The 132,853-nt window shown below is 46.1% G+C and overlaps 15 protein-coding genes, 2 non-coding genes and 1 pseudogene across 17 annotated transcripts; 12 read left to right on the top strand and 6 right to left on the bottom strand.

Annotated features, from left to right (window-relative positions):
• Positions 1-10,662: 10,662 nt before the first annotated feature.
• LOC101784012 (disease resistance protein RGA2) lies at positions 10,663-12,165 on the top strand. The gene has a single exon (XM_004963576.1). It carries the CDS (start codon positions 10,663-10,665, stop codon positions 12,163-12,165), a length of 1,503 nt encoding a protein of 500 aa, XP_004963633.1.
• A 4,705-nt stretch (positions 12,166-16,870) lies between these two features.
• On the bottom strand, positions 16,871-20,049 carry LOC101782250 (RGG repeats nuclear RNA binding protein A). Its single transcript, XM_004961350.2, has 6 exons — positions 19,621-20,049; positions 18,977-19,364; positions 18,747-18,885; positions 17,779-17,937; positions 17,628-17,690; positions 16,871-17,298 (listed from the first exon to the last, which is right to left on the bottom strand). Exons 1-6 carry the CDS (start codon positions 19,808-19,810, stop codon positions 17,113-17,115), a joined length of 1,125 nt encoding a protein of 374 aa, XP_004961407.1. The 5' UTR covers positions 19,811-20,049; the 3' UTR covers positions 16,871-17,112.
• Positions 20,050-21,643: 1,594 nt separating this feature from the next.
• TRNAV-UAC lies at positions 21,644-21,716 on the top strand. The gene has a single exon. It is a non-coding gene; the product is annotated as a tRNA-Val (tRNA).
• Positions 21,717-21,863: 147 nt separating this feature from the next.
• LOC101782656 lies at positions 21,864-22,585 on the top strand. The gene has a single exon (XM_004961351.4). It carries the CDS (start codon positions 22,144-22,146, stop codon positions 22,393-22,395), a length of 252 nt encoding a protein of 83 aa, XP_004961408.1. The 5' UTR covers positions 21,864-22,143; the 3' UTR covers positions 22,396-22,585.
• Positions 22,586-23,471: 886 nt separating this feature from the next.
• On the top strand, positions 23,472-26,107 carry LOC101784428. The gene is made up of 3 exons (XM_022824940.1): positions 23,472-23,763; positions 24,375-24,492; positions 24,593-26,107. The coding sequence occupies exons 1-3, from the start codon at positions 23,537-23,539 to the stop codon at positions 25,748-25,750; spliced, it is 1,503 nt and encodes a 500-aa protein (XP_022680675.1). The 5' UTR covers positions 23,472-23,536; the 3' UTR covers positions 25,751-26,107.
• Positions 26,108-26,634: 527 nt separating this feature from the next.
• On the top strand, positions 26,635-26,707 carry TRNAK-CUU. The gene has a single exon. It is a non-coding gene; the product is annotated as a tRNA-Lys (tRNA).
• Positions 26,708-27,133: 426 nt separating this feature from the next.
• On the bottom strand, positions 27,134-31,962 carry LOC101783074. The gene is made up of 9 exons (XM_004961352.4): positions 31,187-31,962; positions 30,252-30,488; positions 29,941-30,154; positions 29,727-29,836; positions 29,419-29,618; positions 28,583-28,686; positions 27,997-28,184; positions 27,714-27,913; positions 27,134-27,533 (listed from the first exon to the last, which is right to left on the bottom strand). Exons 1-9 carry the CDS (start codon positions 31,434-31,436, stop codon positions 27,321-27,323), a joined length of 1,716 nt encoding a protein of 571 aa, XP_004961409.1. The 5' UTR covers positions 31,437-31,962; the 3' UTR covers positions 27,134-27,320.
• Positions 31,963-33,331: 1,369 nt separating this feature from the next.
• LOC101783474 (non-classical arabinogalactan protein 31) lies at positions 33,332-34,285 on the bottom strand. The gene is made up of 2 exons (XM_004961353.3): positions 33,982-34,285; positions 33,332-33,877 (listed from the first exon to the last, which is right to left on the bottom strand). Exons 1-2 carry the CDS (start codon positions 34,172-34,174, stop codon positions 33,570-33,572), a joined length of 501 nt encoding a protein of 166 aa, XP_004961410.1. The 5' UTR covers positions 34,175-34,285; the 3' UTR covers positions 33,332-33,569.
• Positions 34,286-39,479: 5,194 nt separating this feature from the next.
• On the bottom strand, positions 39,480-40,606 carry LOC101783874 (non-classical arabinogalactan protein 31). Its single transcript, XM_004961354.2, has 2 exons — positions 40,282-40,606; positions 39,480-40,140 (listed from the first exon to the last, which is right to left on the bottom strand). Exons 1-2 carry the CDS (start codon positions 40,529-40,531, stop codon positions 39,812-39,814), a joined length of 579 nt encoding a protein of 192 aa, XP_004961411.1. The 5' UTR covers positions 40,532-40,606; the 3' UTR covers positions 39,480-39,811.
• Positions 40,607-43,718: 3,112 nt separating this feature from the next.
• On the bottom strand, positions 43,719-44,569 carry LOC101784834. The gene has a single exon (XM_022824952.1). It carries the CDS (start codon positions 44,418-44,420, stop codon positions 43,965-43,967), a length of 456 nt encoding a protein of 151 aa, XP_022680687.1. The 5' UTR covers positions 44,421-44,569; the 3' UTR covers positions 43,719-43,964.
• A 6,385-nt stretch (positions 44,570-50,954) lies between these two features.
• On the top strand, positions 50,955-52,698 carry LOC101784284 (piriformospora indica-insensitive protein 2). Its single transcript, XM_004961355.2, has one exon. It carries the CDS (start codon positions 51,126-51,128, stop codon positions 52,524-52,526), a length of 1,401 nt encoding a protein of 466 aa, XP_004961412.1. The 5' UTR covers positions 50,955-51,125; the 3' UTR covers positions 52,527-52,698.
• A 6,776-nt stretch (positions 52,699-59,474) lies between these two features.
• On the top strand, positions 59,475-70,819 carry LOC101785230 (annotated as a pseudogene).
• Positions 70,820-80,276: 9,457 nt separating this feature from the next.
• LOC101784678 (WD repeat-containing protein 55) lies at positions 80,277-84,382 on the top strand. The gene is made up of 15 exons (XM_004961356.4): positions 80,277-80,448; positions 80,564-80,596; positions 80,909-80,973; positions 81,238-81,325; positions 81,406-81,478; positions 81,833-81,939; positions 82,239-82,281; positions 82,422-82,478; positions 82,570-82,646; positions 83,209-83,254; positions 83,341-83,387; positions 83,503-83,576; positions 83,653-83,708; positions 83,790-83,928; positions 84,034-84,382. Exons 1-15 carry the CDS (start codon positions 80,354-80,356, stop codon positions 84,105-84,107), a joined length of 1,074 nt encoding a protein of 357 aa, XP_004961413.1. The 5' UTR covers positions 80,277-80,353; the 3' UTR covers positions 84,108-84,382.
• A 930-nt stretch (positions 84,383-85,312) lies between these two features.
• LOC101785071 (serine/threonine protein kinase OSK1) lies at positions 85,313-89,607 on the top strand. The gene is made up of 11 exons (XM_004961357.3): positions 85,313-85,478; positions 86,016-86,198; positions 86,799-86,983; positions 87,183-87,365; positions 87,455-87,586; positions 87,673-87,858; positions 88,126-88,215; positions 88,287-88,370; positions 88,466-88,603; positions 88,683-88,907; positions 89,149-89,607. Exons 2-11 carry the CDS (start codon positions 86,024-86,026, stop codon positions 89,260-89,262), a joined length of 1,512 nt encoding a protein of 503 aa, XP_004961414.1. The 5' UTR covers positions 85,313-85,478; positions 86,016-86,023; the 3' UTR covers positions 89,263-89,607.
• Positions 89,608-89,835: 228 nt separating this feature from the next.
• LOC101785474 (heat stress transcription factor A-4d) lies at positions 89,836-92,707 on the bottom strand. Its single transcript, XM_004961358.3, has 3 exons — positions 92,441-92,707; positions 91,791-92,284; positions 89,836-91,202 (listed from the first exon to the last, which is right to left on the bottom strand). Exons 2-3 carry the CDS (start codon positions 92,016-92,018, stop codon positions 90,081-90,083), a joined length of 1,350 nt encoding a protein of 449 aa, XP_004961415.1. The 5' UTR covers positions 92,019-92,284; positions 92,441-92,707; the 3' UTR covers positions 89,836-90,080.
• A 17,410-nt stretch (positions 92,708-110,117) lies between these two features.
• LOC101785883 lies at positions 110,118-114,046 on the top strand. The gene is made up of 7 exons (XM_004961359.2): positions 110,118-110,759; positions 111,182-111,421; positions 112,071-112,160; positions 112,672-112,821; positions 112,929-113,053; positions 113,455-113,584; positions 113,682-114,046. Exons 1-7 carry the CDS (start codon positions 110,226-110,228, stop codon positions 113,805-113,807), a joined length of 1,395 nt encoding a protein of 464 aa, XP_004961416.1. The 5' UTR covers positions 110,118-110,225; the 3' UTR covers positions 113,808-114,046.
• A 7,239-nt stretch (positions 114,047-121,285) lies between these two features.
• Positions 121,286-123,282, top strand: LOC101786437 (ALA-interacting subunit 1). Its single transcript, XM_004963580.2, has 8 exons — positions 121,286-121,346; positions 121,633-121,691; positions 121,762-121,836; positions 121,923-122,030; positions 122,144-122,214; positions 122,330-122,630; positions 122,747-123,036; positions 123,174-123,282. Exons 1-8 carry the CDS (start codon positions 121,286-121,288, stop codon positions 123,232-123,234), a joined length of 1,026 nt encoding a protein of 341 aa, XP_004963637.1. The 3' UTR covers positions 123,235-123,282.
• Positions 123,283-128,326: 5,044 nt separating this feature from the next.
• LOC101786293 (chaperone protein dnaJ C76, chloroplastic) lies at positions 128,327-131,127 on the top strand. The gene is made up of 9 exons (XM_004961360.1): positions 128,327-128,661; positions 128,982-129,110; positions 129,230-129,359; positions 129,451-129,571; positions 129,757-129,838; positions 130,060-130,110; positions 130,407-130,445; positions 130,531-130,627; positions 130,760-131,127. The coding sequence occupies exons 1-9, from the start codon at positions 128,410-128,412 to the stop codon at positions 130,885-130,887; spliced, it is 1,029 nt and encodes a 342-aa protein (XP_004961417.1). The 5' UTR covers positions 128,327-128,409; the 3' UTR covers positions 130,888-131,127.
• The last annotated feature ends 1,726 nt before the right edge of the window (positions 131,128-132,853 follow it).

Raw genomic sequence — 132,853 nt, forward strand, 5'->3', positions numbered from 1 at the left:
TAGCGTGGTAAGATGTCTCGAAGTCGGCGACTTCAAATCCGATGTACTCGGTACGGTAATGTTCCTTAGTTCCAAAGGTAACTGGAAGGACAACTTGTCCTAGTGGTATGGCTGCATTTCCGGGTACGATACCGTAGAAGGGTGAATCTGTTGGAGTAAGCATTTTAGTGACGTCGAGGCACATCTTCCTCAATGTCTTGGCGAAAATAACATTGAGTCCACTTCCACCGTCGATGAGTACTTTGGTTAACTTTGAGCCTGCCACAACCGGATCAAGTACTAGGGGGAATGGCCTGTTTCTGAGAACTTGGTCCATTGGTCTTTTCTGCTGAAAGAAATGGGCACTTCTGACCATTTTAACGGTGTTGAATCTGTTGGTTCAATGGCCATGATCTCCCTAAGTACGAGTTTGTTGGCTTGCTTGGATGCGGTGCCTGGAATACCGCCAAAGATGACGTTGACAGTTTTTGAGGCGGTCTGGAAGTCGCCTTCTTCGTCTTCGTCGTTGTTGACTTTGTTCTTGCCCTTATCTTTTTTCTTGGTGTACTCTTCAGGGGGTGGTGGTGCGGGTAAGTCTTACATGACTCGGCGCATGCTGTAGCAGTCTATTGCCGAGTGCTTGCTAGTCGGGTGCCATGGGCACTGCTTTTTGAGTAGTTCAGTGAAGGTCGGCCCTTCTCGTGTTTACGTGGTCCCTTTTTTCCAGAGTTGGTCATGGCGGCAATAGTGTTGTCGGGCTTCCTTTCGCGGTTGTGATTACTCGAATAGTTGTTTCGAGTATCATTGTGTCGAGTTCTATCTTGGTCATTGTTATTGTTGTCGCGTCCGCGATTGCGGTGCGAGCCGAAACGTTCTCGCTCGTTGTCTTCTTCATCTGCCTACTGCTGCACCATGACTTTGAGGTCTTTGACATTAGCTGGCCGTCGGCGACCGAAATCTTGGTATGTTCGTCGATCGTAAAGTCCATTCTGGAAGCACTCGATGACGTCTGTTTCTGAGATGTCAACTATGGTAGCCTTCTTTTCGAAGAAACGTCGCAAATAGTCGCGTAAGGTCTCACCTTCTTTTTGCTTGATTTGACTTAAGTCAATCTTGTTGCCTGGTCTAGCCAAGGAGCCGGCGAAGTTGTTGATGAAAGCCTTTGTCAAGTCTGCCCAGGAGTCAATGGACTTGGGTTTGAGTGACTCAAGCCAGGTCACTGGTGCGGGTTCCATGCATATGGGGAAGTGCATAACTTTGGTGTCGTTATTGCCCCCGGCTGCTTGGACGGCTAGCGAGTAACATCGTAGCCATTGAATTGGGTCTTGTTTGCCCTCATACTTGGTGATTCCAGTTGGCTTGAACTTCTCGGGTAAATTTGTTTTCATTACCCGGTTTGCCCTACTTGGTGAAAGCAGGAAAGTGGTTGTAGTTGTCGACTTCTCGCTCACGCCGACTGTTGAGGATTTCTCGCAGATCACTAAAGTTGGACACTTCGTGGTTCTTCCGAGTAGGGCAAACACTTTTAACCGAGTTGGTGCAGCTGACCTCGCCAACATCCTTATGGCGAGCTGGGGCCTTGTGCTTGCTTGGACCTTGGCTGTGGTGCCGAGGTTGGTTAACTTCATTGCCGTTTCTTGGGGCATTGTTGTTCTCTACAGCTCCCCGGCTGCCTTCTTGGTGAGCTGTGATGCGAGGAACAGATGGAATCGGTGATTCTTTGTCGAGTAACTTGTAGACTTGCTCCGCGAGTTGTGCGATCAGTCCGTTGCCGCGCTGCACGAGTTGAGTTGTGGCTTCCTTATCCCTATCTTGAGGCATCAACGTTGTTAAAAGGTTGATTGAGGCGATATCCGCGAGTGGAGTATTGTGCTCCTGAGCCTGAACTACGTCGACGGCCCTTTCAAGGTTTGTGATGGGAATATTTGTAGCCATCGACTGCCGTCACTCGGCTCGAGTAGCGTTGCGCATCCTTCTTTGGTTTCTTTGCTTGGAGGTTTCATTGTGAGGAGCATCAGCTGTAGACTCGTCTTCGGAGATGTTGTCGAGTTGTGCTAATTGCCTAGGGGTTCTGTTCTTGCTAGTACCCGGGTTGTTATTCTGAGTAATAACAAGGATCTCCCTGTCCGGGTAGTAGCTTCTGGAGCTTGACGTTGCAATCTCTGTGGAGCTTTCCTCGCGGTTGGAAGTGAGTGGAACGCCTTCTTGATATGGGACGTTGTCTATACGGGCAACAAGGTGCGAGTCGTAGTCGCGGTCAAGAAGAGATGGTCGCAATCCTGGCCAGTGGACGAATCTGCCTTGTGGTGTTGAAGTTATTACCAATCCTTGGGCTGGACCAGATAACGGTATCTCTGGGGGATAAGACGAGTCGGAGTCGACGTCTTCATCGTGCCCGAGTTCAAGTTGGGTTCAAGTGAGAAAGCCTTGGTGTACTTTGGTTGCGTTGCGGAGTCCATGCGGGAACTGCTTTGAAGTCGAAACCGACTTGGGCACTGACTGGAACCGACTAGTCCGAAGCGAAGTCGTATCCGACGCATAGTCAAACTCGACCTCGTCGATTTTGAAATCTTGGTTTTTTCCGATCAGATCTTCTGATTTCTTCTCCTGAGCGTTGACGATCTAGCGCCGGAACGAACCCAAGCCATCGGCGATGCAAATCCAGGATCCGAAAATAAAGGTGGCACCCACTTCGATGAAGAAAACGGGCCTGATGATGACCGTTGCCATTGAGTTCGCGCTGAGAAACTCGACGAGTTCCCCTACCAGGCACACCAGCTGTCGGTGTTTTAGACCGGCAACCCTCCTAGGGAGTACCCTAGGAGGTCTTTTGTGCGGTAAGGATCGTCGAGAATCAAGGAATCAATGGTGACGCAAGGAGCATGATTTAGACAGGTTCGGACCGCTAGATCGTGTAACACCCTATGTCCTATGTGTTGGTTTGTATTGATGAACTGGAGTTGTTGTTGAGGGGGGTCCCTGCCCGCCCTTATATACACGGGAGGGCAGGGTTACAAGTCTGAGTCCTAGTCGAGCACTATTACAGAGTTCTACTCGGTAAGGCCTGAGTAGTTTTCCATATACATACTTGACTAGTCCGAGTGGGATACGCCTATCCCTTGTTCTGATCATGTCCGAGTACGCCCCTTAGTGGGCCGTCCAAGGTCTACTCCTGGGTCTGGGGTGCATGCCCGACAAAGGGGCGGCCAGCCGGCGGGAGGGGGGAGGAAACGAAGAGGGAAGTGAGGGGGTTCCTTTACCTTCCTCACCTTGGGCGAGGGCGGCGTGTGGAGGTGGCGCGGCGGTGGCCACAGGGAGGCAGCGGTGACGGCTATGGCGGTGGCACTGTGAGGCATGGGAAGGAGAGGGAGTTGGCTGAGGGAGCTTGTGGTGGAATGAAGGGTGGAGCGAGCCCCTTTTGTAGGCTGGAGGCAAGGGGGTGGCAATGGGCGGCGCACAGGGGGCGCACAGGGACGGGTAGAGTAATGGCGGCCGGGATGTGCGGGCACAGGGCGGTCCTCTGCACCGGGATATGCGGCGGCGATGGGCGGCGTGCCGGCGTGCGAAAGAGCGCGGCGTCGGCGTGTGGCGCGGTAGCGGGCAGGGCCAGGGCGCGTGCATCAAGGCGGACAGGCGTGCGGGGTCAGGGCGGTGGCATGTGCGAGAGCGCGCGGGGCCAGGCATGGGGTGGCGAGCGCGGGACAGGTGCATGTGCGGTGGGGCTGGGCAGCGTGCGCGGGGCACAGCAGGGGCTAGGCGCGGCACGCGGCAGGAAAGAAAAGAGGAGAGGAAAAGGATGGGAAAGAAAGAAGAAAGGAGAGAGGAAGAGGAAGGAAAAATAAAAAGAAGAAAAAGAAAAAGGAGATGGGGTAAAAGTAAAAAGGTAGAATTAAACTGTTGAGAATTAAAGGGGTAGAGAGGGAGACGGCGGGAATCGCGGGAGCAGTCGTGGGCACAAGTGTTGCGGTCTTTCGACTGGCACATGGCGGAATTCGCGAAGAGAAAAAGGGGAAAAGGGATGGTGGTCGGCTTTGGTGCCGGAATGGCGAAATCGCGGAGAAAATGGGATTTGGGAGCTCAAGTTGTAAAAAGATTTTAAAAATGATTTTTAGCGAGTGATTTCATTTGGTGAATTTTTACGGACGTTACAACCATGAACAAAGAATCAAGTGTATTGAAGCAAGCATTGATAAATCCATGAAGCTATGGTTACAGACTAACTGTGAAGGAAGAATTGTTAAAGGATAAATTACATTTATTTTCTCTTATGTTGTTTGACTAATTAATATTCTTATAAGACTTATTAATTATCTTGTAAGACTTTATTAATGTGTACTAGACTTTATTATCTTGTAACTTATTGCCAGCATAAGAAAAGGGTAAGGGTACATTCAAGCCACAATTCAATATAACCAGTTCTAATAATAGTGCAAGTTATTACATCAATAATTAAAGGTCCTAGAGAGAACAAGTTCAAATGCATAAGAAAACGATAGAGGTATAACCATGCATGTTACATATTTCATCATACTCTAGCTCGCCTCCTTAGATATGGAATATAGTTAATGTCGTCAATCGTCCAGCCCAGAACTTCATCAAAATAAGTGAGAGCACGGATGAGTGCACTCTCCTTCGCTTCACATGGACAACCACATACATTACTATAAACAGAGAACATTGGTGACGTTAACTGATGTGGCGTATAGAAAGTGAGTTTCGCTTGGAACCTCAACTCCGGGGTGAAGTTCGGGTGTCCACCCATCTAAGTCAAATGAAGCGTATCCAGAACTTGATCCAGAATCACACGAAGGCTCGCTTCGGCAATGGTGCTACCATGAAATATGTCCTATAAAAGATGATAAGAACATGATGAAAGTTAAAAGATGTAACACTACTAAAGTTAAAAGAATGATAAAAGAATGTTCCATACCATGTCATGAAGTCGAGAAAGCCTCTCGGTAGTCATAATCACATTGTTGTCTTCCTCCTCGAGGCATCTCATTCAAAACCATGAAAAGTCTAGCACAAATTACCCATGACGGTTAAATTGCTCTAGGCAGGCCTCCACGGCAGTCCTGTCAACAGTCATCATAAATGCCGCTGCGCTACCCCATGCGGCCATTGAGACCATCGGATGGCTTGTCCTGGTGACAACGAGGTGAGATCTGCACGTCGATCATGTACTTGAAAAGAGAGACGTTGTCTTTGAATATTTGGTCCTACGTCCTCTGTTTCGACCACAGGTAAAGTACCACCTAAATGTTGAACAACATCTCTGAGCCATCTAATATTATTGATAAGTTGCATTAAGGTAAATTTAGAATTTATTCATGTGTAGTAACAAAATCAATTAAAAGAAGGAAAAAATATTACTATGTTGGGAATTGTTTCTCTGGTTTGATTGCCGAATGGAATGTCAATGGGCCCATGGAATTTCAGTCCTGGAACACTAGGTGGAGTGTCATCGTGCCCAAAATATCCATAACCACCTCCACGGCCACCACCACTTGCCATACTTAGCCCAAACTATCCACATAAAATTTACAAAATGTTCAGAATAAAAGATTATTCAAAATAATGGAAGAAATTTAGAGTTGTAGGTTTATATCTCATGAACATTGTTATAACTAATTGTAACTAATTGGCCACCTCCTCTCCTCCTCCTCCGCCACTCCTCCACCACCGCCGCCGCCGCCGCTCCTCCTCCTCACCTCCTCTACCTCCTCACCTCCTCCACCGCCGCTCCTTCTCCACCTCCAACGCCGCCGCTCCTCCTCCGCCGCCTCGCCTCCTCCTCGCCACCCGCGCCCACCTCTCCTCCCCCGCCCGCCGTGCCTCCCTCCTCCCCACCGTGACATCATGTCGTGCCACCGCTCCTCCCCGAGCCGCGCCTCCTCCTCGACCGCCGGCACGCCCAACGTCCCCGATGCCTCCGCGTTGCCACGACCCTCCCTGCGACCTCCGCGCCGCTGGCTGGCACTAAGCCTCAGTGAGTTTAAACTTTAAATTTGAAATGATTTAAGCTCAAAGATATTTAAAATTTGATATTTTGAACCAATTGAAGTGAGACCTTATGAGTTAATGATAATTCATCCAGGATTACTGGATTAGATAGCATTTTCAATCGAGAAAAACTGGATGAAAACATGAGGTGTCCTAATTTTATGACCAAATTTGGATATTATTGTAATTATTATTTGGTGCAAAAAAATGAAAACTATGCGAGAGATGTATCATTTTGGGAACAATGTATATGTTGCCACTTCAATTTGTAGAATTTTATGACCAAATTTAGATATTAAAGTAATTATTATTTGGTAATTTGAAGATATAAGTTAGATGCAAACATAGTTCAATTTCGAATTAATTTTGATAACCATGTAGAAATTCATTTAACATTTAGAAAATAGTAAATTTTGAGTGATGAATTGAAATATTTTGAGTGACCAATTGAAATATTTTGAACCAATTGAAATAGTTTGAACCAAATGATATTTTGAACCAATTAGGTGTACAAATTTGCGTTGATATGCATAAATTCATGAATAATTTTTAATTGCAAGTATTACAATTTTGCATATTAAGAGCGACTGAATACGTTGAGGATTCTGATTCCGACGGCACATATGGATCGTACGAGACTCCACCTGAGTACGAACCAAGCCCATCTAGGACTCACAGGCATCCAGATGACTTGGACCCTAAATACAATCCAACCGCGGATCATCAGGTACCTGCATGCACATTCATATACTAGCTAGTGATGCGTTTGTTATTCACATGAAGATGATAAACTCCAACTATTATTTTCTCTATAGAACGATGACCAATCCCTAGATCATTCGCCGCCACGACGTCGTAGAACATCAACTCTGCAGGAAGGTGAGGTAGCTGCCTTTGCACCAGAGCCTTCAGCTGCAGCACCTTCCAGTAGTGCTTTGAAAAAGCAACGTGGGTAAAGAGCCCAAAACCAGATCCCTAAGAAAGGTACTCTCATCATAGAGATGCTTGGCTCCAAAGGTGAGTCTATATTACATGAGGGGATAGCTGCTAGGTTTCGGAACATATGTCAGGGACAAATTGCAGACCTGGATCACGACCAGTAACTAGAAGAATGTGCCTTCCACTACGAAGGAAGTTTTGTGGGCCACATTGAAAGAAAAGTTCACTTTTCCTGAAGGTCATGAGGATTCCGCAAGAAAATTTGCTGAGGGCCTCCTTGGGAGATGTTTCAGGAATTTGAGGTCTATGCTTAATACGGAGTATGCAAAGAAAGGTAAGAATGCTAGGGACGACTTCGGTAGGATTCCTCTAGAAATGTGGGAGGAGTTCGTACAATAGAAGAACACACCGAAAGCAATAGCCCTAAGCAAAGAAAATACAGGAAGGCTATGAAAGCCGCCGAGAACCCCCATCACTTGGGTACGGGAGGGTGCGCGGCCAAGATCGCTAAATGGAGGAGAGAGCAAGAAGAACGGCGATTAGCTGGTTTACCGGATTTGAAGGCTTGGATGAGCGCAGCAGGAATTGGGTGCTAGCGCAAGTTCCGATATTCACACTCGACGGCAAGGTTACATTCAAACACCCAGCAACAACGAAAATTTACGAGAGGTTGGAACAGCTCGTCGAGATGCAAAAGAAGGGTCTTTTCAAGTCGTACAGGGAGAGAGATCAGCTAACCACCGCAATCGAAACCACGGAACACACTGGCCATGTTCAAGGAGTGTCATCAACATTGCCCTGAGGTAAAGTATTCTAGAACGACCAAGGAAGCTACAGGAAGCAGGACCGTTATAAGAAAGACCTTGAGGAGAAGATGAGAGCAATCGCCAAGCAGGAGTTGATTGAGTTCGCCACCTAGAAAGCACAAGCACAAGTGATGACCAACCCAACAACATTTGATGCTCAATGACAGGCAAAACCACCCCTGCAGCTAGCCAACATAGGATACATTGCTCCGAGTAGTGCTGGCTCCATTGCAAACGTGAGGTATCCCGTAGACGAGATACTAGTGGATACACCATGCAGGTTGGTGATACCTTACGGAAACAGAATAAGTTTTGAGAGGTTGCAACCAGCATGGTAGTAACGGCTCATTTGTTCCCAAAGGAACCCCCGCCAGAATACTCCTGGGTGCAAATTGTTACTGTGTTGGATGAGTTGTGCGAGCTTGACATCCCTACTGATGAGGGGATTAAAGGTTCTCGGTGATGCGATGAACCAGTACATACTGTGGCATTACCGAGATATCGTTCTGAATGTTAATGCATCGCTAGAAACCTCACGGCCGAGCCACTGAGGGTAGCTACCATTGAGGGTGAGTAGCCAGGTCAGTCACATGTGCAGGGAGCTACCAATGAGGGCGGGCAGCCAATGCCGCAATCACCTATGGAAGAAGGTCTCACTAAGCAGGAATGGACTTTGTTTCTCCAAGGCGATGATCCAACATTGCCGAGGCCGCCATCTCCACCTCCCCAGAGGCCACCATCTCCACCTCCCCAGCCGCCAGCAATACCTCGTATGGTCAGGTTATATGAGAATAGGAATCCATCAACACAAGTCAACAAGTTCATGAATGTACTGAAGACCAAGGCTTCATCTTCCGGTGAGGTGGAGAAATCTGTAGCTTGCGGCCCCTCTCGGCGAAAGGAAATAGATGAAGGCCTCAATGTCTTTGGGTCAGATGAAGTCCTAGATAAATATGAGCATGGCAAACTATTCTTGTATCGATGGGATCTGGTGGGAGGCCCATGGGAACTCAATAAGCTGCATGTATGGATCATGACCGCAATGAAGCAAGGTATTCGAGTAATCACCACGCTTATCCCAAAAAAGGTTTTCCTTGGCGCTGAAGATTACTCGCTTGTGATCGATTTTGAGGATTTGTTCAGACTTTATTGTCATCAACACCTCGACATCCAGCTCATTGTCGTATGGTGCTTGTAAGTCCGCATGTACCGCATACATGAGTTTTACATGCATACATATATATTTTACATGTCTAGTACCTGAGCGACTACCTATTCTGTAGGATGTAATGAAAAGAGGAAGAATTGACGAACGGCAGGTACTCGGTAGCGTACCTTGACCCAGCATGAATTAGCAAGCCAGAGCACAAGTTCAAACTGAATGAAAGGGTCAAAGGAGAAATGGAAGCAGCACAAACACAAGCGGAGAAAAATATTATAAAGGAAAAAGCCCAAAACGAAGAAAAGCACAAAGTGTCGCAAGCTGGTTTAAATTACTATTTATATACTTGGTGTTAATTAATGCCATCATGCAGAGACCACTGAATTTGCATCTGTATTTACCCCAAGCTTGGATTTGCAATTATCCTCGACTCTCTCGGATATACCAAAGATAGTTACAAGGAATTCCTAGACATTGTACAAAAGTAAGACATCCCTTGGCAATACTTAAATGCATGTTGAGATTCTATGCACCTAAGTTGTATTACTAACTCTTGTCTTTATATCCTCAAAGTGCGCACAGGCTTTACATACTCAAAGGCGGGGAATGCCTTGAAAACAGGAAGAAAGTGATGAAAATAATAACACATAGATGGGTAAGAATATAAAAACTTGGTTTCTTTTCATATAACGTAGACTTGTCATTTATAAAAACTCATCATTTTTCTCTTTGATTGCAGTGCCACAAGCAACCATCCAGTTCTGTGCTATGCGGATATTACGTGTGCAAGTTCCTTAGAAACAATGGGAGGTACCGAACAAATCCCGAAGATGTAAGTCTTTTATACACTGCCATGTGCTAACTTTCTAATGGTAATACATCCTAATCTTCATTTACTGTATACCTGCAGATGCCTAGGATCGACATTCGCGATGTGGCGCTCGAAGACAAAGGCATCATCAATAATTGTATGGACATGGCGAGGTTCATCTAATGGGAGATTTGTCATGAGGACGGAGAATTCTTTAATCCAAATGGCGTGTTGGCGGCGGACGGATGCCAACGTCTTCGTAGTTGGACGAAGGCGCCGCCGATGTAGCTCTATTCTAATTGTTGAATTATGTGAATTATTTATTATTCAAGTTTGTTGAATAATGTGAATTATCTATTTTGTACTATACATTTTTTAATAATGTAAATTATTTATTATTTAAGTTCGTTGTTATGTGGTTGGAAATACATATTTAAATTTGGCAGCAAAAAACTGGCGAAAAATAGAAATTATAAATAAATCATGAGAAATAATATATGGGGTGGGAAAATAAATATTCCTGTCGGGTGGAATAACCAACCGTCAGCACAAAATGCCAGTGTGCTGGCGGTGGGTTATACCACCCGCCAGCACAGAGAGCTTCTGTGCTGGCGGGTGGATAACGTCGCCCGCCAGCATAGACCGTCCTTTGTGCTGGTTCGAAGTTGCTGGTTAGTGCTCGACCCGCCAGCACAGAGCTCTATTAGCCACCAGTCCAAATCTTTTCTGGCCTGGAGTATACCTAGCAATCTAGCATCGAATGTTCCTGAGTATCGGATGGCTTTCAAATCATGCGGTTTGCCGCTCTCGATTGGCTGCTCTTTCCCTCAACCTTTTAATAGCATGGATTCCTAAGAGTAAACATCGAGTCAGAGACCAAAACAGCACACGCAAAACTCCTGCATTTCTCTTACCGTGTTCTTGCACGTTCTCCAAAGAAAAAAAAGTGTGGTGTTTTCGCGATGGAGATGCTCTCCAGCGCGGTGGTCGGCGAGCTCGTGAACCGGTCCATATCGTTCCTGGTGTCCAGGTTCGAGAAGGAGACGCCGACGGCGACCGCGGAGGACATGCAGCGGCTGCGCCACCAGCTGCTGAGGAGCGGCGCCATCGTCCGGGACGCCGAGCAGCGGCACGTCCCGAGCAAGGCCATGCTGCTGCAGCTCAAGGCCCTGAGGGACGAGACTTTCAGGGGCTACTACATCCTCGACGTCGCCTGCTGCCGCAACGCCCTCCGAGGAGGAGACAGGCGGCGGCGCAACGGCAACGATGAGGCAGAGGACGACGGCGGCGACGAGGTGGGACGCCGCGCGTTTTCCCTTTCCAGGTTCAACCCGGCGAAGCGCGTCCGCTTCCGCTCCGGTGCTCCAGAGACCGAGCCGGTGCCGGTGGATCTGCAGCAGGTGGCTCGCAGCCTGGAAGTCATCATCAGCGACATGAAGGAGTTCGTCATGTTCCTGGGGAGCTACCCGCCCTTGTACCGTCAGCCTTACAGCGCCCACATGTTCCTGGAGAAGTGCATGTTCGGCCGCCACATGGAGAAAGAGAGGGTCATAGATTTCCTGCTGCAAACAACGGAGCCTCCTCCTGGTGCTGAGAACCTAGACGTGCTCCCGATCGTCGGCCCCGCGTACATCGGGAAGAGCACCCTTGTGGAGCATGTTTGCCAAGATGAAAAGGTGCGCGGCCACTTCTCCCTGATCCTGGTTTACAGCAGGAACTGCCTTAGAGATGAGACGGCGGCAGGTTTCAGAGACAACTGCGTGATCAAGCACCAGAATGACAGTGCCCTAGAGGAGAAGCTCCTGATTGTTGTTGAGCTCTCAGGGGATGTGGATGATGAGACATGGGAGAGGCTGTACTCGTCCGAAAGAGGCATGCCACATGGGAGTAAAATGATCCTCACCAGCCGATCCAATGAGATAGCGAGGTTTGGGACAACACAAGCTCTCTGTTTGAAATGTCTGCCAACAGAACCCTATTGGTATTTCTTTAAGAGGCTTGCCTTTGGAGGTGATGATCCAGAGCAGCACCCAAAGATGGCATCCATAGCTATGGAGATGGCACGTAAGATGCAAGGATCTTTCATGTACGCGCACATTGGTTCAGCATTGTTAAGAGCCAATTTTAGCATTAAAAGTTGGTCCATGGTTCTCACCAATTTAAGAGAGTTTCTGCAAAAGAATATGTCATTGCTGGGTGAAGAATACCCAGATGATCTCAAGGCCAAGGATCATCCTCAATGGACTTGGAACTTAACCAAACAGAAACATGACGAGTACTTTATGCTGTATGAAATTTACCCAAGGGGATCTGGTGCAGAGGAGGTCCCAGATATAACAATGATAGATCTGCTATTTGGATGTGCTCAGCCGCGAGGGAAGTACGAGGTCTTGTTTTGGAAATCTCAAATACCACCCTACTTTAATTATATTTGTACATGTGAGACTGTGGTCTGTGAACAGTAATGGTCTGTTTGAAAGTATGTATAATGAAGTAAAGTGTTTTAATTCTGTGTTTGTTTGAAATAACAAATAGCCCAATTAAATACTTTTGATCTGTCCACACTCTAGCTCCAAAAAAATTCTCCGAGCTGATACATGCTCTATTAATAAACAATCAATAAACACTACGGCATTAGGTTGGATAGAGTGTAAAGGTAAACCCTTGGGCTCTTGGTGATATGTCCATTGGTTTGAAATAGTCCTGTTTCTGTGTGGTCACTCCAGCTAACTCGGGTGGGTATTTCATTTTAACGTAATAAAACCATCAAGTTTTCCTTCTTGTGATTCTTAGTCTAGCCAGATGGGCGAAAGTTTCTTACTTGTTCTTGAATGGGTGTGTGAGGTGTTTCTCTGTTTTTTTTAGTTCGGCTGATAACATTTGGATTAGATATGTTAATAAGAATCATGCTCAATGATAATTTATTGGTGAGCCTAGCTCAATTGGTTATGTTTCTTGTATGGGAGCTGCCCACGAAGGTATGAGCTTCTGACTCAGCATAGGAGCTCTGAGCCTGCCCACGAAGGTATGAGCTTCTGACTCAGCATAGGAGCTCATTTTCGGAAAAGATAATCATGTTGCTCGGAAAAAGAAAAGAACCGACACCACTAGCAGTCTAGATTAAACTAGATAGACCATGTTTAACACAAGTATTCCCTCCGTCCTAAATTATAGGTTATTTTGGTATTTCTAGGTTCGTAGCTTTTGCTATCTATCTAGATATATACTATGTCTAGATACATAGTAAAATATATGACTCTATAAATACCAAAACGACCTATAATTTGGAATGGAATGAGTACCGAATAGTAAACTTTTTTGGGGTGGGGGAGTGGTAAAAATAGTATTCTGATTTTTCATACGAATTAAGGAGAATTATGCCTAAATAGTCCATATGAAACACATTTAGCACAACTCACTCAAGTTAAAAACTATGTGAATTACTGGTTTGGTTTCATATGAATTGGGAAAAAATACAGAAATGAAGAGTTCATATATAGAATACAATTAATAAATAGATAGATTCAGAATTATAAATTATTAAAAAGTTAGTACTTTGATTTCCATATGATTTGGGGAAAACTTAAATAAAGATTCGGTGTAAAATACATACATAAGCAAAATAAGGGTGTTTGGATTCAGGGGCTAAACTTTTATCACTAAAAATTAGCTCGTGATGATCCAAATAGAGGGACTAAATGTGGGTTAAAAATTAACCAACTTCTAACTAAACTTTAGTTCATTACCCCTCCAAATCCAGCTAATGGGACTAATTTCAGACCCCAAATGCTAAAAGACCAAATACCAGCTCCCACCAAAAGAACAAGCAGTGCGGGAATAAGTTGCAGCATGTCCCACTTGGGGTAGAATGGACTTTGATCAATATATATGAGCATGATCAGTGTACGAATCAGTTGGCATGTGGGTACTCGATAAAGGCATGGTATGAGACTGATGAAGAAGCAGGTGTCGGTTTCTGACTTTATGTGGTATTCCTACAGTACGTATATACCTACGGGTAGTGACCTGAAAGGTATGACAGTGTCCAGTTTCAAAGACATGATCAAGCATCACACTAATTAACAATGCTTCAGGCGAGAGATTGTTGGTCGTCAATGAGCTTTTAGAGGATGCGGATGACGAAACATGGAACAAGTTGTACTCTTCCCAAAGAAGCATAGCACAGGGGAGCAAAATAACCATCACCAGTCGATCGGAGAAGATTGTGAGGTTTGGGACAACACAAGCTCTTAGCATGAAACGCTTGCCTGTAGAAGCCTACTGGTATTAGTTCAGGACGGCAGCCTTTGGAAGCGGTTATCCAGGGCAGCATCCTGACATGGCACCCTTAGCTTTGCTTTGGAGATGGCGAATGTGATGCAAGGATCTTTTCATGTTCGCATACGTCGGTGCTGCCCTGTTAAGAGAGAACTTCAACCCTCAAAGTTGGTTCAGGGTTCTCACAAGGCTAAAACAGCACCTTCAGAAAAATGCCTCCTTGATTGGCGAGTACCCAGACGATGTCAAGACCAGGGATGATAATTCACCCTTCACCTTATTGTGTGATCTTGTACCGTATAAACAGAAGCTCCAAGCTCGTTGTTTATGGCGGTTTAGTATAACTAGTGTATCAACTCGTGCTCCTGCACGGGCTAATGGTTTTTAAAACTGTTGTATTTGAAAAATATTTATAAATTAAACTCCTAGTTAATAATTGAAATTGTTTACCTACTACTCTGTCAGTTTTTTCAATACTTTCGCATGATACTTATATAGATGTGTACTTATTTTTGTCCAGTTATGATTGATTTTTAATTATTAATTACTCTATACACTTTTTCATCCACGCTCGCATTTTTTTTCATTTTGTATCTCATCTCCATACATTATGTTTAACATAAAAATAAATACTTTTCATCACCTCCTCACATACATGTACAGATAGTCTACATGGTGACACTCATCATACGTATATATCTTCACTTAGTATTTCTATATTAACAATGACATAAATAGGTAATTTAGAATTATATATTAGTTTACTTTTGAACTTTTTTGAATGATGCATGTGAAGATAATTAGATTAAGATTTAGCTGTTTACTTTAGGTTATTTTTAATAACAACATACATGGGTAATTATATACGAATTTAGAATAGCATTTTAAGTTGTTCTTTACAATGATATACATGAGTAAATTGGACGAAGATTATGGAGTTACTTTAGATTAGTTTTTATAATGGTAGAGCTCGGTAATTTAGATATAGGTTTAGGTTTTATTTTAGAATAGTTTTATAATGATAGTGGTGGTTAACTTTTTAGAAAAAAATAATATACCAATGACTATGATTATTAGAGTTTACAGGATTGACGTTTTATGTGATGTTTCTGATTTTTGTGAAAATTTATAGGATTTGTTTTTTTTCCTAGCGTGTCATGAACTAATGCGGAGTCTCTAATGGAAAAAATAAGGCCCTATTGTTACATAACTATTACCTTGATCTATCTCTCATATGTTAAATATTCGAACACAATACTTATATAGATATATACTTATTATCTTCATCCGGTTGCGACAAATTTTAGTATAATATTTTCATCCATATTTACAATCTTTAACTTTTTCACTTTTCATCGATGGTATGCGCTTGAATTTGTTTAACAGACCCTAAATTTGACCTATAATTTTAACATAGAAATCTATATTCTCGTCACTTTTTCTATATATTTATAAATGATGACACACGTCAATGCTCTTAATTATTATATTATATACCAATAGTGTAAGAAATAAATAATTTAGAATTATATATTGGTACATATTTAATTAAGGTGATTTGGATTCAGGGTTACCTCATGTTATTTTTAATAATAGCATATGTGGGTAATATAGATGCAAATTTAAGGTTACTTTAAGTTGTTTTTTTAAGTATTAGTGGTGGGCAATTTAGTTGCAAATTTAGGGGTTAGTTGAAATATTGTTTATAATGGCATAAGTGGGTAATTTAGATGAAGATTATGGGTTACTTTAGTTTATTTTATATAATAATAGAGGTGGGTAATTTAGATATAAATTTTGGGGTTACTTTAGGCTATTTTCACAATGGCATAGGTGGGTAATTTTTTAGAAAATATAATAAATCCAATGGCTATGATGATTTGCCTACCGATTGATGGCCAGATGTTTTGTTTTTTGTTGAGAATTTCTAAGATTGCTCTCTTTTTCTAGAGTGTCCCCTAGGATCCTAGGTGGCTTCATCTGCAAGCTTCAAAAGGAGCTTCCATGGTCAGATGTTTTGCTTTTTTTGAGAATTTTTAGGATTGCTCTTTTTTTCCTAGAGTATCCACCTAGTATCCTAGGTAGCTTTACCCGCAGTTTTCAAAGGGAGCCTTCAATTATTTAAGATTGTAACTCTGCAGTTCAACCGACGACATGTCAAAATAAAATCTAGCTAGTTTTCAGATGTGCTTCACAATGTCAACTGACTGCGTGATCAATCAAAGCTATGTTAGATTTTCCGCACTCTGTTACCATGATCTCTTGTCTTAAGGATGTCTTCGGTACCCTGTGATTTGTGAACCATTGCGATACTGTGAGCTCTGGAGTTCAGTTAGAAATGAGATGAGCTTTCAAGTTTGAGACCGCATCAAGATTCGCCTGTGATTCTTGCCGCTGTGCTGACTGCAGCTCCATCAACACCGGTTCATGTAGTTTTAGCAGGCTAGCTGTTGCAGCCGCAGCTGCAACAATCTCAGCCAAACAGGACGGTTCGCAGAACTATAGAAGGAACTATCCCTTTCTAGCACCCTACAAATCTTCTAAAAATCCACAGCTCTAGCAAATGCAACCTCAGAGCAAGCAGCAAACCTCCGGGGTGAAGGGCACAGCCTGGAGTGTGCGGTGGCGGGCAGGACATACGCGCGGGCGGCGGGCACCTCGCCCAGACGGAAGACCAGGTGAGCGATCGCCTTTTACTCGCATCAATCAGACTGCAGCTCCGGTTGGTGCAGAGCCATGGCATTGAGCTGGATCCGTAGAACCGAACTCGCAGTGTGAAACATTCACAAACTGATCAATCAGCAGCAGCATTTGACGGAAGACGCCTACAAGTTACCAGCACCTAATCCTCAAAAAAAAAGTTACCAGCACCTGGAATCAGAATCGTTCAAGTCCTGAAAAAATTGAACAAAAGGGGATTCCAGAAGAAAAAATCGCGTATCAGCACAAATAGCCGCGAAACTGAGATAAAGCTGGGAACTCTCGACTGACACAGCGGGGAATAAACAACATGCGACGGCATTATGTCTGATTAGCAGTAGCACAGTAATCTGCGGACAAACTGGACTCGGTGCTGACAGCAAGGAAAGTATGTGTTTTCAGGCAGCAAAGTATGTTTTCAGGCAGTAGGTGCTTCACTTCCCACCAAGCGACGGGAACTGGGATTGGTCTTGGATTGCAGGAGCAGCTGGTGGAGCACGATAACCCCCACCATATCCCCCTCTGAAGCCCCCACGGTCACCACGGCCCCTGCCACGACCACGGCCACCGTAGAACCTTTCTCCTTCAGCAGGTTTCAGGAACTCATTGATGCTCACAGACTGAAAAAGTAAGTGAAGGATTACCACATTAGCAGTAGCTATAAAGTAGAAAAGGAACCTGTAAATTCTGACATTCGTTTGAACTTTGAATGCACCAAGCAGGAGAAACAGCTATAGCAGTTATAACCACAGGACAGGAACAGCAAATCAACCCAGTAGAACAGGCAATTCTAGTGTGTTCATGCTGTGGAGTTCAAAAGAGCCAAAAAAATAAGGCCTCGCCACAATTGAGTGGCTATTTTTAGTTCACCAGAATGGAAATCAAACTTTTTTAGTATTTTTCAGCAGCCTGATAAGGGGAAGTCTGAAAGAGGAGAATGATGCAAGACCTTCTTAGCGCGCTCATCACGTTCAGCATTTTCTTTCTTCTTCAGAGCATCCTTATCAGAACCCTATAGAGAAAATAGTTCATCAGGCTCGAACACCTCTCCATTATATTATAGGTGCATGAAAAGATTAACAGGCATAATGGAAACTTACCAATTTTACGAAAATTTCATCATTTTCTTTCTTGTTGGAAAGCGGCTGCATAGACTGAAGATCCTTATCAACTTCAACCTTCCTCTCTTCTGTCTTTAGGGCAAGAAGTGCCTTCCGCTTTTCCTCCCTTATTTTCTCAAACTCCTCAAGAGTCATCTCCTGCGTCATCAGATATTTCATTCAGACAATCATAAACATGGTAAAAGATATAAGTACAATAAATGAATAAGGAATTCAAATATCTTGCTTATGGGGAAAAGACGTAATGATCACCCAGCCCCTGGAAGAGCAACTATGAGAAGGAAATATCAGAAAATATATCGCAAATTTCAAGTTGAATCGGGGCACTGGATTCCGCTACTTTTGCTATTGATAATCACCCGTTGATCCTTAAGGTAGATTCAATAGCCCCATCAGTATCGCAAACATGCTTTAAAATTGGTGTTTCCTAAGATACATAATACATTGTCTGCGAAAGGGAAACAGAGCCAATTACTCACTCCTCTACTGGTTCCATAAAACATGCACATCATGAAGCCATAGCAGCTCTGTGGCTGCTGTGAGTCTAAACAAATAAATTGGATATGCCTGTGTTTTGTTGCATGATTGTTGTAAAGCATTGCAGAACAAACATGAACCAGATCCCACTGACTGACAGAAAATAACAGTGGTTTAAAATGATGAACTAAGACGCGATCCGCTTGTTAACTTCAAATTAATTCAATATGCAAAAAAACAAAGGAAGAAAAAAACAACAACCACACAACAAGCAAGTTAACAACAAAAAACCTTTAGTCCATATTATTAAAGCAGGAACTAAACATGTTAACAGATCACATTTATTGTGAGGCTGGGAAGGACAGTGGATTACCAGACATTGTGATTTTGCCTTCAAATAAACTTTAACCCGTATAACTCTATCAAAACAAATTACATTCAGAGTGCATATACAGCAGGCAGATGTATACCTTATCCTCTTCCTTCTCTTCTTCGGCATTTGCGTCCTTGCTATCCTTGTTCTCCTCTGCCTGTGGAGCATCCTCCAGTGCACCCTGCTTCTCTGGAACAGGGGCCTTCTCATCCAGCTTCAGGCCTTCCTCAGTTTCCCTGGTCATCCAAACAAAAAAACTTGTTAACTCTGTTCACTAACATGTTCCTCAACAGCTTACAACAATACATAGGCACACAGCTATCTTACTGGGAGATAATTTCATCAGTGGTAGTTCCCCAGTTCCCACGGCCTGCACCCTCACGCTTCATTTCATACCCACGGCCGGTACCACTATGGCGCTCATAGGTCCTCCGAGGTGGCCTCTCAGAGTCATCACCAAACTCACCATCACGGTACCCACCCCGCCGGCCTCCTCCGCCTCCACGGTAGGGTGGCCGAGGGCCTTTGTCCTGGGCACCTTCTTCACCTCCAGCTCTGGCACCACCTCCAGCACCGTATGCTCCCTGAAACCCATTAGCGTCTTCGCTGCCATAGTCACGGTTCTGGCCATAACCTCGCCCACCTCTGCCACGGCCGCGTTCACCGCGTCCATATCCTCCACGGGAGGGAGCACCACCGCTGCGAGACTCCCTCACTGAAACATGTACAGCATAAGTATTCCGTCCACCAAAAATTCATCTTTTTATGGCATCTAAGGCTAAAATCTGACTAATTGTTTCAAACATCACAAAAATTAATTCTCAGGATGACATCAAAATTAATGTTTTGTATGCTAATCAGCAGGATATCCTAAAATTGCCCCTAGAAAACAATATCCAAGCCTCAAAATGGGGAGAAAACCTATCCTAAACCCCAGATCCAACACCCAAGTGACCCAACCCCAAACTCACCGGCCTGTGCGGGGGGAGCAGGCTTGGTTGGCAACTTGGCGGGGGCTGGCTGCGCGCCCTTTCCTGCGGCCGCCGCCGCCTGCTTCTTCGCCTCGGCCTTCTGCTTCGCTGCCGCAGCAGCGGCCAGCAGCTGCGTGGGATCGTCGTTGTCGACGGCGCCCAGGATGTCAAAGGGATTGAGGGTCGCCATGGAGACGGCGGCGGCAAAGGTCACACTGCACTCGCGTTCTTGTATGTGGGGACTGGGGAACTGACCCTTCTGGCTACAACACCATCCTGCCGGACCGCATCGCCATGGCTCTGACGAGGTCGAGGAGCGGGGGGCTAAGGTTGCGGCGGCGGCGGCGGCGGTGGTAGGAGGTGGAGACGAAGCAGGTGGGGGGCGAAGTGTGTGAGGACGTACAAACCCTAGCCGCAATTCTAGTCCCAGTCTTACCACCCGGCTCGAGCCCATATCCTTTCGCCGTCGATTTGGCGCGCGAAATGACCTCGCTGCCCTCACGCTGATGGGGGGCCCAGTGGCTGCTGGGGCGCCGATAGCCGTGTGAGTGATGGGTAGTCACGGGATTCGCGGGGTCCGTGGGTCCGCGGGATTGATGCTGCGCTCGTGGGCTGGGTGAGGCTGTGGGTCGGGGCCGTGAGATTGCAATCGAGCGGCTGGCTGTTGTCCGCGTGCCGGAACGGGGGGCTTCGGCTGTCGGTGTTGAAGGATTCTCCGCGGCCGTGCTCAGCGACGAGGGTTTTATGGTGCGTCCCGGCCTCCGGGGTTTTAACTTTTCAGCGGCAATTGCACGTAGCTCGCTCGATGTCGTCTCATTATCCAAACGAGCGGAAATGCCAGTTTGGCTCCGCTTGTTTACAGCTCGAAGGAATCAAGATTATCTCTATCTCAAACAAATTTTATTTTTAATATCTATATGAGTAATGTGTTGCAACCGCAAAATACAATAAATAAATAAGATATTATGTATGGTTGGAAAAAAATTTGATAGCATAAATTAAGTCCCAAATCAATCAAATTTAAGATAGGAAGGAACCAATTTGCAAACCGGTAACAGTCGATCATGAATATAGGTGAAGAAAACAGAACATGAAAAAGAAGAAAGATATCATTTCTCCTTGAGCTGCAGGTTGCAGCACATACCACAAGAAGCTGTTGCTAAGCACACAGGCAAAGGCAAAGTTGTAGAGGGGAATCCAAGTTGATGGCAAGAAGCCAAGAAATACGCCATATAGCGACACCTCGCAAAGGGTCATGTGTAATGTCATGGGCTCATCCGTGCAAAGACATCACTTATTCTCTATATATAGATGCATAGAACAATATTGGTTGCTCCATATACAATTCTTGATTTCACATTGAATCAATGATAGAAAGATAACCAAAATTTTAGTCAAAGATATGGATGAAAAAAAATATATGATTAGCTTTCTTGAGATCGTGTATTGGAGTCATATTCCGGCTTATATCATGCAGCATGCTTTCTTAAATTGAATTCATCAACTCAGTAAGTAAAAGTATAACTTCGTAATCATACCAGTTTTGTAGCAAGTGAAGTGGGTCAAAAAAAATTTAAGATCCATTATCAGACGTTACGTCTAATAGAAAAATAAAGATAGACAACAACTCTAATTCACTATCACTCCAATTCTCTTATTTTGTTTCACTGTCTCTTAAAAAGTTAAAGGGATATGATTTTGCCGTGAAAGCACTTCACCTGGCTATCAAATGGCTTGCAAATCCGATCATCTTAGAATCAGAGTGCATGCCAGATGTGCAATGAACTTCCATACGTAAAACAAAAGCTAACAGGCTAGCAAACATGTTTCTTTCCAGTATACAAAAACATGCTTGAGTGGAGATTTCTTTTTTTGTTTCCATTTTTTTTATACACCTCACTGTTATTGATTGTAACACCCTGATATAAGTCTATAAAATCTCAACCTGGCCTTGGGAAAATAGAAATCCGCGACCTGTAGAAACTAGAGTTTATATTTTTTGTTTCCTTTGAAGGGCATCAAAGTTGCTGTGGTGTAGTGGTTATCACGTCAGTCTTACACACTGAAGGTCTCCAGTTCGATCCTGGGCAGCAACATTTTTTGTTCACGTTTTTTTTATTAACCCCCTTTTCCCTCCCCCTCCCTGTTGTTAATTCCCCCGTCTTTTTCCCCGCACTTCAACATATCTCGCAGAACGTTCCAGGCTCTGGTCAAGTCGCTGCCCGCAGCCGGGCACCACCGCACCAGTGCGTCACGGCGAGCACGGGTACGGGGTACCTTCAGGAGTTCAGGTTCAATCGACACCGCGACATGCCGACATCGCGCCACTTCTGAATTCTGGTGTGCGCGCGCGGCCGGAAACGAGCTGCCAATCTGCCATCGGCATCCTGAAGTCGGGACCCCACCCGCACGCCACAGACTCGCACACACGCTGACACTAGGCACTGCTCCAGGGAGGGGATCCATCCACCTTTCACGCGAGTTCTTCCTTCTCAGGCGCGTGCGTCCGTGGCGGCGGCGGCGATGGGCCCGGGCGGGAGCCGGGCGCGGCAGAACGCGATGCGGTCGGGGGTGGTGGTGCTGGGCGCCGTGGCCTTCGGCTACCTCTCCTTCCGCGTCGGCTTCAAGCCCTACCTCGACCAGGCCCAGGAGGCCATGAACTCCTCCCACGACCCCGCCGCCGCCGCCGCGGCGAGGGACGCATCCGACGACCGCCCCGGGGACGGGGCCGACCTCGCGCCGTCCAAGGACCCGGCCGTCGTGCTCCGCGACTGAGGCGCGGGGTCGCGGGTGTTTTCTTGCGCGTTTGGTTGCGCCATTTCGACGAACACCTTGTACGCAGACTTTGTTTCGACTGTTTGGTACCCTGGAAAGCTTCCCTTTGTCAATTTATGTGAGATTTTTCTGTTTTGAACTGGTTTGTGCTTGATGCCGATATAAAGCTTGCTGTTTGATTGATTCTGCATGGGGGAAGAAGTCAATTTAAGCTGTGTGAGCGTTTGGTGATATGAGCAGAAGATTGTGCTGTCACTTGCAAACTTGTAGTGAATTCTTAGCTGATGAACTAACTAGTCAGGCAGGTAAACATAGGACGAGGGCGCAAAGCGAAATTTTCCTCCAGGCAGTATTAATCAAGGTCATGAAACTGACCATGGAGGACACTGAGAGCATATGCTTACGTGCTTAGGATCTCATATTGCCTCGTCATCTACTCTTTGCGGTGGAGGAAGCTTTCAAGCAAGCATTTGCGTTCTCATGAACTGTCGGCTCAGTCCTCCATGGGCCTATTTTTTCAAGCAACAAGCAAATTTCTAATGAGTCGTATGTTGATAAAATTAGGTGCCAGATTTCTTTTCCTTCGCATCCGGTATTTGTTCCGACAGTTCAAAATTTTAAATGGATTGTTACTCTAAATCATGATTCACAATATATGACGATTTGAATTTTCGAGTTGGTAAATTTCAATAATGAAATGCTAAGGGACCAAAAATTGAATGCGATACATGAATTTCGCAGAATATAAAATAGATAAAAAAAAATTGTAGAATGGCCATTACAAACCCACAAAGGGCATGAGATGCTTCCTCATCCCCAACTAAAGTGACATGAACTGAGCTGTTCCACTGAAATGCTACAGTACACGAGTTAAGGAAACTCGGGCCGAATTATTGTTAGCATGTACAGTGAGCATCAACGTTGGATCTGGAATTCTCTACCTCGGCACGAATCGTAAAGCTAAACTCTCGACTTCTCCTCTTGAGCCCAGAAGAAAATCGTGACGATTTTCCAAAAAAAAAAATCGTGACGAGCGCACGTTCAAATTCCCAATGTTCCCAGAGCCTTCCCTTCCCTTCCCGACCGTTACGCCCCTCTCCCCATTCCCCAGTCCCCCGTCTGGCCGTCTCCCTCCCCAACTATGCAGAAGAGCGTTGGAGCCAAGCAGCCGACGGCGCGGCGGCGCCCGCTCCGCGTCGTCTCCGCCAACAAGGCGCGCCCGGCACCGGCATCTCTGCTCCGCAAGCCGCCGCCTCCCGCCGCCGCCGCACCCGCCGCCGCCGCACCAGCCGCCCGGGCTCCCGCCGCCGCGGCCGACGCAGCTCTCGACCGCCTCCTCCTTACCCGCTCCGACCTAGCGGGAATGGTACCCCGGTTGGCCCCCCCCCCCCCCCCCCGCGGGAACCCTAGCTCCCTGATCCTCATCTCGTTCAGCATTTGGTGACTTGGTGAAGTCGGAATCTGTGCGATGTTCTTTGAGAAAATGAATTGTCGCTTCAACTATTTGTCTAGATTAGATTGGTAGTTTGGTAGGGTTTTGCTGTGTCTACCGGTATTAGTCGCGATTTGGGTTGGCGAATTTCTGGTGATGTTCTGCATTGGACAGTGCCTGCGGGTTCAGAAAGGCAGGGCTAGTTTCGTATTAGATTCAGAAAGGTGGGGCATAAGAAAACCCCATCCTGCTTTGTTGCTGAGTTTTTGCGCAGTTTATTATCTGTTTGTGTAGTCTTGTGATCGGCAATTGGAATATTGCTTCTATAAAACAAAGGGGAAAAAGACATATCTCTGTCTTTTCCTGAAATGAAATGTAAATCGTTCCTTGTCACGAATCAGTTACTCGCTTGCTGATCCCTTAATCACTTGTACTATACAGGATAATATGTAGTACAGAATTATTTTTTTGAAATGTCAGTCTTTCCGTTTGTATAACATAAGCGTACCAACTTTCTGTTCTTTCTAATGTTTCCCATGTTTTCTGCTTGCCAGATTGATGAACTGATCTCTGATGCCCTTCGATGCGAGACCGTGTCCAAAAGAGGGAAACAAGAAATAGAGTCCTTCAATGGCTTCTTATCGGACACTAATTATTCCTTGAAGGTGTGTACTGTCATCAAATTTTCCATTTCTGAAACATCTTGACATGAGCCCCTTGTGTTGCAGTTCACTTTACCATCATGCTTTTTCTTTTGGTAAGCAGCAATGGTCTTCAAGGCTGAAGCAGGCACTAGAAACTGGTCCGGCGAAAACAGAAAATATCTCGGAACACACACTGGGAACTTGCTCAAATTCTGCTGCACCAGGAAATGACAAGTTGATCTGCAGCAGCAGCAGCAGCAATTTACCTGATACAGATCCGGTAGCATCACCTTGCAGCAACTTTACTGAGGCTGACATGATTGTCTCACCTTCACCACTCGTCTCATGGCGTACTGGGGCTTGTATGGTTGAGAGCGGAAAGCAGTTATTTCTCTTGACACCATTGCCAAAAACAAAAGCATGCTCATCAAGGTGCCCAACATCAAAAACTCAGATGAAGACAGCTTCTAGCACGGACCAGTTGAATCTTCCCACTTTACCTGTTTGGAAGCTAACCATTTCTGATGGTGATCATCCTGATCTTAATCGGAAAAAAGATGATCGTCATCCTGATCTAGAGCAAGGCATGAAGGTAAAGGAAGCGAGGACTGTCGCCATGACACCTCATGTTGCTACAGCAAACAAGGGCTCACTAGAAGACAGGCTCTGTTCGCCTTGCACTTTCTCAATTCGGAAGAGCATGGGAGCACTACCTAGATCATGCCTGAAGACAGCATTATCTAGTAAGCAGCAGTTCTCTCCAATACCGGAGGGTTCAAGGAAGGAAGACATTGACAGCAATGGACCAACCCAGGGTTACAAACGTTCTGAATCATCTGATGAAGTCTCAAAGGATCTGGCGTCAAGGTATGACATTTATGGGCTCAATCAAACTACCAAGAATACATATCGTACAAGAAACGCCCAAGATACTCTTCAGTGGTACCTGTCACCTCCCAAGACCTGTGTGTTAATGGATCTGTCAGATGATAAGCCGCATCCAACTCCAGCTAGAAGTAACACGAAGGGAAAACATGATGTTTCAGATGACAAGCCCATCCAAACCCCTGCTGTGCATAGCAAGGCCTTGTTTGGTACCCCCTGGAAAGGCTTGGAAAGCACGAACCTGAAGGGAAGGCAGGCTGGAGAAACTACTCTCAAGAAGGAGCTGTGGACTCGATTCGAGGCAGCCTCGACCAATGAGCTGCACTATGATAAGTCACTCTTCCAGAAGATGGACGGAAAGCGTTTCCTGGACATGCTTGAAGAGGCTTCGTGACTCTAGAATGTGGAGTAAAGCAATTGGGTTGGCACTTGGGTAGGGATTTTTTTGGCAGCAAGATATATGGGACTGGACACTGCAATTAGACCCTCTTCTCTACTCCGGTATAGCCCATGCCAGAGTGTTTAAAGCCAAACCGAACTGCTCAATGCATCATGACTTTGTCTAGTGTTAGGGCACGCACTGCCTTTGCTAGGCTCAGGCTGAGCTTGCGTAGGGCGTGCTGAATGGCCCCAAAGGGGCGCTGCTAGTCTTGTAGTCCCTCAATATTTTGTAAGCTGACCATAAAACTGATTAATCTTTCTTCATTGTCCGATCCTGAGTTTATGTTCTCAATGATATTATGCTAACTTGATGCTAGAGGGGTGTGCTCACTGCCCATCGCTTAAGGCTTGGCAATCTTTCTTTGCCTATCTGCATATCAGTGTTCCTCGTACTTGTTTGCTGCCATAGCCTGCAACCGTGGAGACACGAATTATAAGATTCATTCCACCTTGTAGTTAGTATGTACATGCTTACCGATTTCCTGCAACAACAGAAAATGCAAGGTCGTCCTTTCCGAGATTTCTTTGTTTTTTTTGGGGGGTGTGTGGGGCCTTTGTAAGGGTTCTTTTCCCCCTCTTTCATCTTCTTAATGTAATATATGCAGCTCACCTGCATGTTCAAGAAAGCAACAGAAAATGCATAAGATGCGCTAAGCGTTCTTTAAACATGCAATTAGTTGGGTAACTGAACAACCGTCATACACAGTGCGTGCAGGCTAGGCCCCCAGCTAGTAACCAACACGAACACAATTTTCCTGACGGAGATCGATGCAATTGTTTCTCAGATTTCCTAAAGATATAGAATATAATTAGTTAGCTATTTCCCTTTGACAAGCTGCCCGTCTAGCTCAGTCGGTAGAGCGCAAGGCTCTTAACCTTGTGGTCGTGGGTTCGAGCCCCACGGTGGGCGTTAAGTTTTTACTTTTTGCATTATTAGTTTTGACATTTGCCACCTCACCAGCGCTGCAGACTGGTCCACATCCCTACCTGACCGTCTCCGGCTGGCCCTACTGATCCGCTTGAGCACCCGTGAGCTCTCTGCTGCAGCTTTGCAGGCAGAATGGCCAGATCGCCGCCTGGCCCGCGCCTGTCGTGTCTGCCGTGTGCCGTGTGGACTCATGCGTGGTAAACCGGCCGCGGTGCTGTGCCTGTGCGCCTCTGCCTCTGCTGGCGCCCGGCAACGGCACAGCCTCTGAAGTCTGAACTCCCCTGATCGCTTTCCTTGTCAACGGTGAGGACTGCATCTGTAACTATAGTTACAGTGACAAAAAGGGCCAACAGCCTTGGCAGCGCCCTTGAGACCTTCACCCAAGTTCCCCATGAGCAAATAAACAACTGGACACAATCTCAATGAACAGAATTGAATATTGATTTGCGCTGTTATGTACAACAACAATGAAGAATAACTATGGACAACTTTCGCCGGGGCACGATTACAAGCCCCAGCCCCTAACCGAATCAGCTTGTGTTCCGTTATACGCTTGTATAAGTGTGGGAGTCCAGGCTCCGCCAAAAAACTTGAGTCACATAGCACCCATCCCCCCGGCGACCGGGGGCTTGGGAACACGCCTCCGCGAGCTCGATTTCTTCTCCTTTTTCCGCTTCACGGAGGGCTTCTTCGACGGGGGAGCTTTCCTGCTGCCTGGCCGAAGTTTTCGAGACGGTGGTGCGTCGGTCGTTGAGGGGGGCCTCCTACCGGACGCAATCATTTGCTCCAGTAGCTCCCTGTGGTACGCCTGGTGCAACGTCAACAGCAACCAAAGTACTTGTGAGTTTAACATGTGCGTCCGGTAGGAGTACACCCAAAAATAAAGGCCACTTATTAGTTTAGTTGTGCACTAACTGTCAGGCAGTTGTGCAACAAGAAAGTGCGGGAGGACCGAAGACCATAATGGATTGTGGATCAGGTGCATTACCTGAACGACGAAGTTGCGCCTTTCACAGTCCAGGAACATTTCAGGCATCCAGCCAACTCTGGCCCTGATTTTGTCCCGGACAGTGCTGAAACTTATCTGATCCCTGGAGGTGAAGCGGTCAACTTCATTGAACCATAGGCATGTGAAGAGGTTCGTGATGGGGATGTGTTCTCTGATGATCACACAACCTTCAGGGACATCTGCATGTGAAGGAAAATGGGCAAAATTAGGATCCCAGCAAGAAACTGAAGTGCTCTTACCAGGATCTGATGAGACCACTGACCACTCGTGATGGGAAACTTTGCAGGAGAATAATGTGATAGGCCCTCGTTTCTGTAAAACTCTATTTGGTAATCAACTGACGCGTTGTCATACTTTCCCGCAGCTTTATTAGCTTCTGCTTCTTCAAACACATCAAAGCGTTTGTAATGCCGAGATATTGCAAAAGTTGCTTTCTTCCGCCACAGGAACCTATGGATGGGAGTTAGGAATCAGATTAAACACTATCACTGAAAGCAGGCCAATGGCCGAATTTTCATTTGCCACAGTAAAATAAATGTACTAAAATGATCAAATGCAAATATAAGAAATATTGCTTATCTAAGTGGGCAGTTATCACAAAAGAAAGTTTTCCGAGATAGCATCTTCTGAAGTCTAAACCCACAACAGATCTGCTATAACCAGTTTACTACAGAAATGGCACGTTGTGGTAGTAAGAAATTAAAGGTGACATTTCTAGGGTGTAAGGCAGCCCCAGAATTCTTTTGGCTTCCCCAATTCGACAAAGCTGTAGATATTTTCCAGATCTTTAAGAATACAACCATCAAAATATATCATATTGCAAACAAAGCTATTTACATAAAAAATACCTCTCAAGCAGGAGATATGGATCGGCAACAAGCTCAAGTTTTGCATCTATCCAAACTGAAAATCTCACATTTGGAAAAAGCCTATGGAGCAGAAGTTTCGGAATCTGCACAAATAAGTATTTGTCCATTCAACATGATCAAAACACTGCATAGATAAGGAGGTATCCATGCCGATGCAAATGACAAATAATCTCCTGCAATTGAACTACTACTAAAGTCAATGAAATTAAAAATTATTTAGAAGAATTTTCAGACATCTGATAGGAATTACTTTGAACAATAACTAAATACACATGAAAGGTGATTGTCACTTCTCAGAAAACCGTAGGATAGTTCTCTATTTGAAACAAATTAAGGCTTTAGGAGCTAAGCCAAGGCAGAAAACCTATGAAAATCTGTTGAATAGGCTAGCAAAAAATAGTGAGTGTCTACCGGACAGAAATGATGGATAGCTCATAAGCATATTTTTTGCACGGTAGCTTCCCAAACAAGTTTGACAAGCATCCAGCATTACCGAAATTTCTTATGATATATTAATGTATGGCTATAATTAAAAGCCTAGTGTCATTAAAATGGAATTTATATAGCCAACGTATCAAGTCAACAACTTTCTACTAGTAAATTAGCTTGTGGGACCCATTACATGGCAGAATTGTAGTTATTTCGATCGAGAAGCTTTCTGTGCTTAGCTTAGGTGCTCTGTCACCTGTCAGGTATGAGGTTTGTATTCATTTCTGAAAATGATGGAATCTACCATTTTTTTGTTGCTTCCTAAAAAATGTGAAGAAGCACATATCAGGAGAATTGATAGTTATTGCAATTAATAAGAAAGGCACCTTTCCCGTACGCCTTGGGTCTTCATAAGGGAGGTTTCGGACAACCACTAACCTCCAAAGTCCAACTTTATTATTATTGTACAAAGAACTAGAATTCTTCACATAAGCTTCTGTTTCTTCATCTACAAACATGTAAAAGCATGCATTTGCCTTTGAAAATTCACTGATGTTCCTCGGATGTTGAATCATGTCATAATTTCCTGTGCAACAGTATAGCATAGTGAGAAGATATATCCATTGCAGCCATAAATAAGGCACATCTTTTAAGACCAAGGTAGATAAAACTATCAGTGAATGGTGATGATTACCGAAAATAGCAGAAGCTACAACTAGTTCACGGCATTGCTCCATCTCTACCAGGTCATCATCCTTGATGTCGAATCCAGTACCTTGGCCAGGCTTCTTTCCTCTGACAAAGCTGATAAAAAGTGCACAAAGCATTCACTTAAGTATTCACATTTCACATAGCTTTTTTTATCTAACTGCAGATTTAGTCTGGACCAGGAGATGCATGTAGCCTACCCGCAGTGGACAGTCATTGATTCACTAATGTCGAAAGATTTATTTCTCTGCTCCAGGGATGGATGTCCTCCAAATTCAGAGCCCTGACTTGATAAATTTGCAACGATGCCATCTTCAGATATATAGTTTAGGTTCTTTAGGACAGGTGATGGTGAAGCCTGTAGAGGCATCAGTGCAAATGCCTGATCTACAGAGACATAGCAAACAGGGCATGCTACAGGAAGAAATGAGAACAAATCACATGATCAGCGACATGTTAAATACAAATAAATGGCAATGCTAGTAGAAAGATGCAAAAAAACAAATCTTACGTCGGGGTCCAGTGCGTTTCTTATCAACCAGGGGAGGAGGAACTGAGAAACCTTCACAAGGATGTGTGAAATTTGCATATGAAAGATGAAGTCGATTTGGAAGCTCGATTTTGTTGACAACACTTGAGTATTGGTCTCCGGACATCTTTAGAGGTCGGGTTGTGCTGGGATACACTGACTTCTGTATGGCATTTGGGACTTCATAATTATTCACAATGCTAATTGAACTACTGTCATCTGAAACAAGTTGAAAGGAAAACAGTCAGTTGTAGTACTCTGTAACAACAATGTGCATTCCAATAGAAAACATCTGTTGACACATCTTGAGGATACTACATTAACAAAGCATACAGCACGAGCAGCAAAAAGTGCATTGATGGTTTGAGACAGCATACAAGTTTCATGTCTGTGTATTCCAATTAACAGCAAAAATTGATTACTAAAGGCCACGCAAAATAGGCACTACCAGAGTTCAGCTCAACTCTACCATTTTATTTTTTACAAATTAAAACCGTCTGAAACATATGAGAGCGCAATTCCATTGACTTCCAAGTCCCTAACCATTCGAACTACTTCCATATGCATGAGCACTAACTATACACCTTATACCCTTCCCAAAATATGTAAATAGACCCGGTCACTTGCTACAATATCCAACCAGCCACAGCTGACACAGCAATGCGTCGTAAGGTGTGTCCCTTCACACCATCCGCGAGTATGCAACTGGTGCAAACATTTGACAGCATACTCTCCGATGAGCACGCGGACGCTATTAACATGCCAATACTAATTCAAATTCTGTAAACGCCAGCTGCGTGACCCCGAGCCAACAAAGCTACCTAAACGGCGCCCAAACCAGAGCCAGAGAGCCCAGTGCGGCGCGCAGCAGGAGCAGCAGCAAACGAGCGGGGAGCGGAGGGGATCGGTGCGCGGACCTTTGACGACGGCGAAGAGGGAGCAGAACACGGCGGCGGACGCGACGGCGAGCAGCAGCAGCACGCCGGCCCTGCGGCGGCCGACCAGCCGCAGCGCGCGGTGCAGCAGTTGCAGCCGCTCCTTCTCCCCGCGCAGTGCCCACCCCCTCCCGCCCGCCTTCCTCGCGCCGCCGCCGCTGCCGCCGACGGCGGCCGCGAGGGAGCCGTAGCTCCCGGACCGCAGCCCCAGCCCCGCCGCCGAGCCGCTCATCGCCGGCCGCCCGCTCTCATCCCAATCGCCGGATCGGCCGGGTGCCTGGGCCGCGAGATCCGCGCCTCTAGCGAGGGATTCGGCGACAGCGGCGTCGGCGTCGGCGAGGAGGAGCCGCGGGCGTTGTGGGAACCGGATCAGAGGGGGGTGGGAGGAAACCGAGGCGGATTGCTACTTAACACGCCGGGGGCTGGACCTGGACGGACGGGGCGCTCGCGTGGGTGGGGATCAGAGGCAGAGTTGGGTGGGGGTTAGAAGCGCGGCGCGGCGGCGACGCGATTTGCCGGTTCGGAATGGAGCGCAGCGGAGCGGAGTGGGGCGGGAGGAGAGGAGGGTAGGTGGTGGTGCGCCGGCCGAGCGAGCATGTGACGCGGATGTGATTTTTGCGCGTCCCAGGCGAGACGACGACGGACGCGCTGCGGCTCGGGGGCGGTTCCTTCCTAGCTCCTGCTGCGCGCGGCGCGGGCGCTCGCACTGGTTCCCTCGCGGCCTTCGTCCGCCACGCCCCTGCCCCTCCCCTGGGCCTGCCCGTGTGCAGCGCGCTACGAGCCTGCTACGACTACGAGCGAGCGACTGCGCCCCGAGACCGAGAGTGACTGGCTAGGCAGACGGTTAAAGGAGCTCGGGTCGGGGGGTCCAAACGCGGACGCGGCCGCCGGTTTGATGACGACGCCCCACCCGATCCGGTATCCTTTTTCACGCAACGCAAGCTGACGGGTTAACGGGGACGGGGTCGGCGGCGTCCGTGCCTTCCGCCGGTGATTTTAAAAATAATTGCCTGGCCCAACCTTTTTTTCCCGTCCGTGTGCGCGGTTGGTGCCATTTGGCATTGGCAGGGTGAGATCGCACGCCGAGGGCGACGGGTCGGTGCGATGCGATGGCGAGGAGTGTCTGGCAAGTGAGAGACTGAGAGCACGTTTAGATGTTTTGATGCAGAAGCAAAAGCGTTGAAAGAAAGTTGGGGTGCGTCTCGTCTGCGTCCGCGCGCGCACCTCCTTTTGGTTGCTTTCCTTTTCTGAAACGACGTTTTAGCGTCCATTTTCCCCGTTTGGTGGATCGGCGACGAGTGCACACCTGGACTTCGCGTTCAGCTGTCGCCAACATTTTTTGTGCTCCCAGCAGCGGCAGCGTGCCAATCATTGCACGTTTGGTTCAGATCGCTAGAATTTGTGCAAGGATTCCGTTTGATGGTTGATGCATCTGGGTCTATCAAAGGCCTGATTTGGTAGGCTAACTTGGCCACAGCTATCACGAAGCTGGCTGCTTGGCAGAAATGCCCAGATGGGCTATCCTCATTCCTCAGAGATGCTAAGGTGTGACGGATTTGAACGTCCTCGTAAACGATTGAAGCAGGCAGAGAAAAAAAAAGGTACTGGTAGTGGTACCACAAGCCAGTATGGCTTCACGCTACGGTCCTAATAACGTAGACATACAGATCTGTCGTATGCGAAGCGCCTATCATGCTCTCCGCAAACGTGAGGGGCGGTCATTTTAAACCACGCCGTGCCTTCGCAAAAACGCACACTGCTTGTCCGTTAGATTACTAATGGATGCCAGATTTGTTTTTTTTCTCTTAAGATCAAGAAAGCGCATCCCGTTACAAAACATTGTTCGAATTGGATTCAGAAAGCTAAAGTTACGAGAGCCTTTTGACTTTTGTCAGATATGCACAAGGGGGCCTTGTGTATGCTAACTTCGGCTTGTTATCAAGCTGGGCCTATCCCTATATATAGTTTTTGGGCTTAGCAATTTTCCATTTTGGCCCAAGGTGGCATTCAAGCACCTGGCGTTAATCAACACTAGCAGTGAGCTAGAGAACAAAAAATCACTGGTTCGCTTCACCACCTGAAGCTGAAGGAACGAATATGGAAGGTAACCATGCAGAGCAACAGAACTACTGTTGAATTCTTTAACCAAGTAGTAGTAGCAATCAGCACAGAGAAGGCTTGACAAGTACAGTAATTTAAGCCTACAACAGAAGGGGTTAACCATCATCACTAGCACATTAAAATTACCCTGCTAACAATCCACCTCCAAGAGCCGAATAACCTAGCAGATTTATTCTTCTTCAAGTCGTCGTCTACCTCTGGCAGCACGTACACACACACACCCTGCAGCCTAGGGTCAGTACGATCAGTAGCACCTGCCGGGGTACTTTGGGCGGAAGAGGCGGTTTCCGACGGAGTACATCCCCTGCAGGCCGTTGTCGCGCTTGACGAACTCCTGGAACTTGAGCGGCAGCCCCTTGTTGGCGCGGGACGGGTAATCGGCCACCCCGCACACGCGCGCCGGCGACCGCGGCACGTACACCCGGCACTGCTGGCTCGTGAACGCCGACATCTGCTGCGACGTCTGGATCAGGAAGTAGCCGCCGGGGCCCGACCTCCCCGGCACTGTCAGGGCCCGCCGCCCGTGCTTGCACCGCAGGTACACCTCCGCGCCTGCACGAACGAATTAACGCTTGTCTCGATGTTCAGAAGAATAATGAACTAGCATAAGTATACAGGAGCCAAGCTAAAAAAAGGTCGTAGGGCCAGAGCCAGACCTGGGAGCGGGGACGCGTCCATGGGCGCGAAGTACCCGGGGTACCTGCACGACTTGCACCACACCACGCCCTGCACACCGATGCTGAAGTTCACCATCGGTGGCGGCGGCGGCAGGCCCATGGCGGATGCGCTGCCGATGGAGAGGACCACGGCGGACAGGGAGAGCAGCACGCACTTGACCAGCAAAGCCATCGCGGTCTAGCTCTAGAGGCCTTACCTACAAGGCTAGCTTACACTGTACACAGTAACTGCTACGTACACTGTACTGTTCCGAAGCAGATCAGGACACAGGTCTAGCTAGTAGGATACTACAGGTTGCGAAGACAGGAAGCGAGAGCGTTGCAATTTATAGCGGCCGTTGCTCTTTTGATTTCCTATAGGTGCATGCGCGAGATCGTTCTTGATTGCCGTTTTGGCTTGTGGATCAGCGCGGAGATACTTCAAGTTGCGCGGAAATTACGAGGGCTCGCCGGGGAACCGAGGGCCAAAAACATGACTACATGATGAACTCGCATGTGGCGTTGGAGTGCACTGCAAGCGATCGCTGCTTCGTTAACTGCAGCCAGCGCCTGTTAATTGCTCGGGAGAGTTTATGTCAACCCCGGTTTAATGGCAAAACCAGATGAATGAATTACATGTACGTCAAGTTTCACACATACAACAATTTCAAAAAATACTATAGACAGTGTCATAACATAAAGAGAGAGTATTAAATTTATTACATGACCAAAATCTTTAATACGTATAGCAAAATGAGTCTTTATTCTAGCAGCGGAACTCCAACGATAACGACGAGTCCACATGCAGTTGACTGGTGGCACACGTACACCTAGAACTCCTCGAAGTCTTGAGGAACCTCCTCAAAGTTGACTTGATCTGAGCAACAGTTTTAGCAAGGGTGAGTACACTTACAGTTGATACTCAGCAAGCGTGAAGAATGTGTAACGTAAGGCTATGCAAGGATAGACTATGGTTTAACAGCAATTCAGTATTTTAATTGGTTGGTCAAGTTTTATTAGCATTTACTAAATATAAGTTTATACCACCCACATTAAGAATGAATATGAATAAAGATAACAATAATAAAAAATGTTAATTTACTTCAACTTCCGATAAATTAATCATGTGAGGGTCCAGACTGCTCTTGACCATGAGCACGGCTGTTATAACAGCTTTACACTCTGCAAAGGTTGTACATCTTTACCCACAAGTCGCGTAAAAGTTTAAAAGAACTTTAGACCCAACCATGCTGTGCGGGTCAGACACAATACCACACTTCCGAGGTGTGATTGCATGGGGACGCTATGAGGCCTTTCAAAAGATCCCCTAGTAAGGATATCTCGCTAAGGTTTCATGATCATCACAATGCATAAACCTCTCTCAAACTACGAAGCTACCATAAAGCAAATCAGTCTGAGAGCCGAGCTCTACACCAACTACTATTTTCCCCTCTTACCCCTTTCGGGTAAAGCTACCACAAAATAGAGTTTCTAATTAATTAGCCAAGACCATAGCCACATAGTTCTTGTATTTTCTTAGGTGGTCGCTCCATATTCCAATTAAGCACGGTGATTTTGTATTAATAAAAGGTATAGCATAAATAAAATAGGTTTAACATTGGTTCATTAATACCACCATATCCAGTTAGAGCAACTAAGCAAGAACTACCCAACAGAAATGTAAACCCAGGTTGATCAAGATGTAGGGATAAAACTAGACACGCTTTAAATAGGACCCATCATGTTTATATACTTAAAGTGCATATCGTATGTGTATTGAACATGAAAGTAAAGGTTGTATAGGATCAAATTGTGGTCAAGGGCACGACTTTCCTTCCTGAACTTGCTCTTGCTACTCAAAGTCTTCAAAACCTTGCTCTTTGAATCCCTCGAACTACGATCCTTCTATGCACATCAAACAAATAGATACAATCAAACAAAGTACTAAAATAAGAAAACATTGCATCAAGCAGTAGCAACAGAGCAAAACAAGATCATAAAACTAATCTATGTGTCAACACGAACTCATAAGCGTAAGAATAGTTTAAAATGAATTTAAAACGCTAAAGATATAAGCTATACAAGGTTCAGGAGCTTAACTGCAAGAAAACTAACCTTCCAGCTAAACTTACAGAAATCAAGGGCTAAAACCTAATTAAACATATAAACCGAAGGCCTAACGTGTACAAGAACCAAATAGGATGGCAGATAGAATTTTATAAAAGAGCAAGGCTAAAACAGAAAAAAGGACTTAGTTCGAAATACTTTTGAATTGGATGGATCTCAGGTGCGAAAAGGGAAAACAGTGAGGGACTTTTTGCACGGCTCGGTTGACCGATATTGACCCGGGTCAGATCATATCTGAGCCGTCGATCCATGATTGGACGGTTGCGGTCGACCGGGAGAAAGCGGCGGCGAGTACGGCGGAGAGCAACAGCGCTGCAGAGGACCTCACTGGAAACAAGCGTAGCTCGAGCGTCGGTCCACAATCTTCAATGAGGACTAGCTCAAGACGAAGCTGATGGCGTGACAAACCAATCTAGGCGATTCCGCAGTGGCCGAGGTGACGATGGCGCGAGGGGACGCGACGGAGCAGCTCAGCGCAGCGGCAGTAGCTCCGGCGAGCTCGTGCGCGCGAAAGAGGGCATGGGAGCACACGGGATCTACACGGGCGGCATCCTTACCACGTTGCGAAGCTCCGAGTGGCGATCTCGTCGACGGGAAGGCGGCAGCGGTGGAGAACGACGGCGGCAGGTTCAAGCTCGGGCGGCGGCTAGGGTTGCGGCGCTGCAGAGTTCGAGGGCATGGAGCTAGGATTTGGTAAGGGGCTTTGGGGCGAGGCGGCGGTGCGGTTTATATAGCCCGGGAGGCGATCTTGGCGTGCGCGCCACGGCGCGGGACAACACGGTCCGGCTCGGACTCGAGTTCGAGTCGGGCGCAGACGTGGGCTCGAAGAGGGGATGACAGGCGAGCCCCGCCTGGCATCGTAAGGTGGCGGAGGCAGGCGCGGGAGTGGGCCACTGCGCTGCTGCTACGGGCTGGGTCGAAAGAGGAAAGCGGGCTGAAAAGACAAAGAAAGGAAATTTTCCTATTGTTTAAAAAGGATTCAAATATGAATTCAAATACAAATTTGAATTCAAACAACCGAAATCAATGCACCAGCATGAATGCAACAATTAACTCCTATGATTCATTGATTAAATTTTAGAAAAACATTTGAATGCCTAGGAAATTAAATATATCTTGGAAAATCCTTAAATCCTTAAACAAAAGCAATTAAATTCTAGCAAATTCTAACAAATTTATTAATTTGTAAAAGTTGAAAATTAGGGTGTTACAATTTAAAAGGCAGAGTCCAGACACTTCCTTCCGGAGTTCCAGGTGTGCTAGATTCTGTACTCAATTCAGAATGTCAGGCACTCAGGCAGTAGAGTAAGCAGTAGCACTAGCGTCGTCGTCCTCACGGCTCAGCTTCTCTGTTCTGTCGCGGCCCCGCGCTACCACCATCCTCGGTTGAGCATTTGGGCCGGCGCGGCCGGACTCTGCAGATCGAGGCCGTGTGGGGTGAATGAGAATGAGATGCAAGTTGATCGTACTCGTGCATCAGAATACTCCACCAGACGTCGCGTTCAAGGCATCGGATCCATTTCAATCGGGAATGTAAGCTCCTGCGTAACTGAATACTACGTGGTGACGAGTTCAAGGTACTCATTTAGAGTAACTAGAGGTAAAAAACACTACTAGCAACAGCGACGGTTGATCATTCCAATGAGCCGGTAGATCCCGATGGAAGAAGGTTAGCGGTGGTAGCAGGAAATTTATAATGATGGAACAGAGTTTGAGAAGTCAACGGGAAGCGATGCAACTGCTCAACTTCTGAGTTCTGATGGCTTTGGCAGATCGAAACAGTACTGCGCTTGCACATCTACCTCCATGTGTTTTTTCGAGGAAAATGTTGTATTGTGTTATACTAACTCAGCTAAGGCTAATCCCAGTGGGAGTCTCATAGAGGTTTCATGCACATTAAATACGGTGACACATCAGCATATGTGATGACATGTCATGGTAGTTATGAAGTGAGAGAAAGAAGGAGTTTCATCAGGATGAAACTGTGTATACACTGTTTTCAAGACTATGAAACCTATTGAAACTTGCATTGGGGCTATAGTTTCATTTCATCTAACCATATCCAATCACACGCCTCGCAATTAAATGTCATGGGCATCCTATGAAATCGTGAAATGAAACTGTGCACTGGGACTCCCTGTTTCATTCATGAGAATACACCCCATGGGATGATGGGCATCCTTGGAAACAGTACAATGAAACCTTGCACTGGGACTAGCGGCGATATCTCTCCCTCTGAGTCAAACTAATCTAATTTGATCAAGTCTTTTTTTTAAAAATACCCCCTCCGTTCAAAAATGTTAGTCATTTCAACTTTCTTAAAAAGTCAAAAAGTCAAAATATCTTAAGTTTGATCAAATTTGTACAATCAAGTACCAAAAATTACGATACCAAATAAGTACTATTATATTCTTCATTAAATATATTTTCAAAATTTATCTATTCGGTACCATAAATTTTTGTAATCTTCTCTATAATTTTGGTAAAATATAAAATGGTTTGACCCTCCAAGAAAGTGACCTGGGGAGTATATCAGTATATATTTCATGGTGGATTTAAGAAAAAACTAATTGAATGCTGTAAACTATTTTTCCGTACGACAAATTGAATGCACTAATGCTACTTTGTTGTGCACGGCACCCAGCCCAATAAGAAATGGCCTGTTTTCTTACGGAAGCAACGGTGGCTGGGCTTCGATTTGAATGGAGGCAACGTAAAAGAAGCTTCCGATGAAGGCCCAGATAGTTGGCCCGCGACACGGTCGCCTTGTTGCCACTGCTGCCACGTACCCAACGGCTAGTTCAGTTTCATTTCAGGAGATGGTTGCTGCAAATAATAAAGCCACACCAGTCGGCATCCGTCAGCAGCCGCCACGCAGTTCTGAGTTTTCCCACAGAATCGTTTTCAGTTTTCCCGCAGATAATCAGTTCAAGTTCGAGTTGGAGCAGCGGTGTAGCTAAGCGCCAAGCAGCAGCAGTGCAGCACCGGCCCGGCCGTCGCGCGGATCAATCGGCGGCGTAGACCACCACCAGGTGCGGGTTGGGGTTCGGTCAGGCAGGCCGTCAGGTAACGCGACCGAGTGACGGGGGCAACTGGGCGTTTTGCCGCCCGCGTAAATGTTTGCGAGGGATGCTGGGCTCTCGGTGAACAGGTGATCATGCGACCCGCGCGTTGCATCGCGTTTTGTGTTCGTTGTTCACCAAGGGTGCGAATTGCGATCGGGCGAACTTGTCTAGCTGTGAGATTGTGGCTAGGCTAGGCACTACTGACGACGAAACGCATGGAAAATCTCAGAGCCTGGCAATGGCGCCGCTCTCATAACTTTGAGTTTGGTCCGCGTCTCGGTCGGCGTAGTCGAGACTTTGCAGTTTCCGAACAATAAAATAAAGGACACCCACATTCCTCCATTTTCGAGAAGACAGGACCGACCGAGAACAGGTTACACACACAGACGACACAACCACGCTTCAGACTTCAGAGACTCAAACACAACCTTACAGTCAACAAACGCTCCGTATCGAGCGAGCGTCAACTAAAAGCACGACACACTTACGTGACACCAAACATTTCGTCTTATTTTTGCCTCCGACAACTCTTGTTCAATCTGAACGAGCATCCATTCCGCGCATGCACTCGCCAACGCATCCCTCGCTCCACACAGATAGCTGATCGATCCAGATCGCGACGCCTCCGGCCATGTAGGTCAGTAGGGCGGGCACTTGCCGCCGGCGCTCGGCGCGTACATGAGCGCGGTCTTGACGTGCCAGACGCTGCGCGCGCCCCTGGGCGCCGTGGCCGCGCGGTCCCTCACGAGGTTGAGCCCGAGCTTAGGATTGGACGGCATGAATGGCTTGGCGCAGAGCGCCGTCGGCGACGAGCGCAGGTACAGCCTGCAGGTGTGCCGGTCGAACATGTCCACGTCGTACACCATCACGATGAAGTAGCCGTTTTTGTCGCTGGCCGTGCTCGTCTGGTTCAGCACCCGGTACTTGCTCTCCTCTTCGCCGTAGCACACCAAGCTCGCCGTCGCATCTGCATATATATATAGCACGCCATCAGATCAAATCAGACTGAAACTAATGTTAGCTTCAGTACAATGTCAGGGAGTAGAAACAATGCGATGCTAGAATCTAGATGTTTGATTTGCAAGTAGTGCTGAGGTTGAAGACTGACTGGGGAGAGGGGACGCGTCCATGCCGCTGTTGTAGCCCCTGAGCTTGCAGGACTTGCAGTAGATGACGCCATGGACGACGATCACAGGCTGGACCGGCGGCGGCGAGGGGTACGATGGAGGCGGGGGCGCTGGAGCCGTGGGCTTATACGTAGCAGGCTCGTCGACCGTCGTCGATGCAGAAGGGACCACGGCGGCGAGGAAGATCACCGCTACCACTGCCACAGCACCATGGATCTTCAAGGATGCCATTATTGATCCTTACTCCCTCTCAAAGAAGGGTGACCTAGCTCGCTCCTATTCAGCAGTGAAATTGGAAAGCGAGCGAGTGTGGGTCGTTGCAGCAACAATCATGTCCTAATTTATAGAGCGGGAGAGCTAGGGTTTCCGTTTGGTTTGCTTTCCGATCAAACAAACCGAACGAGAGCTAGCTAATGCGGTCAGAGAGATTCCGTTTGCAGTTAATGCCTTTTTTGTCTGACATACCACAACTAGACTACTGGTAAAGAAATGTACTACAGCAGTGAACTGCAGGTCAATTTCTACAGCATGTCTTTGACGACTGCAACAGTAAATGAACAATTGAGTCAATGACCACGCACCAGAGAGCTGGATTCAGCGATTCACCCATATGCTCCTATCTACATCGCCAAAGTTTGCAGCGTCCGAGCACCGGCCGCGCCTGTTGCTAAACGCGAGACAAAAGGGCAGTAGATCGGTCTGAATGTTACACTCTGACGACACTCGAGCCTTTTAACCAACTGAATTTAACCTTAACGCCCATGTGCATGCACTAACATCTTTTACAGAACTCCTCCCCTAGCACTCCATCTGACATTGTTTAGCCTGAAATGAAATGGTAGATCCTAGCTGAGGGTGAGAGGCTACGCTTTTCGGGGCGCTAGATTAGTTTTTCTGGGCATCGGGTAGCGTGGCCCGGGCCTCGGAGATTTGTGCGGAACGGCGACCCTTGTTGTTACTCATCCTGACAAACGACATGCATGGAGTGATTTCTGCAGTGGTATGTGTGTGTGTGTGGCGTTGCTGCGAAGGCAAGCAAGCCTGTCGCCTGGCTCCCTTGATTTCCGGCCTCGGAAGCGTCCATGGATCGTCGTCATGCAATTGTTTCTCAGAAAAGCAATCCATCTTTGATTATTAAGCCTATCGTCTTGTTCAGGTTTTATTTGAGGGAGATCACTTAACGTTGTTGTTTCAGTTTTCTTCATGTCTACAAGGTGTATTCATGGATGGGCCAAATGGGCTAGGAACAGCATAGACAATAACGGGCCCATACAATCTGATCTTTCTTCTTCGGCTACGCCGTGGGCCAGCCCAGATAACAAATAAGTGGGGGACGATGGATGCCGCAGGCTGGACCATCCAAATTTCAGCGGAAAGGAATATACCGTGTGTGATAGCAGCTACAGTCTCAAATTTACTGGGAAAAAAAACACTACAGTCTCAAAAAAATTTAAAAAGCTAGGTGGCTAGCATACAGTTGTTTTGTGTCTAAAAAAAACTAGCTCAAGCCGTACTACTGTTGAGAGATGAGCATATTACTTGTTACTTGACGACATCAATCGTCGAAGCGCATGCGAATTTAGGCAGAGCTCCTGCCAATGTTTTCAAAAAAAAAAAAAACAAGAAGAAGAAGCGCATGCGAACCCGGTCGCTATCACAGCACTAACCTTTTTCCTCAGGGTTCCGGGAAGTCCATTCCTTCAATCCATCCATCACTAGTGCGCTCTCGTACACGCAAGATGGCTTGCGTCGCTGCTTAAGGCTAAGCGGACACCAAAATTATCAGCCAACCCAAGCAATGCAAATTGGAGAGACGGAATGGTTGGAGATGAATTGCGCGTTTGTTTTTGTTGCACGTCTGCAGACGACTAGCTGCGTGATCTAAGAAAGAAATCAAATTCCCCAGCAAGTTTTTTCTTCCTTTCTGAAAAAAGAAAGAATCAAGTATCGGTCATTAAACTATATCCTAAACTGCCAGTTGGTATAGTTTAATTTGTATTCTACTTCCATCGATGACAAATAAGTGGTGTTTTGGGTATCGATGCACATCTTATAATAAAACATGCATAACTTGGACCACTAATGTTTTTATTAATATGTGCATAGCAACATTATATTTTCGTGAAACCACTCTTGACGCAAATCTAGTCGTATTATTTTCAACTGCCAAAAATAAAAAAAAAGTCAGAAAAGAATTTGTAATCTAGTAAGTTTGAATTATTGACTTGATCAATAGTGCCGTAAATATCTGACTAGCATGATACGTAATTGTTTGTCAGTTTGCCATTTCCGGCAAATGCTTTAATAAGTCGACCAGCTAGGTTCTGTTCTTTTTAAGGACGAATGCCACAAAGTTCAAAGAGTACTCCAAGGTACAGTTAGGTGTAGCTTCGCTTTGGATCGTTTGTGACCATGTTCAAAATTCAAATAAACTACTCCTTTGCCCTAGAAAATACTTATCCGTTTTGAACCTATTGCTTCCTTAGTAGGTTTAACATTGCTCAGATTTTGTTAAATCCGTTTTGAACCTACCGTGCATTTTATTGAGCTCATGTTTCCTCAACATATTGGTTGAAGGTGCTATACATTGGTTCCTGACTAAAGCTATATACTTTTTTTTTAATCCGAAACGATGGCAAAATCTTTGTTATGGTATTATTAAATGAAAAGTATAAGCAAAATCGGGCCCAAAACCTTACAACTAGGAACAGCACACTCCACCAACAATGATTTTGAACAACGATACAGCGACGCTATAGTACTACGCACATGCTCTAGCTATGCATCTGGTCAGAATTCTAGCTACAAAGCCTCTGGCGGTGTAACATCATTTCTCCAAGATTGTTTTTTTTTATGGAACAGGAGCGGAGATCCCCTACCGGTTATATATTAATAACAAAAGGTAAATGTACAATCAGATGAAAAAATAAAAACAGAATTACAACAAAGATAGCCAGATGTCTATACTAGGGTGATATTTCTTTTTTGCTCAATGGATAACCATGGCAAACTCTCTCCTGAATATTTATTTGCATCGCTGAACTGCAGGCACTTGATTTTCAAAGATGAAGTTATTTCTAGACGTCCATATACTCCATGCCATGATGACAATTACCTCCATGAAGAAAGGCCTAGCAATATGATCTTTAAGGGAGTGTAAGTTGTCATTGATGTATAAGCCTATCCGTTCCCAGCACAGTTTGGCAAATTGGCAATTTCTCCAAGATTGTTTGTGCAATATTCTCCATGAATGATTCGTATAACCTCCATTGTAAATTGAAACCAGCTTTTGTATATTCACGTTGTTGTTTTTTCTTCACCTGAATTTCAAGATGAAATGATTAAATAGCTCCCATTTTCTGTTTAGCAGAAATGCTAACACAGCTGACAGCTATGTAGGCCACAATAACAACATTGATGCAGCAGTTCAGTAGCAGCTGGTATTTTAATTATTTTCAACTTTTCCCACTGTTTCTAAAAGCTAGCTATGTACATTATTATTACATGAGCTAGCAAATTATTACAACGAATCAACCAAATGGTGAGCAGTTCATCTTCTATTCCTTCTTCCTTCTACTACGGCCGGCCTTGCTGCTGCGCAAACTTCTGATTTCACAAAGCTTCTTATTTGACAGCACACACGAGCATCGTTATCGGCGCGTGTTCATTTCTCGATGAATCCGGTCATCTTGAGCACGAGGTTCCTGACATCGCGGAGGTCCCGCCCTTTGAGCGTCCTCCCTTTCCCGGCGCACATGGAGTACGCCGCCGTCCGGCCTCCCAGCAGCCTCCTCCGAGCAAGAAGAACGTGCGGCGGCACAACGATCGTCAAACCTTTCGCGCTTCTCTGCTTCGCGTCGTCGGTGGAACCGTCTTCTTCGCCGTCGCCCCCGCCGCCGGTTTCTTGATCGAACGTGGCGTGCTCCGACGCCGCCCAGGGGCGGCACCGTCGCTTCCGGCGAGAGATCTCGACCGGCGCGGACAGCTCCTGTGAGGCCGGCTTGGGACGAACTGGAGGCAAGGTCGTAGTGCCTGTCCTCCTGATGTCGTCGCCGTTATCATTATCACGATGGTCGTTGGAGCTGGGCCATAGGATTTCAGCTTCTTGGAATTCCTCCATGACATGGTATGGTGGCCTCGCCGTCGGGGACGGGCAGAGCTCGATGTGTCCATGGCCGGATGAATTTATAGTGGCGTCTGGTGTGCTTTGGAAGGAGGCGGTGGCGTGCCTTGGCGAACCAGCACTCTTCTTCCTTGGGTGGGAAGATTGCAAAGGCATCAGCGGCTCAGCGCACTGTGTTGGTATACGCTGCAAGGAAGAAAAGGAAGTGTGGCCGGCCGGTTGATCTGGAGTGCGGTGCACCCTCTCGTCAGCTGCCACGTGGCGACCGCCAGACGGATACGGTTAGAGTTGCGCTCAAAGCTCCCTGACCAAAAGGTCTTCTAATGTGAACTGTGAAGACGACAGAGAACAAATAGAGCTCTGATTGGCAGCACACAAACACAAGTGCAGTGTACAAGTACAAACACATCTTGACAGAATCGTTACACGGCAAGTTACATACAAGGCGTATTCACCGCATGCGTGTTTCGCGTTAGAAACTTAGAATCACTCATACAGTTTTATGTCGTGGAACAAGAAGTTTTGAGTTTGAGAAACTTAGATAGTGTTTGGTTCGTGCTAAGGTAATGTAAACGCAAAGGGAATCAGATTACAGTGTATTTGGAGGTGGAATAGGTGATTGCCCTCTTTGTTTGGTTGCACTCTGGTAACGTAATCAGATTACTGTGTGAGTGCTATATCTGATTACGGTGGGGGAGGAGGGGTAACAAGCTTGTATAGATATTATTTAGGTAAGGGATTCGATTACAGTGTCAATTGATTACAAACCACCGCAACCAAACATATGTAATGGGATTTGTTACCTTCAGTAATCAGATTACGTTACATTTGAGCTAACCAAACACTACCTTAATTGTGGCCGGAGCCGTCAAGGGAGAGGCAAAAGAGTCGTCTGGTTCAAATCCAACTCCCAGATTCCAAATTCGGTAGTCCTCATGCATGTATTAATTTCCATATTGACCGTGAGTACAAATCGATGTACAAATGCATGCTCTTGGGCGTTTGGCAAATGGCAAACAACATGGATTCTGTAAATCTGTGATGCAGTTTGCGACCTCTGTTATATTATGAGCACAGTGCACTCGAGGATCGAGCGCTAGAACACGGAGCCGATCCACGTCATCGTTCCAGCGGCACGAAACACGAGCGACCCTGGGGTTGGGAACGTCGACGGGGCGGGAGCGCGCCGCGGCGGGCGCCTCGGATGGCTGCACCTGCACCGGCACGGGCGACGAGCTCGTCGGCGGCCCGTGCGCGCGACTGTGGCAGCTGGTCTCCGGCCAGAGCACCTCGAACTCGTCGAGCTCCTCCATTGCCATAGCCCATAGCAAAGTGTCGAACGGCGAGATGCCGCCAGCTGGTTCGGACTTCGGAGCATCGACCCAGCGTGTCGGGGGAGAGCCGTACTTATACCGCCAGACGGGGATGGGATTAGCCGGGAAACTACGTATCTCTGAAACTCTGAATCGCGACGGGATTATTTCGGTGAGGGCGACCGCTCGTCGGGACGAACCCCACACGCGTCGCGAAAGGGATGGCGGCGAGGGGGGAGGTGTGGATCCCGTTGGCGCCATCCCGCCGCGGACGCCGGACGCGGCGCCGGGAGCACACGCGGTTCCCCGCGACGCAGGCTACACGCCAACACCGCGCGCAGCGATGCGATGCGCACGCCGTGTTGCCGGGTCGGAAAGGAACCGCTCCGATTGCAAAGCGCTATGGCCACGTCTGAGCTGCGGGAATATCTGCAGGTTGCATCAAGTGTTTTCCTGGGTAACTTGGATCAGAGATTCAGAGTTGCTATGAAATTGCAGGTGGCTTACAGTCTTAATAGGATGAGATTTCATGAAGAGTTTCATAGACATTAAATTTTATATCACATCAGCAATTTTGTTGACTTGCCAAGGTCACAGTTACCTAGTTCTCAATTTTAGTAACCGTGCAATAAAACTATACACTGAGACTAACCTAATACTCGTTGATAAATGGTCGTGATTAGGCTTTACTTACTGCATTTGTTGCGCGCAAATCATGCTACTGCTTTGGTACTTCCAGCCAGCAACAAAACCTCTTGTGCGGTGCGATACTAGGCAGACACCACTCACCACCCGTCATTATTAAACATCACTTGTCATAATTCAGTTAGATTGTTCCCATAAAAAAAGTATAATTGCCCTTTTCCAATCCTTACCGGCTAACCATAGAGCGGCTTACAACATACCTCCACTGTTTCGAATTATAGATCGTTTTTAACTTTCTTAAATTTATACATTTTGCTATGAATCTGGACATAGTGTGTATCTAAATGCATAACAAAACTACGAATGTAAATAATATTAAAATAGCTTATAATTTGGAAGGAAGTGATATTTCACATATTAAACAAGGTCTATAGTTGGTCCAACCCCTAGAAATGACGAAGAGGTCCTTGAGGTGAACTTGGGATGGAGACAATAGGGTCGGTTTTGATTGGTGTGGAGAAAAGAGGGTATGTTTTGGATCACATACAGATCATAAGAATCTAGATATAGGGTTTTTGTTGTTCTACCTGGGCTTCAATTTCAACAGAATGGCCCACATATATTGTCCTCCTTGGAAGAAACTACTGCAAACAGGGCGTGTTACAATTTGGGCTGTTGTCGAAATATATGGCCCAATGTGGAAGGCTAGTCGCCGCCGGGCGGGGTTTTCATTCAGTTAAAAAAAACGTCGTACGCAGATCCGTCACGGAGGGCCCAAGAACGGGCTAGCCATCGAGATCCCCTCTCCCACCTCGCATCGCCGCTCGCCACTCCGGCGCCGCTGTTGGGGAGGGTGACGGGAGGACGAACCGGTGGTGGGGGCGGGCGCGACGGCAGTGAGGCGAAGGCGTCGCCTGCCCGAGCGGGAGCGCCGGAGCGGCTTGGTTTGGCGGTTGGACGAGAACGGTCAACGGTGGCGGCCTGGCGGGGGCGACGATTCCGCATGGGGGCAGCAGTTGATGTGTTGGGCGCCGCGTGTCCGCCGCAGCCGCTTCTCCATTGAGACGATCTGCAACTTCCGTACGAGGTACGATACGACCGTACGTTAAGCCTTTATGAACGATGCGGTGGGCTGGACCCTATCCTGGCCGGACTTCAAGGACACAGCGGGGGCCAATGAAGCGGCGGCGGTCAGGGGATTTGTGGCGTCCACTATAGCTATGATGCTGGAGATGCGGCATCATGGGATGCGATGCGAGACCCGGCCCGATGGCTCGATGCCATTGGACACTTCACCAGATCCCGGATGTGGAGGTTGCACCCACCGTGCGGGCCTATGCAGCACCTGCTGGACGCTCTGCGCCGGGAGAACACGGTTCTGCCTGTACCTGAGCAAGTGGGCATTAAAGTTGTTCTCTGGTACATCTAGTTCCTTCGAATTTTTGAGAGCACTAATCAACCAAGGAATGTCGACGGGAGGAGCACATCGATATTCAGAGGCAGCAGTAGTTTACACTTCACAATCTCATAGAGTTGTGATCTTTGTGCTTCAAAACTTTCCTCATCATTATTCTGTGCATGGAAAGCCTCCTGTGGGCAATTGGCAGAGACAAACCAGGTGTGCAGTGTCAGTTGCAAATTGGGTGGCATCCCTGCAACTCTTTTCCTGCCAAGCTTTGATTTGTTCCTTCGGGGGTAAAACTGTTCTGTCGTTTCGATTGCGTCTGCATTAACCTTGCGAGTCATTCTTATCGGAGACTGTTCATTCCACAGATAAATAATATTCACATCGCCTTGCACGTATGAATTATCACGTGCATACACTCGACAGTAAACTCCACATCTTGTTTTCGCTACAGTTTCAGCTATCGACTCGTCACCCTTGTTTTTTCTCTTCACTTCTTTCATGGAGCAGCTGCTTCCACATTCCATTCCAGTGAAACCACAACTTTCCTCCACACTCCTGGGACTGTACCACAGGTTCTCAGTAGTATTTCTCCCACCCGAAATGTTTGCTCGAAGCAATCTCCATTTCGTACAGTGGGGTTCTTCACACATGGCCGAATATGAAGAGCCGGCATGTATATATAGCCTGTTCACTTTCTGTCTGTCTGCATCGTGGTTGGTAGTAATATATCTGTGCAGCCAAACCCGGGCCCACCTGTCACTGTATCGAAACAACTTTACAGTATCCTACGTGGTCCAGTTCTTCTGATGTGTATGTATCTGTTCACCGCAGGCCTTTCGTTTCGTGTAAAAAAGCTGAGCCGAGCCCCTGGTCTCTGATGGCTCGTCGCCTGTGTTGTCTGTGTCACATGACGCGGCATGCTACTCGCAAGTCGCAGCTTAACAGTGCCTGCTTCAGCAGCGAGCGGGGCAAGACGCGCAGCAAAGCAAACATTCTCGGGGTTCAGATGAGGGTCCGAGACGATCGATCGCCGACGCCGCTTGGCATTCCGCTTGAGCCAACCGCGACACGGGACGTGGAGGGCGGCGGCAGAACGAGCGGCGGCGGTGGCGCCGGACTGTTCCCTGGGATCTATGATCTATCCACTCTACCCGCGAGATAATGACCCAGCTGTGACTGTGAGCCTGTGATCTCGTCGTAGTCGCAGCGTGTCTCGCTTCGGATCAGAGTGGGGGCAGTGGCAGCATTTGTTTTCTGAAGAAAAGGGATCGGGGAGGGGTAGGATAGCGTTTGTTTTTCTGAATCCGGAGAGGGAAAAAGTTCAGACTTCAGAGTAGTGGGGCAGACGATTCGCTGTTGGCTTTGCCACCAGGAGCAAGCCGCCCATGGCGCCCTGTCCCTCCGCCGCACATGGCGCGCTCGCCTTTGCGTCGCGAGGATCGGAGCCTGGGCGCGCGAGACGATCCGTCATCTCAGCCCTGCTGCTTTGCGGTCAACTTTTACCCCGCACCCTCCGTGGCTGCGTCTGCGTCCGTCTCCTCCTCCTCCTCCACCACCACCCACCACGGGCACGGCCCAGTGCCGGAGCGGGGGTCTGTCAGGTATCTTTCGTCACATCACCTGGGAGGTGTCCGGTGTAGCCACCTGACGGAGTGCTCGGACGGATCCATGCATGCGGCATGCACGCATGAAGCATGATGGCCATGGCCCCCCTCTCCGCTCGCGCTCGCGGGGTGACACGAGCCCTCGTCGCTCCTGTGCCTGTCGTCTCTGAGGAACATGGACATGGGTGGCCGACGGAAGGGCGACGAGCGACGAGCAATGCACGCCTCTGGTGAATGGCGAGTGGTGGCCGGCAGCCAGAGCTCGGCACTGTACGCCGCCCCTGTGGAGATTGGTTACGCATGTGCGCCGTCCCGTCTATTCAAAGCTCGCCGGCCTCCCTCCGGCGCCTCCTCCTGATCCCCTCCTGCCGATTGGAGTTTTTGCTGGGGTTTGGTTTGGGAAACTTTCCACTGTGCCGGCGCTGTAGATCCTCCGCTGCCGCAGCTGTCTGCGTCATTCTACGTGTACATTTATACTCCTCCGTGCTTGCATCTCCTCTCTCCCTCGCACGGCTCGGAGCCACGGGTACTCTATCCAGTCTCCTCGCGGTGCGATGCCAATGCAGTAGCCCAGAGCCCCAGAGCAAAGGCTACCTGGAACTCCAGCAAGCAAATAATTGCACTCCATTTGCCTGAACTCGAGTGATCTATAACACTCACCAAAAAAGAAGCAAAACCATGGCTGCCAGCTCCCAGCGCTGCAGCTGCTGCTTGGGCCCGGAATGCTCAGCCTCGCCCTCACCCGCGCACTCGGCTCCAAAACCGCGTGGAGCCGGTCACGGATCGCCTACAGAGAAGGAACCCTCTTCGTGCGCCCTCCAGGGGTCCAATAATTCAGAGGGCAAGTACCCAGGACAGGCTACAACCCTAGCTCTTGCTCCCCACATGCGCGAGTGCGATCGAAGCGCGGCCGGCGTGGCGCCCGTCCTAGCGCTTAAGCTTAACCTGTGCCTGACTGACTGGGGCCGTGAGCAACTCAGGTTGCACAGTGTGTGTCCGTGTTCATGTCGCTGTAGCTTTTGCTTGTCGTGCGCACCGATGGTGTCCGGAGTCCAGAGACGACAAAGGGTCAAAGGCAGACCACACGAGCTCCATGGTACCAAACGCATTGTTACACGCAGAGGCAGAGAGGCTCCGGACTATGCAAGGTGCGGTGGCGAGACCGCGAGGTCATACCGCGTGCCTGGTACCATATGGGCAAAAAGGAGCATTTTTTTTCGAGTGCAATGTTGTGAGGGTTTGATCTGGATGGGGTTTTGGCACTGAGGTGACAATACGTGATCTCAAGGATTACTGCAATCAGCCAAAAAGTCCGGATAATGAGAAGGATTGCTGCAATCAGCCAAAAAAAAGGTTTTACTGTTTTGGAGGAGGAGAAAACAGGGCATGTGGTTGCTCGTCAGCTCTACCAGCAGATCAATCGCTAGCAACAGTGAATCGCCAAACAGGCGCACGCACGCACGCACTGTGTTTTCTCCCTCTGTACGGACAGGTAGGCCCCAGTCTCGTCACGTCAGATGCCCCTGTGGCCGTAGGGGGCCCCACCACCCGCATTCGACATAAACGCTGCCTCCTCGCTCCCGCGCCCGCGCTCTACAACCCTCGACGGCCCCCAAAAGCGAAACCCGAGGCCGCCACCACCCCCCAGTCCACCACCCGGCAGCAGAGGGCGCAGCCGGCAGAGAGGCAGCGGCAGCTGCAGAGACACACGCGCGCGCGAGCGGCAGCCATCATGGCGCCACCCTTTTCCTCCTCCAGGGCCCTCGCCACCGCCCTGTGCTTCCTGCTCCACTTGTCCCTGCAGGCCGCCGCCGTTGCTGCGGCCATGGACCCCGCGGAGCGGGAGGCGCTGCTCCGCGTCATGGAGGCCGTCTCGTCCGACCGCGACTGGCGGGAGGCCGCCGCCGCCGACCCCTGCAGCTCGCCGTGGCCGGGACTCGAGTGCAAGCCTGCGCCCGGCGGCGGCAGCGGTGCCGCGGCGCTGATGCACGTCGCCCGGCTCGACTTCGGGGTGCCGCCCAACCCGACGTGCAAGGACACGGCCACGTTCCCGCTCGGCGCGTTCACGCTGCCGGAGCTCCGGGCGCTGTTCCTCGTCAACTGCTTCAAGAACCCGGACGCCATCACCGCCTTCACCCTGCCGCCGCCGGTCAACCTCTCGGCGTCCCGCCTGCAGCAGCTCAGCGTCCGCTCCAACCCGTCGCTGTCCGGCACGCTGCCGCCGCAGCTGGCCAGCATCAGGTCGCTCCAGGTGCTCACCGTGTCCCAGAATGCGCTCATCCGCGGCGAGGTTCCCCAGGGCCTCGGCGAGCTCAAGAACCTGGTGCACCTCGACCTCAGCTACAACTCGCTCACCGGACCTATCCCGAGTCGGCTCGGCGAGCTGCGAGGTCTGGTCGGCCTCGATCTCAGCTACAACTCCTTCTCTGGGCCCATCCCGAGCCGGCTCGGCGAGCTCACCCAGCTGCAGAAGCTGGACCTGAGCTCGAACAACCTCACCGGCGGCGTCCCGGGCACCGTCACCCGCCTGAAAGCGCTCACCTTCCTGGCGTTAAGCAACAACGGTCTGCGCGGCCGCCTCCCCGCCGGCCTCTCCGACCTCCGCGACCTGCAGTACCTGATCATGGAGAACAACCCAATCGGCGTCCCGTTGCCGTCCGAGGTCGGCAACATCGCGCGGCTCCAGGAGCTCCGGCTGGCCAACTCCGGGCTCTCGGGCTCGATACCGGAGACCTTCGGGCTCCTGTCCAGCCTGACGACGCTGTCGCTGGAGAACAACAACCTGACCGGGCGGATCCCGGCGGGGCTGAGCCGGCTGAAGCGGATGTACCACCTGAACCTAAGCAAGAACGGGCTGGACGGCGTCGTGCCGTTCGACGGCGCGTTCCTGCGGCAGCTCGGGCGGAACCTCGACCTGAGCGGCAACCCGGGTCTGTGCGTCGCCGACCGGACCGTCGTGCCGGACGTGGGCGTCGGCGTCTGCAACGCCGACGCCGTCGCCTGCAAGACCTCCGCCGCCGCGGGGAGCTCGGTCGGGAGAGTGGTCAGGGGAGAGGGGACGAGGGGTCGCTGGCCTGCTGCGCAGCTGCTCAGGCCCGCCGCTGTAGCGCTCTGCTGCTGCCTTTTGCTCTGAACTCTTCTGATCCTCAGGCGTGCGCGCGTGCATGCAATTGGTTCGCATGAACTTGCATTTGTTGATCTCTTGTTCTCTCTCTGTACGTAATTGCGTTGCTGTAACCTGCGATGTTGATTTGTGCGAGGAGTGTAGCCGTGACTCGTGACAAGAATTCCATGGGAAGACTCAAGAGTTAGCCCCTTTGGCACAGCTTAGCCGGATTCGGCTTTGGCTTCTCGCTACAGTAGCTACGCACTTGGTGCACTGTTTTTTCTACTGTAGCGTGAGGCTAGAACATAAAATGAGGTAAAAAAAAGTGAGAAGAGGGGAAGTTGGTGGAGCCAAAAAAAAAAGTGTCTTACTACAACACTGAGCTTCTACTGTAGCATGAAGCTAGAACATAAAATAAGGCAAAAAAAAAAAAGTGGGAAGAGGGGAAGTTAGTGGAGTCGAAAAAAGTGTCTTACTACAACACTGAGCTTCGGCTCCGGCATGCGTTACAGTACAAGTATGGAGCTGGAGCCGGTGTAAGCTGCACCAAACGAACCCTCGGTATGGGTGTGGGGGTGTAAGCCGCACCAAACGAGCACTTGGTACGGGCGTGGGAGCCGGTGTAAGCTGCACTAAACGAGCCTTTAGTATGGGCGTGGTTCGTGATTGGCACACACGTGGGTTTTGTCGGACCAGATCACCTCATTCATTCACTTTGTGAAGAACGAACGATGATCCTGGGCCCGGCGGTCAACGAAAGCAACAAAGGCAATAGGGTTCTCTCTTTTCCTCTTGCCAATCTGTCCGTCACTATGCGCATAGTCGAGTTTTGTCGTAAATCGTGCTGCACATTGCTTCGGTCTTCAGACACCACTTCTCGGTGAACAGTATCAGTTGGGTTTAGACATTAGTGCGTTTCTGCATGCGTCCCAATCAAGACCACCAGGGTTTTTCGATTTCGAAGTGAAAAAGGGAAACGGTGTAAATGTGTTTAAATGGAGATGATTTCATTTTGGATTAGGTCAAAAAGAGGCAGGAGCCTTACTGATGGTACCAATAACGCGCGTTTGATTTTAAACGAATCAAAGGGCACAGCCTTGCTTGGTGCGAGTACTAACCATACGAAATTAACCCAGGTCAAAGGGCTCAAGGCTTGCTCGTTGGTCGTTGCCTCTATCAAACGTGGATGTTGATTTGAAATTACCAGGCTCATGCGGGCGCATGGATTGAGGCGATTGTTTTTTAGCAACATTTTTTTGGATGAAACATTACTTTGTGTTACGTCTTGTAAGGGCCTCGGTCAAAAGTTTCTTGGGTTTTCACTTTCCATGTGGAAAATGGTATAATGGAACGGGAGTTTACATCAAATTCCTGTTATGTTTGGATGGAAATTATTTCATATGAAATAAAAATTTGGAATACTAGTCCATCATCCTGTGCTCCCGTACGAGCTAATAACTTTAGGAGCTATTGTATTATAAAATTATTTAAAAATTATACCTCCTAGTTAATAATCGAAATTGTTTACCTACGGCCCTCTCATTTATTTAATATTCTAACATAATATTTATATAGATGTGTAGTTATCTTTTAATAATTAGTAATTAATCTATACATCTTTTCATCCATATTCACACTTTTTTTTCACTTTGCATCTCATCTCCATACATTGTATTTAATATGAAAATCTATATTCTTATTACTTCCTCTATATAGTTATAAATGGTGACACTGACACACATCATGTGTGTATATCTTAGTTATTATTTTCTATACCAAGAGTGTAGGAAATAGAAAATTAGAATGATATATTAGTGTGCCTTATGGTATATTTTTAATAATGGAATATGTGAGAAATCTAGATGCAAATTTAAAAGATTACTTTAAATTATTTTTTTATAATGTTAGGGGTGGGAAATTTGGAACCAAATTTAGGAGGTTATTTTAAATTATTTTTTATAATGGAATAAGTGGGTAATTTATATGAAGATTAGGAGTTACTTTACTTTAATTTATATAATGGTAGATGTGGGTTTAGATATAGATTTAGGGTTCCTTTATTTATTGTATATAATGACAGAGATGCGTATTTCGATATAGATGTAGGGATTAATTTAGTACATTTTGATAATGATAGAGGTGGGTAATTTTTTTAGAAAATATAGTAGATCGAATGGGATAGTTCAAATGAAGATTGTAGGGAAAATCATTAACGTTGTGGTATGCACTTGAGACTTGCATGCAAATGTATGATACGACGACTGTAACTTCCTTTTTTCCCTAACAAGCTTCATCTAAAGGAGGCACGGTAAACAAAACAAAGGAAGAAAGAAAGTTTAAACTCGAGGTTTTTTGGGTATGGAATGGAAAGTTTAATGAAGTACAATCATTGGTGTCCCGGTTCATCTGGACTCCGTCGACACCAACTGTTGACAAGAGAAATGACAGGATAGGATCTGACAAGGTAAGTGTACTGGTCTACTGGCTAGCTAGGCCTGCAGACAGCTGCACGCTAGGGTCATGGCGCAAATTAAGGGGTGTTTGGATACGAGGTGTTAAACTTTAACAGTGTCACATCGAATGTTCGGATGCTAATTAGGAGAACTAAATATGAGCTAATTATAAAACTAATTGCAGAACCCTATGCTAATTCGCGAGACGAATCTATTAAGCCTAATTAATCCATCATTAGCAAATGGTTACTGTAGCACCACATTATCAAATCATGTACTAATTAGGCTTAATAGATTCGTCTCGCGAATTACACTCCATCTGTGCAATTAGGGGGTGTTTGGATACGAGGTGCTAAACTTTAACAGTGTCACATCGGATGTTCGGATGCTAATTAGGAGAACTAAACATGAGCTAATTATAAAACTAATTGCATAATCCTGTGCTAATTCACGTGACGAATCTATTAAGCCTAATTAATCCATCATTAACAAATGGTTACTGTAGCACCACGTTGTCAAATCATGGACTAATTAGGCTTAATAGATTCGTCTCACGAATTACACTCCATCTGTGCAATTAGTTTTGTAATTAGTCTATGTTTAATACTCCTAATTAGCATCCAAACATTCGATGTGACGGGTGTTAAACTTTAACACCAGGGAGCCAAACAGGCCCTTAGTTTTATAATTAGCCTATGTTTAATACTCCTAATTAGCATTTAAACATCCGATGTGACGGGTGTTAAACTTTAACACTAGTGAGCCAAACTTTAGAGAGAGGAGGATCATGCAAAGAACGGGAGAAAAATATACCTGAAAGCCGTCGAAGTGAGATAAGATGCACAGGAACGGAGGAAGAAAATGACAGGAATAAGGGTAATATTTCGCGTTATGATCTCTGCAGTCTGCAGACCGTCCCAGGCCAGGCCAGCTTCCGGCTGGATACCCTAGAGACGTAGCCATTTCTATAGCAGGGTACCAAATTGGTGAGGCGACGCATCGTCAGAACTTCCACGACTCACACCTACTACTCCTACTCATCCTGGTAATATTTCCCCTGTCCCCTGCGAACTACTGAGCTCTGGTTCCCGAAAGAAGCTTCGAGCTTTTTTTTCACAGTGGTCCGTGGTTTCCGCATTCTTCAAAGATCCACGGCCACGCGAACCATCCGACTTTCGCAGCGAGGAAGTACGAGAGCAAACAAACAAGAGCCTCCACGCGCGTCATGCACGCACGTCGCTGCCTTTCGTTCTTTACACTGACGTTCGCGAGCTCCCTCGTGGCATGGACCGAACAGTTCAGGTTATCAGCCGGCACACGGGCAGGCGGTCAGCTCACGGCGAACGCGATCATCACCCCCTTTACCGCAGCAGCACGCGCCGAGACGGACGGAGGGTGCGGACGCGCGGTGGGGCGGTGGTGCGATCGAGCCGGAGCGCGAGCGCACGCGCGGTGTCCGTCCACTGCTGCCGCTTTGACGGAAATGGGTTCCGCGACGAGCCGACGACACCCCTGGTGCGGGGCGGGGCCGGTGGAGGAGGAAGGCGCAAGCGCGAGGAAAGAAAAGAGAGCCTGCGCGCACAGTGCCGCACTGTGCGCGCGGGGGCAGGGGCCGCTCGGGCAGAGGCACCCATCCGCTCCTGCCGCGCGCGCGTGGCCCGACAGTGAGTAAAGATCCAGGCGTGCAACGCGCCGCGACGGTGGCCCGTGGCGTACTGCCGCCTGCAGGGCGCGAGGGAGGACGCGCGCGGTGGATGTGAGAAGAGTCCAATTTGACCGGTGATGAGTTACTCGTCTTCCTACGAGTGACAATTTACAGGTAGAGATAAAAAACTCGATGCAATTCAACGTAACAAAAAAGATAATTTTGGTAGTCCGGTAAGTGTTTCACAAGATGCCTAAGATCGAACAACACCAACCATACAAATCGCACATCACCACATGAACCACAAAGAACAATTTTAAGCATTACACAAGTTCAACAATTAAGATTACAAGTTCGTGACATACATAGTTCAAATCTGAAATTTAAATAAATGAGTTCCAAAATATAAGTCTTGGACTCATGACAACAGCAACATGAGATTAAATATTACTGTTCAAGTTTATCCAAAATTTAACTTACGAAGAGAACACATCTACGCAACGTATGAGATAGATTAACGCAAAAGAAACGATCGTGTAGTTGCCCAAGAACACTATCGAAGCAACAATGACAGCTCTAGTCACTCATCACCCACCCTCAGATCGGAGGGGTAAAAGTGACTGAACACGGCCTCCGGTTCACCTGCAACTTTAGTGAGCGATAGCAACATGAGTACAAAAGGTACTCGCAAGTCTTACGCAAATACATAACAAGGATCATGCATAGGGTTGAACAAGGAGTAAGGTATTAAGGTTAAGTAGATCTGCAAAAGTTTATCTCATCCTATCCTTAATTTGTGACCATAAGCATGTGAATAACATCCAATGGACACCTAGCAAATTTTATTAATCTTGCCCAAACCCACTTCAAATTTTAGGTGAAAACAATTGCATTAACATGGTAACATAGAGCGTAAATATATGAACAAGTAACATAAGTATCCGATAACTATACGATGAATTCATGGGACTTGAGCTTGCTCATAACCGAGAGCATGGCAATTTGAATTGATTTATCCATGCAAGGGTGTACTCTTTACCCACACGACTCGAGAACCTTGTGGCTCGCACACCCGATCAATGGTGCACAAGGGGGTACTCATGCCAACCCTTTTCCAAACTGCCCCAAACTATGAGGAAAACACGCCTAGCTTGTGTGGAGGACGACCTAGGTCCATCTGGGACACCCCTAGGCTCCTCTACATAGTTCGAGGACCACACATCTAGGACCGTGCCTCATAGAGTGAGACAAGTAAGGTATTAGGTTTATTCATCACATTCGAGAACATGTGGTAGCACGAAAAAGGTGCTCAAACCAACGTCAATAATGGACGGTCCTTAATCGACTCAAGCGGTCTATGTCACCAAGACTCCATTCTCGTGACCCTACACACTGCTCAAATCTCATATCCAATTAACCATCATTTCATTTATTCAACAACATTAGAGAACCATACTAGAATCGGTGTTGATTAACCTAACCATTCCCTTACCGAAGTGACCATTCTATGTCTAAGCATGGCTAAGCTATTAACAAGATTAATCTAACATTACCCATACTACTCGAGCGACAAGGTGTATGATAAGAAAGCAAGGGAGGTCATAATATCAACAACATAGGTTCTAACAATGCAATAAGATAGATAACCCACATGCATCCCATAGCTATACATAGTAACAAATTTATTTAGAAAAGTAGGATAAGTATACATAGCTACTTGCCTTGGGTTTCCTCGGGTTGAACAACCACTTCTATGTCGGCCTTAGCTTCAGGCTCAACCGACTCGTTCTCCGGCAACTCGCTCTCTAAAATGAATGAAATGCGTGCATCCATTAGAGATGATGCTATGAGTGCAAATACTCATAAAATGCATGGAAAATAATAGGAACAATAAGGAATGAATTGTTAATAGAACAATCACACCCTCAACAGTAACCAATCATCAAAATTAAATGGAATGATCACCTTAAGTGATTAATCCACTAGCAAGCATGATTTGCAAGATTAAAATTGCTGGTTGAGCAACAATTATGAAATAAATCACACTAATAGAGGATCACGAAACATGGTCATGAAAGTTGGATTCACCTTAAAATCTATTTTCATTAATGAGATATAAAATAAATAATATAAACTATTATTAAAAATATTAAATCATAAAAGACATGTAAATCAACTAGAAAAACATAAATATCATTTTCCCTAGATTCTATACGGCAAACACAGAAGTGATTTCAACATTTTATCATTTTTCTGATATTTATTATGCAAATAACAAAATTAATACATTAAGTAAGAAATAGATCTAATACAGTGTGACAGCCCTAAACTAGTTACAGATTTGGAGCATACATGATAAATGAAAGCTAGCAAAATTAGTTCCACAATTTTTGGATCATCACATGATTTATAAAGTATTTAACAAATCTAGAACAAAATAAATCATAGAGCAAGACCTACAATAGTAGAATGCACATACTCAATTTTTAAATAAACTAGATATCAACATGAAGAGAACAAAACAAGTTTGCATTTTTAGCATTTCTATACACATTTCTATGCATTTCCAAAATTTTCAGCTATCTAACTCTTGGAAATAAAGAAAATCGAGGTCATTTTGCATCTAGACCCTTAGATCTATTGTGTCTTGCACTTGGGTCCCTGGATTTTCCCATAACCCCCCTCTTTCTCTCTTCTCCTTCCCACGAAACACACCCACGCACGCCTACAGGCACGGACCGGCGGCGCATCACCGGCCGTGACCTTGGCTTGGCTGTTGACGGGGAATGGCGCTGCACGGCTAGGGAGCAGCAGGGCCGCGCCCCAAGGCCGCGGGGCTCACCAGCTGCGACAGCTTGACAAGGAGGAGGCGGTGCGATGAGGAAAGGCGGGCAGAGGATAGAGGCGGTCGGAGAAGCTCCGTGGGGGAAGTTGCACGGTGCGGGAGAGGGTGAGGCAAGGGGCAAAAAGGATGTACATCTAACTCAGCCCCATCAAGAATCATGAAAGTATTTGTAAGACATGGGTTGGCTGAATAATTATGCACCATTATTTTTAAATAAAGTACATCATAATGTATTCGTCTATGTGGTGCGAAAGACTGTTAATTTGATTCGATTGATGGATCAAAGCACCGTGCTTTATTTTTCTCCTTGCTTGATGCTTATTGCCTAGTGATTCTAGGTTGAACTTGCAAAAATGCTGTTGAATGAGGGACAGATGCACCTGCTTGAACACGGGCCAGAACCAGGTGTTGATGATGACAAGAAAAAAAGGCTTCTTTGATTAGGTGTGTATTCATATAGAGGACATGTAGCAGCACTGATATTACATCACCATAGAGTTGTTCCATGCTTATTGATCCAACAAAAAAAGCACACTGTACCAATAGTATCTGGCAAGAATTTTGAAATGTCATATTACACATGAACTACTCTTTTCAGTAGTACAATCAAGTACAGTGTCATCTTCCCTTTCTGTGCATATATTTGTACATTTTATAGCACTGTAATCTATGCCCTGAAGTCATAATCAGAAAAATACTTTTTCCCCTATATTCTGAAAGTTTGATTGTCTTAGGTTCGTCGACTTAATTCAAGCTATCCTGGAGGGCTGGTATCGTACATCCAGAATGCCAAAAAACTTTTGGCAGATTCAAGGCTCGTATCGTACATCCAGAATGCCAAAAAACTTTTGGTAGATTCAAAAGCAGGCAAAAACCCATATGATGGTTTTACTCCTTCTGTAAGTCGTCTTATATCCATTTTGTTGATAGATTAACTTGGCCCTAATATCTTTTCTTTTCATGGGTTTGTTCCGGAAACACTTAAGTTGAGCATCATGAACTCTAAATCATTCAATTGAATAACTTAACACATCACAACATCACAATTGTTCTCAGGGATAAATGTTAGTTTGATATATTCTTTACCTTTTCTTTTCTTGGTGTCATGGTTCAAAGCTTTTACTCTATGATTTTGGTTAGGTAGCACTTCCCCGGGAAACGACTACTGAAAAATGTTTCCTTCAACATTACATAGAGTCTATTCTATCTTTATAAGAGGCCAGCTGCAAAATGGTTGATGGTCTGTACTCTTCACTTTATCTGTAATGGATTAATGACTTACCAACATTGTCTCTATAGTGCCTATCATTTTTTTAATAGTTCTCACGAATTTAATTTTGATCTTAGCATTAAGTGTGTCTTGTTTTAATCGTTTATACATATGCCCCTTCTGTACAAGAGATCTGGCAATCAGTTGAATTAGTTTGCTAGTTTCATTACTTACACATGATACGTGGTGGGCCTCAGAGAAGCTTCAGGTCTTGTTTTATTCTTATTGATGCTGTTCGTTGCCATGCAGGAGGGTGTCATACAAAGATTCCATTTGTTATTATGACTTCTGATGATACAAATGCACTAACCATCAAGCTTTTGGAGTCGAACTCCTAATTCGGAATGAAACCATCTCAAGTGAAAATACTAAAGCAGGTTTTTTCTATTTCCCTATTCTTTTTATTAGCTTGTTAGGAGAAAACCTCTATTCTATCTACTTCTGGTGTTGACCGTACATGTTCATTTTCTTTTTCATGAAAACGTAGCATGTCTAGCTGACAATGATGCAAGGCTTGCATTAGACCCAAATGATAAGTACAAAATCAGGTAGAAAATTTCCATATGAGGATCAATAACATTGTATTTGAAATATGCTAACCATATTGTTTCTGCATACACTGTGTGTCCGTCCACATTTCTTACTCTCAGTTTTGTGACCTGACAGACAAAGCCACCTGGGCATGGAGATGTTCATTCTCTTCTCTATTCAAGTGGCTTGCTTGAACAATGGTATGCTCATTGATTCAAGAATTCACCACTGGGAGCAGTTTTTTTCCCTACTTGAAGAAATTAGCAGTTATATATGATGAAATAATTTACTAAAATGATAATGTGTATTCTTTTGATAGGAAGAGTGAAGGGCGAAAGTGGGTTCTCTTTTTCCAGGATACAAATGGGTTGCTTTTCAATGTTTGTACTCTGACCTCCTACTGTACTATAATTTACTACCAAAAGATAGAAAATTTTTAACATCCTTAAAAATGTAACAAGAGATATCAAAATTGTAAACTGAATCCGGTACCGTAGGTTCCAAATTTTAATACTTTGGTGCCAAAAAATAGGCACATCCCCGTATGTAAATTGTGCTACCTCTTCGTATTTTCCAAGGACCCTTAAAACCTCTAATAAAGATGAAACTGCTTCCATGAGATAAAGGGACCTATTGAAGGAAAGGAATACAAACTTCTAGAGCCTTCCCCACAACTCATGATCCATGATATTTTCCATGAAGGCACTAGATATTTTTGCCATGAAGAAATTAGAATATTATAGAACATAGATATTTGTCTAGTGAAAACTCTGGAAGGAGACACATGTCATCATCGTATGAACTCCCTTGACCTATAAATAGAGGCGCTCTTCCTTACCATGCCATTCAACCATCAGCATGATAAATGAGTGGACTATGGTAGAAGTAAAGGGTGAGTTCTAGGCTAGCCACTAAAGAGAGGGTGTTGTACACTCTTCTGTAGTATTGTTGTGTTGTAATAAAGTTCTGTTTCTTACAAGTGTTAGTCTCCCAGTTAGGCCATATAGTTTCTAAGTACTTAGTGCATAAGTTGTGATCCATTGAAGGTTGGCTCTGCCACTCGGGATCACAAGGGTCTGGACTTCATCGTAGGTTGGCTTTGCCACCTAGAAGTCAGCTTCATCTGTTGGTTGGCTCTGCCACCCGGAAGTGAGATGGCGGCTCTGTCGTCGAAAGGACCCGTCGCACTAAATAACTAGAAATTAAAAGGGTTGACCGACTCCAGAGTGAGTAGGTGTCCTAGGTGTAGGTCCTTAGATTAATGGGTATTAGGGCCACCTCAATTTCCTACAGGACCTTTGGCTACAAAGAACTAACATGATTTCTTTATTTTTTTTAATTTTGTAGGCAATACCATCAGCATTAGGTGTCAGTGCCACTAAGGGTTACAATGTAAATTCTCTCGCAGTTCCTAGGAAGGCAAAAGAAGCAATTGGAGGAATTACCAAACTTACTCATGTTGATGGTAGGTTTTAGTATCATTTACCCCATTGATGCGAGTTGTTCTGAAAGCAAGAAATCTATCATTTGTCATATTTTGAACAAAAAAAATTATGTAATTAATCTTTCAGTTTTTAGTAAGTTTGTACTATGAAAATCAAGAAAAATATTCTTTTATTTAGAAAGATTTTAAAGAGTCATTTCTCGACTATTCTATACTGGCATTTCAATTGGCTGGTTGCATCTAATTGATTTGTTTTGTAAATTTATCAGAACTCTATTATTGTGGACAGGTAGAACAATGGTCATCAATGTAGAGTACAATCAGTTTGATCCACTCCTTCGTGCAGCTGGACATCCTGATGGAGATGCAAATTGTGAGATAGGCTATTCTCCATATCCTGGAAATATAAACCAGGTAAACTATACATATTCCAAAGGGATAAATTTTACTTTCACTAGGTCGACACTTCAAAAGATCCTTGGACTCTTGCCAAATGCCATGAACACGGTTCTTAGGATGGCTTGTCTTATTACATTTCCCTTTTGGATGATGGCAAACCGTCTATTAATATATTGTCTTTCTCTTATGATTTGGAGGCACATGTAATGCTAACAGCGATATGAGTTAATGTGGATGATGTTATCTTCAATGTCACATAGTCATTATGCTGTTTATGTTCATTTTCTTTATTGCTTTTAGAACTGAGAAAAACTTTGTCAACATTATTATTTTTTACTAAGAAAAAAATGCATGTTTTGTTGTACTAAGAGAAATACTGAACTTTTGCAGCTGATACTGAAACTTGGACCATACATTGAGGAGCTCAAGAAAACACATGGTGCCATTTCTGAATTTGTAAATCGCAAGTAATTTGTCTGAGCCGGTTCTCTTAATTACTTCTATTCACAGTGATACTACCAAGTTCTATCTTGATTTTGCGTATAGGTTCTCAATATGAATTTTGGTCCTTTGTTTAACCCCAACCTCTTATCATTTTTGTCAATTTAGGTATACTAATTCAACCAAGACGGCATTTAAATCCTCCACTCGTGTAGAATGCATGATGCAAGACTATCCAAAAACACTGCCTCCATCAGCAAAAGTTGGATTCACGATAAGAGGCAGCTGATCATCTGTTGAGCCTTGAGCATGTCAGCTAACCATTTCTATCAGTTGTACCATGTGGATAAGTATCTTGAGTACAAAGAATGCGCTGCATTCCTGCTCTCAGTTTTTTTCTACTCGATATAGCCAAGGTCCCATCTTGCTGCATACCGATGTAGTGAGTGTACATGATAAAAAAAAGATTGCATTAAGAATTTAATAGATTCGTTGCAGTGCCTTAACTCTCCAATGAATGATTAATGGGCACAGTCAGAAAAGAGAACTTATATTGGAAGTAGTTATCCACTTATTCTCATATAATGTACACTTTTGAAAAGGCAGTATATTTTCAGTGTTCTGTTAGGAATTCTAAGTGCCACTCTACCTTTTGGGGAATAGGAAAAAACACTCCAATCAAAGGAGAGTGGTGGTAATCTAATGTTGTTTTTGTTTCTCTAGGAACTAGGAAGAACATCACTAAATTGAATCTTAGACACTATGTTCCTTACATGTGTTATTATTTCTTACCTCTAAGATCATTAGCAATTCATGTTATTAAGTGTTGTTCATCCCCTAACTATTTTATTATTATTCTGCCTTTATTTACTTCAATTCTAGGTGATGGATACATGGCTTGCTTATGCTCCTGCGAAGAATAATCTTGAAGATGCAGCTAAAGTAAGATTTGAACTCTTTCTAAGATTAGTGTTTTTATTCTACATTGTTAGTTTACCATTGGTTGTGATATACTTTTGCCAAGGCTGCTTATTTGAACTAGGTCTGTTAATTGTTAAATTTGATTATTTATTTTTATTCTACATTGTTAGTGATTTTTACCATTGGTTGTGAAGTACTTTTGCCAAGGCTTCTTATTTGAACTAGGTCTGTTAATTGTTAAATTTGATTTTTTCCCCCTGTTGTTGAGGTTAGTTTTAATTACACTTTGTCTATTCACTTCTGTCGATTCCGTCTATATTTGTTTGCGTATCTGATGTTGTGGTAAACTAGGACTATCCATCAGTATTTGCCATGTTTCTCTTACTTTGGAGCAGTTGTCTTTTTCCAACATCTTGCGTGCATGGGTGTTTATAAATTTTATAATTTGATATGCCTTCCATGTTCCAAAAGGCAATCCTTATCATAGTGCAACCTCAGGAGAGATGGCAATTTACAGGGCAAATAGCCTTATTTTGAGAAAGGTGATGCCATTGGCATATTCCTTTGGTGGGGCATGCTATCCAATGGCAACGGGCTAGTTCTCAAGTTGTTTGTGCTCCTGCTCACCGCGATCCTTTCCCTCCCTTTCCAAGCTGGTGCACAGATTGCTGACCCTGTAATTGACATCTTCAATGGGCAAGAGGTAGAGGTTTGGCCACGAATAACCTGGAGTCCACGGTGGGGTCTTACCTTCAAGGATGTCAAGGAGAAAGTGCGTGGCAACTCTTCCATTTCTCAAAGGTTAGCTTTGGTCATCAATGGTCGGAACATCTTCCTTAAAGGCCTTTCGTTGGACGGCACTCTTATTGTCAATGTTGTCGATGAAGCTAAGGTATTAACATTATTAAGCATCTTTAACTCAAGAGACCTGGGCATAATTCAAGTATCACAGTTCCGCTACTACCTTTGTCGGGCATACACCCCAGGACCACAAGTAGACCTTGGACGGACCACTAAGGGGCGTACTCGGACACGATCAGAACAAGGGATAGGCGTATCCCACTCGGACTAGTCAAGTATGTTTATGGAAAACTACTCGGATCTTACCGAGTAGAACTCTATAATAGTACCCGACTAGGACTCAGACTTGTAACCCTGCCCTCCCGTGTATATAAGGGCGGGCAGGGACCCCCCTCAACAACAACTCCAGTTCATCAATACAAACCAACACACAGGACGTAGGGTATTACGCGATCTAGCGGCCCGCACGTGTCTAAATCGTGTTCATTGCGTCACCATTGATTCGTTGATTCTCGACGACCCTTACCGCACAAAAGACCACCTAGGGTACCCCCTAGGCGGGTTGTCGGTCTAAAACATCGACAGCTGGCGCGCCAGGTAGGGGTACTCGTCGAGTTTCTCAGCGCGAACTCAATGGCAAAGGTCATCATTAGGCCCGTCTTCCTCATCGAAGCTGGCGCCACCTTCATTTTCGGATCTTGGCTTTGTGTCGCCGACGGCTCGGGTTCGTTCCGGCGCCAGATCGTCGATACTCAGGAGAAGAAACTAGAAGATCTGATCGGAAAAAACCAAGATTTCAAAATCGACGAGTTCAAGTTCGACTACGCGTTAGATTCGACTTCGCCTCGGACTAGTCAATCCCAGCCAGTGTCCAAGTCGGTTTTGACTTCAAAGCGGTTCCTGCACGGACTCCGCAACGCAACAAGAGTTCACCAAGGCTTTCTTACTCGAACTCGATTTGAACTCGGGCATGATGAAGACGTCGACTCCGACTCATCTTATTCGCCAGAGATACCATTATCTGGTCCAGCCCAAGGATTGGTAATCACTTCCACATCACAAGGCAGATTCGTCCACTGGCCAGGATTGCGACCATCTTTCCTTGACCGTGACTACAACTCGCGCCTTGTCGCCCATATAGACAACCTCCCATATCAAGAAGGTGTTCCACTCACTTACAACCAAGAGGAAAGATCCACAGAGATTGCAACGTCAAGCTCCAGAAGCTACTACCCGGACAGAGAGATACTTGTTATTACTCAGAATAACAACCCGGGTACTAGCCAGAACAGAACCCCCAGGCGATTAGCGCAACTCGACAAAATCTCCAAAGATGAGTCTACAGCTGACGCCCCTCACAATGAAACCTCCGAGCAAAGAAACCAAAGAAGGATGCGCAACGCTACTCGAGCCGAGCGACGGCAGTCGATGGCTACAAATATTCCCATTACAAATCTTGAAAAGGGCCTTCGACGCAGTTCAGGCTCAGGAGCACAATACTCCACTCGTGGCTATCGCCTCGATCAACCTTTTAACAACGTTGATGCCTCAGGATAGGGATAACGAAGCCACAACTCAACTCGTGCAGCGTGGCAACAGACTGATCGCACAACTCGCGGAGCAAGCCTACAAGTTACTCGACAAAGAAACACCAATTCCATCCATTCCTCGCATCTCAGCTGACCAAGAAGGTAGCAGGGGAGCTGCAGACAACAACAGTGCCCCAAAAAAAGGCAATGAAGTTAACCAACCTCGACAGCACAGCCAAGGTCCAAGCAAGCACAAATCCCCAGCTTGCCATAAGGATATTGGCGAGGTCAGCTGCACCAACTCAGTTAGAAGTATCCGCCCTACTCGGAAGAACAATGAAGTGTCTAGCTTTAGTGATCTGCGAGAAATTCTCAACAGTCGGCGTGAGCGAGAAGTCGACAACTACAACCACTTTCCTGCTTTCACAAACCGGGTATTGAAAATAAAATTACCCGAGAAGTTCAAGCCAACCGGAATCACCAAGTATGATGGCAAACAAGACCCAATCCAATGGCTACGATGTTACTCGCTAGCCGTCCAAGCAGCCGGGAGGAATAACGACACCAAAGTTATCCACTTCCCCATATGCATGGAGCCCGCACCATTGACCTGGGTTGAGTCACTCAAACCCAAGTCTATTGACTCCTAGGCAGACTTGACAAAGGCTTTCACCAACAACTTCGCCGGCTCCATGGCTAGACCAGGCAACAAGATTGACTTAAGTCAAATTAAGCAAAAAGAAGGCGAGACCTTACGCGACTATTTGCGACGGTTCTTCGAAAAGAAGGCTACCATAGTTGACATTTCCGAAACAGACGTCATCGAGTGCTTCCAGAACGGACTCTACGATCGATGAACATACCAAGACTTCGGTCACCGACGACCAGCTAATGTCAAAGAACTCAAAGTCATGGTGCAGCAATGGGCGGACGAATAAGACAAAGAGCGAGATCGTTTCGGATCCCACCGTAACCGTGGACGCGACAACAACCACAACAATGAGCAAGATAGAACTCGACATAATGATACTCGAAACAACTATTCGAGTAATCACAATCGCAAAAGGAAGCTCGACAACACTGTGCTGCCATGACCAACTCCGAAAAAAGGGGCCCCGTAAAAACGATGAATGGCCAACCTTCACTAAACTACTCAAAAAGCAGTGCCCATGCCACCCGACTAGCAAGCACTCGGCAATAGACTGCTACAGCATGCGCTGAGTCATGCAAGACTTACCCGCATCACCACCTCCTAAAGAATAGACCAAGAAAAAATATAAGGGCAAGAACAAAGTCCACAACGACGAAGACGAAGAGGGCGACTTTCAGACCGCCTCAAAAACCGTCAACGTCATCTTCAGCGGTATCACAGGCACCGCATCCAAGCGAGCCAACAAACTCGTACTCAGGGAGATCATGGCTATCGAACCAACGGATCCAACACCGTTGAAATGTTCAGAAGTGCCTATTTCTTTCAGTAGAAAAGATCAATGGACCAAGTTCTCAGAACCAGGCCGTTTCCCACTAGTCCTGGATCCGGTTGTGGCAGGCTCAAAGTTGACCAAAGTACTCATCGACGGCGAAAGCGGACTCAACGTTATTTTCGCCAAGACATTGAGGAAGATGTGCCTTGACGTTACTGAAATGCTCACTCCAACTGATTCACCTTTCTATGGCATTGTGCCTGGAAATGCAGCTATACCACTAGGACAAGTTGTCCTTCCGGTTACCTTTGGAACTAAGGAGCATTACCGCACCGAGTACATCAGATTTGAAGTCGCCGAATTTGAGACATCTTACCACGCCATACTCGGAAGGCCAGCACTCGCCAAATTCATGGCCATACCACACTATGTTTACCTGGTACTCAAAATGCCAGGCCCCAAGGGAGAACTCAAGCTGCGAGGAGATCTACGGCGATCCTACGAATGCGACACTGAAGCTGTGGAAATTGCTGCAACTACTCAAGCACATAGTCCCATGCAACAAGTCTTCACAGCTTCAAAGGAGCTCCATCCAACCGAACTAGAGATCCCGGAAAACAAGTCGGGATCCACAAAGGTGAAACCCGCCAGTGAGCAAGACTTCAAATCAGTTGACCTCCAGACGGGTGACCCTTCCAAAACAGCCCTGATCGGAATAGGGCTAGATCCTAAATAGGAATTCGCGCTCGTCAGCTTCCTTCGGGCTAACCATGATATCTTTGCTTGGAAACCAGCTGACATGGCAGGTGTGCCCAAGGAGTTGATTGAGTATTCTCTCAATGTCGATTCCAAAGCTACTCCAAAACGGCAACGACTACGCCGGTTCGCTCAAGACAGACGAGAAGCAATCAAAAAAGAGTTAGCCAAGCTACTCGCGACAGGGTTCATCAAAGAAGTCTTTCATCCTGACTGGCTCGCCAACCCCGTGCTCATTCGTAAGAAAAACAACAAGTGGAGAATGTGTGTCGACTATACCGACCTCAACAAACACTGCCCAAAAGACCCTTTCGGGCTACCCAGGATCGATGAAGTGGTCGACTCCACCGCTGGGTGCGCTTTACTGTGCTTTCTTGACTGCTACTCCGGCTATCACCTGATAAGCCTCAAAGAGGAGGGTCAAGCCAAAATAGCATTCATCACGCCTTTCGAAGCTTTCTGCTACAAAACAATGTCCTTCGGACTAAAAAATGCAGGGGCAACTTACCGAAGGGTCATACAGATGTGCTTCGAAAAGCAACTTCACCGCAATGTTGAAGCTTATGTCGACGACGTAGTCGTCAAAACAAGAAACCGGGAGGAACTCATCGCTGACTTGGAGGAAACTTTCTCTAGTCTACGCGCTTTCCGATGGAAACTCAATCCAACTAAGTGCGTCTTTGGAGTACCTTCCGGCAAATTACTCGGGTTCATCATTAGCCATCGCGACATTGAGGCCAACCCGAAAAAAATATCTGCCATCAAAATAATGCAGGCACCAGCTAGCATTAAGGATATGCAGAAACTCACAGGCTGCTGTCTACTTCGTCAGCGAAGTACTCTTGGACTCCAAAACTCAGTATTCACCGATACAAAAGCTCTGATACGCAATTTTGCTCACCTCCCGGAAACTGCGCCATTACTTCCAAGAGCACAACATCACAGTCATCTCCGACTTCCCGCTCGGCGAAATTCTCCACAACAGAGATGCCACGGGTAGAATCTCCAAATGGGCAGTTGAACTCAGAGCTCTCACCTTGGACTTCAAGCCAAGGACAGCTATCAAATCCCAAGCTTTGGTCGACTTCGTAGCTTAATGGACTGAAAATCAAGTGCCAACACCAGTCGAACGGCCAGAACACTGGGTAATGTACTTTGACGGATCCCTCAAACTCGAAGGGGCCGGCGCAGGCGTATTACTCATCTCCCCCAGGCGAGACCAGCTCAAGTATGTACTGCAAATATTCTGGGAAGCATCTAATAACGAAGCTGAGTACGAAGCACTACTCCACGGCCTTCGCCTTGTAATCTTCCTCGGCATCAAACGACTACTAGTGTACGGCGACTCTCTAGTCATTATAAACATGGTCAATGACGAGTGGGACCGGAACAAGGACAACATGGATGATTACTGCAAAGAAGTCCGTAAACAGGAAAACAAGTTCTCAGGCTTGGAATTTCATCACTTCGTTCGCGACAACAACGTTGCCGCCGATGTCTTATCCAAAATGGGCTCAACTCGTGCAGAAGTTCCAGCAGGAATTTTCGTACACGAACTGCGCAAGCCATCCATATCCGAACAAATCACCACACCAGCGGTCCCGACTGCTGACGTCTCTCGCGAAGTCATGATGAAATATTTTGCTCATATGTCATTGCTTCATGCCAGTTTGCAGGTTAAAGTTACTGGTCATGTACATAATAAAGACCGGACTATCCAGGACGTCGACTACAAGGACACCTCCGAGAAGGAAGAGATCAGAATCCGTGGATTTAAGTTCGAGAAGCTTGAACAGCTAGAGGTGAACTATACCGAGCCAGGAAAGCATTCCTTGAGTGCCTGAACAACACGTCCCTTGATTGCCCGATCGAGGTGAGCAGCTTCCAACCAGTTGGAAATAGTTCACGTCACGATTGCCTCCCAGATGGAGGCCATATCTGAAAGTGTTCTTGTCCTTCTAAAGCACAAATAAGAGCAAAGCTCTTCACCAATCACTCGCCATTCTTAATGTGCATCTGTAGTTGTACAGTACCCTCGTTCATAGCCAACCATTTTACGTCTTTTTTTTAATCAAAGTTGATTATTTGTATTGGATATGATGTTGGTGTAATAATTTATAATGAATTAAGACTTCATGCTGAATCAAGCAAGTGCGTGTTATATGTTGCATCTTTTTGTTTGTTATATGCCATGGCAGGGATTAGTGAATATCCTGGCGCTCCAGCATTTGTTAATCAGATCATTTCATCAGAAAAAAGAACAGCTGATGAGTCTTTTGCATCCAATGGCTGTGTCACCACGAATTTTTGCAACCTTTTGTGACATACTTTTTGCTCTTTTATTTAATTGCCCGTTGCATGCTGAGTGAACACATGTCGTCCTTTCCATGTGGAAAGGAATCTGTGGTGACTGGTGCAGCTGATGAGATGCCGTGGCCGCCAAAAGGGACTAGGGGGTGTTCAGATCTTTAGGACCTCCTAAAATTCATGTCACATCAAATATTCAGAGGCTAATTAGGAGGAATAAATATGAGCTAATTATAAAACTAATTACACAGATGGAGGTTAATTCACGAGACGAATCTATTAAGCCTAATTAATCCATCATTAGCACATGTTTACTGTAGCATCACATTGTTAAATCATGAACTAATTAGGTTTAATAGATTCATCTCGCAAATTAGTTTCCATCTGTGCAATTAGTTTTGTAATTAGTCTATATTTAATACTCCTAATTAGTATCTAAACATTTGATGTGACAGAAATTTTAGGAGACACTAGAGAAACAAACACCCCTAAATCTGGGCCAGCCATTATCGCTATAAAAGATTAGGAAAAGTCTCCGAACAATGGCTTTTTCCCCAGATTTGGAGTTGCTTAAAGCACTTCTCTTTTAAATCTTCAAGCCCATACAGCCGTCGTATCACCCAAAAATAAAGTCTATTTACATGAAGAAGAATAACTTGAGACTTTTTTTTGTGGCTCTACAATTTTGTTAACAAAAATATCCATGAGCAACCATTTTATAATTCCACTGCAACTGCACCTCACATCATGTGCACCCACATCTCAAAAATCAAACTACTATTTTTCATTAAGAAATTGATTTCTTTTTTGGGATATGTGGTGCACATCATACGTGAGGAAATGGAATTGTCTTCCGACAGCCTGTTTTTTGGGAACAAAATCAGGATACATTAGTTCGATGACAGCCTGTTTTTTGTTATAGGGTAGCAAAAGAATCCAAAAAATTAGAAAAAGAAAAATCAAGAAGAACAACACGGGCCCAGGCCCTGGAGAGCCCAGCAACGGCCCACGGAGGGCAGAAACCCTACCGGGTGGCGTCCGAGTCCTAGCGCACCACGCCTCCTCACGTAAACCCCCCCTAAAAGCCGCCTCTCGCCGCCGCACCCAAACCCTTATTTTTCTCTCTCCTGCGTCGTGCCGTCCCCTCACCTCCGCCGCTGAATACGAGACTTCGATCTTGGGTTCACTGCAGTGCACCAAAGCAACCCCAGCGACCAGCCCGATCAGCTATCCTCTCCACGCGTCAGGTGGTCGCCTCCCCAGATCTCTCCGCCTCATTCTGTTTGTCTGGCTCGTTTTGTGTTGTGCCTTGCTTCGATCTGGTCGGGTGGTGCTTTCCGCGCGGGCCTGGGCCGATCTAGCGGCTCTAGGCTTGGATCTGGGTCGATTCGGTGGAAAATTTAGTGTTTATAGTGGTTATGGATTGAGACCTAGTTTTGCCAGTATTCGCTTTGTCGGATGCACGGCTTTTCAGCTCGATAGATGATTTTGATTTTCTTCAAAAAAAATAATAATGTGTTTCAGGTGCCAACACATAAATTTGTTAGTTGTGGCTTTAAAAACTCTGCAGTCTTTAGGGATGGCAACGGGCACACATTACCCACGTGCCCGCGGGTAAAAACCCGGTAGGGCGAGGATACGGGTGATATTTTGTGCTCACGGGCATGGGTGCGGGTTTGAGTTTGTGCTCGCGGGCAAAAATTTGCGGGTGTCAAAAAATCTTACCTGCGGCCGGGAAGGAACCTGTACAAGTATATGATCAGTTTCTAGGTTCCTCCGATCCTTATCCTCCCGCACGCCCGCGGTCCCGCTCGGCTGCTCCCGCACCCCACACACCAGGCGCCCAGGCGGCGGCGGCCGCCTCCCCTCGCCCCTCGCTCCCCGCCGGCTGCCACCCGCCCTTGCTCCCCACCACCACCTCTCCGCTTGCCCACCTCCCGGCCGCCACCTCTCCGCCGCCCGCCCTCGCTCCCCGCCACCTCCTCTCCACTGCCCGCCACCCGCGAGGCCGCTCTGCTAGCCGCCGCCCGAGTCCCGACGCCCGGTACCCCCGTCGCCACTCCAAGCCGCTGGTCAGTGTTCTTCCTTCTCTACCCGGTTGCCTGGCAGGCACGGGTGTGCCCACGGGTAGACTGCCCGCGGATGAGGAGTTGGCATACAAGAATGGAATACATAAAAAGTCTTGAAAATACAGAACCTGGATCAGAAATTGGCACACAACCTGGATCAGTAGTTGGGTTTGCCAATCCGGAAACAACAGTGATTGAGGGGCTCTGGAAGTAAACAATTGGTTGATTGATCAACGATTGGGCGGCTCTAGAAGGAGTTGCGTTTGCCAATTCGGAAACAGCAGGACAACATGCAATTATGAAATTCCAAGATTTAAGGAAGTTTGTTTGCAAGAAAAAAACACATCGAAAAAAATAACCTAAGAACTGTGTTCCAGTAGACATTGCAACTACAGATAGACAAACAATTTACAAACAAGAATGGAATACATAAAAAGTCTTGAAAATACAGAACCTAGATCAGGAGTTGGCACACAACCTGGATCAGGAGTTAGGTTTGCCAATCCGGAAACAACAGTGATTGAGGGGTTCTGGAAGGAAACAATTGGTTGATTGATCAACGGTTGAGTGGCTCTAGAAGGAGTTGCGTTTTCTAATCCGGAAACAGCCGGACAACCTGCAATTATAAAATTCCAAGATTTAAGCAATTATACGCGATTAAGAAATGTAAACATTGTAGATTACACCTGGATTCCGTGTTTGTTTTGTCAAACCGGCTTTTGGTGTAATCACTACAGATTGCTGCAGACTGCTCTGATGAGAACCCTAATGTGGAAGATCTCCACGAGCATTTACAGTTGCTACCAGTTTCTCAGCTTTTTTACATGCATAATCTTGCCTCCGCTTTGCATCACCTCAGCATGCAAGTTTGAATAGCTCTCACGTCATTTTTGTCGTTTAAGTTCCGCCTCAGGTATAGCATCACTGCCTGCATCTTAAACGAAACAAACAAGCTCAACCACAGAAATATAAAGAGAAACGTAAAACAAGCTTCATCTTAATACCATTATTGTTGGAATCGTCAAATCGGCTCTTACTGTTGCGAGGTGCACGATGAGATGTGGTGTTTGTAACGTCCTAGAAAAGAATTCGATCGCTCATTGTAACAAATCCTCGATGACGACGCGGGTTAGAGAAAATATGTGAAGCATGCGCGGATTAGACAAACCATGTTTCATATATATACTCACCTGCATCTCGCAGCTTGGTAATGTAGACCTGATGACCTGGTGTGCCACCAACAAGCCGTGCAACCAATGTAGACCTGACGACCTCATGGCTTCTTGGATGCAAGGCCATATCGGTATAGATTTATATAGGTACAAGTACAACGACGATAAAAAAGGAAATGCGCGTTGAGGAAACAATTCAAAAAAATTCAAAAAAGAAATAGGAAATTCAAAAATTCATGATTGAGGGGTTCTGGAAGGAAACAATTGATTGAAAAAGCACACAGTTGCTGCCAGAAAATTCAAAAATTTGTGATTGAGGGGATCTAGAAGGAAACAATTGATTGAAAAAACACGCGGTTGCTGGCGGGTAATTATTAGTTTCCATACACACCACCACACGGTTGCTGGCGGGTAGAAAGACAAAAAAAGGGTGGTGTCAAAAAATGGGTGCGGCCGGCATTTAGAGCAGGGGATTACGACAAAATGGTTCTCCCCTCCCCCTTCGTCGTAATCTTCTGTAGGGGAACACCTGAACAGTGGGCCCTCCGTGAGAGGTACGTGAGCATAACTCTAGGTCGGAATTGACATCAGTTCTCTCGATTCTTTATAGTATAGTTTAACGGTCATGCCAATTGGATGAGAGCCAACACTTCCTCATCTTCCGATGTGCCCAGTGACAACCCACACAAAGAGATACAAGACTCGCTGCAAATTTAACATAACAAAAGACAAATCCGATAGTACCGGTAGATGTTTCGCAAGATGCCCAAGATCGAGCAACACCAACCATACAAATCTCACATCATCACATGAACCACAAAAAACAATTTTAAGTATTACACAAGTTCAAAAATTAAGATTACAAGTTCGTGACACACACAGTTCAAATCTGAAATTTAAATAAATGAGTTCCAAAATACAAGTTTTGGACTCATGACAACAACAACATGAGATTAAATATTATGGTTCAAGTTTACTCAACATCTAACTTACGAAGAGAATATATCTATGCAACGGATACGATAGATTAACACAAAAGAAACGGTGGTGTAGTCTCCCAAAAACACTATCGAAGCAACAATAACCGCTCTAGTCACTCATCACCCACCCTCGGATCGGAGGGGTAAATGTGACTGAACACAGCCTCCGATTCACCTGCAATTTTAGCGAGCGATAGCAACATGAGTACAAAAGGTACTCATAAGTCTTACGCAAATATATAGCAAAGATCATGCATAGGGTTGAACAAGGAGTAAGGCTTTAAGGTTTACTAGATTTGCAAAAACCTATCTCATCCTATCCTTAATTTTTGACCATAAGAATGTGAATAACACCCTATGGACAACTAGCAAATTTTATTAATCTTGCCCAAACCCACTTCAAATTTTAGTTGAAAAACAATTGCATCAACATGGTAACATAGAGTGAAAAAGTAACATAAGTATCCGATAACTCTACGATGAATTCATGGTACTTGAGCTTGCTCATAACCGAGAGCGTGACATTCGAATTGATTTATCCTTGCAAGGGTGTACTCTTTACCAACACGACTCGAGGACCTTATGGCTCGCACACCTGATCAATGGTGCACAAGGGGGTACTCATGCCAACCCTTTCCAAACTGCCCTGAACTATGAGTAAAACATGCCTAGCTTTTGTGGAGGACGACCTAACTCCACCGGGGACACTCCTAGGCTCCTCTACATAGTCCGGACCACACATCTAGGACCGTGCCTCATAAAGCGAGACAAGTAAGGTATTAGGCTTATTCATCACATTCGAGAACATGTGGTAGCACGAAAAAGGTGCTCAAACCAACATCAACAACGGACGGTCCTTAATCAACTCAAGCGGTCCATGTCACCGAGACTCCATTCTCGTGACTCTACACACCGCTCAAATCTCGTATCCAATTAACCATCATGTTCATTTATTCAACAGCATTAGAGAACCATACTAGAATTGGTGTTGATTAACCTATAACCATTGCCTGACCGAAGTGACCATTCTATGTCTAAGCATGGCTAAGCAATTAACAAGATTAATTTAACATTACCTATACTACTCGAGCGACAAGGTGTATGATAAGAAAGCAAGGGAACATAGGTTCTAACAATGCAATAAGATAGATAACCCACATGCATCCCATAGCTATATATAGTAACAAATTTATGTAGAAAAGTAGGATAAGTATGCATAGCTGCTTGCCTTAGGTTTCCTCGGGTTGAACAACCACTTCTACGTCGGTCTTGGCTTCGGGCTCAACCGACTCATTCTCCGGCAACTCGCTCTCTAAAATGAATGAAATGCGTGCATGCATTAGAGATGATGCTATGAGTGCAAATGCTCATGAAATGCATGGAAAATAATAGGAACAGTAAGGAATGAATTGTTAATAGAACAATCACACCCTCAACAGTAACCAATCATCAAGATTAAATGGAATGATCACCTTAAGTGATTAATCCACTAGCAAGCATGATTTGCAAGATTAAAATTACTGGTTGAGCAACAATTATGAAATAAATCACACTAATAGAGGATCACGAAACATGGTCATGAGAGTTGGATTCACCTTAAAATCTATTTTCATTAATGATATATAAAATAAACAATATAAACTATTATTAAAAATATTAAATCATAAAAGGCATGTAAATCAACTAGAAAAACATAAATATCATTTCCCTAGATTCTATACGGCAAACACAGAAGTGATTTCAACATTTTATCATGTTTCTGATATGTATTATGCAAATAACAAAATTAAGACATCAAGCAAGAAATAGACCTAATACGGTGTGACAACCCTAAACTAGTTGCAGATCTGGAGCATATAGATAAATGAAAGCTAACAAAATTAGTTCCATAATTTGTAGATCATAAGATGATTTATAATGCATTTAACAAATCCAGAAAAAAATAAATCATAGAGCAAGACCTACAATAGTAGAATGCACATACTCAATTTTTAAATAAACTAGATATCAACAGGAAGACAACAAAACAAGTTTTGCATTTTTAGCATTTTTTACACATTTCTATGCATTTCCAAAATTTTCAGCTATCTAACTCTTGGAAATAAAGAAAGCCGAGATCATTTTGCATCTAGACCTTTAGATCTATTGTGTCTTGCACTTAGGTCCCTGGATTTCCCATAACCCCCCTCTCCTTCTCTCTTCTCCTTCCCACTAAACACACCCACGCACGCCGGCCGTGGCCTTGGTTTGGCCGTCAACGGGGAACGACGCGGCACGGCTGCGGAGCAGCCGGTCCGCGCCCCAAGGCTGCGGGGCTCACCAGCAGTGACAGGTCGATGAGGAGGAGGCGGTGCGATGAGGAAAGGTGGGCAGAGGATAGAGGCGGACGGAGAAGCTCCGTCGGGGTACTTGCACGGTGCGGGAGAGGGTGAGGCAATGGGCAAAACGGATGTGGGATGGCTCGGGGAAGCTGTGGGCGCGAGGGATTGGCGTGAGGCTTACCGACGGCGACGAATTTCGACGGTGACGGCAGCTGCGTGGGAGGAGGTGGTGGCGGAAATGGAGGTGGTGGCCGGCTAGGGTTTCGGGGGAGGCTGGCATCGGCATTTAAAGGAGGAGTGGGGTGAGGGCATGAGGGGGATTTCGCATGGGCAAGACCACGGTGGCCAGTTTGGCGCTGCCCAATGGGCGAGCGAGCTGGCGTGGGAGAGGAGTAAGGAGGCACTGACGAGTGGGCCTGGCGAAAATCAAACCATCCAACTTCTCCACTTCTCAAAAATACTCATTTGGAAGGTAAAATCACAAAGAACACAATGCTATAAGAATAATCTCCAAAACAGATCGGGTTTGTACGCAATTGATAAAAGAAAACAACTAAAATTGAAACTTAAATAATTTTTTAACAAAAAAATATCACTGAAAAATTAAGTAAAAATACTATAAATTTATCAAATTGCATCTAGTATTTAAATAAAATAAAAGGAGGCACAGTTCCATAATAGAAATTTGAGTTGCTTTACAAGTTTGAATTTTCAACAATAAACAACAGCTTATTGAATTTAATGAATGCTTATGTTGACGCTCCGTTATGTACAAATGATGCTTATGTTAATATGTTAAGCTTGTTTAACAACTTTGGATCGTGACAGTGAGGCTGTGCGCCCGTGCGAGCTTGCGAAGGCCTGCCTGCCTGCCTGCCTGCCTGCCTGCGCTCACGTGGGACGCGCTGCTGCTGGAGTGGAGTGGAGAGGCGGGTCGTGTGGCATTGGCCATCGGGCGCCACCGCCCGCCGGCCAGGCGCCCAGGCCGCCAGGCGCCGCGCACAGTGCTCAGGAGAGGAGGGAAGTGAGTGGACGGACGGACGGACCGACGTCTTGTTTCGTGTGCCTTTTGATGCCCCGCCCTGCGTCGCTGCGCCTGCACGCTGGTGCACACGCTTCGCGTCATGTGGTGGTTCGGCAACTTTGGCCTGGCCTTTTGCAGCAGGGGAGGGACCGAGGGAGATTGACGGCACCCTGAGGCCTCCTTGGTACGACCTCCTCCATCGTATGAGTTAGGGGTGTTAAGATATTTATTATTGATTAAAATTCATGTCATATCGAATATTTGAAGGCTAATTACGAGGATCAAACATGAGCTAATTATAAAACTAATTACATAAATGGAGGTTAATTCCCGAGACGAATCTATTAAGCCTAATTAATTCATCATTAGCACATGTTTACTGTCGCACCACATTGTCAAATCATGAACTAATTAGGCTTAATAGATTTGTCTCGCAAATTAGCCTCCATTTATGCAATTAGTTTTGTAACTAGTCTATATTTAATACTCCTAATTAGTACCTAAACATTCGATGTGGCATGAATTTTAGAAGGTTCTAAAGAAACAAACGGGGCTTTAGTACCTATGAATGATCTCGCACGTAATCCTCACGTAATCTTGAAGTGCGTTCTTTTCTCTCCTATTAAGGGGGTGTTTGGTTTCATGGATTGAAGTCTAGTTCGTGTCATATTGAATATTCGTATGCTAATTATGATGACTAAACATGAGCTAATTATAAAACTAATTACACAGAGGCTAGTTTATGAGACGAATCTATTAAGCCTAATTATCAATTATTAGCAAATGGTTACTGTAGCATCACATTGTCGAATCATGGATTAATTAGACTTTATGGATTTGTCTCGCATATTAGTCTCCATTTGTGCAATTGATTTTGTAATTAGTTTATATTTAATTTTAAACATCGATATTTTAAACCTCCTAAGAACCGAACATCCTCTAAAACAAAAATATTCTATGAGCTAGCTGAACAGTCGGAGGAGGCCTGAGTCGTGGTGGCTGCTGCAGGCTGCCACTGATTGCTTTGTACGGCCGTACTTCCCGAGCGAAACAGCTGCAGTGCGCGCCTCGTTTCCGGACATTTTGACTGGGGTGGCACAACACTCAGACCTACAGTAATACACTACAGGAGGCGCTCATGAGTCATGATCTTTTAATGGGCCAGTGTCTCTGTGTGCGTGACAACAGTGAACAGCCAGTCAGCAATGACATCTCTTGTTTTTATCAGAGAAATCACAGCCCACTCATAATGCAAAAGTAGAGGCATGTTTTTCGTTTTTTTGGAGAGGAAGCAAAAAAAAAAAAATGGATGGAATCAGATGGGCTCATTGGGCCTCAACGGGAGTGATTCGAAAGAAGGGGATACATTACGCCCACTTTTGAAGCCCGTTCACAAAATGCCCAGCCCAGCCATCTGAAAACTGACGCGTTGTCTTGTTCAGGCCTTATTGCCCGAGACGCCCTCGGTTCTTTCTCGCTCTCCCAGCCGCGCCGCCTGCCTCTGTCCCCGCCCGCCGCCGCGATGGAGGTTCTCCACGAGGAGATGCCCTTCGACCTCGACTTCCACCCGTCTTCCCCCCTCGTCGTCACCTCCCTCATCACCGGCGAGCTCTGCCTGTACGCTCTACGGACGGCAAACCCTATACCCTTACTCAGTATCTAAGCTTCCTGTTCTACCTTGCTTCTTCTTACCGCCACAAAGTAACCGCTTGCAATCTGGTTGGTTTCACAGGTTTCGCTACGGCCCGGAGTCGCAGCCTGAGAGGTACTGAAGAAATCTCTTATCGCTCGTGTCATGCTACTTTTACGCTTTGGAATTCCGCCTTCTGGTAGTAGTCGCTGTGTTGTTTTGCTTCTAGCATCAGTTACTGTCCTAGGTTTTTGTTTACATGTTGTCCACAATCTCTAGAACGTTGGAGTAGCTACCTGTTGCTATGAATTGCAATAAGACATAAATATTCATGTGGTTAGCTCAGTATACGGTTCTGGAGTTTGTCAATGTGGTTATGCTACCACAATTTGAAGGTTAATTTCATATCTTAGAGACTGACGCAACTTATTTCTCTTTGACCTTAAGGTTGTTTTCGGTAAAAGCTCACAAGGAGTCATGCAGAGCTGTTCGCTTTGTGGACTCAGGAAAAGGTAAATGACCTATTGCCTTCTGTAATGGAATTATGTTATATCTACCAGCTTGGTATCCCAGCTGCCCTGTATTTATGGATTGCTCTGAGCTTTGTTTGTTACTTCATTATGCTTGGAACATGATGCTGCAAAATTAGAAGCTTTAGGATGGCAATTAACATCAGGAACTAATTGGGAGGGGAACACACCTAGATTCATCTTGTTACACACTTACGTCCTCTAACCAGGTCCTGATGTTTTTCTTGCTGTCATCGTTTGGTTCAGCGATTTTGTCAGGGTCTGCTGATTGCTCAGTTCTTGCTTCGGATGTAGAAACAGGCAAGGCCATTGCCCGTTTGGAGGGTGCGCATGAGTGAGTTTTGTTAGTTTTCCATGCTATTATTTATTTTGTTTGCGGAACTAAACGTTGGCCCACTTTTAACTTGATTTTAGGAATGGCATAAACCGCCTTGTCTGTCTTACTGAAACTACGGTTGCTACAGGTGATGATGAAGGCTGCATTAAGGTATGAAGCAGTAAGTCTGCTGGTCCAAAATGTATGTGTGCTAAAATACAGTTGAGTTTCATTATTTTTCGCCAGTACCTTGACATTTAGGGGACACACGAAAATAAGCATGAACAAGCTTATTTGTATAACAATACTTGTGCCAAGCAATAATTTTACCTAGGTGGATAAAACCGAATGGCTGTTACAAGAATGTTCTCTTACATCTAAACAATCACTCCTAACGGTTTTTGGATTAAAGTGAAGTTTATGAGATGGCAATGTTTGTAGTTAAAATTTGTTTTATATGCAATTATCTTTTGTTTAGATAAAATGTAGTCTGCGACACATTAATCCACATCCTTTCAATTTTAGGTATGGGATACCCGGGAACGTTCTTGCTGCAACACTTTTCATGTCCATGAAGATTACATTTCAGATATGAGCTATGTTGCTGACTCAAATCAGATATTGGCAACAAGGTACATATTCTACATTCCCTGCACTTGAGATGTATCAAACATAGTTGACATGTCTGCAGGGTGAAGACTAAATATTATCACCTATATTTCATTGCCCATTTTGTGTCATGAAGCAGCCATAATCACTTCATGTTTTCTGTCCTGGACTTATCTGCTGCTTCATAGTTATTAAGCAAATTGATGTGATACTGTTTTTATAATGCTTATTTGTAACAATGTTGCATGTCAAATTTATGGACATAGATTCTTTGCATGATATTATGGTAACAAAGACTTACAACTTCTTTGTTTCCTTGTAGTGGGGATGGAACTTTGTCTGTGAACAACCTGCGTAGGAATAAAGTGAGTTGCTATTGGAGTGCATCAAATCTTGCTTTATCGTGTTGAATTTTGGTTTTAAGAAGTTTTTTAATGACACTACCATTTACTGATGTATAGTATGTTAACTTTCAATCTCATAACTGTACCTAATTTACTACCAGGTAAAGTCACAATCTGAATTTTCAGAAGATGAGTTGCTATCCTTGGTGGTAATGAAGGTATGGCAAACAGATTTTTGCTGAGCAACAGCAACATTTCCATCCTATTGCCATGATAATTGAATTTTAACTGGTTCTTTGTGGTTCTCAGAATGGTAAAAAGGTTGTTTGTGGAACTCCAAGTGGAGCACTGTTATTGTATTCATGGGGTTACTTCAAAGATTGCAGGTAACCATGTTTTCATCATGCAACACTAGCTGCAGAAATGAAAGGGCTCATTTATAAAAACTTCATTCACTAATTTAATTTTGTCTAAAGCTATCTGTATTGTATAAAGTTTTGCCTATAGCAGTAGCTGTTGGTCATATGCCACGATACCCATCAAAGTAGTTATCTGAATGTGGTGCTCTCATATTTTGATGCTTAAATAATGGTTATCTGTTCCCTACCCATATTTTGTCTAATAATCATCGAAATTATCATCGCCAGGATCTATTTTGTTCTTACGAGTAATTTGATAAGTTGAGGCTTTATTGGATCGACAATCAGTTTATTCGATCGTTCCAATTTGCAAAGATCCATTGCCAACTTTATTGAACTCTTTTCATTAATTACTGATTTACCGTTACCGCATACCTTGGAAGGATCTTGATGTGTTTAGCATCCATAGTTTCCTAATCATGCCGCTATGAGATGTTGCTACAGTCTGCTTCTTGCAATTTCTGTGGTTAGACAAATTAATCCTGCAAGCGATGTGGTCATAGTTCACTGACATACTTTTTGTGGTTAGTGACCGCTTCCTGGGGCACACACAGTCTGTGGACACAATGCTGAAGGTTTGTGGGACCCAAACCTTATGATAACTGTCATTTCTGCCTTATTTGTGTTTTCATTCTTATTATGAGTGTATTTTGTGTTCTAGCTGGATGAAGAAACTCTGATTTCTGGTTCATCAGATGGCGTGATCAGGTTTGAAATTCATCACTGTGCTTTGAATTAGCAACTTCTTGCTTCTCGGACAATTGCCTGTTACTCTGTTAGTCTGAAGTGCCGTTCTAACATGAAATTCGTGTTCCTTTTGTAGATTAGTGGGCATCTTACCTAATAGGATAATACAGCCACTCGCTGAACATTCAGAATATCCCATTGAGGCCCTTGGTACGTTGTGTCCCTTTGATTGTAAAATTTGGTGGGGAAAAAATGCATGTCCTCATTACTTATTTACGCTATGCAGCTTTCTCAAATGATAAGAGATATCTAGGCAGTCTTTCACATGATACAATGCTTAAGGTGACCATCCTCCCTCCCTCCCTCCCTCTTCCGTAGGTGTGCCCTTGCTTTAATCTGACATGGCATCTTGTTTGTATTCAGCTGTGGGACTTGCAAGAGCTCTTGAATGGCCCGCAGGCAGTTAATGGTGAGGAACCTGCTGAGTCTGGTAGCGATGATAGCGATGATGACAATGACGATGATGGCATGGATGTTGACATGGCACCAACCTCTTCGAAAGGTAGGACTATGGAACTATGCTGTGCGCCACTAGCATGGGGATCCCACTTTGCTCAAATTTCTTCTCTGAACACTGTTTCTTATCTTCTCTCTGGGTGGTGCTCAGGATCAAGGAGTAAAAAGGCGGGCAAGGGTCAGAGTTCAAGTAGACCAGCATCAGATTTCTTTGCAGATTTATAGGCGCCAAGCTCCCAAAGCAGAAGCTGCTAGTTGTATTCTTTTTGTTACTGTACGTGAGTGCGAGTGTGCAACTTTGACTGCCAGTGCAGTCTTGGTATTTTCCAGTGCAGGGCATGTCAAATGTTGTTTTTTAAGTGTATTGGCGATGGAATGCTAGAGGTAGAAGTAGTAAGCTGTGGTTTATCTCCAGGAAACATGACCTCGTTGTGGTATGCATTGCACATATACATGCTTTGCCAATTTTCCAGTAAAAAAGGGTTCTGCTTGAAAGATGATTGTCCAAAATATTTGATTATCTGACATGAATCATACTAGATTTGTGCGCGCCCTGTACAGTTTGTGCTAATGGCTCATGTTGAGTCTAGGCCATGCTGTCTCAACACTCAACCAAGTCTGTTTTCAATGAAATGGGCATTGCTTGAAGCAAGTCAAGCACTCACCTAGTGGCTAGAATCGGTTCCTTCTATGTGCACTTTAGAGTGATCCAGGCCAAAACAAAAGTATGTTTTCCTTCGATGTGCACGCATGGCAACATGAACGGGGAGCTTCCCGCCGTCAAAGGTATGCGAAAATGCCCTTCGTTTGTTTGCAACCACAAAAGCCATCGGAATCGGGCATACACATTCGACTAGCCAGCAGCTTCGATGCTTGATGGTGACCTGGAGTCCTGGACGCTCTCCATCCGTCAAAGAAAAACTTTGCTGCAAGGCATTCACTCTCCTGCAAACTGCACAGCTCCTACGGTGTTTGCAGTTTGAACCCCTACTGTGCTACCAACCGACCAGCAGGAGCAGAAGACCAGAGAGCATTGTGTTCGTGTCCTGTGATGCGAAATCGCGAAGCAGCAGCGGTGCGGCACCAGGTGGAGCAGAGCCCCGTCCTGAGCGCGATGCGCGCGTCACGTAACCTAGGCAGGCATGGGCCGGGACGGGGACAGACCGCGAGGGGGATCCATTCGATCCACCTGCCAAATTATTGCCGCGCGCGCGGCCAATCCCACGCCCCCACGCACCAACCGAAACGCCAAACCGTCCCCTCCCCGTCCGGTCCGGGCCGCACGACGTGTCGGGGCCCCCGCGCACGCATCTCCGCGCGGCGCGAGGGGACGGACACGGCGCACTTGGGGCCCGCCACCACCGTGGGTCCCACGAGAGCACCGCCTTTTCTCTCTCTGGCGTCATTCGTGTGTCAGGCGCATTCCTCTTCCTCCCTCCTCCCTCCTCCCTCGGTCCCTCCCTCCCTCTCCGGCCCCCTCTCCCGAGCTCCCGGGCCCCGGCCTCGACCTCGCATCCTCCGCGAGCCGCGCCTGCGCCGCCGCCGGCTGCTCCGTTGGGCGGGATCCAGCTCGCCGCGTCTCCCTCCCGCGGTGAGGTACGGGACCATCAATCACCTCGCCTCCTGCGCGCCTGCCCGTCTCTTATCCTCTCTCCGAGCCTTCCAATTGGGATGGGGGCGATGGGCGTTTGGGTATTGGAGCTTCGTTTCTCTCGTGTCCCGCTGCTAGCGGAGATGGACTTCTCGGGTCAGGCTATCTCCCCCCAGATCCGGGACCTCGCGTCTGTCGGATGGCGTGCTGGCGATTCGGGTGTGCCGTGTGCGTGTGGTGGGTTCGGGGCCGCCTCGGCTTCGTTTCTCTACAGGCCAATCGGGTGCGGATGGTTTTGGAAAGTAACTTGAGGAATTGGCAGTGGGGTTGTGGTTCACCTCCCCGCCTCTCTGCGGAGTAATTCGAGGCGTGCTGTGTGTTTCTTTAGCCTGAATCGAAATTTTACCTGATTCAATCGTCTAGATCCAACCTTCGAGTGGCATCGATGAATCGTTGTTTCTCATTCTCATGAACTCATAATAGTTCAATTAACATCAATTTTTGCTCTCAGAGTAGTATGATATGCTTTGGTTATGATTTAGGTGCAAAGATGGAGGGAGCTGGAAGAGATGCCAACCCTTTGAGCGGCTACCGAATTGGCAAAACCCTGGGGATTGGATCGTTCGGTAAGGTGAAGATCGCGGAGCATATATTGACAGGCCATAAGGTGGCCATCAAGATCCTCAATCGCCGGAAGATCAGGAGCATGGAAATGGAAGAGAAAGGTTGGTGCTTGTTCCTTATGTACAGAACATTGATTTGTGGTTCTGAAGCTTGTGCCGTATGTTTAGATATGCAGCTTAAAGAATGGTCCTTGTTTTTTTTTGGGTGGGGATATTACATGCATCTGTAAACAGAATTCGTAGTTTGTAATACCACATGCAGGAGTGCATATGGCTGAACTGTTGTGCATGCTCTTATTTATCCGGTAAGGTATGAAATATATAGATGTACAGTAAAAGCTCCTCACAAAATGATCCTTTGGGGGCGTTATATGTTTCTATGTAAAGAACAATAGAATTCGTGGTTTGTAGTAGTATGTTGGAGTGCATATAGTTAAATGATTGCATATGCTCTTATTTATAGAATAAGGTATGAACTGTACAGTCCTATTTGTGTGTCTTTTTATTACTGGGTCTAAAATGTTTGCCCACAAAGACTAATCACTATTTGTTCTCATGAAAGTTAATTCCTAGAAATATGGTATCAGCAAATGCTCTTTTGCATGCTAGTTTAGGTCTTTGATTAAGTGCTCGGATTTTATGTCTTTCATTTTTTATTTTGACGAAGTGGTCAATTTATTGTCTTTTGCTATGTACCTGCAGTGAAGAGGGAAATCAAGATACTCAGATTATTTATGCACCCTCATATCATACGCCTTTATGAGGTGATAGATACACCTGCTGATATTTATGTTGTTATGGAGTATGTTAAATCTGGAGAACTTTTTGATTACATTGTTGAGAAGGGAAGACTACATGAAGAAGAAGCTCGCCGCTTTTTTCAGCAGGTAGCTTTGCTGTATATCACTAAGTTAATATTGCGTAATGCATTTTACTCCCTGGTTGGAACAGTATGGTTGGCATAAGATGTTCCATGAACAGATTACCTTTAACTGTCATGCTTGTCATATCTGAGATCAACAAATTGATTATTTGTGTTTATTTGTTCATTGAGCTTTGTTCCTTCTTGATTGACTTTTTATGCAGATCATATCTGGTGTTGAATATTGCCATAGAAACATGGTGGTTCACCGTGATCTAAAGCCAGAGAACCTTCTTTTGGATTCAAAATGCAATGTTAAGATTGCTGATTTTGGCTTAAGTAATGTTATGCGTGATGGTCACTTTCTAAAGACGAGCTGTGGTAGCCCGAATTATGCAGCGCCTGAGGTATACATCTAGCATCCTTCATGGTTTCATTTATGCTGATAACTTGCTATGTGTCTCTCTCCCACCCACAATTCTTCCTCATCGTTTAGGTCATATCTGGTAAACTATATGCTGGTCCTGAAGTTGACGTCTGGAGCTGTGGTGTTATTCTTTATGCTCTTCTTTGTGGTACTCTTCCATTTGATGATGAGAATATTCCAAACCTTTTTAAGAAAATAAAGGTTTGCTAGCATCTGAGTGATTTACCTGAAAAATGTTTCCTTCTTATTTTCTTTTAATATGCTCAGTAAATTCTTATATACTGTAGGGTGGAATATATACCCTTCCTAGTCATTTGTCACCTTCAGCAAGGGACTTAATTCCCAGAATGCTGGTTGTTGATCCAATGAAAAGGATTACCATCCGTGAAATCCGTGAACATGTGTGGTTCAAGATTCGACTTCCACGCTATTTAGCCGTGCCGCCTCCAGACACTGCACAACAAGTTAAAAAGGTATATTGATGATATTGTGTATCAACTTGGCCAAATGGATTTCTTCTTTCATGAAATGGTATGCACATCTCTGTGTATTTGAGGGGGAAAGAAACTTGATGATCTGGATGAGTTACCTTCAGACTTATCCTTTGCTTTTATGGAACATTTATTCTGTCACCTTTCTTTTTTTTTTAAGAAGCTGTGTGTTTGGATATGCAGGTGTAGGAACCTTATCCTACCTTTTTTACTTCAGCGAATGATTTGATATTGTTTTGAATTTTGTAGCTTGATGAGGAAACTCTTAATGATGTTATTAAGATGGGTTTTGACAAGAATCTGCTAATTGAATCTGTGCAAAACAGGTTGCAGAATGAGGTATCTACTTTACTTTGTTGCCCTTATTTGGTTGTTGTTTTCGGATATCATGACACAATTTGGCTATGCAGGCAACAGTTGCCTATTATTTACTCTTGGACAATAGGCTTCGTACAACCAGTGGGTATCTTGGAGCTGAGTTTCAAGAATCTATGGTGAGTTTGATTTTTTGTCTCTTGTATTTCTTGCTGTTGTGATGCTCCCTGTAAGTTTCTTGCTAATTTGCTGTCATGTTTTACATGATCTCTAGGACTCTTCTTTCTCACAAGTACTTGCTGAAACACCAACTTCAGCAACTGAACTTCGTCAGCATGGGTTTACAGAATCTCCGGGTTCTGGCTTGAGGCAGCATTTTGCAGCTGAAAGGAAATGGGCCCTTGGTCTTCAGGTAATTTTCATCTTAATTTCATCTTATTATTTTGTTTTCCTGAATTCTCCAGATTTATTTACTTATAATTGTCTAACAGTCTCGAGCCCATCCACGAGAAATAATAACTGAAGTGCTTAAAGCTCTGCAAGAACTGAATGTTTACTGGAAAAAGATTGGACACTATAACATGAAATGCAGATGGAGCCCTGGCTGTCTTGAGAGTATGATGCATGGCAATGATGGCTTTGGTGCGGAGTCTGCTATAATTGAAACTGATGATCTCATCCAGAAATCAACCCCTACAGTGAAGTTTGAGATTCAGGTATAATTTGGAACAATGACATGCATAAGTCTTGACATCTGTCCTTGACTCATTATGTGTTTTGTTAGGGTTGCATTTGCATGCTAGGTTATTTGTGGACTGCTACCATATCCGCAATCCCTTTAGGATGGAATATATTCGTGATTGGGATTCACATATACCATCACTTATAGTTTCATACCCACTCCCTTTCTGTTAGCGTAAAGTCTACGATAGCCTAATGCACTTCTGCTGACTGCAGCTTTACAAAACGAGGGATGAGAAGTACCTCCTCGACTTGCAACGGGTCAGTGGACCACAGCTCCTCTTTCTGGACCTGTGTTCTGCCTTTCTAACGCAGCTGAGAGTTCTTTGATGCTGACATGATTGGCTCCCCAAGCACAATCCTTGACGTACCCAGTGGAGTTTCAATTTACATCTGAGATGTACATAATGACCATATATCCTCCAGTAGATATATTTCTGGAGCATGTAGACATTAGAAGCTGTTGTGGTTTGCCTAGACAGTTATCACCTAATGTCCTAAACAAGTGGTTGCAGGCAAGCTGCAAACCTTCCTCTTCAACTAGATGTGAAATTTTTTTAGCCCTTTCTTTAGTCCTTGTAACAGTTTATCCCGTTAAGGTGATTGTACTAGCAATGATACCCAGACTGAAGAAACATCTCACTAAAAATTGAAAAAAAAGTTGCCTTTTTGACATACCAGTGTTGACACTAATGACTCTCCATGCACCCTGTCAGGAACCCTAAGTTGGGCTGATTTGGGCTGGTTCGATTCCATTAGGGTTTTGAGCACCCCTAGGAATGACAAAGTAAGGTGTCACAGGCTCGCAGCAAAGGTGATCAGGTTAGAAGTATGCTATCAGATAAGACAGCTGTTTTAGAATTTGTAGGATGCATCTCATGATGATTTAGCAGAAAGGGCATATGCACAGCAATGGAATATCTTAGGATTGCGAAAAATTGAATCTGTGCTGCTATAGGCCGCTAGCTCTACAGTATCGAATTCAACATAAGAACATAATGTACAGAAGTCAAGTAATTTTACTTTTTACAGTAGGAAATGCTATAAAAGGCTAATCTATGTATACTATCATGGCATTTAAGGTGGCCTAAACTATAATGTACAGCACAGTTGCTTTACAAATGGACTATCAGCTCAGATGGTGTGAATCAGTCATTCCTAGTTGAATCAGGGCCATTCTCAGCTGAATCAAGATGCCCCATCTGCTCAGTAATCTGATCAACATTGTTTTGGTGATTAAGACTGCTGCAGTCTATGGCAATCTTCATATCGTCCTTTGCTTCTATTGCCTCGCCTTTATCATCAGCGTGCTGTCTTCCTGACTCGGCCTCTCCTGTGAGAAACCGCTCCCAGAATACATCGTTCACCTTGGCTGGCATATGGGAACCTCCAGTTTCACTGGTGGTCTCTTGTGAAGTGTCACCGGTTGTGGTTTCAGAGTTCATGTCGACTTCAGCTGTCCTATGGGCATCTTCATGGAGGTCTGATAATGCCAGCATTGGACTCTGCGCGTAGCTCAAGGATTCTGCCAAGGGAGATGGTGAATGGGTATGCCCTGCGGTCGAAGAAAAGGGATTCAGGCCAGCTGATAACTGCTGATTTATGTTAGTGTCCATTGGTGCTGAATTCATCTCAGTCAGAGCAGGGCTGAGTTCAGCACCACCACTGCACATGTCTTCAGCAGACCCATGGCTTGCCCTCTGGAAGAAATTCTCCAGTGACACCAAGGCCAGCTCCATCTTCTCAAATGGCTCAGCATTTAAAAGGTGGATCGGAGACATGTTTGGTGTTTCTGCACCCAATGTCTGCAGGAACGGCACTTGCTGTTCCTCGACCGCCGGTTCATCGACAAAGAAATCGATCTTTGGAACCCTCCTCTTCTTGCTGAAGCGGTCTGTCTCCATCCTTGAGCCTGAGACAACCCCGTGTCGCTGCAGGATGTCGCACAAGGAGGCTACAATATTCCTCTGCCGCTGCTCCATTTGCACCAACCTGTCCTCCAACGACTGCATCTGCCAGTTGATCCCATACTGCTGCTGGTTCTGCCTCTGGAGATCTGCCAGGAGCAGGCTCTTCTCGTACTTGAGCCTGTTGATCTCATCCTCTAGCTCCCGCCTTTCAGACTCCGCTAATGGCCCGTTCACTTGGGTCTGCAAAGAGTGGCTGTGCACTGGTTTGCGCCGGTGGATGTTTTTCAGAAGATGCGTATGACCCCTTATGAAGTCCTCGTTAGCAAATTCCCATCTCTCGGGATCAATTTTTCGGAAACCCTGAAAGAAGACAGATGGATGTTGTCAGCAGTCTGAACAGCTTAGAGAAAAACTACGAATGAACACGTCGATCCACGCAGTTATTCATAAGATTGTTCGTCTTTGGTTCCATGGGTAGATTAAATATCTTAATCTTGGTTCCAAACAGATGTTACATTGCCTGAGATGAATATTAGTGAATGCAAAAGGTTGGAAAAAGGCAATCTAACTTGCAAATAGCAGTGCTGAACCCGTGGAAAAAAATCATAGACGATGATGAAACAGTGGACGAAAAACATGGGCACTGTACAGAAGTAGAAACAGGGAGTACAGAGGACTCCGTGGAAAAGCATGAAACACATTGAATTTGGAATGCAAAATGTCACACAATGGCCGTTCACAGTACAATCTCTGTTCCCACTACTGAAACTCGAACCATGTGTTCTTGCGACTAGACGTGCAGAATGTTGCAAGGAGGAATTATGCAAAAGGTACACACACCACCATCCATGGAAAATAAAAGAGAGGAAAGATAGAAACGGTGAAAAAGCTCTTCAAAGCAAAACAGCAAATTGAAACGAAGCAGCGGTCCAGATTGGGGGCACTCACGTAGGTGTTGAGCTGCCTGATGAAGCTGGAGAAGTTGTTGTGCTTGAAGTACTTGGGCAGCAGGTCCCGCGAGAAGTCCGGCGGGTTCCACACGACGAAGCTGGCGCCGCCGGGTCCCCACGACACGACGTGGTTGGTTGCCGGGTCCTCCACCATCTCGTAGGTCTTGATCAGGAACGGCGGCGGCGAGCCGGAGCCGCCGCCGGAGCCTCCGCTGGAACCGTCCATGCCGGCCACCTCTTCTCTCTTCTCGCCCAGGCGCGTGAGTATCAACCAACCCAACCCAACTAATGATGGATGGGGTGTGGTTATGCAGGAATTAACCGGGTCTCAACGCCGCTTCCCAAGTCTTACACTCTTACCCACCGGAATGGACTCGTCCTCAGGTCATTTCACGCCAAGTTCACACTGAAACTGTAGCCAGAATTCTCGCCCAAGCTGCCGCGATGACGGCGACTTTTCGGTCGACCAAGCTGAACTTGTACTGCAAGAACCTACGAAACCACATACGGACGCATCGATAAGTACGGGGTGAACAGGTAACCAACCACGGCCGTAGAAGCAGATTACTTTTCCGTTTGGCAATTCAGCCTGTGAAGGCAAGAGAAGAGATGGAAACGGAGGAGAAATTTGATCCAGCGTCCGCTCACCTCGACGAATTCCACCGACGATCCCCCACTCCGGCGCTCGCCTCTAGCGTTCTGGGTGGACGAATGCACGGGTGGAAAAGACTAGCAGCGGAACGGGAGCGCATGGAAACCACGGCGTGCAGGTCGCGCGCGCCAAAACCACGGCAACTTCCTCCGATCCCGCTCGTATCAGCTCCAGACGCGGCAGGCAGCGAACACGCCGCGGGCGCCGGTGTGGCGCGGCAGAGACGAGTGAACGAAGGGGCCGAGGAATTCGAATGGGGTGTGTGGCGGGCGCCGCCGCTGCTGGCGTCGCGCGGCGGCCTTATAAAGCGGGGGGCGCGAGGGCGGCGTCGCCACTGGGACGCGGACGTGGACGTGGACGGCAGGACGACCGGGTTGAGCACGCATCCTTGTTGTTCCAGGCGGGTCGCTGCATGGGCCGGGGCGTTTGACTGACCAATGCGTTCGCGGATCCGTGGCACCTTCTTTACCCCCCAGCAGCAGAGCCGCTTGCTTCTAGAAAGCGGAAACCGGGCGGGCCGTCAAAGTTCGCCGCCAGCCAGCCAGCGCGCACGGGCAGAGAAAGGTTCGGTCAGCAGCGAGCCAGCCAGCCCTCGCTATAGCTGCTGGCCCGGCCCGCCCGGTCGTCAGGATTGGAACAGCCCGGCCGCCAGATTCGATCGATCCAACCTTGAGAAGTACTGTTGTTCCGAAGACCGGAGCCAATTTGGAGCTGATGATTCCAAAAGCTCGTCATCCATGTTGCCCTCTCTGCCTCTCTGTAGTGTGCTCCTTCCTAGAGAACATACGTGTTGGACTGTTGGACCGGTGCTACCACCTCGGCACTGGCATTGCTTCCACCCAGAACAGCCGGCGGCGACCCGACCGTCGCTGTCCGATACCCAGGAATCTTCGAATGCCCCTACGCGCGCGTCGGAAGAGCTAGCTGAAGCAGCTGCCAAGAAGCAGCTGATGAACCCACGACGACGAGCCAGCCGATCGAATCTTCCCGTCAGCCCGCCCACTGGCAGCAGGCAGCAGCGGCGACGCCAGCCTTTTTCCCGGGCAAGTCGTCCGTCAGGTCGTCGCGGGCAGGATGAATGTGAACCCGCCGACTTTTCCAGGCGAGAATTTTCACCGCGCCCCCGGCCGTGCGCCGTGGAAAAAAACGACGACCCAGGGGCGCAGGCGCAGCGAGTGGCTACAAGCGCACGCGCGGATTTGTAGCCGGAGCCACACGACGGCGACGTCCCGGACGCCAATTCTATCCGCGCCGCGGGCGCTGCGTGTTCGATTCGATCGATCCCATCTTCTTCTTTAAAACTTTGTCCCCAAGAATGAACATCCGTGGCAGGAAGCGCCCTGACTGGACTGGGACTGGGAGTCTGGGACTCGGCCTGCGATCGAGCGCGTCAGCCATGGTGTCACCACGCGGCCGGGGCGCACTCAGCAGGCTGACCTGGGGGTCTGGAGGGCTTCAGGTTCCCGGGTATTTTTTGGGGGTTTCTATCATTGCTTCTTCTAGAGGAGCATGGACTTTTGATGGCATGCAGCGTCAGGGGGGGTTTTATCTGCACGAGATCACGTAGTGGCTCTTCTAGATCCTGCCAGTTGTGTGCTTGCTGCCTGTGTCCGCGTGTCTACCTACCTGGTACGTGCTACACCGGTAATCTAGGCCATGTTTAGTTACCTCCCAACTTCCAACCTTGACACTATGCAAAAAGAAGATTCCTCATTACATCAAACTTGCGGTATATGCATGGAGTACTAAATGTAGACGAAATTAAAAACTAATTGCACAGTTTTGTTGTACTTTGCGAGACGAATCTTTTGAGCCTAATTAGTCAATATTTGGACAATAATTCACAAATACAAACGAAACGCTACAGTGTGCTACAGTGCTGGCATAGTAATTTTGCATCTCCCAATTTGACCAACTAAACAAAGCCCTATATAGAAGGGCGAACGCCATGTCGTTGTGTGAACTACAGACGATTGGTATCGTAAATTCGTAATAACACATGACTGCATGAGAGTTTGTTTTTTTTTAAAAAAAGGTGGACTTTCCGTTGAAACTGCTGGTATATAACGTGAGATGGTCAGTAATGTCATCAGAGGCATATATAGTTAACGATATTGTTAACATGTCGCTGTCATCGTTCATCAGTCTGCTAATGAGATATCTTTTTTTGTTAATGTAAAAAGAAAAAAGATAACTGTACTATAAATTATGCGCGTACGTTCTTGGTTGTGTACAAATGGACCTGGACAAATGGTGTGTCATTCGTTTCGTTCTTGTTGGTTTGGAAATAACTGTACTGGGTGAGAACAAATCCACAAATTCATCACGTACAGTCCTTTTTTGTGAATGCAAAAGGTTGAGACTATTTGTGCTGCACATGAAAGATACGCAGTAACACATGTGACGGTAAAAAAAATCATCGAGGGCAGTCGGCAGGGCCGCACGAATTACTCCATCCATTCCAAATGGTAGATTGTTTTGAATTTTCTAGATATGTAAATTTTATTATGTATCTAAACGTATAGTAAAATTCTAGAAAAAAACTAAAACAATCTACAATTTGAAATGGAGGGAGTAGAACTAAGAAATGTCTAAGCTTCTCAACGGATTTATAGATAGGGCGGTGGATCTACCACACTATCAAGCTAGTATGGCTCTCCAGCAAGATAAAGTTAGTCCTGGAAAACAATGAGAAAAATAAAAGGAAAAACCGCTCGTCAAAAGCTAGCTATAATTCTACGGTTCTCTGGAAATTAAGCAACTTTTTGGATCGGAGTCAATATCGAGTTCACCGAGAATAGGACTAGGACACACTTTCAACCTTCACTAGCTAGCACGTGCAGAATGGGGTTGGAAGGAAGGATTTTTTAATTAAAGAAATTATCCGGTCTTGAACATTCACATGTGAACGTCTACGATAACAACGAAACAAATCGGGTCACATAGCCAGAAGATACATGATTAGTTCGACTCCACATCTTAAAAACGAGGAATAAAGAAAAGAAGAAAGAAAGCTAGAAAGACTAAGTTTCAAACTTCTTCTATGCTCTTGCTTCAACCTTGCATTCGGCCTTGTGCAACAACTAGTTTCTCACCTCTGCTATTTTCTTAGAAACTTTAGAAGTTAGGATCATTCTACTTGACGGCCACCTGCTTCCTGGTGCTCTCTAGTCGCGTAGAAACTGCACTTAGTCAATCTCTATCATACACTCTAGCAACCTAATTAAGTGCATTGAAATAATCCGTGCACCGTCATCCCTCCAAGAAGATCTGGTACCACCATCCCAAGGACTCCAAAATAGCGCCTCAAGAGGAAAGCAATGCCAAGATGCCGCCGCCACCCGAACCTGCGAGTCGGTTCTTCGGTTTTCACATAGAAAATGTCCCTGGAGGTCGAGGTCCTCACAGTAATGCGCCACCTCCTCACCGATGTGGAGTGGAGGGAGCTTCTCCGTGCCACAGCCGCAACGCTCCAGACTCGCCCCCGTGGATGAGAGCCCGACGGCCCATGCCATGAGGCCTACCGTCGTCACCATCTCAGCACGCAGCCACGGGTCCCGTTCCTAGATTCGGCCGAGGGAGTGCCAGTCCGGCCGAGGAAATGCCGGATCCAACAGGGAAGGTAGAGATCCAGCCGCCCCCGAGCCGGATCGACGTGCCACCGCCATCGTCGAGCCGAACTGAGCCTGGTCCACCCTTCCCACGACGACGCCAAAAGCAAAGAAACTAGCCGAGATTGCCTCGCCGTCGTCATCCTCACCGCCGCACGGGCTTCCGGCGTCCGGTTCTAGCGGCGGCGTGAATAGGGAGAGGGTAGATAGGGCTTAGTGGCGGCGGCTAGTGTTCCGCCTGTGTCGCTCGAGAGGGGCGACGCAGGGACCGCACTGTTCAATAATTGCAGCAAGGAATTGGAATTATACACAGATTCTCCTTCCAAGATAAGGGCGTTGTGTTTTTTAAACTGTGGCAAAATCGAACTTCACGAAGATGCATTCACATCTCAGTTGAACAGAAAGATAGCTGATTTTATTTTTAAAGAAAAATACAACTGATATGCACAAGAACAAGCACAGGTTTTATGATCCTTGCTCGCGAGGCCGTCCCCTGCAATATGAGTTGTTTACGTGATTTATGGCAGTCCCAACCCATGATTTCTAGGAGTAGTGTCCATGGTTCCACGTCAGCAACTCCAAACCATCGTTCCGTATGTGGGCCCTAATAAATTTTGTTGATTTCTCTCGCATCTCTATCTCTTCCTCTCTCTTGTTCCAACCCATTTCTTGCGCCGCCCAACACTGGCACGCCATTGCGACGGCGGCCGGCCTGCCACGGTGGAGGCCATGCGTGGCGCGGCCTCCGTGGGCAGCCGCAGCAAGAGCCTGATGCGGGTCGTGCGAGGCATGGGCATCGGCTCGCACTTGCAGAGCTGCCCGCGACGAGCCACCCGCAGCAGCACCTGCTTCTCTTCAGCTGCTGGCTAAAAACTCCATCAGGCGGCACCCCTGATGCACGTGCGTACAAATCCACAGCCATGGCACCACATCTAAGTGCTGAATAACTAAGGGTAGCAATAGCCTACCATCTTTTAGTTGTAGTTCCACCCAAGAAGCAAGCACATCACGCATCTTATCCAAAACAATCTTTAAACTACTACCTCCAGTTAACCTCCCGAAAACCCCCACCTTACACAGGAGCAGACCCCGTCACGACCCCCCTATCGGCAAAGGTAGTTTAAGGGTATGAACACAGATGAACATGTCTAGCTATCAAGAAGGGTCAACATACTAGATCTAATTACCATGATTACATAAAGCATGCTATGTAGTCTAATCGCGAATTAGACTAAGGAACAAGTATATTCATGATAAGTAGAAAGCATAAAAGGAGGCAATGAGTCGCTAACAGATCAGATGACAAGAAGAACATTGCTCACATAATAGATGTATTTAGATTATCAACTTCGAGTACCTACTATTGATGATCACAACTAGCTCCTGAACTCCATCATGGCACAACCGCATAGGGAGGCTATGGCGGCTAGGATTTGGCCTAAGCCATCTTCTAGACAACTCTGAAGACTTGCGGCGGCTGTCAGCTCCTTCTGGTGAATGCCCTATGTTTCGTCAAGTTTGGATGGATGGAATTCATGTGCCGATGAAAATTGGGAATATTTCTAGTCCAGAGGTGCCATGGGGCGAAGGGCACGTCGATCGGGGCAAGAAACGGGCTAGGCCGATCGGTCTGGGCTCGCTGGCCGATCAGCCTAAGTGATTTCTCCACCTTCCCGGCCTCAAACACTAAAACATTCTATACGAAAGTTGTAGATCTTTTTGAGCCATGCAATTTAGACTCCAAATTCACCCCAATCGAAGTCCGAACAAGGGAGATATGCATCGTGCAAGATCTGTTGCTTCTGCGGGTCTTCTGACCTTCCAATCTTGGATTTTCTTTATCTTGATCACAAGATTGACTTGCCAAATCACCACATAATTCAACTCTAAGTCATCTGGAATGATGATTCATCGAATGTGGACCTATTTGGATGGTGAATTGGTCCAGGCCGATCGGCCTATGGGTTCTGGGCCGATCAGCCTACCCTCTTTTGGTCTCCGCTAGTCCTCGTCTTTCTCGTGTAGACTTATTGTGTTATCCAAATTTCAGGTCCAAATCCAACTTATAGAAAAACCCTTCATTTATATCATATTTCCTGTGATTTTGCAATATGGTCCAAAATATAACACATATGTGAACATGTGGTTATTTCAGGTGCCAAGTGGTGGGTTAGTATAAAAATATGCATGAAAATACTATTCAAATGGCACTAAAAGTGTGTCAATAACGAGCGTCAACAATTACTAGGGGTGGGTGATGGGATGGCTCGCCCCCTGAAATACTATCTGCAGGGGCAGGTGATGGGGTGGCCTGCCCCTGCAAATGAGGGCGGGTCACCCCATCACCCACCCCTGGAGATGGTTTGCAGGGGCTGACACCTTACCTGCTCCTGCAAACAGCTATTTTTAACTATGAAAGCTAGGAGCGAGTAGCTCACCCGCCCCTGCAAATGCCGTTTCAACCGTCCCTTGAAACCGTTTCTTAGTATGCCTGGTCGAAAAAACCGGTTGGCAGATGCGTTGCATGCCTTGTGATGAGATCAAATCTGGACGACTAGCGGGAGGCGCGACGACGGTTTGGAGTTTTTTTTGGTTGTAGATATTATAGTATGGTCCTGTTTGGTATAGCTCTCATAGCTTTCTCTATTGAATCCAGTAGGAGCTTTTTCGAGAGAAGTGATTCTCTTTTGATTCTGTAAAGCGATTCTCTAAAATGAACTAAGAGTGTCGGTACGAAATCTGACCAACTAGTAAATATTGTAGTTTTGCTGTGCGTTAGATCAGATATAGCCTAGCATAGAATGAATACTGGTTCGGGCAACGAGTCCTACGTCAAGTCGGGGTTGGTCGGTCGACTATATTCCTGAGCCCAGGTGCTCAAAGTTTGAAGTGGCGGTACAAACAAGAGAGGGATAAGAAGGTGTGTCCAAGACCTGGTCATGCTCTGGTCCGAGTGGGAGAGAGTAACCGAGAGCTCAGACGTGCACTATGTGTTCGAGAGTGTGTGCACGTATGAAATGAGTGGAAGTGTCTGCCTATGGAACCCCCCTTCAGATGGCGAGGGCCCGTTCCCTTTTATAATGCAAGGGGATGGCCTTACAAGTCAGAGAGAGAGATAGAGAGAGCGGACGCTGCCTAGTCTTGTTGAGGCCCACGTCGTCGGGTACAGTATGGTCGTCGTCCTCGATCCCTGTTCATCTTCTCAGGCCACTCCGTTGTAGCGGGTAGACTGCGGCGGCACTATGCGGGGCATGCGCAGGGCGTGGTGCGGTATGGTTCCTCATACGGTAGTTGACCTGGGCACTTCCTCTTATCCGTTCCACCTGCTCCCTAGGCCCACACCGAGTGGGCGTCCCCGATCGATTATCCTAGTCGGCCCCGGCCGTGCCAGTCGGGGGGAGTGGTGTGGTCGGTACGGCACATCCCCGCCCGGGGGAACTCGGTCGGGGTCGGACTGTGGTCTCACCGCCGACTGGACCCTTCTGGTCGGATCTTGGTTTCGGCCTGTGTTGCGCTGCTGGGCCGGCTCAGGTACATGTCGTCGCCGCACCTCTTGTTGGGCCAAGTATTGCGGGAAGGAGGTTCTATTGGGGACCTTGGGTCTATGGACCTATCAAAGAGGATGGGAACTAAAACAATGTAGTTTCTTCCGGTTCTATGAAGTGATTCTCCATTCTAATTGTACGAGTTTATGCTAGAGAATTAAAGAGAATAACTTTTAATCACATAATCACTTCTCTCAAAGAATTAGTTTCAATAACATAGAGAATCAGAATCAGATAGAGGTCAACCAAACACGCTCTATATAGTAAAACTATGAACTTGTAATAGATATTTCCATGTGTTATGACCGAGACAATATGTAAAAGATTATGCTTGCTTTGAATCGGACATTTTATTTAACACAATAATTACTTAAAATATTAGATACAACAAATAATCCTCGTACAAAGTTTTTCCGCCCTTATCAATGCACAAGCGTGTCACTAATTTATTTTAAGTATAATAAACATTGATAGTAAATCTTATCAAAATAAATATGTGTATATAGGCATATATGTTTATGCATAAATGCACCCACGCACATTACGAGCATATGTATCAAGTGCCTATTTGATACATGTATATGTATTATATGCATACATGGCTAGTTAAAATAATTGTAACAAGTATTACTGTTCCAATTAAATTTACTTATTCTTAATTAAGAAAATGTGCTTAAGTATTATATTAATTAAGCATTTATATATTATAAGCACTTATCTTAATAAGTTTGACTAATTCGTGGCCCTAACATCTCTATAATTTTTAAAATATTTTTCTTATATTAGAAACACATTCGAAAACTATTTTATGTGCAAAGGGTCCTATCATTTTTCGGTAACGTGCTAGTTCAAAACTGGTTTGCATTCATATTGGGAAGGTAAATTCATACCCGGGTGATAATTAATGGAGTTAGCATGCCAATTCGTGAACCGCAAGCACACGGATCAGTTGTAGCTCTTCCCTCAGAATAATCCTTCAAGCTTTATCAATATGTGGAACGTTTCCTGCAAGAACTACTTTAACTAGCATTGTCACCATGAATCTGATTTATGAAGGTTTCAAATCTAATCTAGCATGTACAAACAAATAGCATTATAGCAAACCAATCAAAAGCAATCTAGACTATGCATATATTATGATTCCGAGCAAGATAGCAAAGCAAGATAGATGTGATTCTCATTCAAAGGCTCTTTAATCAACATCTTCAGCCTGACTCCCAAAAACCCCACCTTACATGGAAGTAGACCCTATCACGACCTCCCTCTGCATAGGCAGTTTAAGGGCACGAACGTAAAGAACATGCATTGGTAGATCAGGTATGCAAATCTAGTCACCACGACCACGTAAACACTCTAAGCAATCTATCGTCGATCATAGATTGAAAGCAAGCAAATCCGATAAAAGCATGAAATCATAGAAGGGGGCACTTTGATCGCTAGAGAATCGGAACATATTTATTACTTCACGATGAATGGTTGTACATCACTAGATCTCCATCAAGATCCTACCTTGATCTGTTGATCGTAGCTCTAGAACTCCGACGTGGATGTTCCTCGCAGGGTTACCATGTTGGCTACGGCTTAGCTAGGCAAATCCCTAGACAATTGCATGGCCCTCGGCTCTCTGTAATGATGTCCCTCAGGCTCCTTCTCCTTCTATACAGCTTGGTGATGAATACACCGAATGGATGCTCGTGGTGATGGAGAATGGGGGTATTTATAGCCTGGGGGAGCCGTGGTTGAAATGGAAAGTCGGGGGGGGGGGCAGGATTGGCCCAGGCCGATTGGCTTGGGTGGGTCCAGGCCGATTGGCCTGGCCCTTCCTTTTGGCCTCTCACACATCCCTTTGTTCCCAAGTCTTCTAGGGTGTTCTGAAGTTTTCTTTTCACTTGCATGTGGTCTTGGCTCGATGATAACCTCGGGATAAGAATGATTCTTGATAACCTCCAAATCTTCACATGCTTCGCTTTGATCCCGAGATCAACTTGCCATATCTTCCAAAACTTAGTCCTTATGTCTTCTCGGAGGATTGCACGTTAAAGGTGAGCATGAATGGGCACCGTGGGCCCATAGGCCGATCGGCTTGGGCTCCATAGGCTGATCGGGCTAGACTCTTTTTGGATCCTCTGGCCTTCGTCTTCATCGGGGTTGTTCCTCATTATAGCCCAAATTACCGCGAAAACCGAATATCCTTCAAAATACAATGTATATGCGAAAATGGCCCAATTATTAGCGAAAATGACCCAATTATTAGGTATGATCAATGGTTATGATATTAAATCCATGTCATTATTGAATATAAACAGGGGTAAAAAGGCGTCATTAATGAGCACTAACAAAATTTTCTTTTTCTTAATATAATTTCAACTCCGCACCTACATTGCAATTTCTGAATTTTTAGTGGCCGTCGACGCATAAATTCATTATTATACTCTGGCCCATCTCCGGCGTGTCATGCCTGCCATGTCATGTCACCACCGACAACTGTTGTAACTGTTTTGAAATTTCGGTTCGAAGTGAACCCAGGCAAACGGGCAAGCAGCCTCTTCATTTTGGAACTCAAACCTTGTCACAAAAGTCAGAAACAACCCACTGCCACTGCCACTGCCACTGCCACGACCCAACCCCGCCTCCTGCCTCAGGGAGTATCCAGTATTTGGATACGAAGTGCTAAACTTTAGCAGAGTCACATCAAATGTTCGGATACTAATTAGGAGGACTAAACATGAGCTAATTATAAAACTAATTACACAGATGGAGTCTAATTCGCAAGACGAATCTATTAAAGCTAATTAATCCATCATTAACAAATGGTTATTGTAGCACCACATTGTCAAATCATGTACTAATTAGGTTTAATAGATTCGTCTCGTGAATTAAACTCTATCTGTGCAATTAGTTTTGTAATTAGACTGTATTTAATACTCCTAATTAGTATCAAACATCCAATCCAATGTGATAGCTGCTAAAGTTTAGCAGGGTATCCCCTCAATGCACCGCCGACGCTGCCTACCACATCACCTCCTCCTCGCAGGCTCCAATTTCTACATCATGGGCTCCTACCACCACCACGACGCATCCTGCGGCGGCTCCTATCACAGACGACGCGTCCGGCTCTGGGCTGGTCTTAGCATTTCACGGGCCTAGGGCAAAATAGGAGGGACCTTATGTGGGGCATTTGTATCAATTTTACGTATTGATATTTATCGCAAATTGTGAAGTCTAAATCATGTATCCGAGGCATATAACTATATATTGATGATTTTGTAATTTAAAATTTTCACATAAATTTTTAGTTGTATAATTGTGCAAAATAAATGCTTAATTAAATTTAAGATGTTTGCTGCTTGCTACTGCCGGTATATACTTGTGGATACTAAATTTATTTTCATCTCAACCATCATTAAAATAACTACTACTTCTCTAACATATTTTTATGAAAATTTTATGGAGGGCTAGAAGCAGAAGCTAATAAATCTTCGGGCATACTCACCACTATATGTCCTTTTATACATTAATAGAATTTAGTACATGTATACATGGTTAGTTCTTTCAAAGCAAAGTGTAGACATAGATATTAATACATATTCTATACCTATTATTAAAGCGGGTAACGTCTCTACCAGCAATTTTCGTCCGTCGTGCTCATTTTGCAAAAACCCCCTCAGACTTTCGTGGAATCAACCTGCAGTCCAATTCTGAATATAGGGGGGCTCGGGTGGAAAAAAGAGGAAAGCGAGGATGTTTCTTGCAACAGTCGACCGTCGTGGTCATTTTTCAAAAAAGCCCCTCAACTTTCCTGGAATCAACCCGCGGTCCAAATTCTAACAAATTGGTGGCTCGGGTGGAAAAAAGAAGTAAGGAAGGGGGTTAAACTAAAACAAACGGTAATCGCTTCCCCCTCCCTCCAAGCCGCGCCCCGCGCCGGATTTGGATCCGGCGGGAGCAGGGCGGCGGCTGCGGAGAGCAGGGAGGGGTGGTGGGAGCTGGGCGATAGGGAGCGAGGGCGGGTGGCGGAGCAGGGGAGCCGGGCGGCAGAGCGGGTGGCCAGTGGACCCCTCCCTCCGCCCTCCGAGCCGCGCCCCGCGCCGGATCGGGATCGGGAAAAAGGAGGCGCCGTGTTCGGGCAGTGGGCCGACTTCTCGCTGGCGCGCTCGTGCCGCCCCGCATCGGCAATGGTACGGGGAAGTCAGCGAGCCTCGGCTCCGGCGACGGCGGACCCGCTCCCTGATAGCACCGCTCTCCTGCCACCAGGACCGCCACCTCGTAGCACCTCCGCGCGGCAGAGCTAAGGCGGCGGCCGCGTGGGCACCGCGGCAGATGCGGTGGTGGTGTGCTGCTCGGCCGTCGCGCCGTGCCTCAGCTGCGGAATCTGTGGCGGCCTCCTCCGCGACGCCACCTCCATCTCCGAGTGCCTCCATGCCTGTAAGCTCGCTCCCCCGCCTCCTCCGCGCAAGCTGATGGGATCAGGGATCCTCGATGGAAATGCTACTTCCTCTACTTCCTCTTCTGGGGGCGGCGTTCCCCAAAAGTTTGCAGATGTGGGCGTCCTGGCCGTGGCTGGCGGACGGGGATGGTAATGGCCTTTTTGGCCAGTTCTAGTTCGCCTGCCATCGATTGGATTCCATTCGATTTAGACACTGTAATAGGGGCTTTCCACTGGGCAGTGGTCAGGTGCGCATTAGTCGCAACTCGCAATTAGATCAGCTGAGCATGAGTGCCGAGGGTTCTCGATCTGTGCGCGAGTGTCCTGTCACCCAGTCCTAGCTGCTCAATGCCATCGCGTAGCGCTGTCATGAAACGAATTATAGAGCTGTTGTGCTAGCAATCCGTAAACATCCTGGACTTCCATTTCTTCGGTCATCAATTTCTTCGGTCATCAATTTCTTCGGTCATTAATAATAGCATGCTTTGTTCAGTTTGCAGGCAATGCATATATGACAAGTTGACGAAGGGGGATACAAAATGCCCGACGTGCGACGTTCTTTTGGGCCCTGCTCCATTGGAGAAGCTCAGGTATTGTTTGTTTCTTCTCTCCATTTTTGTTCGTAGTCTGCATTTTTGCTTGACCTGGTGGATTGTAGCTGGTTACTTTCTTTGTGTTCCTGCTCTCTTCCTTATTTTTCAGTGAACCCATAGTAACTCCTAATATTTCACTAAAAGAAATTGTGAGCTCCTTTGGACCTTCAGAAGCATGATGTATCTAAGTTCCTGTGTGTAAAGTAGATAACTATTGCTTGTGATGTAATATGAAGCATGATACACTTCTATCGATATCTGGTTGCCATCCCTTTGCAGCAATAGACAATGCTCTACTGTCCCTTTCTGCTATATTATCAACTAGATGATTGACATGTAGCCCTCAACTTAGAATTCCCTTAATGCAATTTTTTTGTGGTAAAAGCACAATCTAAGATGTTGCTTTGAATAATTGATAGACCTGATCATAGCCTGCAACACATCAGGTCAGTGATATTTCATGCTACAAGAACAAGAAGAGGAAGGAAAAGGTTTCCACTAAATCAATCATTTCTTCAGTGGTGGATATCATTATAGGAGGAAGAACTACACCACTGCAACAGAAGATAGAGGTTGAGGTGATCAATGAAGTTGATGAGGCTTCGGTAGCTAAGCAATCAGTTTATGAGTCTTCTATCTTGGTAACTTTGTACGTTTTCTCCATAATTTTCATAGGTTGGGTTGGTTTTTTATAGTCCTTAAATTGCATTCTTTTTTCAGAATCTTGCTCCTGTTGGAAGAGATGCTTTGTCAATAATTAGGTGTCGAGACTTTTACTCAGCATGCCATCTTTTTGCGGAGACTGGAGCCTTGATTGTGTGGCAACCACCACCTATCCCAGAGGAGATGGTTGCCCTTGCCCATGATCAGTTAGCCCCCAGGCAGGATTCACAGACTTTTGGGCCTCCAGCGACCTCTGGTACTGAGTACCAGCGACAAGCACCAGCTGTACAAATGACCAATACCTCGGTTATGGCAGGCAGCTCATTCCATGCTACGGTGATGATAACTTGAGTGGAGATATTCTCGTATTGTTCAATGAGGTAAACACATTTCTTCCACAAGTTTGATTGAAGGTAATGACTATTATTGGTTGTAATTTTCTAACACGTATTCCAGAGTACTACAAGAATCATGGGGAGATATGATGCTCACATAAGCCAATTAAAGGCAAAGAACTCCAAATTAATGGAGTGAGCTTCCTCAAAAGTTTCTTTAACAGAATTTTGGCCCTTTGAACAACAATGTGTAATCGTGTATACTTGTTACTTGATCACACCTGTAGGCAATTGGAAAATGAAAGAGCAGCTGCCCTTGAGAGGACAAGAACACTTGAAGAGAGGCACCAACAAGAATTGGAAAATGAAAGAGCTGCTGCCGCTGAGAGGACAAGAATGCTTGAAGAGAGGCATCAACAAGAATTGGAAAAAGAAAGAACAACTGCTGCTGAGAGGACTAGAATCCTTGAAGAGAGGCTCCAAAGGGAGTCCAAAATAGCCACGAGTGCTAGAAACCGAAGGTGATCCTTGAAAGCATAGAATGCCAGACTTTATGAGTTCTTGCCGGGTGTGTCATTTCTGCTTAAATTGCACAATCAGATGGCTGGGGCATCTCATTCTTTAGGTAATGGTGAAAATATCAAGCAAACAATATAGCTGATAGGAGTACTGCTTAAAGTGAATGTGATATGTTTTCGCTCTTGGATGTTAGAATTGATGCGTGGTAACAAGTAGCCACCACAAAACTTCTTAAACTTAGGAAATGTTAAATGCTAGATATAGTTGTTATCGGGAACCGAAAGGAAAAAAAAAGGATATGGCAGTATTTGTGTTGGTATAAAATATCATTAGTTTGAAAAATAATCTTTTATCATAGCAACGTACGGGTATTTTACTAGTCTAGATAGTATAACAACTGTGTGAAAATATGAGAGGAACAGGGGAAATAAGCCTGATTTTTCAATCTATTATGGTAGTAGCTTTAATCGTAGCCTTGCACAAGTACAATGTTCGCATGCAGGCTACGTTGAGTGCTAGCGAATTAGAAAACTTGATTAATACTCTTGGGTTCATAGCCCACTTCACAAAGGATGGAGCAGAGAGTGTTTCGCGGTTACAAGTTGTTACTGAATTGCAAAACTGTTTTTAGGCCTGTTTGGCAGAGCTCCACGCAGCTTCAGATCCTAAAAAATAGCTCTGCTCCTAATTTTTCCAGCCAAACGGTTTTAACTCTAGCAACTCCATCGCAGATCTGCTCCACGAAAACGGTGGATCTACCCCCAGATCCATGGATTTGGTGGAGCTCCTCAGGGGGTGCTCCATGAAATTAAATTTGGTGGAGTTGGAGAAAATTACCCACCACTACCACTCATTAGTGGAAAATGACCGGTTCGTTCTATTTCTTTTTCTTCTTCTCCGTGCAAAACGCTGCCGTCCTTCTCTTCCTCTGCTAAGCCGCTGTTTACCCCTGCACGCCGGAGCATCGCCCGCCCTTGCTCGCCCCTGCCCGCCAGAGCCCCGCCCGCCCCTACCGCCGGAGCGCCGCCCCTGCTCGCCTCTGCTCGCCCCGCCCGCCCCGCTTGCTCTGCCTGCCAGAGCCCTGTCGCGCCTGCCGCCCGAAGCAGGCGGCGCACGCCGGCGGGGGCTCGGAGCTGAACATCAACATCTGGCCCTTCTCCCGGAGCTGCTCGGCCGGCGGCGGGTCCGGGTCGTCGAAGCCGCGGCCGCCCGCGTGGAAGGTCAGCAGCGCGCCGTGCTCGCGCAGCAACTCCCGCGGCGAGGCCGGTCCACCCCGGCGGTGGGCGCCGGCCGCGCCAGCGGTGGCGTGCCGGTGGGCCGGTCCAACCCGGTCTGGCTGATCCGGCGACCCGCGACCAAGCCCGCCCCTGCGCCCTTGGCCTCGGAGCTGGCGTTCGCCGACAGGAGGGTGCCGCCACCGCAGACGCACAAGGACAGCAAGCTCGCTGGCGCTGCTGGCGGCGGCAGGAAGCCCGGCCTGGGCGACGGCGTCCGAGGCCTGAACCTGAGCGTGAACTCGTGCATCGGGTACCGACACCAGGTGAGCTGCCGGCGGGCAGACGTCGGCGCTGCCCGCGGCCTCGGCGGCGGCGGGCTGTTCGGCTTCAAGGAGCGCCGCCCTTGCTCGCCTCTGCTCGCCCCTGCTCGCCCCGGCGGCAGCGACGCTTGGCAGGGGAGGCAGTGGCTGCGTGGAGAGGGCGCGGAGCCTGACCGTCGATGACCTGGAGGAGCTGAAGGGTTGCGTGGATCTGGGCTTCGGCTTCAGCTACCACGAGATCCTCGAGCTCTGCGGCATGCTGCCTGCGCTCGAGCTCTGCTACTCCGTGAGCCGACGCCAGCGCGCGAGGTCACACTCGCAGCGACGAGGAAGGAGACGTTTTTTTTATTCTGATGCATGGGTCCAAATTGTCAGTGAGATAAAGACAAGAGTGGAGCTGTACCAAACGCTTTTTGAGATCTTAGATCCACGGTGGAGCAGCTCTATGGTGAAGCTAGCTGAATCTATGGATCTAGAGCTGTTTTTTCAGAGCTGGAACTCTGCCAAACAGGCTCTTATTTGTTACTTTGTTTACTATCATGCTAGTATTGTTTTTAGTCCTAATTCATAGACCTTTCTAAACCGCTTTGGGCGGATGCCCGGCTCGCCCTGCCCGAGGCCCAGGCCTGCCGGCTCCTACCTCCCCGACGACGCGTCCGGATCCTACCTCCACACCGACGCGTCCGGCTTCCTCATCGACGCCACGTCCGGCTTGCTCCCCGACACGGCGGCTGCGTCCGGAATTCCGGGTACCTCACCAACGCCGCCGCCGCGTCCGGCGAACAGGATGCCCCGGCCCATACAGCCAAACCTTCGCACCGATCAGCTACCCCCTCTCCCCATACGGCCACTGCCTTACAGCGCACCTCGCCGCGGCTTCCGCCGCCGCCCAATACAATGCTGCGTTCGGCGACGCGATCGCCATGGATGGCCATACTGCATGCCGTGGATGCCGGCGTCGACCAACTCTCTGAGGACGGTCACGCCGACGGGCACTGCCTCTCCACCGCCGCCAACCAATTCAAGATATCAGAGGTCACAGTGCGGAGCGTTTGGCGGGACAACTGCACACGCGAGTTCAAGTACCTGATCCATCAGCTGAGTCAAGGACTCAATGGTTACCATTACCAGCACGTCTATGTTGGAATAGACTTAGTATGCTGCGGATGCTAACACGGACGTGGGGTACAGACCCATCTCTTCCATCGATTGGTATGACCATCTCCATCAGTTTATCAATAGTGGTAAGTGGCGGAGCTAGGATTTGGAATGTTGGGTATTCCCGATTCCCAAGCTAATTTTTTTCATTCAAGATAAAAAAGAAACATTGTACAACAAAATAATTACAAGATAAGTTGTTCAAAAAGACATTTCAATTGAAAAAACTAAAAAAATTTTGAAGAAAATTACATTCCCACAAATATTCCAAAACTTGATTTTCTTCTTCATTTTTCAAAGATCTCCATCATCATAGTACAATGGTACATTCGAAACATACACACCACTAAGCAATTGTTTCATTCATTCATTAATTGTTTAACGGAAGAATAGAATAGATTGGACAATTGGAATGCAGGAATTGGCCTACCCCACAAACAAGCAAATATGTATCTAAATACATTATGCTATAGATGAGAAATATGGATCTTTTTGTCGATCGCAAACGGATGGTTAGTCATGGCACGTCTGGTACCAATATGTTGTTGGCTTGCCGCCATGCGCAAGAGGCCTGACCCTAGCAAAGGCATCTAGCTAGATCCGCCCCTGCTAGATCTGTTGCTCTGCCTGTTTCCTCGTTTCCTCCGCCTCCCCCGACACCACATGTTTCCTCCATATCCCCTGAGCTCCCCCGTCACGCCATGCCTCCCTTCTGGCTCCAATGAGCTCCGCCGCTGCCCACAAGCCACTCCCACCTCCCGGTTCTAGTGGCATGCGCAACCGCATCCTTCTTGTCCGTCCCTCTCCCAAGCTCCCCCGCCAGCTTCGGCGGTCTTCACCGCCGTCGACGCTAATCTCTTGAAGCTTAACGCCCCCACCGCTTCCTCCGCCCAGGGGGTCCCCTGCCGCTCGGTTCCGGCAGCGCCCTCGCCGCCTCCGCCTCGCCATCTCTTCCACCTCCACCAATGGCTGACAAGCCGCCCCAAGCTTCCTCTGCAGCTGAACATCGAGATAACCACCAAATCCCGAAGCCCCCGAATCCTAACCCTGAATTCCCATCCATTTCCCTTCGACGGGAGATGGAGATGAATGGGTTCGATGAACCCCGCCGCTCTAGCGGTTTTGCCAGGAGGCCAGACCTGAAAGGGACAGGGCGGGCGGGGCTGGGTCCCACCCGGTCGGGGCGTGAGTGATATCCAGCCGTCCATCCATCCACATCGTCTCGTCGAGGGCAAGCAAGCCGTTGTCGTGCTCCCCTCCCAATATCCTCACATAACCGCCAGTCCACCACTAAACTCGCCGCTTCCCCTCCACACGCCTGCGCTTCGCGAATCCTCCTCTTCCTCCTTCCCCTCGAAGCCCTACGGGCTCGGGGGGCTCGGATCGGATCCGCCATGGAGATCTCGCTCGAGGCCTCGTGGGTAGGCGTGCAGCGGCACGGGCAGGACCTCGCGGACCGCCTCGCTCAGGGCTTCTCGGGGCTGCTCCTCCACGCGCAGCCGCCGCAGCTGCCCCCGTGGTCGCCGCCGGCGCTGCTGCCGCCCAAGCTCGCCATCCCCTTCGAGATCGACCTCCCCGTCGTCCCCTTCGTCGACGGGGTGCGCCGCGGGGGTGTCGACCTCCCCGCCGTGGCCGTCTCGTCGCTCGTCGAGATCGGCGGCCGGCTCGGGCAGGCGGGGTACGAGCTCGGCGCGGCGGTTCAGCAGCTCGCGCGCCAAGTTCCCGTGCCCTTGCCGTTCCGTGCTTTGGAAAGGGCTACAGATATAGGGTCCCTCGAGGTGGCAGCGGCTGCTGCGGCGGCGGCCACTGGAAGTGCCACTGCAGCTAGCGCGAGCGGGGTTGGGGCTGGAGGTGCTGACGGGTTGGATGAGGAGGAAGACGGATTCGGATGCGAAATTGGGACATTGGAGAACGTTAAGAATGCTAAGGTATGTGTGATAGATTGGGTTGAGCTGGATGATCAATTGGGCTTAATCGACACATTTCTGTCACAGTAACCTCACGATTCTATTCTAAAACATGTACTGGAGCTAGATTTTGCAGTAATGTTTTTGGGTATATGTTTCATTTACGTGAACCATCATATCCCGTTGATATTTTTGAAAGCTTTGGCGCTTCAATTGCTTGTGCAATTGTGCTAATCATAAATTCAATTTCTGTAATAGGCTATACATGTTTTATCATATTATGACTACATGATTGTAACTTAGTAGTACATGCAGTTCATTATGCTGTTGCTGCATCAAAAAGTGATACTTCTTTCTCTATACCTGCGTTTAGTCATGCAGATGGGTTGGATACTAAATGGTCTTTTTTAATCCTGAAATACAAATTCTTGTACCTGGCACAGGGAACTGTAAACATCTCTGCAGCTTACAACACCAGGCACCGTGACTTTGAGAGTTCAGTAGTTGCACGCGGAGACCTTTGGAGGTTAGAGTCATCACATGGCAGTTTAAATTCTGGAAATGATAGTTCACCTCTTTTCCTTATTCAAGTGGGGCCTTTACTATTTGTTCGAGACTCTACGCTTCTTTTGCCTGTTCATCTGTCAAAGCAACACCTTCTTTGGTATGGTTATGATCGCAAGGTACTTGTCTCCCGTTCTTTTGGTTTAATGTTGTTTTCATCTTACATGCCTGTTCAATTTATATTTATTGCATCACTTGGCTTATGAACACAGCCTATTTGATTATTTTGTTATAGACCATGAGCTTTGAATCTCTATCTCAAATGGAATATTTTCTTGGTCCAATGGATGATAGTTCATACATGCAAGTTATAGCATATTATTAGGGATTCTGGAATGCTATCTGCCCCTTTGTACCACAATCTTCGATTCTCAGTTATTTACACTCGAATACTTGCAATTGTTATGCTTACCCCAGCTTCGTGCCTTATATTCTTTCTGAACATTACAGATGAACATGCACCTGTTCATTGTTTACTTCTGTATCCATATCTATATAAACTATTTATGTTATCAAATATTGGTCCTATTGCCAGAGTCATGCATGCAGTATTCTTTTGAATAATTTAGCAGTGTATTATTTTGCATGTCAATTTCTGCTAAGCCATTTCCCCCATCCAGCAGGTGCGGGCTGGTTTGGCACAAACTGGTTTGAACACCCCTAATGTGTACTAATCATGCGGTCATGCCTATTTAAGCACTTCAAGTGTGTGTGTGCTAGCTTGTTCTGTGTTACATGTCCTGACTGAAATTCATGTGTGCTCTGCAGAATAGAATGCACTCCTTGTGCCCAGCTATCTGGTCAAAACATAGAAAATGGATGCTGATGTCAATGATGTGCCTCAACCCTGTAACTTGTGTAAGTTTACTTGTACATGCGTTTTCACCTTCTCCCATTCACCTTTTGCTCTCTTGTTCTCCATTCCAACTCCTTTATCCGATTTCTGGTTGCTATCAGATTTCAGTTATATTGTATAGCAAATTCACAATGCAATAGACATTTTCCTGTTGTCACTCGATATACTAAGAACAGTCACTTGATGCTTGGAAGTTAGTACCAGGTTAGCTGGTTAGCATGCTTTCTCATTTTATGTTGCTGTCATGCTATCAAAGGGATATATGTTTCCATTACATTTGTAGGATTTTCCCCATAAATCACTGGCTGATGTAATTGGCTTTGGTAATTGACTTTAAACATAGAGATTTATAGAGCAACATAGCATTACATGGTAGCATCGAAGCCCATGAAGAATGTAATGTTTCTTTTCTGTGACATGGTCTTTTGTAGAAGCACGATGATTGGTATAATTCACTGCTGCGCTGTGACATTTTTTTCGTTAATCTTCTTAGCTTTTCTAGTTGTTTTTCAGTCTTTCATGGATGTGCAATTTCCAAATGGACAATTGACATATGTTGCTGGTGAGGGAATAACAGCAAGTGGTTTCTTCCCTTTATTTGGTGGATTGCTCCAAGCTCATGGAAAGTGCCCTGGTGAAACAAAAGTGAGCTTCTCCTTCAAGGTTAGTATAAGCATTAACATGCAACCTGTAGCATCACTTAATCCTCTTGAGATCTGTTCCTAATTATTTTGCTTGCCATTCTTATTTCTACTCCATTTCTTATGCAGAGCAAACAAGGAACTAGGTTTACCCCAATGTTTCAATGGCCTGACAATTCCCTTTCAGTTGGAGTTGCACAAGCTGTAGCATGGAAGAAGTCTGGCCTTATGGTGAGGCCCAGTATTCAAGTCAGGTAGGTAAACATAATTAAAGTTATAATTGTTTTTTTTCTTTTCAAGAAAAGTGAGTTTATTACCGAGCAGCTTAGTAAAAAGGTGGCCTGCTGTTAGGCACAGTGCAGTGCGCGCTTTTTGTTGGATGGATGGTTGTGTTAATATTTTCATTGGCAGGAAAGCTTTGGCAGATATATAGGTCTAAGATCTACCATCAAGTCCAACTTGAGTGTGTGTTCATTGATCTTGTTTTTTACCTTTAACAATGAGCAGAAACATGACTAGCTATTTAACTGCTTCCAGAGTTTTAACTGCTGTCATGCTGTCTTTAGAAGGCATTCTGTTTCTATTGAACCTTTCTTTCCAAATTTATTTTTATTTTGGTCACTTTTGAACAAATTGATGCAACTATATGCAACAGTGTTTGCCCCACTTTCGGAGGAAGTGATCCTGGAATACGTGCCGAGTTTGTCCACTCATTGAAGGAGGAGCTCAATGTAATGTGTGGTTTCTCTTGCTCAAGACATCCCTCGGCTTTCACAGCCCTTTCTGTACGCGCTCCAGCACTTTTCTCATGTATAATAAGTTGCTTCTTATTTAAGCACACGCCTCATTGTTAACTGATGCCCTCTTGTGGTGCTCTGGCAGCTTGGACGATCCAAATGGAATGGTCAGGTCGGCAGTTCGGGACTAGTAATCACGTTGGAAACACCCCTTGACAACATGGCCATGCCTTCTTTATCTGTTCAACTGAATGGTGGTTTTGAGTTTTGACCTGTGACGTCTCCCCTGTGAGCTCATACATCTGTATATATGTGCATTCGAGAAGACGATACAACTGTATATATGTATTTAAAAAAATTGTATATATTGGACGATTTTCGTAGCCATGTAGGTATCTTCTCAAACTGTATATAATCCTAAAAAGAAATTGTAATGTGGGATTTCATTTGATGCCCCATGTTTTGACCCGCTATGGAATAAATTTGAAAGCTTGCGTCTTGCATTAACCATTCATCGATTTCACGATTATATGCCTATACCACAAATTTTACATACGTATAGCGTGTAACCTTGTGCAATGTATAGCAGGTAACCATATCCACCCAGTTGAATAGTGTCATGAGTATGCTGTATTCCTTGTATCGTTGCAATTCATACACAAAACTTACCAAATTAAATTAGTTTTCATATCCAAATTAAATTAGTTTTCATATGGAATATATTGGTTCTTTACTTCTTCGGGATTCATACATGTTCTGTTGGTAGCAGAAAAAGGCTGGTAAGAGCTAAATAAAGAAACTCCCTAGGCAGCCTTGACCAACTTGTGTATTCGCATCATTATTTCTGAATTTATTTTTTAAAATTTATTGGTTATCCACCATAAAGATGTTTTTAGTATTGGTACAAACTCAGCTTTCCATTCTCTTTTTCATAGGCGGTGGACCCTCACATTTTTGAAGTAGGGAAAGTGGTGACATTATGTAGTTAATTGCAACTATCAAATTGATTGTCATCTTGTCCCCCTTGTATTGGCCCTATTTAGTTACTCTTGCTAAAATTTAGTAGCTAAAAGTTGCTAAACTTTAGTTGCTAAAGTTTAGTCAAGGCTGTCTGGATACCTTTGCTAAATAGCATAATGAGATGGATAAAGACTTATTTGCCCTCAATGAATGCACCAGACAAACAATAAATGAGGGGTATAGGTTGTCCAGCCCACCTTTTAGCAAGTTTTAGCAACCAAAAACTTACTAAAGTGCTAAACTTTAGCAACTCAACTTTAGCAAACTTTAGCAAGGGTGTTTGGAAGTTTAGCAGCTAAAAGTTGCTAAATTTTAGCTGCTAAAGTTTAGCAAGGGGTATCCAAACACCCTTTAAATTAATATTGGATTGTGGAATGGACAGACATAGCAATGAGCGAATTCCTATACTGTTCATGTTCCTACAAATGAGCGAATTCCTATACTGTTCATGTTCCTACAAGCTAAAGATAGGAATAATTCCTTTTTGACAATTGTTCCTTCAAAAATCCTTAAAACATCCACATGTCTGCATCTCAAAGGACTCCTCAGTGAAAACCACTCTAAATTATTATATAGCACAAACGACCCCATGGTGAACATAAATAATTCATTTCAGTAGATCACTCAATTTACACTGTTGAATTAAAATAGGGCTTTATGACCTCTGCTCACATAATACTAAGGTTTTTTTGCATCTATTCACACAATGAATTCTCGTGAGTTCTCACTCCAAACATCCAAACACCGCCAACATCCCATCCAACAGAAACAAAAAAACTTCATATAAAATTACCAATCCCGCATCTTTGGCTAGCTGTGGCAACTGATGCAAAAGTAATTGCCATCGACACCATAATAGCATTGACTGATTGGTCAATCCCAACTCATCTAATAAAAACCTCCTGCCATTGGTCCTACCTCCACTCGTTCACTTTTGCCCCTTATCTCCTCTTTCGATCCCTTGTCTCCTTCCCACCATTGTTCCCACCACAATAACTCCATCACACCCTGCTCTGCTTCCGCCTCTCCTCCACCATACCTATGGTGGGTCTTAGTCGACGCTTGGAGCTCCTTGGAGCGGCCCGCATGGCGGCACCTGCACATGCACATGCATGTCGCCTGGCCAAATGCAAGGGTACACCATGCCATTTCTTGGCCTTGACGATGGTGACTCGGCGGGCGAACAATTCCGAGCTAGTAGCACGCGCTGCAAAGGTCGGCTGGTATCTAGCTCGGGCACTGGATCGCCTCCGACATTGTGGGATCCGCTTCCGACCATGGTTTCGTGTCATCGGTCTGGCGGCGTGGGAGCGTGCGGCGGTTGCTAGGAAGCCTATCCGCGTGAAGATGCGCAAGCTGGCGGTGGCCTATGCGCCAGAGATCTAGGCACCATTTTGTGCGGTGGCTAGGGTTTGAGTTTTTTTATATATGTCTTGTTTATTTAACAATATTTATTATATGTTTTTTATATTTAATATGTATTACATGTTCAGGTTAGCTTTTCACCGCTTAGGGACAATATTGAACTTTTATGGGAGAATTAATTTTCATTATGCTTGAACTAGCGAAAACTTTAAACATGATTCTTTTTTTCTCATGCTTTGACTAGCGAAACTTTGGACTAGCAAAAACTGTCGCAATTTCCATAAGCTAACTACCTATACTGATCATTCTTTCAGTGTTTTTGAAGTTTGCCTTCGCCTTTGTAACCATGAATGGAAACAATCAATGTAGAAACTCCGTAGTTTGTTATGAAGTTGTGAACTCCGCACATTTTGTGTAGAAACAAATAATGAACCAAATGCTAAATTAATGGAGAAATTGAATCTCTTCTTGAATTTGGTAGAGATAGGGGACAGTCTAACCCATTATGCATATTTTTGGGGTTTTGATATGCAGAAGTTCCTTCCACATCGTGCAATACTCAGTGCCATGCTCTGTTGTCACTCAAGTGCTGTTTGAACATATATATGGTTGGAAGCAAATCGTGATCTTTGAACTTGCTTGCATCCCATTTTTATTTACAAATGTATGATCATAATTTCATAATGTGTTAATATCGTGGACACACATTAGTGAATGCTTTAGTTGCCATGATTAAGGTCCTGTTTAGGGGAGAGGTAGCTTTTCCAAAAGCGTTTCCTAGAGAAGCAAATCTCGCTAGCCTAGGAAGCTGCTTTTAGGAGATCTAAAACTTTGTCGTTTGAACTGACGATGGAGGATTTGGGGAGTGATTACAGCCAAATCTCGCTAGCCTAGGCTCGAGATGTTTTCCCAGGAACTACATGGTGGACAATCACGTTAGCGATGTCCTACTTGATGCGTCAAGCCTAGCAGTGGCTGATCCTTCTTTCTACCCAAGGACATTCCCGAGCTCGAAGCTGCTCAGGTTTTTTCTCTCCATTCTGAACTTGGTTAGTTGGTGACGAAATGTTTTTCTCAGTTCTGAAGTTCGTTGATTGGTGCTGAAATGTTTCTCGGTTATGAAGTTTTGGTTCACTACAACGGCAGATGTGAAATGGCTTTTCAACATTTGTTCTCCGTGATGCGCACGGCGATGAGCTGATGTGAGATATCTTGGGCTTGTGAGCTTGTCCTCTTCGTGAGTTGTCTCTGTATGGCTGTCCGCGGATATCTGAAGTCCGGACCGACTTCTACAAATGAACGCAATCGTACAGTATATCACGTGTTTGTTTAGTGAAAAGTCCATTTTACTCCTCTCACCTATCTACTTTGTCCGCTTAACCTCTGAATAAAGTTTTGGCTCACTTTACTCCGCTGAACTATTTCATTTGGTCCAATCTACCCTTAATTAGATTCTCTTTTTTGTTTTTTCGTGTATGAGTTGAATTTTGAGTTCAAATTTTGTGAGCATGTACAATATGATGCCTTATGTTAGAAAATTATACTAAGAATTTTTCATGATTATTTTCATAGGTCAGGAATATTTAATATGAAATTGATCTTAGATATACAAAATTGTACAAAAAGTAATCATAAAAAAATTCTAATATATTTTTTAACATGGAGCATCATGTTATAAGTCAACTAACAAAATCTGAAATTAAAATTCAATTTGTACGTGAAGAAACAAAAAAAATCTAATTAGGAGGTAGATTGGACCAAATGAAATAGTTTGAGGAGCAAAGTGAGCCTAAATTTTGCTTAGAAGATTAAGGGGATAAAGTAAATAGGTGAGGGGAGTAAAATAGACCTTTTCCATTTGTTTATACCGGAGAAAAAAAAAAGACAAAAGGTGTGCGCCATCACTGGCCGGCCGAGACATCAACGAGAAGCGATGGCAATAGTATCGAGCGGAATGCCGCCGGACACCTGAACCGTGCAACTGGCACGACAGGGGAACTCTGACGCCGACGCCGCGGCGTTCTCTAGCGCAGCAGAGGCATCAACTTTTACGTGCATTATTTTTCGGCTGACCCATGTACAACAAACACGCTCGATCCTTTCACCATTGATTTTGGGAGGATCATTCGCGTGCTCTTTTCATTTTTATCTCAACAGAAAAAAAGCGTACAAGAAGTAGTAGAGAAACCAAGAAATCGAGGAGAAACTCGTCTGCAGAGCACAAACATGTCTCGACGACGAGGCAACAACTGGGGCTAGTGCCCAACGCCAGGGCTCGGCACCGAGCGCATCAACCGCGCGGCCCTGCCGCCCGCCGAGAACCCCCTCGGCGCCACCGCCGGCGGCTCCTCCACGACCACGCTGCCGCCGCTGTTGCCGGTGATGGGTGACGCCGGTGGCACTCTGAGCACCAGGTCGCCCTCGACGTGCATCACCTTCTTGCCGCCTTCCTCGTCGGCCGGCAGCAGCTTGCGGCCTTCGCATGGCGAACAACGAGATAGGAGAAGGCACAGGGCAAGGCACGCTGACACGAGACGCAAGGAAGCTTTGCCGCTAGTGCCGTCGCGTGAACCCATTGGAAGCTGCGCGGAAGACGTGGATTGGTGGTGTTGCTTGCTGTGCTCTGGTCGGAGGAGGGCGCCTGGCCTTGGCTCGGCTTGCCTAGTCGGCTACCAGAGCTTGTTTTCAGACAGACTCTGATGGACTGCTCGTGCTGATTGGCCCAAGGGACCGACTCCATTTATAGCCTCCAGGCAAAAGGATTCCTAGTAGACGGTGGAAAACTCTTGACGACCAACTGCCGGCCTCAAAAGGATCTCCTTTTTCCCCCGGACGGCCGTTGGGTTCTGTACTTCTTCTATTCATCATGTACAAGTATCTCCATTTTTTTTAGATGCAGTAGCAAAGCATGAGAATCCTGTAGTCATGATATGCAGTATATGATTTTTTGATCCGTGCGTGACTAAACTGTTAAAGCTGCCGGAATGGGATTTCCGTTGTTCTTTTAACAGACGGCAGCTGACTCAGGTGATTGTGACATCGCTGAGCACTACTTCTAATCTGAACCTGTCAACCAGCTGACTGACGAGGTTTTTCTATTAGAGATGACATCTGGCAGTTAAGTTAGAACTGATTAGTTTTTACATCAAGCGTCCTTAGAAGGCTACACTTGGCAGTAGGAAAACATGCAGCACCTTTACTGCAAATCATGCAGGAATCCTCTCAGTTAGGTCAGGTTTCATGCGACGACTTTTACCCAAGAAAAATAGAAAACTCAACAGGCTTTAGAGTGTAGTACTGAAACTGAATATATGAACACTCGTGTGGGGTTCTTGGGCATCAGCATCAGCGGCGGAGTTCTTGACCTATGAGGAGGATTTCTTGGCCTATGAGGAGGATCAGAGGTAATCTAAGCATAGCGGCAGCTGCTGGGCATCGGAATGTGGGCATGTGCGAGCCACTGGTTTCCATGGAAAAACTGAAGGAATCGCGGGGCGAAACGGACGGCGGCGAGGGAAAGGGAGGCCAAATCTGACTCGAGAACGCATTGCAGGCGTGCGGCCAGGATTAAACTTGTGGTGAACGCTACTCCTACGTTTCTCTCTCTTGCGACCATATTGCCTGCTTGTTTTCCATGCCATGCAATGCAGCCTATGCAAATTGGCCTTCTCATGGAAAATGGCATATTCGCCGCCCCGCCGTCTGACTACTGATGATATTACTATTCTTTGGGAACTAGGCTTTTATGGTTTGTTTTTTAAGAAGAGGAACGTACCCCTGGGGAGCTTTTTTAGGTTATCATGGCCGACCATGATAGATTTTCAAAATTCGTTCAAAAAAATTATGGATTTGCAAAAGGGAGCGAAGCATGCATGCATGATGCATGATAAAACAATGCATGGGTCACAAGAGTTCATCAGAAAATAAAGTTCCTTTTGCATTGTTGATCAGTAGGTCTTTCCTTAATTTTATCGGGGATTGACTCTTCGCGGACAATATGCCAAGAGACGAGCACCCATTACGATGTTGTTCAAGATCCTTTCCTACTTTAGAGATAAGGTAAAGTATTCTGTGAACTCCGCTCTAGATGCTCTCATTCTCTCTGTCAGCCCGTTAGACGTGACGTGGATGGCCCAAATCTAACACATCTAATAATCACAGGATGTGACTTGTAAATGTAACTGTCTAAAAAATTAATTCAACTGCCAGATCATTGATTCGACTGACTGATGGATGCTAGATCACACTTACCATTCAAATCATGATTTCCTGGCCAACAGATTAGCACAGATTCAAAGCCAAACCAGGCTGTGCATCGACTGCCATGTCACTTTTCACCAAATTGTCGCTCAAGATCCTTGGCCAACGGCTAGGTTAAGTTTGAAGCGATGGAGGGAGCAAAATGGTTCATAGCGACAGGCAAAGGAGATTCCAATAACCTCCATGTCCAAGCAGCCGTCACTTCCTCCTCCGTCCATAACATTCGATTCGAGACGAACAGCTCCCCTGAGTCCTGGCTCCTGAGCCGTCGGAGCTGAACCTCGGACGACACGTCCCTGTCCCTGTCATGCCTGCCCGCTTCCAGCGTGCTGCCGTGTGCCGTGCCGTGTGCGACGAGACCCAAGGCTGCCCGATTTTGGACAACCAAAATCACTGCGTTAGCCCTATAGCATGCTGTAGCGTTTCGTTTGTATTTGTGAATTATTGTTCAAATATTAACTGATTAGGTTTCAAAGATTCGTCTCGCAAAGTACAACCAAACTGTACAATTAGTTTTTGATTTCGTCTATATTTAGTACTCCATGCATGTATCGTAAGTTTGATGTGATGGGAAATATTCTTTTTTATAGTGCCAAAGTTGGGATTTTGGGGTAACGTCAGCCGCGCCGCAGGCCCGCAGCTCCATTCGCTTCACGCGTCGCCGTCGCGCTGCTGCGACCGCTCCTGCTACGACGTCGACACCGTCCACCGAAAGCTCGCGTCCGGCACGCACGCGGCGGAACACGTTCCCCAGGCTAGCTCTGCCTACCTTCGGCTCGGCTCGGCTCGGTCACTGGACGGCTGAGATTGGGCCCGACGTGGCGGCCGCCCGGGGAGTCTCCGCTACGCCATTCCAGCGAAAGAGGCCCCGGGATACGGAAGGGGCCCGCACCCCCCGTGTGACGAACCTGCAGGCCTCCCTCCTCGCGACGAACCCTCCTCGATCCGGCCGGTAGAGATAGACCTCGATCGCGCGTTCGCGTCACGATCACCCTGCCTGCGGCCTGGTAAAAATACGCAGTTTCCGATCAGGATTTAGGAGGCAATAATGTGTCTTCGATTCCCGTTGTGTTTTGATCGCCGCCGATGTGGTTGCGTGTGTAGATGAGTTCGTCAGGATCGGAGACCGATTCCGTGGCCTCGCGGCGGTCCAAGAAGCCCAAGTGTACGCGCTGCTGTCCTCCCCACCTTCGTTCTCTCTGATTGATCTTTCGATTTCATCATCATATACATTCTGAACGCGTTTCTTTTTTTTTTTGTAAATATCAGATTGTTTGTTTCTTTTTCACTTTGTGATGCGAAATGGTGAAGAATGAAGAGGATGTTGTTATTTGGAAACTTAGTGATTCGAAATTAGTTCCAGTTTTAACATCTCATCAAGTATCAAATGCCTAATGTCTTGGGGGAATTGATGCATGTTTCTGCGATTGAGGTCCCTTCGTTGTGTGCAGATTCCAAGTTTACACAGCAGGAGCTTCCAGCATGCAAGCCACTGCTGACTCCTGGGATCGTAAGCACTACACCATCTTCTGTACTTCCAAAGTTCTCAATTCTAACCATGAAGAATTGGCATTGCCTAGGTCATTGGCGCCTTCTCGCTTATTGGCATCGTCTTCGTCCCGATAGGTCTCGCTTCGCTTTCTGCATCACAGGACGTATGCAGCTTTCACGTTCATTCTGAAACCTCAATTGCAACACTATGTGATGCACTTGGTTGTCTGTTAACCTGATTTGCACACAGATTGTTGAGTTGGTTGACCGATATGATGCCGAGTGCATATCTGCGAACGACAAGGTCGGGTTCATTCAGGATACCAAGACAGATAAAGCGTGCACAAGAAAGATCACTGTGAGTACGCCATTGTCGACCTGAACCTGTTTCTTGCCTATGATCTCTTTGTGTAGCTTGCAAACTTCAAGCATTTGGTAAGTAAAACGATGGTGAGATTTATCGTCTTTCAGGTGCCGAAACCAATGAAAGGGCCAGTACACATATACTACCAGCTTGAAAACTTCTATCAGAATCATCGCCGGTGAACCCTAGAACTTCATGTTTTACATTATACAAACTCTGTCAACTGAATTTTGCGTCAGGTACAAACCAAACAGGCCATTGTCGGACTGAATGGCATGTAATGTTAACCCCAGGTATGTCAAGAGTCGAAACGACAAACAATTGCGGATGAAGGATTCAGCGAGTGTTATAACAAACTGTGAGCCTGAAGCCACCAGTCAAGACGGCGCTCCGATTGTGCCCTGCGGTCTCATTGCATGGAGCTTGTTCAACGACACCTACTCATTTTCTGTCAACAAGAAGGCCGTTGAAGTGAACAAGAAGAACATAGCCTGGGACAGCGACAAGAACAAAAAGTTTGGCAGCGATGTTTACCCCAGCAATTTCCAGAAGGGCGGTCTAGTCGGTGGTGCTAAGCTCAACGAGAAATTACCGGTTAGAGCAGAAGCTTCTTCTTCGATCTGTTCTGATCGATCAGAGCCATCATCTTGAGATGCTACTGAATCATTTCTTCCTTGATTTCGTTTGTGTTTTCCTTTTTTTCTCTTCAGTTGAGTGAGCAGGAGGACCTCATAGTCTGGATGAGAACCGCCGCACTCCCAACATTCAGGAAGCTCTACGGAAGAATCGAGACGGACATCATGGCGAGCGATGAAATCACGGTGGTGATCCAGAACAACTACAACACGTACAGCTTCGGGGGGACGAAGGCGCTGGTCCTGTCCACCACGTCCTGGATCGGCGGCAGGAACAACTTCATCGGCGCCGCGTACGTGGCCATCGGCGGCATCTGCCTCTTCCTCGCCATGGGCTTCGTCGTCCTCTACGTGCTCAAGCCAAGGTACGTCGTCGCGTCGTTGGACTGATCGTAATGCGCGACACTCTTCACGTGCGTGGAGCACATTTCTGGGTTTTTTTTCAACCAGAATATAAAATGTTGAAGCGGCTGTGTTGGTGCTTGGTGATGCTCTATTTCAGGACCCTTGGAGATCCCGCGTACTTGTCATGGAACAAAGAAAACCCAGACCATCCAAACTGAAAGACTGCTAAGCCCACTGTGCAGAGTGCATGTACCCAGGAATTTGTCAGTGGCATGTCTACACAGCTGAAGTTCCTGTGAGTTACAAGTTGTTTGTTCTTCGTGTCCATCTGTTTTGTCATGCCCTAGATATACTAGGAAGGGAGGCGCGCTACGCCGCGCCTACTTCGTCCATGTGCATGACGCTTGCATGGTCGTCTCGAGGATTTAGGATTTTTTGTTGGTTTGTTGTTTCGATAGCTGGTGTTACGAACGCTAATGGGCTATGCAAATTACGTTTTCAATTCCTATAGTACTCTTTACATATTTATTTTTAATATTTGAAAGAAAGGCATGGAAGAAGTAGAGCTACAACATATGTAACAATGTAGATGACAAAAGGTACATATAGACATCAAAGAGGTTCTTCGTTAGGTTTCCATTTGCGATTTAGGGAGCATACATTCAACGTACATCATTGCGAAAACGACCTCAAACGGAGTAGGTACAGTAGTCCTAGAAAAGATAGATCAGTGATCCAAATCCTGGACAAAATAGAATTAGCTAACTTTAGGCAGTGCAAGCCACATCAACTGAATGAATAATGTGGATCTACAGTAGTTCTCTTGTCTCATTGATTTTTCAAGTGTTCGTTGAGGATGATAACACAAAGCTGAGGCAATCATAGTTTAGTTGTTATTTGGTGTACTGCAATTGAAAAAGGCAAAAAATTTCAGAGGTTAAATGAGATAGGCTGGTCTCTTGCACAGGATATTGTTAGGTAACATATGAGGCTATGGATAAATGGGAATTAATGGGCGACTAAATTGAAATAGTTCAAAGCATCTAATTAGAGGGGGGGGGGGGGGGGAATTGCTGCAAACAGACTACATCAAATTGTTACACCATGGAACCTGCTATCAGCGAAGAAATATCTTAATTAGGACTTAGGAGATGAAGGAAGGTGCAGAAGTACAAAAAGACTGGTACAATCAGATACAAACGTCAAGGTCTGTAAACACATACAATCTGTAAAATATGCAAAGAGGCACACAAGTGCAGGTACAAATAGAAAGGCTCATCATCATGAAAATAACTTTGGAACCCACGCACTTTGAATCGACACTGTTTTAATAAACTACTATAAGGAACTGAGAGTAGATAGTTATGTTAACATTGACTGACTAAGGTTCACATGGATGGATGCATATGATGAAATTCCTGCTGGTTGATAAAAAGGCGAAACAAAAGGCAATGTAAAGGTCATTCGCTTGCCATCTTTTTTTCCCCCTTTTTGAGAAATCGAAAGAGGGAAAAATAGAGGTCACCAACAACAACCGTCACAACAACACAATGTTACGGACCTTTGGAGTCTGCATTGATCTATCGATCAGAAACCTACCACAGAGGTCAACTCTGACGACACTAATTGTTTATGTATGCTCCAAGCACCTTTAGAACTGAACTAAGTTTAGACAAATTGAACATTTAAACCTATCATCATGAAATCTCCAACAAAAGCTACTACATGCCGTAAAGGATTTTTGTTGCTCTTAGAACCGCACTTGCAATTGGACTATTGGAGGCCACCATGGAAAAACAGAACAGTTATTGGCAAGGTTGCTTCAGAGCACACACAGCAAGAATTTGTCAAGCAACTCGTCTATGCTACAGCTCCAACCTCCAGCTCTGGTGCGTCAAATTCTTGTCCTGACGCCTAACCTAATGGCCCAACTACCGGAAATCACATCGATTACATTTTACACACATACGATTGGAACTTCCTACGATCCTTCCGAATGTGCAGAAAAATTGAAAGCAGAGGAGGATAATGAGCCATGTCCTAGCAATGCAACAAAGACAGAGGGATGCATGGCGTATGGTTTGCATACACGCAGAAGGTGCAGAGATCGTTAGCGGAGCGGACGGCGGCCTCGATGTCGATCCCAGTTCCCAAAGCCTTCGGCTGCGTCCACAGCGGAGAGATGAGCGCACGGGAGGAAGCAGTACTGCAGCTACAACCTGCAAAACTAAGGAAGATGCAGCTTACAGTTTCCCCTCAAAGACCGCTCGCGGCAGCACGCTGCTCTTGCCGCATGGCCGTGACTGGCAGCATCAGGTCGGCTCTAGCGGGGGATACCAAATCAAGTTGCTGCCTCAACATCTCCCGAGATGATGGTAAGGAGCCCGTTGGCTGGAAGAGGGGGAAGGCTGTTAGTGCAACCAAACGGAGGGTGGAGAAGAGGGACGGCCGCCGATGATGAATACAGGTCGGTTGGACTGAAAAGCCAGCTTGCAGGACCCCGCGACGACATCTAAGGAAGCGGAGGAGGTAAAGGATTATAAGAAGAACGCAAAGGAGGCGAGATCGTGGGGACGGATCTGACGAGGTGTGGGATACCCCTGGCTAAACTTTAGCACATATTATATTGGATGTTTGGATACTAATAAGAAGTATTAAACATAGTTTAATTACAAAACTTAATTAGATTTAATAGATTCATGTCGTGAATTAGACTCCATCTATTCAATTAGTTTTGTAATTAGCTCATGTTTGATCCTTCTAATTAGTATCCGAACATCCGATGTGATCCTACTAAAGTTTAGCACCACGTATTCAAACATCCTCGGGAAGAGAGAGAGGGGATGGCAGTAGCATTGGCAGCATGCGGAGGCTTCGATTTCTTCGCGACGCAAGGACGACGCCTCGTGTAGGAGGCACGTGAACTGGCGGACACGCGGCAATCAACGCCTGCCGCCCAGCATCGACGGCGCGATTGGCTACCAGCGCAATGCTGAAGCCACGCGGCGAGCAAGCATGCGCCGAAAACGGATGGTCCCCGATTCTTTATGCAATATAACTACCTACTATAGGTAGGCTTACGTGGTGATAAAGTTTGGACAAGTTTTAGGTCCTGTTTAGATATACAATGCTAAACTTTAGCACATTGCTAAATTTTAGCACCCTCAAATGGAGTGCTAAAGTTTAGTACTTGAGGTTGTTTGGATACAGTGCTAAAGTTTAGCACATTGGGTGAGAAATGACTACATTACCCTCATTTATGACTGGCTTGGGGAAAAGTGGAGAGGAGAGAGAGGGGGCAACTAGGGAAAAAGTGAGCTTGGGGACCACTTTTAGCACCCATCAGCACCTTTTAGCACACCTTGGATGTGCTAAAGAAAACAAGGGTGCTAACTTTAGCAAACACCTTTTAGCACCCCTGTTTGGGAGTTCAAGTGCTAAAAGTGTGCTAAAAGTGAGGTGCTAAAGTTTAGCACCCCTTTCCAAACACCCCCTTAACCATGTAAAAAAGTTGCTGGGAGCTGTTACCATCCATAAGCTAGCTGAATCAGCCTGTTCATCTCCAATATTGATACATGCCTCTACAGTTCTCCTGCTTGCTGTGACAGTGTGGGGGTAGCACTGCTTGCTGTGCTAAACGTGTGTAAGCTTGATGCAAACTGTGTGTATAAGAGTATCTCCAATAGTAGCCTAAAATCAGTTCTAGTATAGGAGAGAGAAAAATTTAGATATTTTAAAACTGTCCTCTCAAACAGCATATCTAAAATTGACGACCTATAATCCTTTCAAGGACTAATTTACAAATAAAATCTTTTTTCAAGGACTAATTCATAACTTACACTCATCTTCTTCGACTCTTCTTCCTCTCATCCCGCCGTCGGCTCCCACCTTGAGCCGCCGCTCGCCCCACCCATGCAGGCGTGCAGCTCCTCTTCTTCTCCCTCTCTCCCCCCTCGCCGCCTTCTCCTCCTTTCCCCGCCGCCCCTCTCCTCCCAGGCCCGGCGCCCTCTATTCCCTCCCATTACCGCCTCTGCTCACCCACATCGGTATCATGGCAACCTCGCCATCCGAGCTCGAGTCAATTTGGCATGGCAGCTCGAGTCGACGACCACGATCACGATCTACTCCGGGTCAATTTGGCATGGCAGGTCCACTCGTCATCGGTTTGGTGCGAGATACTCCGTGTCGTGTACGTATGCAGCTCGGTAGTCCGGGAGGCTGGAGAAAAACCGAAAAACAACGGGGCCTTCGCCGTCACAAGTCGGGTGAAAAGCAGCAACAAAAAAGAAGTCGGGTGAAAAGCAAGGGCGAGACGCCCGCGCGAGGGAATGGAGAGCTCCCCACGCAACGCAATCGCCGTGCTTGCTTGACGTCTCTGCCCGTCTGACCGTGATCTATGTAGAAACAGAACGTCCTAGGTGGGGCCAAATCACCCAAAAGTGTCGTCCATATGTCGTGTCTCGGCTCACTACTGGGCTACTGGCTCGGAATCGTCTAGTCAGGCAGTTGCCATTTTTTAGGCTTATGACCTTCTGAATTTTTGTATTTCGTTGGGGGCGCCAGGATTCAGGAAGGAGGAAATTTGGGAGCATGCGTATCAGCATTCAGCAAGGATGTATGGAAATTCTTTCTTTCTCTTATTATCTAGGTGGGCGCTCCTTAACCGTATAATAATTAGCATATGAATTATAGATCAGGCCATACAGATTTAGTACCATTAGATTTATATTTGAAAAATGCTTTTATGTGATGTCAATTTCAAATTCATAAATGTGCAATGCACGTGGAATTTGGAGCTAAAGAACCGTGGTGCATGGTATTTGAGGCAAAAGTACAACTGATCAGCTATCCATCTGATGATGTTTCCCAAAACTTAGCAAGGTGTCGTAGTAAAGAAAGTTGACTTAATTAGTGTTTCTGCACTCAGCAGCACGTGGAACTAAGCCTCACATACAGAAATATCTTGATAGTTAGTGGTATATTGGCCTGCAAAGGATATAAGAATTTTGCAAACTGAGAGTAGCTAGGTTGATTTTCTTATGGTCTACTTAGGTTTAAGTCTCCGGTTCGACGGCATAATCGTCGGAGAAGTAGCGTGCATGTATACCAGCATTCACATTTATGTACCGTGCTAAAGAAAAAAAAAAGAAGAGAGAATTTCAGAAGGAAAAATAGAGGATAAGCTTTTGAAATTTGGCAGAAGATCTTTATATGAAAATATGAAGTATTACAAGGTCCAATTTGTAAAAAAAGATCTCCGTTAAACCTGAACCAGAAGAATTAGTGGCGGCAGAGGCAGTGTCAAAATGGCACAGCGCAGTCCCGCAAAGAAAAGCAAACCCCTTGCCGCCGCCCCCGCCTCGTTCGAGTCCGATCTTGCTGGAGGTTAACCAATGGCTCCCCCTCTCCTCTCGCCGCCGCTGCTCGCCGAACCACTCGTGGCGCTGCCGCGCTCTTTCCCCTGCTCCCGCCCCACGCCGCAGCTGGCCACCGTCGGGTTCGCCGGAGCCGTACGGAGCGACCGGCAGGGGAGCTGGAGCGCGCGGAGAAGGAGGGATCTCAGGATCCGTGCCACTGCAACGGAAGCGGATTACGAAAGGCCGGAGGAGGATGTCGCCGACGATTACTACTCCGTTCTGGGTGTGGTAAGTATACGCCGGAACCTTTGGTTCGCCATTTAGCAATCACTTTAGTTTATTTAATTTGGTCAAAGAGGAAATAATTAGTTCTTTGGAGTAAACCACTGTGAATAATCGCTAAATTATTTTGTCTTGGTAGCAATAAGTTCGTAATTTTGTTAACATGCTATATAAAGTTTTGGGGAAGAATCAAAATGCTACTTTTACTTCCAAAAAGGGGGAAAATGATTACTTCTTTTTTTTATCTAGGTTCAGATAATACTCCTGATCTTATTTGTCTCTGATATAGTGAGTTTGCTCCTAATATGGGATTCCTCTACCACCAGATGCCAGATGCAACCCCTGAGGAAATCAAGAAGGCATACTACAGTTGCATGAAAGCGTGCCACCCCGACCTTAGTGGGGACGACCCTGACGTGACCAACTTCTGCATGTTCATCAACGAGGTTTACTCGGTAAGAGCCAGCAGTCAAGTCTTACATTTATGCAGCTTCATTTTTTTTTTTGCGGAATTTTTGCCCTGAAATTTGTCATTGCACTGAACTAACATGGGGACTGGGGTGCGTGAGAGCAGGTGCTGAGCGATCCAGCGCAACGTGCAGTGTATGATGAAATCCATGGGTACACAGCAACAGCAATCAACCCTTTCTTTGATGACAGTGCACCCAAGGATCATGTGTTCGTTGATGAGTTTACCTGCATTGGTATATTGATAGCTCTCTTCTGAATAGAAGATTCTCTTTTGGGTCATGAGGAGCATAATTCATTTATCTTTGTGGATGCACACCGCTGCAGGATGTAAAAACTGTGCCAATATCTGCCCTAACGTCTTCCAAATTGAGGAAGATTTTGGGAGGTCAAGGGTCTACTCCCAGTCAGGTAGCACAGAACTAATTCAGGATGCCATTGATAGCTGGTGAGACTTTTAAGTGCTTAAATCTTTTCAGTTGTTAGGTCTTGTAGTTATACACAGCATTATTGAAAGCGTTCTTGCAAGTTATTCAGATTTCAGAACAGATAAGTGAATATGTTGCTTATGTTTTCCAAGTTATGCGTATGCTAATGTTTCTGCTCCAAACTTTCTTCTATTTTCATTCTCAGCCCAGTCGATTGTATCCACTGGACTTCCGCTGCACAACTATCACTCCTCGAGAATGAGATGCGTAGAGTAGAGAGGGTGAATGTAAGTAGACTTTCTGTCAGATGGAACTTTTAATTCTGTGTGGTCTTTGTAGCTTTATTGTCATGTTTGACTCTAGAGCAATTCCTTCGCTTAATATGCATTTCTAGATAAGTGATGTATACTGTATATTGCAGTAATGAATTTATAATTGAAGAATTCTCTGGTGGTATTATCCGATATTCTTCTAGCAGTACATTAATCGAAATTTTAAATCTGAGCAGGTTGGTTTGATGCTTTCTGGTATGGGAGCTTCAGTTGATGTTTTTCGGATGGTAATTATCTCTTTATTCGTGTATTTTTTTTCTGCTTTGTCTAATTTACCCCATGGCATGCTCTCAAGGTTCCAGTCTCTTGTCATGGATGTAAATTGTAAGAAAAATGGCCTCACAAACTAACTTAATTTCTCTGTATGAAAAAAATCAAAATAATATGTTCGTACCATACAATCAATATTGTGGTTACCAAATTGCAATCGTATCAGTAGTATAATTTCTTCTGGACCTCAACACTGTTTGTCTGTCTGTTGTTAAATGTCAACTTATATTGATATATTTTCTATCTGTGGTAGGCAAGTGTTCGCTGGGAAAAGAGGCAAGCAAAAATCTTGGTACTACTCGTTTCTACACCTTATGAAATGATTTTTAAAATACAAAATATAAATGTTTTTAATGTAATTCTGCATATTTTTACAGGAAAAGGTCAGAACACGGATGGTGAACCAAGAGAATTCGGACACAGGCAGGTCTTGGAGCGATATCTGGGGACCCCCACCACGAGATGAAAACAACGGTAATGCTACTAGATTGTCAGAACTCAGAAGTACCCTGATTACTTTGTAGCATTTGAAATTCGCATCGACTTACTTTCTGTGTATCAACTCTTGTATTGTTGAATCTGATTGTTCCTGGTGCGTGCTGTCAGAGGAAGAAGCATCAGAGAGAGCCAAGAGGGCGGCTGCTGCTGCTAGACGTTGGCGAGAGTTCTCAAGGCGAGGCGCAGACAGGCCTCCAACATACAAACTTCCAGAGGCAGTGGGCAACAAGGATTAGCCCACAGAATAGAGAAACACGTGGCATTATTTGGCGAATTTTGGCTACCTGTACAGTGTCATTGTTTGTAGCTCCCAGCCCACACCCACGCTCCATTTGTAAATCTAGACGTAGTGATGTTGATAACCTGTAGAAGACAAGCACCAAATGTATTATATATACATTCAAGGTGTAATAAAAACAAGTGCACATATATGTACATTCACCGTTGCAGTAAATATATAGTACATTGTAATCAAAGGTCTGTTTCCGCCTTTGTGTGTGGTTGTGCAGATGAATTCCGGGGCAAATTTCCTTTGGCAGCAGCCCCAGCCAGCAGCACATCTGCCAAAGGAGAAGTTGCCCAGCAATGCAGCTGCACATCTGAATCTCACGCTCAGAAACCAATTGGGGCTCCCCGTATGGTATGACTATTTGTCCCGTGTGTGTGCAGGCAGGCACACATGGTATCGATCACTGTGCAGGGGTTCTATTTATCCTCCTGCTGCTGCTGCTGCAAGGGCACGATGAGCGGATGAGGAACCGAGGATATGCTGTAGAACAATGCCTTGGTCCAGGACTCTAGATGATGACCACCTATGAGAACAAAGGCAGGCTGACTGCCATGTGCCTTGCCAAGATTAAGGCCTTCTCTGGTCCATATATCATCCTTGGCCTAATTTTTCGTTAAAAAAAAGTAACTGGCAAGAGCTTCGTCAGGCGTACTCTGTCCGTCATGTAATATAATATAAAGCATTCTAGCGATATAATGCATCGTAGGCACATTTGGATAATTGCTTATTTAATTCTTCCTGAAATTGACATGATAAGGGTAGCTGATTGGTGAATCATTACCGTAAATAAATGACTTGTTATCTGATATGCAACTAATCATTACTAAAAATAATTTAGAGGTACATGCATTTTTTATACTCTCATAGTATGATATAGCACAATCTTCCAAATTAAACTTTGATCGTTAATTTATCTTATATTATATTATTTATAGTTATAAATTTATAATCATTGGAGAGTACATTTGATTACAAATCCAACCATGTCAAATTTATATTAAAAAATAAAAAATCATTGGCTAAATTTTTATCAAAAATCGTAAACTTCGAATCTTGGTATGCATGTACGCCTTATAAATACGAACGGAGGAGTATGTCCTAAAATTTCAAGGAAGGAAATATATTAGTACAGAAGAAGCAACTGAAAAACGACAAAAAGATTACACACCCACATGACCATATCCTTGGCCCCATTTCCTGCCAAAGATCCTCCGTTACGTGCGTAATGCAGACATGCCGTGCTTTAAGCTACACGCCCTCGCGCCGGGGTACGTACGCGCTGGGCAAAGAGCGTGCTGCTGCAGTAGCATGCCATGAAGATGGTCACGCTGGCTTTTGCGGATTATTCCCGGTCCTGATTGCGAGACCACTGCAGCGATCGAGGAGATGGAATCATGGAAAGGCGGCCGATCTATCGACGGCACCAAAGGCGAGCAATGCAGGCCGTAAAGAAGAGCATACATATAGGATATCCGTGAGCATGTTCTCCCCTGCTGCTCTTCTCGATCGGCCTGCTGGGAGAGGGATCGGAGGGACCTCATTGCCCTCCATCATGTTGCGCGCCGCATGACGAACGATGATCAGGCTGGTACGCCGCCGCCGCTGGGACTGGGAGCGGCCGGGAACAGCAGCAGCCAGCAGCCGCGCGCCGGTGTACGTGGACGCGTCAATAGCTGATGGATGGATCGATGCTTGGGCAGGCCAGCCGGCGGCGCGCGCGCACGGTGCTGATCAAGGGGGCGCGCGGACTGGAAGCGATCGGCAGCGCGTGTCAGTGCATGATTGTGCATCGGTCTCGTCCTCTAAATTTCAACACAGTTGGGTTTGCGTGGAATCTGATTTGCTTTACTACGGGTCCGTCTGAGCCTGACCACGATGGACAGGGGCACAGGGCCGGCCGATTGTGCAGCGGA

Source organism: Setaria italica, chromosome III (assembly GCF_000263155.2).
Source record: "Setaria italica strain Yugu1 chromosome III, Setaria_italica_v2.0, whole genome shotgun sequence".
NCBI lineage: Eukaryota > Viridiplantae > Streptophyta > Magnoliopsida > Poales > Poaceae > Setaria > Setaria italica.

Excerpts from the sequence above, each read along its gene's own strand:
- LOC101785883 (XM_004961359.2), top strand. The coding sequence starts at position 110,226 with ATGGAGATCTCGCTCGAGGCCTCGTGGGTAGGCGTGCAGCGGCACGGG. Across the intron at positions 111,422-112,070 it reads GGTATGGTTATGATCGCAAG|AATAGAATGCACTCCTTGTG; the intron begins GTACTTGTCTCC and ends TGTGCTCTGCAG. Across the intron at positions 112,161-112,671 it reads GCCTCAACCCTGTAACTTGT|TCTTTCATGGATGTGCAATT; the intron begins GTAAGTTTACTT and ends GTTGTTTTTCAG.
- LOC101782250 (XM_004961350.2), bottom strand. The coding sequence starts at position 19,810 with ATGGCGACCCTCAATCCCTTTGACATCCTGGGCGCCGTCGACAACGAC. Across the intron at positions 18,886-18,976 it reads ACTGATGAAATTATCTCCCA|GGAAACTGAGGAAGGCCTGA; the intron begins GTAAGATAGCTG and ends TTGGATGACCAG. Across the intron at positions 17,691-17,778 it reads ATGAAATTTTCGTAAAATTG|GGTTCTGATAAGGATGCTCT; the intron begins GTAAGTTTCCAT and ends TTTTCTCTATAG.
- LOC101785474 (XM_004961358.3), bottom strand. The coding sequence starts at position 92,018 with ATGGACGGTTCCAGCGGAGGCTCCGGCGGCGGCTCCGGCTCGCCGCCG. Across the intron at positions 91,203-91,790 it reads TCAGGCAGCTCAACACCTAC|GGTTTCCGAAAAATTGATCC; the intron begins GTGAGTGCCCCC and ends GTCTTCTTTCAG.
- LOC101784284 (XM_004961355.2), top strand. The coding sequence starts at position 51,126 with ATGGCGCCACCCTTTTCCTCCTCCAGGGCCCTCGCCACCGCCCTGTGC.
- LOC101784012 (XM_004963576.1), top strand. The coding sequence starts at position 10,663 with ATGGAGATGCTCTCCAGCGCGGTGGTCGGCGAGCTCGTGAACCGGTCC.
- LOC101784834 (XM_022824952.1), bottom strand. The coding sequence starts at position 44,420 with ATGGAGGAATTCCAAGAAGCTGAAATCCTATGGCCCAGCTCCAACGAC.
- LOC101786293 (XM_004961360.1), top strand. The coding sequence starts at position 128,410 with ATGGCTCCCCCTCTCCTCTCGCCGCCGCTGCTCGCCGAACCACTCGTG. Across the intron at positions 129,572-129,756 it reads CAGGATGCCATTGATAGCTG|CCCAGTCGATTGTATCCACT; the intron begins GTGAGACTTTTA and ends TTTCATTCTCAG. Across the intron at positions 130,446-130,530 it reads AGAGGCAAGCAAAAATCTTG|GAAAAGGTCAGAACACGGAT; the intron begins GTACTACTCGTT and ends ATATTTTTACAG.
- LOC101786437 (XM_004963580.2), top strand. The coding sequence starts at position 121,286 with ATGAGTTCGTCAGGATCGGAGACCGATTCCGTGGCCTCGCGGCGGTCC. Across the intron at positions 121,692-121,761 it reads CACTGCTGACTCCTGGGATC|GTCATTGGCGCCTTCTCGCT; the intron begins GTAAGCACTACA and ends GGCATTGCCTAG. Across the intron at positions 121,837-121,922 it reads CGCTTTCTGCATCACAGGAC|ATTGTTGAGTTGGTTGACCG; the intron begins GTATGCAGCTTT and ends ATTTGCACACAG.
- LOC101783874 (XM_004961354.2), bottom strand. The coding sequence starts at position 40,531 with ATGGCATCCTTGAAGATCCATGGTGCTGTGGCAGTGGTAGCGGTGATC. Across the intron at positions 40,141-40,281 it reads GGACGCGTCCCCTCTCCCCA|ATGCGACGGCGAGCTTGGTG; the intron begins GTCAGTCTTCAA and ends ATATATATGCAG.
- LOC101785071 (XM_004961357.3), top strand. The coding sequence starts at position 86,024 with ATGGAGGGAGCTGGAAGAGATGCCAACCCTTTGAGCGGCTACCGAATT. Across the intron at positions 87,859-88,125 it reads CTGCACAACAAGTTAAAAAG|CTTGATGAGGAAACTCTTAA; the intron begins GTATATTGATGA and ends TGAATTTTGTAG. Across the intron at positions 88,908-89,148 it reads CAGTGAAGTTTGAGATTCAG|CTTTACAAAACGAGGGATGA; the intron begins GTATAATTTGGA and ends TGCTGACTGCAG.
- LOC101783074 (XM_004961352.4), bottom strand. The coding sequence starts at position 31,436 with ATGAGCGGCTCGGCGGCGGGGCTGGGGCTGCGGTCCGGGAGCTACGGC. Across the intron at positions 29,837-29,940 it reads TCAATGACTGTCCACTGCGG|CTTTGTCAGAGGAAAGAAGC; the intron begins GTAGGCTACATG and ends ACTTTTTATCAG. Across the intron at positions 29,619-29,726 it reads TGTAGCTTCTGCTATTTTCG|GAAATTATGACATGATTCAA; the intron begins GTAATCATCACC and ends ACTGTTGCACAG.
- LOC101784678 (XM_004961356.4), top strand. The coding sequence starts at position 80,354 with ATGGAGGTTCTCCACGAGGAGATGCCCTTCGACCTCGACTTCCACCCG. Across the intron at positions 80,449-80,563 it reads ATCACCGGCGAGCTCTGCCT|GTTTCGCTACGGCCCGGAGT; the intron begins GTACGCTCTACG and ends TTGGTTTCACAG. Across the intron at positions 80,597-80,908 it reads CCGGAGTCGCAGCCTGAGAG|GTTGTTTTCGGTAAAAGCTC; the intron begins GTACTGAAGAAA and ends TTTGACCTTAAG.
- LOC101783474 (XM_004961353.3), bottom strand. The coding sequence starts at position 34,174 with ATGGCTTTGCTGGTCAAGTGCGTGCTGCTCTCCCTGTCCGCCGTGGTC. Across the intron at positions 33,878-33,981 it reads GGACGCGTCCCCGCTCCCAG|GCGCGGAGGTGTACCTGCGG; the intron begins GTCTGGCTCTGG and ends TCGTTCGTGCAG.
- LOC101784428 (XM_022824940.1), top strand. The coding sequence starts at position 23,537 with ATGCAGAAGAGCGTTGGAGCCAAGCAGCCGACGGCGCGGCGGCGCCCG. Across the intron at positions 23,764-24,374 it reads TCCGACCTAGCGGGAATGGT|TTGCCAGATTGATGAACTGA; the intron begins ACCCCGGTTGGC and ends CATGTTTTCTGC. Across the intron at positions 24,493-24,592 it reads ACACTAATTATTCCTTGAAG|CAATGGTCTTCAAGGCTGAA; the intron begins GTGTGTACTGTC and ends TTTGGTAAGCAG.
- LOC101782656 (XM_004961351.4), top strand. The coding sequence starts at position 22,144 with ATGGGCCCGGGCGGGAGCCGGGCGCGGCAGAACGCGATGCGGTCGGGG.